Source organism: Cyphellophora attinorum (assembly GCF_001299255.1).
Source record: "Cyphellophora attinorum strain CBS 131958 chromosome Unknown Contig20, whole genome shotgun sequence".
Taxonomy (NCBI): Eukaryota; Fungi; Ascomycota; class Eurotiomycetes; order Chaetothyriales; family Cyphellophoraceae; genus Cyphellophora; species Cyphellophora attinorum.
Window position 1 is genome coordinate 1 of NW_017253248.1, and position 129,877 is coordinate 129,877.

The 129,877-nt window shown below is 53.5% G+C and overlaps 61 protein-coding genes across 61 annotated transcripts in view; 31 read left to right on the forward strand and 30 right to left on the reverse strand.

The window, feature by feature from the left end:
* Positions 1–45: 45 nt before the first annotated feature.
* Positions 46–698, forward strand: AB675_980 (uncharacterized protein; the record flags this gene model as incomplete). The annotated part of the gene is made up of 2 exons (XM_018150377.1): positions 46–469; positions 528–698. Coding segments are annotated over 2 exons (595 nt in total), but the record flags the coding sequence as incomplete, so codon positions are not given.
* Positions 699–1,735: 1,037 nt separating this feature from the next.
* Positions 1,736–2,445, reverse strand: AB675_981 (54S ribosomal protein L51, mitochondrial; the record flags this gene model as incomplete). The annotated part of the gene is made up of 2 exons (XM_018150388.1): positions 1,736–2,230; positions 2,407–2,445. The coding sequence occupies 2 exons, from the start codon at positions 2,443–2,445 to the stop codon at positions 1,736–1,738; spliced, it is 534 nt and encodes a 177-aa protein (XP_017998006.1).
* Positions 2,446–3,043: 598 nt separating this feature from the next.
* Positions 3,044–3,960, forward strand: AB675_982 (Secoisolariciresinol dehydrogenase; the record flags this gene model as incomplete). The annotated part of the gene is made up of 2 exons (XM_018150399.1): positions 3,044–3,110; positions 3,158–3,960. The coding sequence occupies 2 exons, from the start codon at positions 3,044–3,046 to the stop codon at positions 3,958–3,960; spliced, it is 870 nt and encodes a 289-aa protein (XP_017998062.1).
* A 458-nt stretch (positions 3,961–4,418) lies between these two features.
* Positions 4,419–6,254, forward strand: AB675_983 (uncharacterized protein; the record flags this gene model as incomplete). The annotated part of the gene is made up of 3 exons (XM_018150410.1): positions 4,419–4,555; positions 4,672–4,696; positions 4,764–6,254. 3 exons carry the CDS (start codon positions 4,419–4,421, stop codon positions 6,252–6,254), a joined length of 1,653 nt encoding a protein of 550 aa, XP_017998192.1.
* Positions 6,255–6,719: 465 nt separating this feature from the next.
* AB675_984 (uncharacterized protein) lies at positions 6,720–7,574 on the forward strand (the record flags this gene model as incomplete). The annotated part of the gene is made up of 1 exon (XM_018150421.1): positions 6,720–7,574. The coding sequence occupies one exon, from the start codon at positions 6,720–6,722 to the stop codon at positions 7,572–7,574; it is 855 nt and encodes a 284-aa protein (XP_017998113.1).
* A 486-nt stretch (positions 7,575–8,060) lies between these two features.
* Positions 8,061–10,227, reverse strand: AB675_985 (putative ATP-citrate synthase subunit 1; the record flags this gene model as incomplete). The annotated part of the gene is made up of 3 exons (XM_018150431.1): positions 8,061–8,132; positions 8,189–9,956; positions 10,010–10,227. 3 exons carry the CDS (start codon positions 10,225–10,227, stop codon positions 8,061–8,063), a joined length of 2,058 nt encoding a protein of 685 aa, XP_017998141.1.
* Positions 10,228–11,579: 1,352 nt separating this feature from the next.
* Positions 11,580–13,087, forward strand: AB675_986 (putative ATP-citrate synthase subunit 2; the record flags this gene model as incomplete). Its single annotated transcript, XM_018150442.1, has 3 exons — positions 11,580–11,735; positions 11,827–12,018; positions 12,071–13,087. The coding sequence occupies 3 exons, from the start codon at positions 11,580–11,582 to the stop codon at positions 13,085–13,087; spliced, it is 1,365 nt and encodes a 454-aa protein (XP_017998167.1).
* Positions 13,088–13,891: 804 nt separating this feature from the next.
* Positions 13,892–14,731, reverse strand: AB675_987 (uncharacterized protein; the record flags this gene model as incomplete). The annotated part of the gene is made up of 2 exons (XM_018150453.1): positions 13,892–14,229; positions 14,356–14,731. 2 exons carry the CDS (start codon positions 14,729–14,731, stop codon positions 13,892–13,894), a joined length of 714 nt encoding a protein of 237 aa, XP_017998197.1.
* Positions 14,732–15,255: 524 nt separating this feature from the next.
* On the reverse strand, positions 15,256–16,963 carry AB675_988 (Acetamidase; the record flags this gene model as incomplete). The annotated part of the gene is made up of 2 exons (XM_018150463.1): positions 15,256–15,485; positions 15,529–16,963. The coding sequence occupies 2 exons, from the start codon at positions 16,961–16,963 to the stop codon at positions 15,256–15,258; spliced, it is 1,665 nt and encodes a 554-aa protein (XP_017998190.1).
* A 541-nt stretch (positions 16,964–17,504) lies between these two features.
* On the forward strand, positions 17,505–18,029 carry AB675_989 (Peptidyl-prolyl cis-trans isomerase-like 3; the record flags this gene model as incomplete). The annotated part of the gene is made up of 1 exon (XM_018150474.1): positions 17,505–18,029. The coding sequence occupies one exon, from the start codon at positions 17,505–17,507 to the stop codon at positions 18,027–18,029; it is 525 nt and encodes a 174-aa protein (XP_017998005.1).
* Positions 18,030–19,136: 1,107 nt separating this feature from the next.
* On the forward strand, positions 19,137–20,437 carry AB675_990 (Arrestin family protein 1; the record flags this gene model as incomplete). Its single annotated transcript, XM_018150486.1, has 3 exons — positions 19,137–19,214; positions 19,264–20,148; positions 20,195–20,437. The coding sequence occupies 3 exons, from the start codon at positions 19,137–19,139 to the stop codon at positions 20,435–20,437; spliced, it is 1,206 nt and encodes a 401-aa protein (XP_017998023.1).
* A 1,013-nt stretch (positions 20,438–21,450) lies between these two features.
* On the forward strand, positions 21,451–22,221 carry AB675_991 (uncharacterized protein; the record flags this gene model as incomplete). Its single annotated transcript, XM_018150497.1, has 1 exon — positions 21,451–22,221. One exon carries the CDS (start codon positions 21,451–21,453, stop codon positions 22,219–22,221), a length of 771 nt encoding a protein of 256 aa, XP_017998105.1.
* A 762-nt stretch (positions 22,222–22,983) lies between these two features.
* AB675_992 (uncharacterized protein) lies at positions 22,984–24,153 on the reverse strand (the record flags this gene model as incomplete). Its single annotated transcript, XM_018150508.1, has 1 exon — positions 22,984–24,153. One exon carries the CDS (start codon positions 24,151–24,153, stop codon positions 22,984–22,986), a length of 1,170 nt encoding a protein of 389 aa, XP_017998180.1.
* Positions 24,154–24,729: 576 nt separating this feature from the next.
* AB675_993 (uncharacterized protein) lies at positions 24,730–25,995 on the reverse strand (the record flags this gene model as incomplete). Its single annotated transcript, XM_018150516.1, has 1 exon — positions 24,730–25,995. One exon carries the CDS (start codon positions 25,993–25,995, stop codon positions 24,730–24,732), a length of 1,266 nt encoding a protein of 421 aa, XP_017998057.1.
* Positions 25,996–26,741: 746 nt separating this feature from the next.
* AB675_994 (uncharacterized protein) lies at positions 26,742–27,644 on the reverse strand (the record flags this gene model as incomplete). The annotated part of the gene is made up of 1 exon (XM_018150527.1): positions 26,742–27,644. The coding sequence occupies one exon, from the start codon at positions 27,642–27,644 to the stop codon at positions 26,742–26,744; it is 903 nt and encodes a 300-aa protein (XP_017998131.1).
* Positions 27,645–28,086: 442 nt separating this feature from the next.
* Positions 28,087–30,547, forward strand: AB675_995 (uncharacterized protein; the record flags this gene model as incomplete). Its single annotated transcript, XM_018150538.1, has 2 exons — positions 28,087–28,217; positions 29,386–30,547. The coding sequence occupies 2 exons, from the start codon at positions 28,087–28,089 to the stop codon at positions 30,545–30,547; spliced, it is 1,293 nt and encodes a 430-aa protein (XP_017997997.1).
* Positions 30,548–30,910: 363 nt separating this feature from the next.
* On the reverse strand, positions 30,911–33,142 carry AB675_996 (uncharacterized protein; the record flags this gene model as incomplete). Its single annotated transcript, XM_018150549.1, has 7 exons — positions 30,911–31,813; positions 31,967–32,006; positions 32,119–32,372; positions 32,524–32,650; positions 32,699–32,894; positions 32,943–32,964; positions 33,017–33,142. The coding sequence occupies 7 exons, from the start codon at positions 33,140–33,142 to the stop codon at positions 30,911–30,913; spliced, it is 1,668 nt and encodes a 555-aa protein (XP_017998079.1).
* Positions 33,143–34,525: 1,383 nt separating this feature from the next.
* Positions 34,526–35,602, reverse strand: AB675_997 (Peroxyureidoacrylate/ureidoacrylate amidohydrolase RutB; the record flags this gene model as incomplete). The annotated part of the gene is made up of 1 exon (XM_018150559.1): positions 34,526–35,602. The coding sequence occupies one exon, from the start codon at positions 35,600–35,602 to the stop codon at positions 34,526–34,528; it is 1,077 nt and encodes a 358-aa protein (XP_017998163.1).
* A 1,252-nt stretch (positions 35,603–36,854) lies between these two features.
* On the forward strand, positions 36,855–38,351 carry AB675_998 (putative tRNA-splicing endonuclease subunit tsp-5; the record flags this gene model as incomplete). The annotated part of the gene is made up of 1 exon (XM_018150570.1): positions 36,855–38,351. One exon carries the CDS (start codon positions 36,855–36,857, stop codon positions 38,349–38,351), a length of 1,497 nt encoding a protein of 498 aa, XP_017998055.1.
* A 425-nt stretch (positions 38,352–38,776) lies between these two features.
* Positions 38,777–40,486, reverse strand: AB675_999 (putative transporter; the record flags this gene model as incomplete). The annotated part of the gene is made up of 6 exons (XM_018150581.1): positions 38,777–39,397; positions 39,446–39,792; positions 39,851–39,991; positions 40,060–40,200; positions 40,254–40,284; positions 40,349–40,486. 6 exons carry the CDS (start codon positions 40,484–40,486, stop codon positions 38,777–38,779), a joined length of 1,419 nt encoding a protein of 472 aa, XP_017998134.1.
* Positions 40,487–40,970: 484 nt separating this feature from the next.
* Positions 40,971–42,343, reverse strand: AB675_1000 (uncharacterized protein; the record flags this gene model as incomplete). The annotated part of the gene is made up of 2 exons (XM_018138747.1): positions 40,971–41,394; positions 41,448–42,343. 2 exons carry the CDS (start codon positions 42,341–42,343, stop codon positions 40,971–40,973), a joined length of 1,320 nt encoding a protein of 439 aa, XP_017998193.1.
* A 1,227-nt stretch (positions 42,344–43,570) lies between these two features.
* On the forward strand, positions 43,571–44,284 carry AB675_1001 (Nitrile-specifier protein 5; the record flags this gene model as incomplete). Its single annotated transcript, XM_018138758.1, has 1 exon — positions 43,571–44,284. One exon carries the CDS (start codon positions 43,571–43,573, stop codon positions 44,282–44,284), a length of 714 nt encoding a protein of 237 aa, XP_017998110.1.
* Positions 44,285–44,738: 454 nt separating this feature from the next.
* AB675_1002 (Alpha-protein kinase 1) lies at positions 44,739–45,638 on the reverse strand (the record flags this gene model as incomplete). The annotated part of the gene is made up of 1 exon (XM_018138769.1): positions 44,739–45,638. The coding sequence occupies one exon, from the start codon at positions 45,636–45,638 to the stop codon at positions 44,739–44,741; it is 900 nt and encodes a 299-aa protein (XP_017998140.1).
* Positions 45,639–46,571: 933 nt separating this feature from the next.
* AB675_1003 (Protein bcp1) lies at positions 46,572–47,495 on the forward strand (the record flags this gene model as incomplete). The annotated part of the gene is made up of 1 exon (XM_018138780.1): positions 46,572–47,495. One exon carries the CDS (start codon positions 46,572–46,574, stop codon positions 47,493–47,495), a length of 924 nt encoding a protein of 307 aa, XP_017998061.1.
* A 142-nt stretch (positions 47,496–47,637) lies between these two features.
* Positions 47,638–48,468, reverse strand: AB675_1004 (Chorismate mutase; the record flags this gene model as incomplete). The annotated part of the gene is made up of 1 exon (XM_018138791.1): positions 47,638–48,468. The coding sequence occupies one exon, from the start codon at positions 48,466–48,468 to the stop codon at positions 47,638–47,640; it is 831 nt and encodes a 276-aa protein (XP_017998086.1).
* A 617-nt stretch (positions 48,469–49,085) lies between these two features.
* AB675_1005 (Mitochondrial division protein 1) lies at positions 49,086–51,215 on the forward strand (the record flags this gene model as incomplete). Its single annotated transcript, XM_018138802.1, has 3 exons — positions 49,086–49,130; positions 49,187–50,854; positions 50,925–51,215. 3 exons carry the CDS (start codon positions 49,086–49,088, stop codon positions 51,213–51,215), a joined length of 2,004 nt encoding a protein of 667 aa, XP_017998002.1.
* Positions 51,216–54,282: 3,067 nt separating this feature from the next.
* AB675_1006 (uncharacterized protein) lies at positions 54,283–55,128 on the reverse strand (the record flags this gene model as incomplete). The annotated part of the gene is made up of 1 exon (XM_018138813.1): positions 54,283–55,128. One exon carries the CDS (start codon positions 55,126–55,128, stop codon positions 54,283–54,285), a length of 846 nt encoding a protein of 281 aa, XP_017998032.1.
* A 350-nt stretch (positions 55,129–55,478) lies between these two features.
* AB675_1007 (uncharacterized protein) lies at positions 55,479–56,560 on the forward strand (the record flags this gene model as incomplete). The annotated part of the gene is made up of 2 exons (XM_018138823.1): positions 55,479–55,716; positions 55,758–56,560. The coding sequence occupies 2 exons, from the start codon at positions 55,479–55,481 to the stop codon at positions 56,558–56,560; spliced, it is 1,041 nt and encodes a 346-aa protein (XP_017998165.1).
* Positions 56,561–58,434: 1,874 nt separating this feature from the next.
* AB675_1008 (uncharacterized protein) lies at positions 58,435–60,578 on the forward strand (the record flags this gene model as incomplete). The annotated part of the gene is made up of 4 exons (XM_018138834.1): positions 58,435–58,552; positions 58,601–59,095; positions 59,152–60,041; positions 60,102–60,578. 4 exons carry the CDS (start codon positions 58,435–58,437, stop codon positions 60,576–60,578), a joined length of 1,980 nt encoding a protein of 659 aa, XP_017998168.1.
* A 280-nt stretch (positions 60,579–60,858) lies between these two features.
* Positions 60,859–62,490, forward strand: AB675_1009 (Acetylcholinesterase; the record flags this gene model as incomplete). Its single annotated transcript, XM_018138845.1, has 1 exon — positions 60,859–62,490. The coding sequence occupies one exon, from the start codon at positions 60,859–60,861 to the stop codon at positions 62,488–62,490; it is 1,632 nt and encodes a 543-aa protein (XP_017998084.1).
* A 305-nt stretch (positions 62,491–62,795) lies between these two features.
* AB675_1010 (D-amino-acid oxidase) lies at positions 62,796–64,074 on the reverse strand (the record flags this gene model as incomplete). Its single annotated transcript, XM_018138857.1, has 4 exons — positions 62,796–63,616; positions 63,683–63,780; positions 63,842–63,979; positions 64,052–64,074. The coding sequence occupies 4 exons, from the start codon at positions 64,072–64,074 to the stop codon at positions 62,796–62,798; spliced, it is 1,080 nt and encodes a 359-aa protein (XP_017998027.1).
* Positions 64,075–64,814: 740 nt separating this feature from the next.
* Positions 64,815–66,535, forward strand: AB675_1011 (putative transporter; the record flags this gene model as incomplete). The annotated part of the gene is made up of 3 exons (XM_018138868.1): positions 64,815–65,840; positions 65,891–66,049; positions 66,101–66,535. The coding sequence occupies 3 exons, from the start codon at positions 64,815–64,817 to the stop codon at positions 66,533–66,535; spliced, it is 1,620 nt and encodes a 539-aa protein (XP_017997994.1).
* Positions 66,536–67,556: 1,021 nt separating this feature from the next.
* Positions 67,557–67,874, reverse strand: AB675_1012 (Elongin-C; the record flags this gene model as incomplete). Its single annotated transcript, XM_018138879.1, has 1 exon — positions 67,557–67,874. One exon carries the CDS (start codon positions 67,872–67,874, stop codon positions 67,557–67,559), a length of 318 nt encoding a protein of 105 aa, XP_017998082.1.
* Positions 67,875–68,093: 219 nt separating this feature from the next.
* Positions 68,094–69,449, forward strand: AB675_1013 (3-oxoacyl-[acyl-carrier-protein]; the record flags this gene model as incomplete). Its single annotated transcript, XM_018138890.1, has 1 exon — positions 68,094–69,449. The coding sequence occupies one exon, from the start codon at positions 68,094–68,096 to the stop codon at positions 69,447–69,449; it is 1,356 nt and encodes a 451-aa protein (XP_017998056.1).
* Positions 69,450–69,983: 534 nt separating this feature from the next.
* On the reverse strand, positions 69,984–72,268 carry AB675_1014 (uncharacterized protein; the record flags this gene model as incomplete). Its single annotated transcript, XM_018138901.1, has 2 exons — positions 69,984–70,527; positions 70,575–72,268. The coding sequence occupies 2 exons, from the start codon at positions 72,266–72,268 to the stop codon at positions 69,984–69,986; spliced, it is 2,238 nt and encodes a 745-aa protein (XP_017998135.1).
* Positions 72,269–73,736: 1,468 nt separating this feature from the next.
* Positions 73,737–75,742, reverse strand: AB675_1015 (Ubiquitin-activating enzyme E1-like protein; the record flags this gene model as incomplete). The annotated part of the gene is made up of 2 exons (XM_018138912.1): positions 73,737–75,632; positions 75,683–75,742. 2 exons carry the CDS (start codon positions 75,740–75,742, stop codon positions 73,737–73,739), a joined length of 1,956 nt encoding a protein of 651 aa, XP_017998101.1.
* A 669-nt stretch (positions 75,743–76,411) lies between these two features.
* Positions 76,412–76,888, forward strand: AB675_1016 (uncharacterized protein; the record flags this gene model as incomplete). The annotated part of the gene is made up of 1 exon (XM_018138923.1): positions 76,412–76,888. One exon carries the CDS (start codon positions 76,412–76,414, stop codon positions 76,886–76,888), a length of 477 nt encoding a protein of 158 aa, XP_017998185.1.
* An 87-nt stretch (positions 76,889–76,975) lies between these two features.
* Positions 76,976–78,313, forward strand: AB675_1017 (uncharacterized protein; the record flags this gene model as incomplete). The annotated part of the gene is made up of 1 exon (XM_018138934.1): positions 76,976–78,313. One exon carries the CDS (start codon positions 76,976–76,978, stop codon positions 78,311–78,313), a length of 1,338 nt encoding a protein of 445 aa, XP_017998159.1.
* A 525-nt stretch (positions 78,314–78,838) lies between these two features.
* AB675_1018 (uncharacterized protein) lies at positions 78,839–79,192 on the forward strand (the record flags this gene model as incomplete). The annotated part of the gene is made up of 1 exon (XM_018138944.1): positions 78,839–79,192. The coding sequence occupies one exon, from the start codon at positions 78,839–78,841 to the stop codon at positions 79,190–79,192; it is 354 nt and encodes a 117-aa protein (XP_017998036.1).
* A 2,538-nt stretch (positions 79,193–81,730) lies between these two features.
* On the forward strand, positions 81,731–83,734 carry AB675_1019 (uncharacterized protein; the record flags this gene model as incomplete). The annotated part of the gene is made up of 1 exon (XM_018138953.1): positions 81,731–83,734. One exon carries the CDS (start codon positions 81,731–81,733, stop codon positions 83,732–83,734), a length of 2,004 nt encoding a protein of 667 aa, XP_017998182.1.
* A 725-nt stretch (positions 83,735–84,459) lies between these two features.
* Positions 84,460–85,305, reverse strand: AB675_1020 (uncharacterized protein; the record flags this gene model as incomplete). The annotated part of the gene is made up of 1 exon (XM_018138965.1): positions 84,460–85,305. The coding sequence occupies one exon, from the start codon at positions 85,303–85,305 to the stop codon at positions 84,460–84,462; it is 846 nt and encodes a 281-aa protein (XP_017998207.1).
* A 544-nt stretch (positions 85,306–85,849) lies between these two features.
* On the forward strand, positions 85,850–87,817 carry AB675_1021 (uncharacterized protein; the record flags this gene model as incomplete). The annotated part of the gene is made up of 1 exon (XM_018138975.1): positions 85,850–87,817. The coding sequence occupies one exon, from the start codon at positions 85,850–85,852 to the stop codon at positions 87,815–87,817; it is 1,968 nt and encodes a 655-aa protein (XP_017998017.1).
* A 321-nt stretch (positions 87,818–88,138) lies between these two features.
* AB675_1022 (tRNA-aminoacylation cofactor arc1) lies at positions 88,139–89,503 on the reverse strand (the record flags this gene model as incomplete). The annotated part of the gene is made up of 1 exon (XM_018138986.1): positions 88,139–89,503. The coding sequence occupies one exon, from the start codon at positions 89,501–89,503 to the stop codon at positions 88,139–88,141; it is 1,365 nt and encodes a 454-aa protein (XP_017998043.1).
* A 465-nt stretch (positions 89,504–89,968) lies between these two features.
* On the reverse strand, positions 89,969–91,231 carry AB675_1023 (Aspartic protease PEP3; the record flags this gene model as incomplete). Its single annotated transcript, XM_018138997.1, has 1 exon — positions 89,969–91,231. One exon carries the CDS (start codon positions 91,229–91,231, stop codon positions 89,969–89,971), a length of 1,263 nt encoding a protein of 420 aa, XP_017998074.1.
* An 866-nt stretch (positions 91,232–92,097) lies between these two features.
* Positions 92,098–93,179, reverse strand: AB675_1024 (Cytosolic Fe-S cluster assembly factor NBP35; the record flags this gene model as incomplete). The annotated part of the gene is made up of 2 exons (XM_018139007.1): positions 92,098–93,062; positions 93,116–93,179. 2 exons carry the CDS (start codon positions 93,177–93,179, stop codon positions 92,098–92,100), a joined length of 1,029 nt encoding a protein of 342 aa, XP_017998094.1.
* A 1,067-nt stretch (positions 93,180–94,246) lies between these two features.
* Positions 94,247–97,270, forward strand: AB675_1025 (Phosphatidylethanolamine N-methyltransferase; the record flags this gene model as incomplete). Its single annotated transcript, XM_018139018.1, has 4 exons — positions 94,247–94,418; positions 94,469–95,368; positions 95,395–97,097; positions 97,193–97,270. 4 exons carry the CDS (start codon positions 94,247–94,249, stop codon positions 97,268–97,270), a joined length of 2,853 nt encoding a protein of 950 aa, XP_017998124.1.
* Positions 97,271–102,225: 4,955 nt separating this feature from the next.
* On the reverse strand, positions 102,226–104,015 carry AB675_1026 (uncharacterized protein; the record flags this gene model as incomplete). Its single annotated transcript, XM_018139029.1, has 2 exons — positions 102,226–102,352; positions 102,400–104,015. The coding sequence occupies 2 exons, from the start codon at positions 104,013–104,015 to the stop codon at positions 102,226–102,228; spliced, it is 1,743 nt and encodes a 580-aa protein (XP_017998151.1).
* A 571-nt stretch (positions 104,016–104,586) lies between these two features.
* Positions 104,587–105,568, reverse strand: AB675_1027 (Mitochondrial oxaloacetate transport protein; the record flags this gene model as incomplete). The annotated part of the gene is made up of 2 exons (XM_018139040.1): positions 104,587–104,834; positions 104,884–105,568. The coding sequence occupies 2 exons, from the start codon at positions 105,566–105,568 to the stop codon at positions 104,587–104,589; spliced, it is 933 nt and encodes a 310-aa protein (XP_017998178.1).
* Positions 105,569–106,331: 763 nt separating this feature from the next.
* On the forward strand, positions 106,332–107,431 carry AB675_1028 (WD repeat-containing protein 82; the record flags this gene model as incomplete). Its single annotated transcript, XM_018139051.1, has 2 exons — positions 106,332–106,388; positions 106,439–107,431. 2 exons carry the CDS (start codon positions 106,332–106,334, stop codon positions 107,429–107,431), a joined length of 1,050 nt encoding a protein of 349 aa, XP_017998199.1.
* Positions 107,432–107,845: 414 nt separating this feature from the next.
* Positions 107,846–109,722, forward strand: AB675_1029 (uncharacterized protein; the record flags this gene model as incomplete). The annotated part of the gene is made up of 2 exons (XM_018139061.1): positions 107,846–107,965; positions 108,016–109,722. 2 exons carry the CDS (start codon positions 107,846–107,848, stop codon positions 109,720–109,722), a joined length of 1,827 nt encoding a protein of 608 aa, XP_017998016.1.
* A 157-nt stretch (positions 109,723–109,879) lies between these two features.
* Positions 109,880–111,103, reverse strand: AB675_1030 (Cytoplasmic tRNA 2-thiolation protein 2; the record flags this gene model as incomplete). Its single annotated transcript, XM_018139073.1, has 1 exon — positions 109,880–111,103. The coding sequence occupies one exon, from the start codon at positions 111,101–111,103 to the stop codon at positions 109,880–109,882; it is 1,224 nt and encodes a 407-aa protein (XP_017998145.1).
* A 643-nt stretch (positions 111,104–111,746) lies between these two features.
* AB675_1031 (uncharacterized protein) lies at positions 111,747–112,600 on the forward strand (the record flags this gene model as incomplete). Its single annotated transcript, XM_018139083.1, has 2 exons — positions 111,747–112,012; positions 112,069–112,600. 2 exons carry the CDS (start codon positions 111,747–111,749, stop codon positions 112,598–112,600), a joined length of 798 nt encoding a protein of 265 aa, XP_017998116.1.
* Positions 112,601–113,015: 415 nt separating this feature from the next.
* AB675_1032 (Membrane protein PTM1) lies at positions 113,016–114,795 on the forward strand (the record flags this gene model as incomplete). The annotated part of the gene is made up of 3 exons (XM_018139094.1): positions 113,016–113,087; positions 113,139–114,410; positions 114,463–114,795. 3 exons carry the CDS (start codon positions 113,016–113,018, stop codon positions 114,793–114,795), a joined length of 1,677 nt encoding a protein of 558 aa, XP_017998090.1.
* Positions 114,796–115,318: 523 nt separating this feature from the next.
* On the reverse strand, positions 115,319–116,139 carry AB675_1033 (uncharacterized protein; the record flags this gene model as incomplete). Its single annotated transcript, XM_018139105.1, has 2 exons — positions 115,319–116,008; positions 116,065–116,139. The coding sequence occupies 2 exons, from the start codon at positions 116,137–116,139 to the stop codon at positions 115,319–115,321; spliced, it is 765 nt and encodes a 254-aa protein (XP_017998065.1).
* Positions 116,140–117,073: 934 nt separating this feature from the next.
* Positions 117,074–117,817, forward strand: AB675_1034 (uncharacterized protein; the record flags this gene model as incomplete). The annotated part of the gene is made up of 1 exon (XM_018139115.1): positions 117,074–117,817. The coding sequence occupies one exon, from the start codon at positions 117,074–117,076 to the stop codon at positions 117,815–117,817; it is 744 nt and encodes a 247-aa protein (XP_017998039.1).
* A 546-nt stretch (positions 117,818–118,363) lies between these two features.
* On the reverse strand, positions 118,364–120,169 carry AB675_1035 (uncharacterized protein; the record flags this gene model as incomplete). The annotated part of the gene is made up of 1 exon (XM_018139126.1): positions 118,364–120,169. The coding sequence occupies one exon, from the start codon at positions 120,167–120,169 to the stop codon at positions 118,364–118,366; it is 1,806 nt and encodes a 601-aa protein (XP_017998009.1).
* Positions 120,170–120,888: 719 nt separating this feature from the next.
* On the reverse strand, positions 120,889–122,951 carry AB675_1036 (DNA polymerase alpha subunit B; the record flags this gene model as incomplete). Its single annotated transcript, XM_018139136.1, has 3 exons — positions 120,889–121,164; positions 121,222–122,516; positions 122,564–122,951. The coding sequence occupies 3 exons, from the start codon at positions 122,949–122,951 to the stop codon at positions 120,889–120,891; spliced, it is 1,959 nt and encodes a 652-aa protein (XP_017998204.1).
* Positions 122,952–123,664: 713 nt separating this feature from the next.
* On the reverse strand, positions 123,665–124,042 carry AB675_1037 (uncharacterized protein; the record flags this gene model as incomplete). The annotated part of the gene is made up of 2 exons (XM_018139147.1): positions 123,665–123,871; positions 123,908–124,042. 2 exons carry the CDS (start codon positions 124,040–124,042, stop codon positions 123,665–123,667), a joined length of 342 nt encoding a protein of 113 aa, XP_017998171.1.
* A 648-nt stretch (positions 124,043–124,690) lies between these two features.
* AB675_1038 (Hippurate hydrolase) lies at positions 124,691–126,007 on the forward strand (the record flags this gene model as incomplete). The annotated part of the gene is made up of 1 exon (XM_018139157.1): positions 124,691–126,007. The coding sequence occupies one exon, from the start codon at positions 124,691–124,693 to the stop codon at positions 126,005–126,007; it is 1,317 nt and encodes a 438-aa protein (XP_017998149.1).
* A 690-nt stretch (positions 126,008–126,697) lies between these two features.
* AB675_1039 (uncharacterized protein) lies at positions 126,698–128,352 on the forward strand (the record flags this gene model as incomplete). The annotated part of the gene is made up of 2 exons (XM_018139167.1): positions 126,698–126,727; positions 126,865–128,352. The coding sequence occupies 2 exons, from the start codon at positions 126,698–126,700 to the stop codon at positions 128,350–128,352; spliced, it is 1,518 nt and encodes a 505-aa protein (XP_017998117.1).
* A 169-nt stretch (positions 128,353–128,521) lies between these two features.
* Positions 128,522–129,877, reverse strand: part of AB675_1040 (uncharacterized protein) — a gene marked incomplete at both ends in the record, with an annotated part of 1,359 nt that continues 3 nt past the window's right edge. The window contains one exon of the mRNA XM_018139179.1: positions 128,522–129,877. This exon is cut by the window's right edge and continues 3 nt beyond it. Within this exon, the coding sequence (XP_017998109.1) occupies positions 128,522–129,877 (1,356 nt within the window).

Genomic DNA, 129,877 nt, shown 5'->3' on the forward strand with positions numbered 1-129,877 from the left:
TTTCCCACCGACCTCGAGGAGCGGGAGGCATACTTTATGCAGCAGATCGCGCAGGACCTTCCCCCAACTCCTCAACGGCAACATAGGCAACCTCCTCCGCCACGGCGGCCAAGCCGTGCGCGACCGCGTCGAAGCCTTCATCCGTCCCTACGTCGGTCCCCGTGATCCCGCCGGCCAACTGGCGCGAGTCGCAGCTATGCAAAACCACCAACTTGGGGCCTTAGACGTGGACTTTGAGCAAGTCCCAGCATTTGACTACGCGCGTCCGGCGTTTGTGTTGGATGATCGGGCGGAGGAGGTGCCGAATAATACTCCTGGAGATGCGTACAAGGAGCCGCCGGCTGTGCCGGAGGGGTTTGCGGGGGATCTGGATGAGAATGGTGTCTATCTGTGTCCGCGGTGTGAGGAGGAGCTGGCGACGGGGAGTGAGGAGAAGAGTCAGATTTGGGTTGTTAAGCAGTGCGGTCATGTGAGTTCCTCTTCTATTCCGATCAGTACTGTGAGGAGTGTGCTAATGAGTTGTGCAGGTCTACTGTGGCGACTGTGCGCGAGCGCGAAATACGAAGCCAGCCCCAAAGAGCAAGAAGGCGAAAGCGGCAGCCGCGGCGGGGGCGGCTGATGTGTTCAAGTTCTGCGTGATCGAGGGGTGCGATACGAAGCTGGATGGGAAGGATGGGATGATTCTGGTTTACCTCTGAACAGGGCTATATTGGACGAGGCATAACGGTGCATTTCCTCTCAGTGGAAGGGACGGATCGGGCACAACCTCAGCGAGGCGCAGGGCTCAGGAACCTCTCGTTGCCGACATCAGTGGAGGACGGCGGCATCCCTCCTGCGACGGCCACCGCTCATAGGCCCGCGAGGAATAGATCAGTCGTGACGGAAGGGTCGTGAGCAGACGAACGTCGAGACGAGCAAGCAAATTCTGCTTCGCATGTATGTCTCAGGTTTAGGTACGATTGGTCTGCCACGAGATTTTGACACCTAGGACATGATAGCGTTTTGCCTTTTGCTGCCTATACGCCGGAAATGAATGATGAACAGTACTAGATCCCAAGGCCTGCATTATATATCTCATGGACCGTATTTTGCTGTCTTCAGGAGCTACCTGCCTGCCTGAGTATGGGGGCTGGAGATCAATGCGGTCTCAGGGCTCGACATATCACCTTGTCCTCCGCGTGGCGTCCGCCGTGACTTCAGCTATTCTACGTAAGATCCAACCCGCGTTTGGTCTCGCCGAGTCTGCTCCGCATTGATACGTCTGCCCTGCCCCTTTCATCCTGAATACAGTCTCTGTAGAGTGCATGCTCATAGAGCCGGCACACTCTGCGAAACGCCTAGGCTGAGCGTGTGCTGCTTCAAGCCAGTCACAGGAGCGAGAGGCAGACTTATTCCCCACAAAGGCTAGCCTTTGCCAGTGCTCCGCCGCGGACCTTGTTGGCTTTGCTCTGCTCCTCGGACTTTCGACTTCTCCATCATGTTGAGATGGCCGCCGGAAGAAGCTGGGAGATGCCGATGCTCTGGCCGCATCGTTGAGATTGCACGTTTGATGCTTAAGAGAGTCGATCTGGTGGTCAGATCGTTTTTTCTTCGCGGGCTACGCTGTCGCCACTGGTCGAGGGCTGTGACTGGTGGTGCTGCTGTACCAGCGTCTGTTGCTTCTCGAAGTGTTCAGTTCACCATTGTCGTTCGGTCGGTTCAGCACCTCAATCCAGCCACAGCGCAATGCAGCCGTTTATCTTGCGTCCCGCGACTTGTTCCTCTCAAACTTCCACGGCCGTCCCCCTATTGAGCACGAAACCTCCAGCAACGTGATTTCTTTTCCTAAACCCGCTTCACACCCCCATGCAGCGCACTCCAACCGCCCCCTAACACCCCCTCCATCCCCAACCCCCTCCACAATCCCCGTCTCAACCTTCCTCGCCCCGACCCTCCGATTCTTCCGCCCATCGTTTCCCAACAACAACTCAACTTTCTGCTTAACCTCCTCTACCCGCATATTCCTCACACATATGCTCTTGGAGCGACCGTTTATGTAGCTTGCTGTGATCACTGGATGCTTGTTCGGTTTTGGGGCTGTGACGAACTGTGTGGCGGGGTGGCGCGTGGCCAGCAAGGGGAAGTGGTTCGCAGAGCGGAGAAAGTTGGTGAGGCCGCGGGAGGAGGGGGAGACGTCGCAGTAGGAGAGGGTGAGGAGGGTGCAGGGGGGGAGGAGATGGGTTAGGCCGTTCTGTTAAGGGTCGTCAGCAATGGGCTCATGAGGGATAGGTATGGCGCGTGATGGCGACGATTGCGTATGCATTGGTCACGGACGGATGCTAGGAGTTGTGTTTGCGTGCGCTGCGACGTGTCGTTGCGCGCGATGGTGCAGTGCTCTGGAGCGGGATGGAGAGAAGTTGAGCTTACCTGCGCGATGGAGGTGGTTTGGATGCCGAGGACTCCCATTGTTGCAGGATGCGTGGTGCTACCGAGACATGGAAGAGTGTGTGTTTTACAGGGAGGCGCTTTGAGATTGGTAGAGAGTGTAAGGTTCGAACATGTTCGTCAAGTCAAGATCGCAGACATATTTCTGGGAGTGCTTCTGATTGGCTGCGAAAGTTCAGATCACGTGAGAACATCTGCTGATGTTCGACTCGCAGTTGCCTTGGACACTTTTGATCTTCTTCCCTAGGTATATAGTACACCGACAGGGCAGGCATTAACGACCTGCTCGCAGCAACATGCAGTATCTCGCATTCGTCCATAGGATAGGGTCCCGTGCAAGTGCCGCAACACGAGTATACGATCATGAGCGCTTCCACATACCTAATTCGCCGAAATACTGGCCCCGGCCAGATCGTGAATCAACATGTCTTGAGTCAGTAGCCGAATTCTAATCACACGGACAGAAGGCAGCGATGGATCGCCTTATGGTTCCGACTCCGGCGTCTCCAGGACTGTTGCAACATCACGAAGGTAAGGCATGTTTGACTTGTCTGCATCGACAGCTGCAATGTCGTTCGTCAGCATAATCTCGCCGAAGTGATTTTGGTGCTGTTCGGAGATGACGGAACTACTCATCAAGGATAGTGACTTGGAATCGTTGAACGACAAGGTGATAGTCATTACCGGTACGTATGAGAACTCCAAGGCCCGAAACATACTTCTGGGAACACAGCACTGATCAGTTCGTCGCCGCGTACAGGTGGATCATCCGGGATTGGTCTTGCAACAACTCAGATACTGCTCTCCTTGGGCGCAAAGGTGGTGGTCGGAGACCTACAATGTCCAAAAGATGGCTTCTCACACCCGAACTTGAGCTTTCACCGCACAGACGTGACGATCTGGAAGGACCTCGTTGCACTCTTCAATGCTGCAAAAGTGCAACACGGCAGGATCGACCATGTGTTCGCAAATGCTGGTATTTCTTATGCAGCAGACTACCTCTCAACTGAGACGGATGAAAACGGGGACCTGAAGGAGCCTACTTGGATCTGTGAAGAAGTGTGCTTGAAGGCCTGTATCAACACTGCGACTCTCGGTATCTTTCATATGCGGCCTGATCGAGGTGGGCACGGAGGCAGTATCATCGTCACAGCCTCAATCGCGGCCTTCACCCACTACCGTGGAGTCGACTATACTGCCAGCAAGCATGGCGTACTGGGGTTCATGCGTGGGATGCATACTCTGCTGGGTGCAGCAGGCCTGCCTATTCGGATCAATGCCATCGCTCCATCCTGGACGTATTCAGGTCTCGTTCCTCGCGAATTGCTGGACGTGGTCGGCGTCCAGGGACAGCCTCCCGAGGCTGCAGCACGAAGCGCACTCATTCTCATGGCGGATGGCACACGGACTGGGCAGCTCATGCATTCAGCTCATGAGCGCTTCAAGGAAATTGAGGAGTCTATCTTCGCGTCCGCTGTCTTGCAAGTCATAGGTACTGATGAACCTACCGAGGACGAGTACTCGCTATGGCTTTGAAGATGAGAGGCCCAGGTCAAATACCCTCTGACCTGCAGACACAGGCTTGATGCGTCAATATCAATACTCTGCCAGAGAGTGGACTGCTCACTTCCTTTGGCGGCTAGACTTCTGTTCTAGCTTAGTCATTCCGCGTCTTTTCTAGGCCCGAAAAGGCAACTCCACGACGAATACGTCGCTTCCGTTTCCTGCCTTTCTTCGTCAAATCTTTCCACAAAAAGGCGGTTTGTGTGTCGGCGCTTTATTGCAAAGCACGCAGCAGACAACGTACACAGCATCGGTGCCTGGCCCTCTGGCTGTCATGCTGTCGTATCGCTTTTGCGGTCCATTCGCGATCAATTTTCTGACACTCATCGTTCCGTGATACCAGCAGCATCTTCGAGCAATCACACCAAACCACACGCGGAGCAATTCTTCAGCCACTGCGAGCAGACGCTACCTCTAGATGCAGGAACACGATGTCACACCCATCTTGGATCGGAGGGCTGGCAGTCGTTCAAGGTGGTGTACCTGCGCTTGAAATGGATCCCCGAGGTCGGGACACTAGTGACCGCGCAGTGCCAGTCCGGAAGGGTCACACGAAGAGCCGCAATGGGTGAGTTGATAGCTCTCCGTTGTTCCGGCGGTCACACTGGCTACTGCTAGATAAGTGGTCAGACTTACGGGAGCTGCGTCCGTGACACCATACCAGTAGAAGGCTAACCTGGTCAGGTGTATGCAATGCAAGAAGCGCAAAGTGAGTATTCTTCGCATACGCTCTCTTTTTTGGGACCGTCGAACCATTCTGATGTTGGCCACTATAGATCAAATGCGGAGAAGAAAAGCCATGTTGCGCGAACTGCTCGCATCGCGGCAATTCATGCGAATACGCTGAGCTTTTCCGCGCCTCCTCTGGCAAATTGGCAGGCCATATTCGAAAACACCAACCAATATCAATCTTCGTCACGAATCTAGGCGCATCAGACTTCGCGGCTCGATCTCCCGAGATGCGCTTCTGCCTCAGGGAGATGCGCTTCTTCCACCATTTCATCATGAATGTCCCGCACCCCCTACCACTCGGCAACCGCAAAATCTGGGCCAATGACATCCCACAGATTTCCCACCAGCATAAGTATCTGATGCATGCCATGTTGGCCCTTGGTGCAGCAGAGCTTAACATCGAGCGTCCCGATGCACTTGTTCATGCAGAGGTGCTAAAGCATCGGGGTAGAGCCATCGCAGGTCTCCAGCATGCTCTTAAGGACGAGTCCAGTTGGGGCGTACCTGGGCACCCAGACGCTATGCTAGCCACGTGCTATATTCTTGTCGCGCAGACCTCGCACATGGCCGACGCTGCTCATGATTTCAGCGTTGCAGTCCGAGGCTGTGCAGTGGTGGAGGAGAAACTCAGAAGAGAGCAGATTCAGACGGCCTTCGAGCTCGGCCTTAAAGACTTGCATGGAAGGCTGACCAAGTCATTGACTGCAGCACATCCACGACTCGCTACTATACCGACGCCAGACCTTGCTATGAGTCTCGTCCGCGAGATTCTTCCACACGTCAAGGACTTGGCAGCGTACCCATTCGCACTTGCCATCGATCGTTGTTTGGCAAAGTTTCAGTACTCGCCTGCCGAAGCTTACACAGAATCGCTCGCCAACTTCTCGCAATGGTATCACCTCGCTCTTGGCATCGTCGATTGCCTGCGCAGTCCAACAGAAGCGGTATACGTCGTCGTCCTACAAGGCATATTGACCGCGAACATGATCTGGATGAAAGTCCTTATCCCACTCATCCTATGGCCGCGCCGTAGCGAGAAGACGAATCCGTTTCCGCGTAAGGCGCTCTTCGAGGGCTCTTGCTGGGTCGAGTCAATTGCCGAGTGGGTGCCACTACAGTATCAGCACCTTCTTTCCTGGTCGATTCGAGTCATTGATGCCATCCCAAAGAAGCTGATGAACACCTCAACATGCAACTCATCTGTACACAGTCGCGCCGCCAATGTCTCAGCGAAACTCGAAACCCTGCATAACATCCACAACCACGCCCACAAGATGCTCGGGAGCATTCTTCGCCTCGCCTCGGAGCTCGTCTCTTGGTTCGAAGGCCATGCGACTGCAAACCTCGGCACCAAGGACGACGACAGAGACATGTCGTATGGAGAGTTCGGACCCATCCCAGTACCGCTAGGCCAGCTAAATCATTCGTTCTCTCGAGTGCTGAGGACGAAGAGAGGTCCTGAGCCTTCGCCGCTGGACGAGTCAGTGCTGGATGAGGACGACTTTCCATTTCTGTTGTTTTCGAGACTTGGCTGAGAAGCATTCGTGGAGTGGTGTTTCTTCTAATGTCGATGACGGTCTTACAGTGCGGCTGTCGAGGCCACAGACGTGGACAAGCATACTTTCCAACACGGATGAAGCGCTGGTGCAGGCCTGGACGACCGGTCTTATCGCAGCAGATATGGTCCTCGAACCACACACTGTCTACGAGACCTTTATTTCCGCGCGCACCGCGAACAACTACATCTCGCTGAGAGTGCTATTTCCAGTCTTTGCCAGGGCTTTCTTGAGGCGGACGAGCAGGCAATTACCAATGCACCTCACAAAGGAAATGAGAGGCACCAGTATGCATAACCTTGAAATTTGCAAACTGCTTTCCTCATTGTCTTCGCGTGGTAATTTCAGCAGGATCTGGAGCCTCTTCTTCCTGATATCCTTCACGCGCTCCAAGCACTAGCCTCCCACCAAACGACCGGCATTCCATCGAGATACCACATCACGATGCCTACCTTCAGAGCAGTTCGGCACTTTGTTGGCGCAGTCTTCACCTTCCTCGCCGTTCTCTGCGTACTCAACAGGGCTTGCCTAGAATCGTACAGCTGCTTGTACGATCTGTACCAACATAAGACGGGTATTTTCGCACGCATGGCATACCTGTTCAACTCCTATATCCGCATGAGCGGCTTTACGGAGACCGCATGGGCTCACTTCACCAATAAGCACTACCTCAGCGTACCAGTCTGGGTTCTGTCAAGCATCTGGCTCTCGTGGAGGGCGATGGCTCCGTATCGACCATGCCGCCTCTGTCTACACACCTCGCGTATGGTCGTCCACGCCGCCTCGAAACTCATCGAAGGCAGCGCCGCATGTGGAAGTCGTATGGACGATTGGATCACTCAACAAATCGACAACTTCTGCATCAACATGTGCGCCAAAGCCTGGAACGCCCTCAACGCCACCAACGATTTCCATGACGACGACGAGGAAAACCATTCCCGACAGACATCCAAAACCCTGAAGCGATACAAGCGCCAGATCAGGCGAAAGCTAGCCGCCCATGCACGCAGTCACGCGCTGCGCAATTTCCGTGCATTGTCTACGGCTCGTCCGATGGCGACCGTGGCAGAGGCTCCAGACGACCACGAAGACCTTGGGGATTCGAGATTACGGCGCGAAAACGAGGCTTTTGGAAGCTGGATTGAGAGTCGATTCGTGAACAGAATGGCTCAGATAGGAATGAGCGGTGACGAGGCTCTCAGATGGTGGCGCAGGGATTACGGGCTCAGAAAGGGATTATTCATGAAGGAGTGGGAGAATCAGACAGTGGGGCAGTATGTTTTGGAAATGAGCAGTTGAGTCGAGATTGCTGGCATGGTCAACACTCAAGCCTGATCTGGAATTGCAGATGGCCATGTGTGACTCTAGGCTACAGTAAATTGCCGACGGGTGAATGGGTAGAATAGAAAACCACCTTCTAAGATCTACATAATTCCTTCGCTTCACGGGACCGAATATCGAACCAGAGATTCCTGGAATTTCCATGGGGTTGTGTCATGAAATCGGAAGACTAGATTTTCTCCAGCCTTCGCATCCAACGCGGTGGACAGGATAGCCACAACAGGAGCAGCTCTGCAGTCGTAAATGGGTAAAGAGTATATGCTCTAGCACGTACAGACTCTCCGATCATCGATCGAATCCTCATGGTCATTCCATCCACGTCCTCGCTGCCGCTAACAGAAAATTATCAAGTTGCCGGAAGCAACAACGCCAATCCTCCCACCACTTATGCAGGTCTTGCTAAACATGCGTACAAATTGAGACAAGACAGAGCGAGACAACAGCTTATGCAGCGCTGACCTCGACTCTGCCTTCGTTGCCAAGGCCGCCCTTGGCGAGCTGGGGAAGGAGATAAGTCTGATGAATGCGTTAGCAGACTGCTCAAGAGTCATAGAATATGGTGTCAAACTTACAATGTCGTCCCAAGGATGACGGTACAGACCAGTCCGCAGACGCTTCTGGTCCAAGAAGTGGGCGATCAGACCAATCGATCGACCGAGCACGAAAAGACCGTTGAGAACACCCATGCGGAGATAGTCCTCAGCCTCCTCGGGCGAGAACGCACCGCAGTTACGGAGCAGGTCAACAAAGCAAACAGCAATGCAGCCGTCAACGTTGAGAATAAGGTTGTCCTTTTTCGAGGTCGTCACGGTCTCAACGGCAATAGCATAATCCAGAAGCTTGTGCGAAGCAAAGTTCTTGAGGACGAACTCCTTAACGAGCTCGACACGAAGATCGGGGTTGTTGCGTGACTTGACGCGATGGCCGATACCTGGGATGAGCTTGTTCTCCTTTCGCATCGTGTCGACGAATTCTCTTGGTGACCAGCCCTTGTCGAAGGCCTTTGTGAATTCCTCGGCTGCTCCGTCAAGCGCACCACCGAATCGTGAACCGATGGTGAGAAGACCAGCAACCAGAGAGGAGATCAAGTCCTTTCCGGCACGAGTTGTGATGATGGTGTTCATAGCTCCTGACACAGCTGGACCGTGGTCGGCTGTGAGCATGAGAACCATTTCCAAAAATTTGCTGGCGTAGAGTGGCAGACGTCTGCGGAACCACAGAAGAGACATGACACCGCCAATACCAATGTCCTCCTTGAAGACGTCTGAGATTGGCATACCGGCATATAGCAATTCCTGACCTCTGTCGTCTGAAATTGTGGAGATGAAAGCAGCGGGCTTTCGGATAAGACCCAATTCCTGCGCCCAAGCATAATCGATGGGAATCTTGGGTGGGATTGGCTCTGGTGCAGGCTTGACGGTACCCTGCTTGACAAGCTTCTGATAGACCTCGGCGAGCACGTTGGGCATATCTTCGAAGGTCTCTGGAACGAAGAAGCCGGCCTTTCGCATCGACTCGTTCTTGACAGTAGCTTGCTCGAGCTGTGAGTTGGCGGATGCACCGGCGTGACCGAATTGCACCTCGGTCTTAAACATGCCAGCGCAAGTACCGATGGCCCACGCAACGATCGGCTTGGTGATTGTGCCGTTCTTGACCGCCTCAATAACACGGTACTCCTCAACACCACCAACCTCACCGAGTAGAACAAGAATCTTGCATTCCGGATCGGCCTGGTATCGGAGCAAATGGTCGATGAATGATGTGCCTGGATATCTGTCGCCACCAATGGCAATGCCCTCATACACACCGTCGGTGTTTTGTGAGATGATGTTGTTCAGCTCGTTGGACATACCACCGGACTTGGAGACGTAGCCAACTGAGCCCTTGCGGTAGAGTTTCGAAGCAACAATGTTGTCCATCATACCACCAGTGTTGCCGATCTTGTATGCACCGGGCTTGATACCACCGACTGTGGCAGGGCCAATGATTGTGATGCCCTTCTCCTTTGCGGTGACCATGATCTCGCGGGCACGTCGTTCAGGGACACCTTCGGCGATGATGGCGATCGATCGCACTTGGGGAATGTTCATGAGCTCCATCGTAGAAGTATAGACTGATCGTGACGACGCAAAGTTGACGATTGTGTCGACATCTGGGTGTTTCTCGAAAGCCTTGTCTACTGATTGGTAGACAGGCAGAAGGGTCTCGCTGGTGCCCCAGTACATCTTGCTGACGAACTGGCCGCCGAATGTGTAGATGATGCCGGCTACGGAGGGTGTCGATCGCTTGCAGATGAAATCGAAGTCGAGCATTCCCTGGACAGCCTTGGGCTGCATGCCGCTGCAGAGGCGTTAGTCCTCCGTTTCCGTTCATGCCCGGCTCTCGAGACTTACTAGACAAAGCATCTTGACTTATTGTGGAACAGAACATCTTGTAGAGGGCTACCAGCGCTGGAAGGAGCGCCGAAGCGCTTGATGTTTTGGTCAGCCGAGTATGGTGCTGGTGTTCTGCTTCCGTTCATTCTGTCACCATTGGCGCCATTCGTGCCGTTGGCGGCAGGTGCGAGCGTAGCCGGCATGTCTGGCGAGTTCTCTCGGACTGGTATTCCCATAGTGTCAGTCTCAAAGCAAATGTGTCGTGTCTTGGTTTGGGAAGTATTGTAGCAAGGAGGGGCTGCAGTGAGTGCGATTTAGGAGAAGAGACTTACATCAAATGTTCAAGGCTATGGGGAGAATGGTTGAAAAGGAATGTATGGTCAATGGAGCAACACGGACAGGATTAGGAGCAGCAAGTGGTGGTCGTCAATGGTATTGTGTGAGCGGTCTTCTGGCGGGAAAGCGTTGGATGAGGTTGGTAGGGGTAACCAACACCACGCAAAAAAATATGTGGAGAAGGTGCTATCCTGGTATCTCAAAATATTTGCCCGCAATGTTGAGTCCTCGCTCCCGCCTTAGCTTTCGGGGCCTTGATCTTCGCCTGTCAAGCTATCCTCAACGGGACTATCACGGCCCCAATGTTCTGCTTGTGCTGCAAGGCGGTGAGATTGGCTCTGCTTCTTCACCATGAGACATCCGAATGGTCTGATGGTGATACGAAGTACGACAAGAATACCGACATGAAATGCGGACTCCGATACCTAGCCTAGGGAACTGGTCGTCGGACCCCTTGACAACCATTCATTGGGCGACGGCAAGCATATCAAGACTGCGACATACCTCAAACATGAGGCAGTCCGCTGCTATACAAGGTATACTGGCCCCGAAATGTGTTCATCTCTCACTTTGGTCCGCCGACACTATCATCGTGTCGCAGTCCTTCGGTGCCTCACCATGCTGTGCACGCCGTGGTAGTAGGTGAAATGCTCGGTGTAGACCTCACACGATCCAACAAAAAGTAAACTGAATATTCCGCATGCAACGTCATTGGAGCAAGCTCGCTACCCGCCTACCGAGTGCCTCAGGGTCGTTGACCGCCCCTCCGAAAAGGTCGCTACAGGGGTCCAGCGAGCCTATAGGCGGTTCGGAGGGGGGCCGACATGGCCTTTTGGGCATCCTGTTCCTGGCGTTGGCGGCGCGATCTTTAGTTAGAACATAAAATAGCTCCCTCCCCAACAACGGGAAATCTGCTCCACTTAGGCCAATCTCTATGCAGCTTAGTTGGGGGGCATAGAAAAAAGTATTGTGCAGTGATCCAACTCGCTCCGAGCATTGAAGGGAGCCAACAGCCAACAAGCAGTATTACGATCAACAACCAATTCCCAGCGCACGAGTAATTTTGTATTCACGATTGAAGCATCATACACACCGGTGACTTCCTGACTGTCGCTGCTAGTACTTCCACCTTCCTTCTGAAGTATTCTTGGTCGCGATTACTTGAATTCCGGTCTCTCCAAGTTACCGTCTCCAGCAGTCGTCCACCGCCTTCACTGAATTCAACCCAAGTCATACCACTCACTGTTCCAAGATGTCCGCTAAATCGATCCTTGAGGCCGACGGCAAGGCCATCCTCAACTACCACCTCACTCGTGCTCCTCTCGTCAAGCCATCACCTCTCAAGTCAACAGGTCAACACAATGCCCCGTCAAAACTTGCATCCATCTACTTCCCAGAAGACGAGCAAGTATCTGCAGTCCTCGACCAGGCTGAGGCTACATACCCTTGGTTGAAGCACCAGCGCCAAATTCGTCGCAAAGCCAGATCAACTTATCAAGAGAAGAGGAAAGAGTGGCCTGCTTGCACTGAACAAGACCTGGCCTGAGGCTCGCGCATGGATCGAGACAAAGGCACGAAAGGAACAGCAGGTCGAGCATGTCGTGGGCACACTATCACAGTTCTTGGTTGAGCCATTCGTGCCTCACCCTCAAGATACTGAATACTACATCAACATCAACTCCGTCAGAGATGTAAGCCGCAGTTACTGAATTCCGTTTGATTGCAGCCACTAACACATCTCAGGGCGACTGGATCCTCTTCACCCACGAGGGTGGTGTTGATGTCGGCGACGTCGACGCAAAGGCCGAGAAGGTCCTGATCCCAGTCGACCTCAAGAACTTCCCCTCGCACCAAGAGCTGGCCAAGGCCCTGCTCAAGAACGTCCCCAAGGGCGTCCACAACGTCCTCCTCGACTTCATCATCCGCCTGTACTCCGTCTACGTCGACTCACAGTTTACCTACCTCGAAATTAACCCTCTAGTCGTCATTCCCAACGCCGATGCCACATCCGCCGAAGTCCACTTCCTCGATCTCGCAGCCAAGCTCGACCAGACTGCGGACTTTGAATGCGGTGTCAAATGGGCCATCGCCCGCAGCCCGGCCGCTCTCGGCCTCCCAGGCGTTAAGACCGACGGCAAAGTCTCCATCGATGTTGGCCCGCCCATCGAGTTCCCTGCCCCCTTCGGCCGCGAAATGAGCAAGGAAGAGAAATACATCTCTGATATGGACGCCAAGACCGGTGCTTCCCTGAAACTTACCGTTCTCAACGCCTCCGGCCGCATCTGGACCCTCGTCGCCGGTGGCGGCGCCTCCGTCGTGTACGCCGATGCCATCGCATCAGCCGGATTCGTCAGCGAACTCGCCAACTACGGCGAGTACTCCGGTGCACCCACCGAGACTCAGACCTACAACTACGCCCGCACCGTGCTCGATCTCATGCTGCGCGCTCCCATGCACAAGGAAGGCAAAGTGCTGTTTATCGGCGGCGGCATTGCCAATTTCACGAATGTCGCGTCGACGTTCAAGGGTGTGATTCGTGCGCTGCGCGAAGTGGCACCCGTGCTGAACGAGCATGGTACCCAGATCTGGGTCCGTCGTGCAGGGCCGAACTACCAGGAGGGTCTCAAGAACATCAAGGCGGTTGGTGAGGAGTTGAAGCTGAATATGCACGTGTTTGGGCCGGAGATGCACGTCAGTGGTATTGTGCCGCTGGCGTTGAATGGCAAGACAACTACCGTGCCGGAGTTTGGGACTATGTAAGTGGATGGGTAAGAGGGACGATTTGAGAGGACGAATTCGAGTATGTGTCAGTGGATGGGAGCAAGGTTCTCAAGGAAAGGAGTCAGCCCAAGTTTTCGATCGGGCAGCAAGTCGCGGTTCGCTGCCATGGATTTACGTAGCTTCATCTGGTTCTTGCTTCTACTGCATTAGAGCGGAGACTGGGGAATGGAAATGGAAATCTTAATGAGCTTTGTCTTCTTGGAAAACCGAACAGCTAGATCGTCCCAGTAGCGCTAAGAGCGACCGGCATACGGCTTCTCGTCTCACCCGGCGGATCGTATAGCAGCGAGAACGACGGATGGCTTTCTGTTCGGTATTGCTTGTTGCTAACGCCTATAGTCCTTTTGACACCGCTGTCGCACCTGCAATGGGAAATACGATGTCTCTGACGCCTCTGGCCATACCTACCTAGGTAGTCGTGGCTTCCGCCTACCATAGATTGATGTAGTGGGCGACAATAAACGCGGGTAATTGCAGTGACTGCAGTGTTGACGTCGGTGCGCTCCGCAGGAACCTCAACCAAGACATGGCTTGTTGGTGACAGTAGACTGCAGCGTGTACTAGCTTCGGTCTTCTCATTCACTCTTACTCATACACGCCGAACTCGGCCCTCGCGCTGAGAGGTAAGTCGTTCATACTCGCGTGGCCCTGCGTCGCCATCATGCGGGCCAGTGACTGCGTCCTCAATCGCTAGTCGGTTCATACCGGTCGTTGTGGTTGTCGCTAGAAGAGGTATTTTCCTTGCGGACGTGGCCTAGCCTCATTATTGTTCTTCGACACTCCCTAAGCGTCGACCGTCCCAAGTCTCCCAGCGCCACCGCCCAGCTCATCGATGTATGCCGTCATGCTACATCCCTGACTCCTACTACCACTCGCGCCCTTCTTTCCTGCACTGGCTCCCTTCTTGGCCTTAGCATTCCCGGTCGCAACACTGGTGTCAGGGGTGGTGCCTTCGAGTTCCCGAAGAAGGACGGCCAGGACTTCGATCGGGGGCTCAAGGTTGAGGCGATTAGCGCGCTTCCAGCGGGCGAGGCGGGTGATGCCGATACACGAGCCGAATTGGCCGGAGAGGTCGAAATGGCGGAGGATCTTTTCGTGGAGGGGGAGGGTTTGTTGGTGTACTATTGATTGCCCCCGGCGTTAGCATAGTTGAAGATGGTATTCAGGGAAGGGAAAGATGTATGTCGTGTGTCGTATGGGCTTGCAGGAGAAAGGGTGAAGGGGTCGGGATGGATCATGTGACATACCTCTGGGTGCGAGTCTGCTTTCTTCTTCTTTCCGCCAGTAGCTCTTGATCTGTGCGTCTGTGATCTTCTCTGCGGCGGCTTCCCGAGAGTCGACTGACGTGCTTGTCCCTGATACTCGCTTCTTCTTCTTTGGCTGAATTGTAGCAGCTTCTGCCTCAACCTCGACCTCAGGCTCGACTTCTGTTGAAGCGACTTCGGGCTCGGATTGCGACTGTGGTTCGGGAGTTGAGACGTGCTCGATGATCTCTTCTTTGACGGTGTCGGAGAGGCGCTTCTTGGATTCTTGTTGCTGTTGCGTCGTCTTGGTGACCTTGTTCTTGAATGAGAGGGTGGTTTGCGCTGGAGGGGCTGCTCGGCGGCGGGTTTTGGGCGGCATGGTGGCTGGTGGGAAGATGTGTGGCGCGATCAAGTGAGTCTATTTGCGTGTGTCGTGTCAGAAGGCGAGAATGCGTAAATAGTCGTCGTAGTTGTGATCAAAGTCGAATATAGAGCCTTGGATTCAAGTTGAGTGAGGTCAAAAGTGAAGTTCAATGTATGACGATGGTCACGGGCAGTTGCGCCTGACAACCAGAAAAATGCGCTAATGCAACCACTTTAGGTACGCGACTACGCGTCGCGGCTCAAACTTCCGGTCTTTTTCTTGTGCAATGACGGACATCAGATGAGATTGTAGACAGCGTTGCACAGAGCAGACCATACATAGCGGCAGCTTGCTAGAAGCCGTTGGCAGCTGTGTTCATCGCCCGCCCGCCCGGAGATTGAAATCAATGCTTCATCTGGAAACCTGTTTTCACAAATCGAGAATGTATGTACAGATACCGGGTTATCTCTGATCTACCCGACCATCGAACACAGATAGTATATGTTCAATCGATTGTGTCGAACAGTTTCCGACTACCTCTATGCCTTCAACGCTTGCGCAATAGCTGCGGTCATCTCAAGGACCTTCTCTTCCTCAAGCCGCTTACCGACACATTGCAGCGACACAGGCGCACCATGGTAGAACTCAGCATCATAGTCTGCCTGTATACGGCCATCAATATCCGACAATTGCTTGAATGTCTTCGAGTCTCGAGCTTTGTCAAGACTCCTGTCCGCGAATAGCACCGGGAAAGTGCACGCACAAAAGTCTGGAGTTGTTAGCGATACTCCGATATGATGAGGAAAACTTACCTAGCAGATTCCAAACTCCAGTATACCCAACGTACAAATCAGGCTGCGTGCCACCTAGCCTAGGGGCCGCGTGTGGAGCCACAGCCATGATTATGCCGTCCAGCGGCTGCCCATCTGGCGCTCCCGTCATCCAGTAGTCGAGATACTGCTTCTGCAGCTCATTCCGCTTCACGACCATTTGACGCATTTGCGTGACACCAATCTCTTTGGCCTGTGCGGCCATCTCATACCCTTTCATCGAAGGAAATATAGGCTCGTCGTGGGGCTTCACCATGTCCACAATCGCAGACCCTCCCAGGTCGAAGAATGCGGCGACCAGATTCTTCGCGATGACATCGTGGTTCTTGGGTGCCCACGGGATGACTGTATGGCCAGCAGCTTCCAACTTCTCCTTGGTGACATTTAGTGCCCGTTCCACAGGCGGGTGGCAATGAACGAGACCGTCGTTATTACCGACCAGCCCCAATCGTAGCTTGCGTCCCGGGGGCTGAATGACATTCTTCCTCCACGGTATAGGCAGACACTTGTGGTCGCGATTCCATGGTGCAGACTGCTCGGACAGCAAAGCCTCGGAGTAGATTTCCAGTGACTTTAGTGATCTTGACATAGGCCCGTTGACAGCTAGGATGAATTCTTGACCTGTGATGCCGGTCTTGCCGCCCCAGCTTGGGTAGCGACCATAAGACGGTTTCAAGCCATACTGAAAGCCAAACGCAGCTGGGATGCGAATGCTGCCACCTATGTCTGTACCGACACCCAACGGTGAAGCTTTCAACGCGATCAGTGCTCCTTCACCGCCCGAAGAGCCACCTGGCGTAAGGCCTTTATGCAAAGCATTCCGGGTTTCGCCCCAGACATGGTTGATGCTCTCAGCCATCATCATTGCAGTGGGAACGTTGGTCTTCACATAAAACACTGCTCCGAGGTCCCGAAGCATGGTGACGAGTACGGTCTCGCTGTCTGTTGGCTCATTGGCGTATGGGGACATTCCGATCGAGGAAGGATGTGGCGGCGTGACGAAACAGTCCTTAAGCGAGATGGGCAGGCCATGCAGAGGTCCCACCGTCTTGCCATTCTTCGCAAGATAGTCGTCGAGGTATTGAGCGCGCTGATATGCTTCGGGATATAGCACCTCGGTCACACAATTGGTGAGCTCCTGTGCGTACGCTGAGGCTTTGCAGAAAGCTTTGGCGACCTCGAGAGCCGTCCATTTCTTGCTGGCAACATTCTGCAGGATCTCTTCGGCTTCGCTCTCTAGGATGGTACGCTCCTCTGATGTATAATACCCTGAGTTGAGGGCATGCTCGGTCAGATTGTTAGGCAGGGAAGCTTCGTCTACCTTTGGAGGCTGGAAATATGCGGCGATGTTTGTATCTCTCCGTTTCCGCGCGATCACCGAAATATCTTTGTAGCTTTGAGTCGCTGTGGACGCCATGCTATGATACGTGGTGCGAGGCCCTTACGTCAAGTGGATGACTCCAGATGTCAGGTGTGGAGGGCAATTAGATGAGTGTAGTAGCAGAGTTGATTAACAAAGCAACTATAGCTAACAGAATCATATGGAGGGGCTCACCTTGATATGATATGATACATTACCTATTTCGTACATCGAACGAAGCACGAGCGGCACAAGCACGCACTACTCCGCAGGCAGAACCGAGGGAACGGCACCACGCATACCTTCTGAACGACAAGATGTACGGAAGTCTGGTGCGTATCTTCGGCGCGAAGAAGGAGGGGTTCACGATAACGCGATTCGGAGCAGCGAGCAAGATGGAGAACCGACCGGTGTGCAAAGCGGGAATCGTGCCTGCCTGGAAAAGAACATTGTCAAATGACCACAGTCACGTGAGTCACTCCAATCTTGATATCGAAATGCCCGTGAACTTTGACGGCCCGGTCACATTACTTCGTACATCGACTGATCTCGCCGGGTGTTGGTAGAGGAGTATCTTTGGCGGCGGGAGCGAGGAAGCATGTCGGTCACGTTGCACACCACACATGGCGATATCAAGATCGAGGTGTTTTGCGAGTCCGTACCACGAACGGCAGAGAACTTCCTGGCGCTTTGCGCGTCAGGAGCATACGAAGGCACGCCTTTTCATCGTGTTATCAAAGACTTCATGGCACAAGGCGGCGACACATCTCTTTCGTCAAGTACCAATGCGGAAATGCGGACGACCAAAGGAGGCACGTCCATCTGGAATGAATACTTCGACGATGAGATCAAAATACCAGCGCTCCGCCACAGCAGCAGAGGGATGGTGTCGATGGCCAACAAAGGTCCGTCCACAAATGGCAGTCAGTTTTTCATCATCTTCAAGGAGTCACCTCACCTCGACGGCAAGAATACAGTCTTCGGCAGAGTGATAGCAGGCGCCGAAGAGGGCGGCACTCTGGACAGAATCGAGGAGGTTGAAGTAGACAAGAAGTATCGTCCAAAGGGCGAGAAGATTGTCGTGGAGAGAGTTACAATGCACGCGAATCCGATGGCCAGCTGAATATGCAGAGCGCTCCTCGGTAAAGCCGGAGGAGCTCTAAACAAGCACATCTACGCCTCGTTGATGGCACGCGAGACTCGGTCTTTTCGAGGCGGGGTAAGACTCGCGATCTGGCAGTCAGCATCTCATATGTGCAATGAGCCGAACAGTGTGCACGTATGTCTTGATGTTGGGTGCAGCGTATGCACTCAAGCATTCTTGCCGCAAAGACACCGTCTTGGAACAAGGCCAGGACACGAAGTCCCCGAGACATGGTGGACGTTGTCGTAGGAGAATCCGGCCAAGACAGCAGTACGGACAGCCTGGACGTTGCACGAAGTGCGGAATCGAACGTGCAGCATCACACAAGATGTGTCATAAAGCAGGCAGCACTATAGCGCTGCGGCGGGCATTTACCTCTCTGCATAGCATTAGAGATCGGGATATGAGATAGAGTCAATGTATAGATGAGTATTGACCATCAATGATCTCAGAATGGACCGAAGTTTGGTTAAATGGGGGTTGGACTTGCCGCGTGGGATTCTGTAGATCATCATAAGCTCATTTCTGGGTTGGCTGGCCCTATTCTCCGCTATGGTCGGTGCTTTAAGCGCCCAGGCGGCTGGCTGGCTACATGGTGATGAACCTAACCTAGTCGTTGTACCGGGAACTTGATCTCGACCGCAATTACCAAAGCATGATCCATCATCATTGCCTTCTGCAAACACACACTCCCAATTGTACAATTGCAGCGCCTGCCAGTGCCACAGTTGACGCCATCTCCTAACATATTCCGCAACTTGCTAGACCTCCCGAGACATCTGTCCCCCGCGTCAACAGACAAAGGCACGCCTGTCCGACCGCTTCGGCGCATCCTCGCGATAGATCCACATCCCGCAGACGTCAAAGAAAGGAATCTGCAGACATAGACCAGACTTCGCCGACAAAGGACCTTTGCATTGTCTTTGCGGTTCGGGTGCTCTATGTGACAGCATCTGAACACATCTCAGATGCACCTATGGGCTGCGCAACCTCATGTCGTAGCCCGTCGTCATCGCTTATTCGTATAAAGACCATCAACACGGCCGCCTCTCATGACCACAGACTGCTAGTGAGGCCGCACAGAAGATGACCGCGTTCGTGCGGGTGTCAGGTCGCCCGAATACAAACTACCTCGTGGGCTATCCTGGCATCTCCGCGACTCTGGTAAGTGCGCTCAAGGCTACGTTCTTTCCTGCCCAACTGACCGCCACAGCCTCGAATAGAAGGCACGGTGGAATTACGACCGCTGCATGGCATCAGCAGCCCGGTGCAAGTTGCCATTGTCACAATCAGTCTACAGCGAAAGGAAAGCATACATCCTCATGCCGATTCCGTCACCAAGAAACATCTGGCGGCGCCCAGGAAGGAGTCGACCGAAGTGGTTGGGAAAGAAATGCTCCTGTACAGGTGCCAGGCCAGTAAGCCCTTCGAGGAGATCATGTACATGGATCTTCCCTTCGTCATATTCATTCCGTTTGGAAGAGGAGGTCAGGAGACGCACAGGAGGCTACCGCCCGCAAGCCTGCAACTCAAGTCGCGAACCGCAGAGACATACTATGAGTTGCTCGTTGTGGTCGGCTATGGAAGTGGAGAGCAGAAGAGGTGGTCATTTCCCGTGCCCATAACACGATACGATACTTTGTCAACCTTCGGGATGTACAATCGGCCTGAAGCGGCGGAACGAGTCACAGATCATCTAGTCACCCTCGGCATATCATTGCCTCGGTGGTCGTACGGGCCCATGGATCCAGTCAGCGTCTATATCAAGCTATCGCCGAACCCAGATTGGCTGAGCAAGGCGAAGAAAGTGACCATCAAGAGGATAGAGATTACAGTGGATGAGGAGGTGATATACAACCACGAGGGCGATGAGCCAAAGCGCGTGTCCAGGACGCTTCAACGAAGAACAGAGCAGGTCGGTATCAAGCTGCCAGAGGGCGGCTACTTCACGAACATGGGCTTCATATTTCCCAATATGGATCCAAGAGACGGTGACGGCATTTTACCACGGGTCAAAGATCGCTTTCCCATGTACATGGTTTCTGGCTTCACGACTACAGCAGGTCTTTACAAAGTAGAGTTCTATCTCACGATAAAGGTCGGTAAACCGTTTCTTTGCTGGTGATTTGCTGACAAGCCTGTAGGCCTCACTGAACGGTGCCAAAGACATCGTACTCAAGCAGCCGATTGTTGTTTGCCCACTGGACCACGCTGGATGCAAAGCAGAAATGGAAGCAATCGAACAAGCAGCAAAAGATGCTGCGCATGTGAATGCGGATAACCCTATGCTGCCCCTGGCCACCATAATAAGAGCGAATGATCACAACGCCTTGTCGTGTTTGGGCGTGGCCATCGTCGGAAAAGAGAAGAAGCCGCTCATCGAGTGAGCTGACGCACTTCCGAGGAAGATGACGGTACTAGGATATCGCATATGGCGATTGGCACTATGTGTACACTGCCAAAGCGTATTGAGTGCGCTGACCTGATCAGATGGATCGGAACCATCTGTTGACGTAGCGGGCAGAAGATGCAGGCACAAACGAAATCCGGCTCGTGGTAGCAGGATGGATAAGACGACGAGATCCACCAGACTCGAAGACTCGCTCAAGGGGCACATGATGGAATTTGAGGAATGGCCTGGAACGATCAAGCCGAGCGACAAAACAAGACTCATGTATCGTATGGGAGCCGTTTCGCCATTCCAAGCAGACAAAACAACAATAGTCGGATAACCTGGCGCCTAATTCTGGTCATTGGAAGAAGAAGGGAGCGACTCGGGCCCAATGTACAAACACACCATGTCATTGATCACATCGCGAAGTTTTGGCGTACTTTCAACAGCAAGCGAGTCCGTTGGCCATACAGTCGCAGGACTGTACTCGGCAGGCATATATATGAAATTTTATCAGCGGATCACGAAGCCAGATCTAGCGTCGATCGGGAGCGGCCATCGACAACGCTTCAACACGCTCAAAAGAGCTTGGTCTCCCTGGACGGCTCATCTTCATCACGAGCTATCGATTGCACGACTTTCCTGGGCGAAGCAATCGGTGGGCAGCGCGGCTTCGTGGTATCAATCTGGTCTCTCAGCTGCCTTTGCTCCTCCCATCACGTGATGTTCTGATATTGCCTTGGACACCTGAATAGACGTCTTGCCTATTGTTATCACTTACTTACTTCACTGAGCAAAAAGACGAGGCTGGTCGTGAAAGGCCATGGCAAAAGCCTGTTGCCTCACTGCCTTGCAGGCCCGTTCATATCCCTCACCGTGCGCAAGATGTTCTTTCTTTCCTCTTTCCAACACAGTTTCTCCAGTACTGCTACCAACAGACAGGAACTCATCACACATTAGACGATTTCATCAGAACAGTCACCTCACAACCACAGATAACATATCACAATGTCGCATGCGGCGCCATTTGACCCATTCAACGACGTTCAGTTCGCCAATTCGCTGGCTCGACTGCGCAACGACATGGATGCCGACAAGATGTCTGATATGTTCTCAGACGACTACAACGACGACGATGACGACCTCGACATAGTCGTCGATACCCCGCTAGAGGACCCATTCGGACCTGTCCCAGTATTCGACCCAAATCCAACACCACCAGCCGCCCCTGTCCGCCCTGAGTATGAGACCCTTATGCTGCCAAGCGGTGTGCGTCTCGAGTTCACATCCGACGATGTCAGCGTGCCAGTCCACGACGAGATGGGCTTCGGCGCAGCCATTAATTTCCAGTACAACAAGTACGACGGCTGCATCGAAGAGGTCAACTTCTGGTGGGCTGCGGACGCGAATTCTGCATCCCGGCTTCTCGATAACCAGCAGCTGGACTTCGTCAAGTGGATGTTAATAGACACCAGAAGATCGCTGCCCATGATGGAGACTGCGACATTGGCGGACAAGAGGAAAGTCGAGCGGACGGTTGCACAGTTCCAGGGTGTGATCGATCAGCACGAAGCAGCAAGGTCGTGGATGCTGTTCGAGCAAGTTCGACGTGAGGGAGAGATCGTTCAGAACACAGACGGTTGGGGAGCGGAGGACGCAGCAAAGGCGACAACGAAGGAGGAGGAGCCCCTGAAGGATCTGATGTCGCTACTGACCATCAGAGATGACCAGGCTGCGAATCAAAAGATTGAGGAGCTGTTTGACAGCCTCAAAATATAAGCAACAGGTCTACAGAGACCAGGCACCCACGATCGAGCACGGCTCAGCGAATTGCGAAGCGACATGAGAACAAAATTTACAATCAAACAACGGCTCGGCATGATCGGGAGCAACGAGATCTACGGACATCTTAATACCACGTCAGGGACTACTCAAAGAGAAGACCAGGATCTAGGAACATCAGGCCACGCAAGCAACGTACATAGGATAGGGCTTATCGCGCTGAGCCAGTTCTTAATACGCAATGGGTATGAATATGTCATCATAGTACTGCATTACTTCTATCTTTCTACTGATCAACTTCCGTTATAGTAACCTCGCACTGTGTCGATGGCGTCACTCCATCATGGCGGTGGCGCTTGTCGTGCCGAAATCATTGGAATCGCTACTGCCGTCCGAAATGTCGCAAAGAAACTCTAAGAAGGGTCGCACTTTTCTCATTCATCACCAAATATTACCACTCTGGAGTTGAAGCATCTACATCTCAACCATGATACAAACTGGCCGTCTTGTCTTTCCATCACAGAAAGACCATGATGCTATCAACTCGAATATCTCGCCTGTGTTTGACTAGGAGGTCCAGCTCTCATGATCGACCAAGCACACCAGTCCAGCACATCACCTCAGCTCATCAATCCAGCCCACCAGTCCAGCTCATCAATCTATCTCAAAAGTCCGTCTCATCAGACTTGATATTCCAAGCCCGAACTCTATCCGAGCCTACAATTGCAGCGATCATCCGTCTCGAGGAGTACAGCTCACTTACAACCTCAGACCCTCCATCAAGCTGTCTAAGCCGGCCTTTGCCTGACTTTCGTCCGACAGAGTAAGCAGACCCAACAGACTCTCCAATTGCACGGCCTCCTCCGCCCGCTTCTTCGCCACCTCCAACTGATAGTCGAAGACACGATCGGCTTCGCCCCCGTTCGAACCACCGAGGGCCTCAGCACCACTGAATGCACCCCGCCTAGCCCGTCGCGCATACTGCTCCGCAAGCAGCGCATCCCTCGCCTTTCGATGCTGCTCTAGCCCTGCGGCAAGCTGTTGCACGGTCACCTCTAACTCATCCCTGTCAGCCTGACTCGCCGCGTCTCGCATCTTCGGAATGGCTTCGCGGATCTGCCATAGGGTGTCCTTGAGATAGAGGAGCTCGTCGTTCTGGAGGAGTGCGGATGCGGGCTCATCGAATGAGGCCCAGGACCACTCCATCTCTCGGATCTTGGTTGAGGAGTTGGGGCTTGAGGAGCGGGTGAAGGTGAGGGTGGCGCCGAGACCGGTGTTTGGAGTGGTGTCCCGATTGTGTTCATTCGGCATCAGAATGTTGATGGTGGAGTCTGGGAGGTCGATTTTGCGGTGCGTTTCGGAGTCATCGTCGGAGTCGCTGTCGCTGTCGGAGTCTGAGTCGATATCGAGGAGATCGGAGTTGTGTAGGTTGGCGTCTTCGTCGACGCCGTCGCTTCCAGAAGAGGAATCGGAGTCGGACTGCTCGTCCTCATCCATTGCCTCGTCCTCGTCGCCGTCATCCCTGGATCGCATCATCTCAGACCAACTCTCAGCTGGCACTCGCTTCAAGCCATTCTGTACCGAATCTGAGATCCGCTTCGAGCTGGTCGAGCTAAGACTCTCCTTATCGCCGTCAACATCGCCATCACGACCCACAGGCCAACCAGGCTCACTGCCATCGTCATCAATTCGCATCGCACCCGTCTCTTCGTTACCGTTCCATTCAGCAGTCCACCGATCGTATCCCATGGGTGCCTGCGTGTGGTCAGTGATACCATAACGGTACTCTTGGTAGGCGATGTAGCTTGTGTCGTTCGGCGGAAGTTCGTCGTAGTCCTCTGACCAGTCGACTACGTCTTCGTTAGGGTCAACGAACGGCTCTGGTGTTGGCAAGGGCGTGGGCCGAATTGAAGGTGCTTGGTACGCCATTTTGGTGTTGGTTGTGGTTGTTATTTCGGGTGTGAGTGCTCTTGTTGTCGAAATCAAAGTGTGATCTGTCCAAAAGGCTTGGAGGCAAGTTTGACTTTCTTCGTTGGTGTGATCGAACGATAAGGACAGCAAGACTCTCTTCGTGCGTGTCAAAGAGAAGGTGGAGGGAAGATGAGAAGCAAGTCTCGAGGAGACCGTCGCGTTGCTGGGTACTTAAGCAGGACATCGCAAGGCACTTCTCGAATTGGTGGGTCGGCGATGCGCACAAAGGCAACACGGGGCAACGGGCAAAGGATTCGCTTTGAGTGTTACGCGTTTCGAACAACATGGTATCAGGCACTCGAAGACTCCTTTGTTCAATGGACAAAGGCTCTAGTGAGGTAAGGAAAAGTCTCATCCTCAACATGACTCAGCGCCTTCCACTGCTCACGCGCGACGTAAGGCAACGCTCACTCCCAGTCAACCTTCTACTGTTTGCCTGCGGCACGACCAGGAATTTGCTCGCTACGCTCGTGTGAGGAGACCTCCCCACCGCCTCCCCCACCCACCGTCCTCGACTTCCCATCGCGCTTCAGATCAACTCAACGTCTGATTGAGCCACGCAAACATCGTCCTCGACAGTTCCTGAAACGCGCCAACCTGGCAATGATACGCCGCCGCACCCGTGAAGTTGTGCAGCGTCGCCCTGTCCCCTAACGCCTCCGCCACCTGCGCCGATTGTCCTGGAAAGAATGCTTCGGCCTCGGCATTGGCGATCCACGTTGGTATCTGGATCCTGTCTGTTACGCCTTCCAGGGTGAACAGGCTGGTTCTCTGCAAGAACTCAAATGCGGATTCGGTGTTGAAGGACCACAGCCCTTGCTCTAGGCCCCACCTGATAGATGAGGGTAGAGATGGATCGGTCCGTAGGGATTCCGCGGCTGAGTCAAAGGCGGTTTGGTTGTTAGACAGGTAGAGGTCGAGGAGTTCTGGGCTTAGAGCGGCGCTATAGGCTGCGTAAGTGTCGTAGACGCCACCGTCTAGAATGAGGGCAGCGAGTCGGGAATCAAAAGCTGCGGCTCTAGCTGCGAGGTATCCCCCAAACGAGAATCCGAAAAGTACCAGGCGGGCGTCATCAACGTCGTCGGCGTGCTCGGAGAGAAGATAGTCAATAGTAGGAGTCACCACTCGCTCCCAGTCGTGGATGAAGCCTAGATTCTGCGACCTGCGAACGCTGGGCTGTCCCGGGCCCTCATACGTCAGACAGTTCCAGCCGCGAGCGAGGGCGGGAACCACGATGGTGTGGTAGAGGTCCTCTTGGCTGCCATCGTAGCCGTTGCCGAGGATAAGGGTTGGACGATGAGCTCCTCCCTCTGCCGTTGAGGAATACCAGATTGCTTCCACTGTGAAATTGTCGGCTGGAATTCTCACTCGCACCCCGGGTACCGGCAGAGAGGCGAGCGCCTGGTCGAAAGCAGCGGTCTGTTCTTCCCAAAGCAAGTTGATGAGAGGGTCGGTCCAGTCGCCGTGCAGGAAGAAATCGGCGGCTCGGAAGTACGTGGCTGCTGAGAACCAGGTGTCGCGCACATTGATTGGGTCATAGGCGTTCTGGGGATCTTCGGCCTCTGCTTTGGTCGTGTTTGCGAGAGTGTAGAACGCTTCAGAGAAGCTAGAGAAGTTGCCTGGCTCAATTTGTTGTGCTGTTGCGAGGACGGGTCCGACGTCGGCGCCTGAATAGGGCGCTACCGCCAATACGGCTAGAAGCTGGAAGTTGAATGAATCGTCCTGGCTCAAGGGAAGAGTGAGTGGTGGTGAGCTGGTATTCTGCGCTGTTGCCATACTCATCAGGAGGATTTGACCCATGATTGGGAGAGACTGCGGACGCATGATGGAAAAATATTTCAAGGTTGTTATGTATCTGGAGGTGATATGAGTGCCTTGTCAAAGTTGTGGACATCCAAAAGTAACGGGTACACATGCCCCTGCCGCCTGCTTATACTCTTCCACTGCTGTAGTAGAGCCATGACAGCACGGCCGAGTCAATCATATGGTGGCGCGGTACGTCCGTGAGTATCACCGCTGCCTGCAACAGCGTATATACAGCTTGTAAGCCAAGCAAATTTACGCCGTGAGTGATGATGTGACCAATCGCAGACGGCCTCGCCTAGGACAATTGCCCCAAAATAAAGATCATTGGGGCGGGTAAGTGGAGCCAAGGAGGCGCAAGGCAACTTGAATTGCGAGTACATACGAAGGAAGCTAGTTTGTCTTTGCTAGTGGTGTCTATTCGTTCCATATCGAGTGACACCTCGAAGTCGTTCCGTTGAGCAGTATTTTTCGACAACATGTCCAATCCTACACAAGCAGAACTCCGGCATGTCTACCCATGATCGCAGAACTCCTTTCGCAGCGTCGTCGGGTTGTTTCAGGGAAGACAGTACTTTCTCTTGCCAGCCGCACGTCGTCATCCAACCCAGGGCGGCGTGAGCTCGCTCAACCCCTGACTTGAATCACAGCTACGTCGACCATAGTCTCCCGGCACTCGCCGCAGCCCGCTCGAACGCACAGCCGTAACATCACTGCTATCACAATGAGCAGCAGCGGCGTTATCACAGCTCCGGCTCATACTCTTCCTTCAGCTCCTCATTTTCCGTCTTAAGCGCTACTTCGCCGTGTCCATCCCCATCTTCCATCTTTCCATCACCAACACCCAAACTACCCATCAACCGCACCAACCACTCCTCGGCAGCCTCTTCATCCTCGATAGTCAATAGCCCCATCAGGTCATCCACCTCCACCACCGTGCTCGAGCGTACAGCGCGGTAGTGCGCATTCAGACGTAGTTGGAGGGCAGTGATCACGTACAGGAAGGCGGACTGGATTTCTGCTTGCTTTTCGGCGTCGGATTTGAGTTCTGCAAGAGGTTGGCGATGAATTGTACCGGGCACTGGTTGTTGATCCCACAGCTGGGAGGTTGATGGGGCGTCTTCGATTGCGAGCATCGCGTTCTCGTCCTCTTCGTCGTAGATGGTCATTGGTGGACTGGTCGTTGTGTGTGCGGTTGGTGGTGGGGAGCCTTCGCTAGTAGTTGAGGCCATTGCGGCGGAATATTTTGATAGCTCTTCGCGCAGCTTTTGGAGAGTGTACTTGATCCTCACTTTGTCGACTTCGGAGATGGGCTGTTCATCATAAGACCGGGCGTTGTTGGTGGCTACGATAGAGATACTGAAGGCACCTTTCCCATCTTCGATGAATTTGAGGTTGATGTTGGTGTCTGGTGTCAAGTCTGCTCGCTTCTCTTGGTAGCACAACTTGATGCCATATGGGGCGTCTGGCTTGTTGGACGAAGGCGGTGTTGCATAGCTATGATCATAGGGCATTCTGACTCGTCGTCTAGCAGGGACTGCGGCAGTCTTTGAGCCGCCTTTTGTGATGCGGCCTGGATGTTGAGCTTGTCTTGATTTCTTGTTGGTGGCTCCTTCCTCGAGGAGGACTTCGAATAAGTCATCCATGGCGAAGATCCGTAGTTGCAATACTGGACAGAAGTATGTCGTTGTCCAGAAGTGATTACTTCGGCAGGCGCTGGGTTTGAGTCACTGTAAACAATTGCTGCGGAGATATTCCCTGCGTGGTGGGCAAGTTGTGTTGAATGATCAAAACATCAATGCGGTGTTGGTTGGACCTCAGGCAGATATCATCGTCTTGTGATCATGGAACACGCTAGCAGCTGCTATCGAATACCTGGGTCTGAGGACGCTGCATTCTGGTAAGCCAAAGTTTCGTGTTGTATATCGAGTCAGCAAGTTTCAGCGTTTGTTTGAGTCCCTCCCTTCTTATCACTTGCCGTCCGACTCACCTTTCCCGTTGTCTGCTATCCCTGAGCAGCCCGTGAACATCGCGACCCTGATCACATCGGCCTCATCCTCCTGAATACGGTCCTGTGTTGAGTCAAGAATGTCCGACATCATTTCTGCGCCAGAATGGGACAAACCGCTACCAAGGCTCGAAACCATGCCATCAGAGATCCTCGCGAAGATCATCGCCTTTACCATCCCCGAGAACTTCAACCTTAACATCAGCAATATGTATCAGCGTAAGAAGATATCGATTTCCTGGTCGCCAGAATGGGTGTCCAATTTGCGGCTTGTCTCTCGGCGTGTCCGCAAAGTCTTGCAGACTACAATGGTCGAGCGTTGTAGGATTCACTTCACGATGGGCGAGCCGATTATACGACACGTACTGGGGTATGGCATCGAGACCATTCGATGTAGGATGCAAGAGTGGATTGAAACTGAAGAGATTTCGCCGGTCGGAGAGGGAGGATTGTGTTTGAGTGGTGTCGTGAACAAGACGATCTATAATGATCTCACGTTGATCACTTTTGAACGTCAACAGCTATGGCAGTGCGGTTGTCTGGCTTCTCCATGATCATAGCATGGTACACCGGGACATGGAAGTTACCATTTTCCGTCCGGCGGAAGCTGGTATGTCAGCGGTAGCAAGCGTACTGTTTATGTTCTGGATCACGAAGCGCTAGATGCGGAGCGACACAATCTGTGAGGCTATTGGACGATGATGGTGCAGCGGCGGTCAGGCGAAGCGTGGTCAGCTGCTTAGTCGCCAGCACGGTCGACTGAGATTGAGTATGCATGTTCCAATATTGGAGGCGATTAATCAGTGACGTGGTCGTTCTGCAGAGTCACTATGCTGGTTGATGGCTCGCCATATAGGCGTAGTCCATCAGTCTTTGTTCGACTGACGTCCACATTGAGCACAGAAAGAGCTTCGTAGCGAAGACTATGCGACAAAGCACGCGCATAGCAGTGACCAGAAAATTATGATGCAGTAAAGGAAGACAAAAGGCATTGTCGACATTTTTATTCTTGGGCTTGAGTTTAGAGTTGCAAGGGCGAGGCAACTTTTATCCTCCGCGAGGCGGCCAACGCAGTGAGTCCCACCCTCTCACTGTCCTCGGTCGTAGCATGCTGTCCGGCAAGCGACCGCCGATATCATCAGATCTAAGAGTCTGGTGGACTTACGGCTTATGGGCGCCATGTTGAACAAAGACTGGCTATAGACCGTATTTTGGTCTGCTGTCTTTGACACCGCGAGATTTGACATGCGCACAAAGGCACGGAAGAAGCAAGCACAGGCCATAGAAGTGATTTCCCAGTCATAGAAGTAGCAGTCAAAATGTAATGAGCTGGCCTTCTTCAGCTTCCATAACCTCCACAGACTGCTGACAATGCCTAGAACAACCGAAAACAGCCAGAAAACGCCCCTCAACGCGGCCGGCTTACCGCCACCACCGCGTCGAGTCCGCCGAGCTGCTCGACCTGTCCCTCCTATGGGAGGAGCACTCCGCCGGGCGCTCGAAGGTGAGCCCGGCATACTCAATCAGATCCTGTACCATATTGTTGGTGACCGCCAGCCCCACCGAACTGACTATAACCTCATCCGCCGAGCTTTCCTCGACTTATTCAACTATAGCATTGGCCCGGGCTGGCAACATCTCACGATCCAGACCATGCCTGTCGGAGGAGACCCATACTTCGAAAGAATGCTGCAAGTACGATGCAGCAATCGCCGCAGTCCGATCGCCGTGCGGCGGAGGCTTCCATGGGAGCCTCGCGCCATTGAGTACGTGGATACCAACCAAGGTCCGTGGGTGACCCGCAACATGAGGCGCCTATGCAGAAACACGAACGCCAACGTTGACGTACGCGAGCCCGTGGAAACGCGTCTGCAATTCTTCCGCTGCCAAGGTACAGGGCACAGAGGCAATAATCCGCCTCATGGCCCAAACATTTGGATCTGTAGCGAATGCGCCGACTGGGAGAACTTCCACTGGGACTTCTTCCGTTGGCGGCACGACTCGATGTTCATGCCGTGCTATGATTGCACCATGAACGGTGTAGTCCCGCGACCGAAGAAGAAGTGTCGATGCCGGAACCATGGAAAACTAACGATCCGTCGAGTGAGCAGACGTAATCGCGCTTTCACAGTACGCGACTGGCTGTGCGGCGAGTGCAAGACAGCCGAGTATGAGATTCCGTACAAAGCTGTCGGGCGCACAGCTCAACGCCGCAACATCCCCGACCAATTTGGAATCGCAGGCCTTCATAACTCGCCAGGTGCGTACATCCATGACTTTCCTGATTGCAGTACCAACCCCTTTAACATCGGCACTTCGGTCACCTGGCGAAGCCACTGCCAGCTACCGTGCACCAACACCACCAGGGACACGTGGATTCAGCGTACGGACGCTGAGAGGGAGCAAATCATCCGCATCTGCCTGGTCTGTGAAGGGGAAGTCCCAGCAAACAAGATCTATCAGCAGGGTTGGACTAATCAGAGCAACACGCAAATCTGGCCCAGGCAAGGTCAGATGGGCTACCCACCTACAGGTGGCTAGGCTTTCTAACGTCGTTGTTAATAACACCTCAGTGTCACTTGTGCTGCTGCGTCCGTCCGTGTACTACTCGAACGCCGATGTGCTTTGTGAGTGACCAGGGCTGGCCACGAGGCAGTACTCAAGTAATCGATTACTCCGCCAGCAGTGTAATCGAGTGCTCTGAGTATATACTCGAGTACTCATAGCAGGGCTCCACTCTCCCCATGCACAAGCCCTGATTGGTCAGGAAGGGGGGTCAAGGCAGAGAGGAAGAGAAGAGTAGATCTCGCTTAACACTCAGGAACCAATGGCTATTGGCCGTTCCGCCCCCATCTACTCGAGTACTCCCCGTTTGAGTACTCGAGTAGTTGCCGTTTTGAGTACTTACTCGTGGCTGTCACTCAGAGTGACCTCGTGAAACCATGCTTCGTGGTCTATAGGTTGCAGACGGTCGAGACATACAAACTGCGAGAGAATCTTCTGCGCTTCGGACCAGGATCTGACTTGTAGCTCCCGGGCCTTTCGAAGGAGCCGCACGCGGAACCATCCAGTCAGCGGTGGATCGCTCTGGAGTGCAAGGCCATGTTCGACCCGGCGTTCGTGGTGAGCACCGCAGAATAGCATCCAGAATGTCGCCTCTTTGCTGGCTTGAGCATTCGCACGTTCCAAGTGAGTCCGGAGGAGCGGGAAGAGTATGTGGGAGGTGTCGTAGATGTCCTTTTTGTCGATGTAAACTTCTCGTGTGCACTTACACAGGACATAGATGGTTGTCAAAATTAATGCAAGTTCATGATGGCGCAGAGCTCCAGTGCCGACATGTGCTGAATCCTGCTTCTCTCTACTGCTCGACATCCATTGGTCATCCTTTAGGTCGTGATATGCAGTGAGTAGTTGGCCCAAGGCGAAGGTAGTTGCAGTCATGCCATACTTGTAAATCTCATGGCCGTGCTCGGTCCTTTTTCGAAAAGATATAGGCTGTTTGCAAAGAGAAGCACAGATCCGAGTGGTCTCCACTGCATCTCTCACCACTCTTGAATCAACAGAGAGGTGAGTAGATCCTGGCTTCGACTTGAGCTCCGTCACCACCACAGATGGATGGCAGGCGAAGAAAGGTCGCAGTCTCTGGTACAGCCAGCCATCGAAGCTGTAGTCAAGATGTGGCCTTCGTATAAGTCGCGCCGCAGGCTCGACATCGCATAGCACTGCCATGGCGGCCGTGCGGACCGACAGGCTTGACATCTGCTGCCAGTGATGTTCCGTCAACTGAATTCGAGGATCTTCTGATAGCTGCGTAAAAGTCAGCAAAGCAGCACTAGGCCATGGGTCTGAAGAGAGCATTCGCTAAAGCGAGATTAGGAGACAGGAGACACAAACGACGTCAAAGGGCCAGATGATGCTCGAATCGCAGAGCATGTGGCAGGAACATGGTAGATCACTCACATGGGCCGCCATAGCTGCATGCAAACGCGCTTCTTCGCCACTGTATAGACTGTCAGTCACATATACTAGCGTCGAACTGTGCACATTCGCGCCCACGCGAAATGGCGGAGAGGTGAACTAGGTACACGACAACCGGGATTGGACAGACTCACTCATCTTCCACACATGCAATCTTTAGAAGTCTCAAGGTCTTGATGACTAGGTCATAAAGATCGGCGGTGCGGACATCGACAGATTGCCTCTCCTGCGGACTTGTGAGTTCGGTAGCTGAAAGGCGTTCTCGTAGCTTCCTAAGCAGGAGTTCCCGTGTCTGGTAGAACACTTGCTTCATGCTTGATCTGATGTGTTGTGGGAGAGTATGCCACAAGCCATACAGCTGTATGGCAGCCCAGCCACCTACGAGGTCCTATGCTCACGAGTCAGCCTCTGTTGGACGGTCACGGTGTCGCGTCCGGCGGACGAGGGGAGGTCGCGAAGCACCAGAACATTTTAAGGCTGGCATAGGTGCTTCCAGCTACAACTTGAGTGCTGCTGAAATTATGATGTGTCAGACTTACAACTTCGCGTGCAGTGGAAAGTTCGATAGCCAAGAATTGTGCTCCGGCCACATGGTAGGATGCGGCAAGGCCTGGAGAGAAGGTTTCCTCGCCCGATATGTCCAACGCCCAGCGGTTGATGTGTGTTCTGCTCTGATCAGGAACGACTTTTGGCGACAGCAAAAGATACGCTTACCGAGCTTGAGTATCCTTCCACAGTCTCACACAGTAGCTGACTTCTGGCGTCATGGTGATCGCGCCGGTAGCTTCGAAAGGATCCGAGTTGCCGTAGGACAGTGCGCTGCAGGCAGAAGGCAGTGTAGGTGCATCAGGCGTCGATCTTCTTGACGTCTTCGAGATTTTGGCATCTTGCTGCACCGCTGCCTTTCGATCTATCCGAGTTAGCGTACGTTGTGATGAACCTTCAAAGCTGCACACACTGCGTCGACGCTCATGCACGACCTACGCTCTTGCTTAGCCTTGTATACGCTTGGTGCTCAAGAACAAGACTTACTTTCATCGCATGGCTTCTGACCTCTGAGTTGTGCAGCTCTCTATCTCTCTTGATTTTCGATGTTGGTTGCACCTGGACGATGCCGAATATGATGACAGGCTTGTCGCCCTCTTCGTCGTCGGCCATTGCGCATAACTTTGCGAGCGTTGCGCCGAGCAGATATGCGCGAACGTGTGCGACATTTCGGATATTCCCATGTATACTGCAGGTCTGCTTTGAAGCGTTCTGTTGAAGCACAAGCGTTTTGTGGTCTCCGCTCGATATTGCCCCTTGAGGACTCCGCCACACGGACCCCTACATCGCTTGAGACGCATCTGGAGGTCAAGCCGGTCCTAGGTTGGGGCTGCCTCGAGGTCTAGACAGTCGTGGCAATGCATCAATTTCGATGGCCATTTGTGGCCGACTTCAAAGTCGCCAGGACGGACAATAATGCACGTTTCTCCATTGAGGATGAAAGCCGAAGGTGGGTAGGCTGTGTACCCGCACACAGTACGCGGAGAGCGCTAGCGTGTCAACATCGTATTGAATCGAGCTTAGGTAAGGCATACTTACTCCGAGGGAATAAATATGCATGAGGTTGACTTATGGGTGGTGCCGGTACTGCTTTGAGGTTCGGATTGAGTCTATGTCGACCTCCGCTGAACAGCACCCACAACTGTTGACGAGGAGTGCGGAGAACACCCATCTGACCTCAGGGCAGGTCGTGGTCACGTACACGAATATTTTTCAGAGTTATTGTGGTTGGCCGCTCGGGCGCACGCCTATGTCGGGACATGCCTTATGCCCCGGAGCGCAGATGTGTTGACCAAGGCGATGTCACCGGGCAGACAGTTAAATTCCGTGCACGGCGTTGATTCAGCTCGCGTCGAGCAGAGCCGACGTCCAATAGATGAGGATGAAAAGCATCGGCGTATGAGCACCGAGCTGCCAGAGACGACTCAACCAAAATATTGGGCTAGTGGTGGTGTTGTAGAGAAGCGAGAGTAGTTTGAGACCAATTATAGGTGAATGGAGGAACGCTTGCCATTTGCGAAGATGTTCTTCTGGCACTTCGCTCTTTCCTTCTCTCGTTTTCAAGTGCATGGCAGGGGCCGGAATCAGTGCCAAGCCAACCGGCGGGGCGATGTTCACCGGTTATGATTACCCCATTCCCTCTGGTTTCTCGAATTCGTCCATGTTCTGTCCATCACGAGCATTGCCCCATAGACGATGCGAAGTCAAGTCATACTCGAGTCTCAATCACTCATGGGTAAGTGGGTGAAGGTACAGGACCTGGGGGAATAGTTGGTCTGAATTATGAAATGGTCTGAGAAATGCTTGCATGATGCCTGAGGCATCGTAGGAGGAACTCCGTAGAATCCATGCGAATGCGGAGCTCTCCGCCTCTCTGCCCCAGCTTAGTAACAACGACGATGCCCCGAACTCCGTGTGAAACAAACTGCTAAGTCATGCAGTGTCTGGTGGCGTTCGACCAGACGCGGCCAAGCCGGAGACAATGATGCTCGCTTGCTAAGTGCATAGAACACGAGCCTGAAGGACACATCCGCTATCCAGAACGAAACCATAGTTTCGCTCCACGTTATACTCCACTAGTTCCTGAGCCATCAAACCAGTGGTGGCAGTGCCCACGCAGTCACGGATCATGATGCAATCATAGCTCTTGCTGTAGCAGTCGGTGAGCGTACCAAGCACACACTGATCTGTGTTGACTCCGGCGAACATGACTGTCTTGAGATTGTTCTCACTGAGATACCTGGCCATGTCGCAGTCCCGGCTCCACATCCCGCTGGGACGGTTCTTGAAGAACACAGCATCGTCGGTTCTGGCCGCATCTTTGATTGGACTGTATAGTTCTGCGTTCCAGGAGCCTTTCCAAAGGCATCTGCCTTGGCCGTTAGGCAGTTCAGACCCGAGGTTGACGTTCCAGCCGACTCCATGCGACAGAAGACGATCGGAACTCCAGCCGCGCTGCACAGCAGGGGGCATCGCGATCATATCTTGTTCATCAATGACCCAATTCAGGAAGGACACCTCGATTCCCAGGTTGCGACACTTTTCCATCACTCTCAAGAGCGGGTTGACTGCTCCTAATCCGGCTTTGTGGGGATAGCAGTCCGGGTTGATGAAGAAATTCTGCATGTCGACAATAACGAGTATAGTGCGATTCGGATCGACGAGCAGGCCAGTCATGTTGTCGGTATGCGACGGGAAGTGGACTTTCTCGTTTGATCGGCGGGTCAAGTCGAAGACACCCGACTTTGGATGGTAGAGCCAGGCATCGGGCCCTTGACCAAAAGTGACAGCATCTTGAGTGCAGTCGGCTAGGAGAGGATCCTCCTCGACAGCTTGCAAGTACTTCTCTGCCTCAAGTTCAAGGTCGAGCTCCTTGACTCTGAGATCTGCCGCGCCTCGCGACTGCTCCTCGAAGTAGTTGTCCGCAATAGAAATGCTACTGACCGATGTTGACAGTGAATCAAGAGGACTGAAGACGTCGTCGACGACTGAGTTGAACGAGGAGTCAACTTCGATCTGGTCTTGTGTGTCTTGGTGAACAATTGGAATGTCGATGGCGGCCGATGGGGCCATTCCTCTACCGGCGGGTAGTCGAGATCCGGATGAGAGATTGTTGATGCCAAACAGAAGAAAAGTTCTATGTTGAGGATCGAAGTTTCGAGGCGTATGCACGTGTCGCGTGTCTCTGGAGCGTCTGAAGCTTCTACGAAAGTTGAGGAAAGCGCGGGATTCTCTTATCGCGTAAGAAGGTGGCTTATCAAGCCCTTCCGGAAATTTGCCTTGACTTTATCGCGACTTGGACCGAGCTTTTTGTTTGTATTTCTTTGTACTCAAACTTTGCAAGTGAACATGACTTTGTGAGACCTGGTCGAGCCGACTTCAGAATTTCGCTGCAGTCAACGCCCAGAATGTGTGCCGTTTTGTTTCCACAACGGAAATTTGTGTCACAGAATGCATGTGCGGGACTGCCGACTGCCGTTCCAAAAGAAGCGAGCGAATCGGAGACTATCTTGGCAGGCAAACGAGGCACTCAACGGCTTTCCGAGCACGTAAAGAGTATGGTCGCAGCCTGAATGCCAAGTCCGTGGGGTGAGAAAGGCATCCCGCCGCTTCCGACTGCCGAGCATGTGCTCGTGGCGTGTTGTTGAGGAATTTTCCATAGCGTATGCCAGGATCATAGACTGCCTCCTCATCACGTAACGGCTTGGGTCTGGGCGCTGCGAACGAGATTTGAATCTCCCTCCTCGTGTCCGAGCTTGAGACTCTTCAACATATCTGCGATATCGTCCTGCTGGAGGTTCGCGGTCTTCAGGTTCTCATCCAACTGCTTCTGCATGAGCTGCGCTGCGGATCGCCATTGTGCAGAGTCACGGCCCCAAACACGTTCGATATTAGCAAGGTTGCCTCGGATGAAATCAAGGACGGCTTCGATTGATTCCAAGCTTGCACGTCTGGCATCGTCCATGGCTGGAGGTTGCATCCTGCCTAGTAGTACCTCTGCAGCTCGTAATATTTAGAAATATGTCACTTGTCTGAATGTAGCAGCTCGGGCCGGAAGTCCATTCATGGATGCGGTGAACCAGGACCGGTTTGTTTCGTAGTCAAGACGGGAATGGGGAAGTTGGTGCCTGGCGTTCTCGTACAGCCTGAGATAGCCGGAGCGCCAAGAGACCTCGGGATGCACGAGTCAGGATCGCTCAGCTTATCGATACATGACTCAATATTCTTCGATGAACACATGTCAACTTCACCTCCCATTGCATACGACGAGACCATATGTTACAACACCCTATAGCCACGACCGCACCGCCAGCTCTGCTACCGCATGGCCGACGCCGACGAAGACGCGCTCCTCCGCGCCTCTGCTGCCGGCCACGACCAGCACAACGAGGATGACGCCGAAGATGAAGCACAAGATTTCCGCTTGCTGGCATCGTTGGCTGGCGGCAGCAAGGCCTCACAAGGCGCACTGTTGAAGCGAGGAACCAAGGACTTCGAGCCGAACCCGACTCAGCATCAGGCGAATGTACTCGATGAAAGTCGACAGGCTATGCAAGATGCCCTCAGTTTCGTCCGATCACAATCAGCGAAGACCCATAATGTGGGTCAGCTCGTTGAGGACCTAAGTGAGGGCAAGAAATGTGACCTCAGACTACGCAAGGGGCTGGTTGGACGCGATTGGGACGATCGATGCGTGGTGGTATACAACTTCAAGAGCACATTCGGCAGAACATTTGGTCGAGCAGATTTTCGCTCGTGGACCTGGCTGCTGCCGGAAGAAGCACTGTTCCTGCTCGAGAGAGGCACGCTGGACATTCGGTGGCCGGACTTGCCAAATGACGACGATGAAGACCCATCAGACGACGAGGACGACGACGATGTTTCAGTTGAGACTGAAATCGACGTGGACTCTGAAAAAAAACCAAAACACACATACACACCACTTGACGAGCTCCCCATAAGCTTACAAGGCGCATACGCAACCTTTCTAGGAAGAAGCGGCCTCAACATGGATCGCTGGCTCGTATACAGCAACCTCCGACGATTGGGCTACATTGTGCATCGAGCCCCAGGCTGGTATGCGGCCGAAGACGCCCACACAAACAGCCACATCTCCGACTCGAGTCCCATCCCTCTACCGTCTCGCTTCCCCCAACCACTATCGCGGACCCCTGGCCTCATTTCTCGCCTCCTCAACTTCATCAGTAATCCCCGCCTCGGGCCCTCCTGCCCATCTCATGGGCCCCTCTTAAGCCCAGGCCTACACAGATCATATAACGACATCTACCGCTCTCTCGCCCTCATCCCGTCCTACAAGACGCCCAAACCATCTACTGTCTCCCTTTTACCACCACCGCCACCAACAGGTACAACAATCTCCTCACCGCAACCGCAACAGCCCACCGGCGCATACACCCCCACCTACCACGTCTACAAACCCTCCAACACAGCTTACAAGAAATCCCTTCCCCCACCACCAGACTTCCACATCTGCGTCCTCGACGCCCGCGCCACAAACGTCCCTACCATGTCCCAAATAGGCAGCTTGCTGGACTCTATGCCGTCCGACGAATTGCCAGCAGATCGAAAAGTCGAAGCGAAGATCAAGCACGGCAAGCGGAATGTGATTTTGGCGGTGGTAGACATTGGGGTGGTGAGTTATTTGCGGGTAGGAGAGGCGGAAAGTGGGTCGTATAACGTCTGGGAGGCAAAGTCTCCGGGAGAGGGAAAGGGCCAAGAGGGAGAGGTGGTGGAAGAGGGGGTGCAGGTAGTGGACGAGGGCGTGGGCGTGGGCGGGGCTGAGGGGCCAAGAGGTGAGTGACATCTCATCAGAATCACATGCGCAGCGCGGTCGGCTGCTGCCGGGTCGGAGTCATGAGAGTGGGTTCACGAGAGTATGGTCCATGTCCTGAGCTGGCGTTCTTTGCATATGATACCCCATTGATTGAGTACCAGAATTTTGTAAAGCTTGCGACTATCTCGTATCTGAGTTCCTGCTCATTCTGCAGCTCACCTACTTGCGAGATTGCGAGACCGGACGCTGTGAGTTGAGTGCACACCTACAATCGCCCCTCGCGTTGCTCTCTCCATGGCCGATCATCTCTTCACAGCAGCGGCTTCACATTCACGACCGTCGAGCGGATCGATTGCAGGTGAAGCCCGCATTCCTTTACTTCAATCGGCGGCCAATCTGAGGTCAGGTCTCCTTCGAGCACTCCCAGTCCGTGGGCCATGGATACTCGTCCATCACAAGGTGTTCCTGAACTTGATATCCTGCTTGTCAGTCATATCCGAGTCAATATCGACAGCAGCGTCCAACTCGGTCTTCCCATTCTCGACAGGTTCCCACTCCGTCACCTCCACATCTCGCTTGCGATTGACTCTGCGGAACATGACGTAATAAGCCAACAGGCTAATGATGAACAAACACCAACACACGATACTCGCCACCACGCCCTTGGTGTAGCGTGGCGCGTCTGGCTTCTGCCACAGCTGTGGTGAGACGATGCAGCCAGTCGAGTACGCCAAGAAGAAGACAGCACTGACGGCCGATTTCTTCGTGTTGCCCTTCACGTTCGAGGCGAGTATGCTGAGACTGACTTGAATCAAGGACGAAGACTGTGCTGCGAGCCAAGTGCTAACCACGATACCCCACTTCGCGGATGCTGGGAGGCAAAGCAGCAGGATGCTGCCTACCAGCGGTGGGATAGTGAATAACAACCCCGAGAAGCAGCGGAAACTCTTGGTATATCCCATCAGGAACGCCGCGGACCAGGTCGTTATGATCTGCAATGCACCACTTGGAAGTCCAACCAACATGGTCCGAAACCTGGAGAATCCAAAGCCGTTGATGACAAGCGAAGAGAACTGCTGCCGTTAGTATTTGTTGTCCCAACGTCTCACGCCAACACATACCTTCAAAATGGGCGACGACATGCAGATCAGGAATCCGAACACGAAGTAGAACCAGGTCTGTAGGTCCAAGAGCGCCTCCTTGACTTGATCAGCACTGAATTGGCTCCTGTCCCTGGTCGCTCTGTCGTTTGCCAGCCTCTGCACCGCAATGCGTCGCTCCTCCTCATTGAGGAACCGCGCAACTGAGGGATCTCTCGGCATGAAGGCGATGAACAGCGCGCCGGCGCCAATGGTTCCGCAACCCGCGACGATGAAGATCACACGCCAGCTCGCCAACGCCAGGTCATCGGATTGACCGATCACGTACATTAGAATGCCTCCAATGATCTGTGCGAATCCGTTGGTGCCTTGGACTTGTCAGCAACGCCGTGTCACGGGTATGCGCGTCGATTGTGCAGTACGTACCCTGCCATACAGCAACCCGAATGGGATGCTCAGACCTCTTATAGTAATTACTGGTAATCACCACAAAGCCAGGTGCCGCAACACCTTCGCACGCACCAAGGAAGAACCTCGTCGCTAGCAGTCCAGCTGCGTTATGCGGCGCTGCGAGACACATCTCACAGGCGCCCCACAAGATCACCGCAACCGCTACCACGAGTGTCGCTGGGAACCGGCAATGAAGTAGGTCATTGGAAATTGTGCCGTTAGGATGCCGAAATAGAAGAGTGACACGGCCCAGGAGAACTCGCTGCCGCTGACATTGAGGTCTTGCTGCAGGCCGAAGACTGACGCGAAATTGATGGTTTGCTTGTCTACGTAAGGTAAGCATGGTTGGACAGAGGGGCGATGACATGACGTGACATACCAAGGAATTGGAAGAAGAAGACGAGGAACATCTGTCAGGCATGGTGAGTGCTGCGCGATGCTTGGAAATGGTTTGTTTGAGCACTATTGACTTACCAGAGGCATCACGCGCATGTCTATCTTCCTCAGCACACGTTGCTCGGCTGCCGGATCGATGTCGTACAGGACGTTACCACTGGGCTCGACAATCTTGCCATCGTCGGCGACGGCCTCGATTTTGGAAATCTCTCCCATCTTGTCGGCGTTTTAGAGGCACAGAATTGGCGATGCTGTATACAACGTGCACGCTGGACATCACAAGAGCACTCTTGTATAAGTATCCATCGGACCTTACAGGGCGTCGTTGGGGGCGCGGGTTTCTGTGCCGAAGTGACAGATACATGGCTATCGGCAAACTACTCGAAGAGGCAATGATCTATCAATCCTATGCCATGTATATTTTGGGGGTTCTTCAACGAGTCCACGAACATGTCGATCCTTTTGGAGCTCGCTCGATGTCCTCCAAAACTTCTCCATCCTTATCGTTTAGGCCTTCGAGTCTGCATGATGCTAAACACTGCTAGCAATGCACTAATGTTTGCGTAGGCCATCTCCTATCGCGGATGCTATAGCGATTCAACCAGAGCCTCATTAAGTTCCCCTTCTCGATGGCCGTCATTCGGCTTACCGATGCGAGTGCTTTGAGTCAGGAACCCATCCGGCAATGCTCCAGGCAATGCTATTCTATGCTGAGACTTTGCTGCCTCTCCTCAGGCAGCTTCGTCCACCGACTGACCTCAACCCGACCCTCCTTGATCACCGCCAACAAGTGCTGCTCCGGACTATCCAACACCTTGATATCCTCCAGCGGATTCGCATTCAACACCAACATATCCGCCACAAACCCCGTCTCAATCTGCCCCAGCCTCCCCTCCATCCCAAGCATCTTCGCCCCATTGACCGTAGCAGCCTGCAAGATCTTGCCAGCCCCCAACACTTCTGCCCTCAACACAAACTCCCTCGTCTGAAACTGCATCATACTCGCCAACAAATCCGACCCGTAACACATCACAACCCCCTCCCTGTCCGCAATCCTAACCGACTCCTTCCCCGCCTTAACAACAGCCTCATTCTTCCGCCTACTCTCCTCCGGCAAGAACGCACTAAACGGCTCCCTCCGCATAACATCATACGTCTCAACGTCGGCGTCAAGAACACGCCCTCCCTCGCCATCAACTTCGCCGTCTCCGCATCCAAAAAATTCCCATGCTCAATCCCCTTCACCCCATTCAGCACCGCGTTCCGAATCGCCTCAGGCGTATACGCATGACTAGTAACATACGTCCCACTCTGCCTCGCAACGCCCACAATCGCCCTAATCTCCTCCCCCGAGAACTGCACCATCTCCAACGCATCCGTCTTGCTACTGATCCCACCACTGCCCAAGATCTTAAGAAAATCCGCTCCCTGCCGCAACTCGTCGCGCGCAACGCGCATGCAGTCATCCACCCCATCACAGATCCGCCCTGGCCCAAACACATGGCCCGCGCAACACAATGTCCCTTCCTGACCCGAACCCTCATACTCATCACGCAGATCGCCGTGTCCACCAGTCTGAGAGAGCTGGTGGCCAGCGATGAAGAGGCGTGGGCCCCGCACGATGCCGGCGGCGATGGCGTGCTTGAGGGCCACGGAACTGCCGCCGCAGTCGCGGACGGTGGTGAAGCCGCGGGCCAGCATGGCGGCGCAGAGGTGAGGTGTGCGGTAGGAGCGGATCTCGAGTGGGAGGCGCTTCATTTGGCTGAGTGTGGGGGTGCCGGGGACGTATTGGAGGTGGACGTGGCTGTCGATTAGGCCGGGGAGGATGTAGCGGTTCGTGAGGTCGAGGTCGATGGTTTCGGTGAAGGAGGCAGTGGATGCTGTTGGAGTTGGGTTCGGGTCTGGGTCTGATGGTGAGGTGACGGACTCGAAGGTGCCGTTGCTCATTGTGACGGTCACATTCTTGCGGATGATGCCTTGGACTGGGTCAACAAGGTTGGCGTTGCGGAAGACGTAGCGCTTTGCTGGCGGTCGAAGCCAGGGAATACCTGATTCTATCGTCTTTTCTGCCATATTGTATCGATATCGAGCTTTAGCCGTCCTGCAACGATGGACATGCCCAAACCTTCAGACAACTGTCTTCAGGTTCAATGTCTGCTCTCACGGTGCGGCTGCTTGTCCCCAGTCTACTCTCGTAAAGATGGGTCACAGGTCAAACCTGAACCTTGCCACTTACAATGCCCTGCCATAACTGTACGATCGGATAGCTCCTCAACTTCCTCCAACCTGCCGCCAACAACGGCTGCTTTCTCCAAACCCCATCACGCCGGTCGTCTAGTCTTGTTAGTGTACACCTCTGTTCCACATTAATGTCGATCTGTTCCTGAAAGTGTATGGGATGCAAGTTAGGAGGAGCCGCGCGATAGGACAAGTCCGAGTGTGTTACCTCTATTTTTGCGGGCAACAGAGCAGCCTACGTTTCTCTCACGAAGCACTGCCCACGCGAAGAGCTCGGACTCGCAATCCGTCTTTGCTCTGATCATACTATGCCGTTTGTAGCAGTGGACAGAGTCATAAGGCCAATCAACTGACATCTTGATTCTGGAACATCAGCCATAGGCTTGTGCTGATGCGTAAAGCTGCGTAAAATGCGCAAAATGGTCCGCCAGTCGAAGCTGTTGTGTGAATAACGCGTCTATATCGCGTGAAGAGGAAGTTGAATTCATGGTGAGAATGACATGAAGGCAGTTGAACTTATGAAGAGAATTTGGTGGAGTGGACTGACGAATATGATGTTCCTGATCCATCAAAATGACAGTGCCGTAAGGATATTTCGGTCGCTTCACGAAACCGGTTGACTGCTCAGAGATTCCGAATTGAGAGGAGCGCGTCGTGCAGATTCACTGCCTGATATCGTTAATGTCCTCAAATGCAATCGCAACCGTGCTCGTCTTTCTCTGACTTCTCAACATCAATATGACAGCAAGATGCGCAAGCTGGGCTCGCTGCCGGCTCTACAGAAGTCGTCGCATTCATTGTCGATCATCGGAGACAGCGCGTGCATATTTGGCGGCGAGCTAAAGCCACGAGAACCGATAGATGGTGATACTCACGTACTCGATCTACTGCGAGGTGAGCAGACTTAGGTATTGATGGCTCTTCTCACCTTCATTTCCAGATGATCATGCCTCAGTGAACACGCTCACTGCCACGGCCTGGAGTCCGCAGCCAAGGGTTGGGTCAGCAACAACAACGGTAGATCGCAATGTGTACCTCTTCTCTGGGCGTGGGGGTGTCGACATGGCACCCCTTGAGGAGAATGGTGTACTGTGGGTGTTGGGTCCTGTTGAGGAGGGCTGGGCCCGCATCGGACCGATAGATGATAGTGCGCCGAAGCCCGAAGGCCGCAGCTATCACGCTATGACCAGTGATGGCGTCGACAAGATTTATTTGCATGCTGGCTGTCCCGAGAAAGGCAGACTGAGCGACATGTGGTCGTTCAGTATCAGATGGAGGACTTGGAAGCAGCTTGCTGACGCGCCAGGTCCAGCAAGGGGTGGAGCATCCATCGCATACACCGAAGGGCAAGTATGGCGCATGAACGGCTTTGATGGCAAGGTTGAGCACGGCGGTGCTCTTGATGTGTACGACTGTGCCGCAGATGCATGGCAAACAATCACTTACGAGGCCGACGGCAAATCTGGGCCAACGGCACGCAGCGTCTGCAGCCTACTTGCTCTCGAGGTGGGCGGGAAGCCGTCCTTGGTGACGATGTTTGGTGAAAGTGATCCGAGCAATCTGGGCCATGCGGGTGCAGGAAACATGCTCGGAGATGTCTGGCTCTTCGACATCGCGTCTAAGACATGGCAGCTTGTTGAGACATCTGGCCCGACACCGCCTCCGAGAGGGTGGTTTGATGCAGATGTTCTGACTGCGAAGCCTTCGATACTTGTGACAGGAGGCTTGAAGGCCACGAATGAGCGATTGGATGACGCGTGGATTTTGGCTTTTTGAGCCTGGACGAGATTGTTCCGATTGCTGGTCATGGTAAAGTGCATGATAGATAGACAAAAATGTTCGAGCAAACGACCAACGTAGGTAGCAACCTAGCTTGTCAACCGGTCTCGTGAAGCGATGGACATACAATATGGTCTGGCAGTAGGTAGTTTTATTCGTTTGTTCTACACGGAGGGTTTGTGACCCATTATACCAATGTGCGCAGATCTAGTTACTGCAGAGAAGTCGATTGCGGATGATGGCGCACTGCTTATGTAGAGTGCCTCGTCATTTTCGTGCAAGAGGAGATCCTCAAAAAGCTCTCTTAAGTCTTCACTGGTCCGTGATAGTAGCCATATCATATTCTGTTGTAATATGTCATTCATCGACCGAGCCTGAAACTCAGAGGTGTTCCTATGGTGGCTTTCTCTCCAAGAGAATGCCCTGTAATACGCCTCCACAGACGAACCCATCAGTACTCAGAGATCTCTCTGAGGCGGGACGATGCAGCAGGCCGAGCCAGAGAGGTAGGAACTGTGCGCCGCATCCGCATCAGGGATCCTTCCTGAGGCTCGTAGAATTGTCGCGGGTTCGCTGGCTTGTGCGAGTGGTCTCGGCAGTAAGGGTTACACTCGTGCTGACTGAAGAACGATCTGATGCCTTTCGGGCCCAAGTCTGTGACGCCGAACTCTTCGGTTTGGGAAAGAATGACAGGATCTGAGAGAACGACTTCCTTCTGGTAGATACCGCCCTGGAGGTCACAGAGGACAAAGTTGCCGCGGGTGACGTGGTAGCTGAAGTGGCTCAAGGCTTGCATGACCATGCCCCATGTCGTAGATTCGTCGACCCAACCAGTGTTGCTGTTGAACTTCTCGTAGTTCTGGATGAATGGCTCAACGATCATCTTTACACCTTTCAATTTGCTGCCTTCCAATCCTGTCCAGACCGCAGGAACATTGATCTTCACAGTCTTGGTTACGATGCCCATATTGTTGAATAGGTCGACGATCTCCAGTGCCTTGGCCGCGGCCTTGATGTCGAGTGTGAAGTAGTCCTTGGAGAAGACCGAGCCTGACTTGAACCACTTGCAAACACAAGCCTGACCTTCACGCTCACCGTGGGTATACGTTCCCTTGGCCACCCAACGAAATGCGCCTTCGGCAAACGGGTACTCGAGAGCGTCGTCCTCAAACACGGCCCGAGAAGCGTTGTTGTGCCGGCCGGCGCTGTTAGAAGGGGCGACGGGGATGTCGATCTGATGGCCATGTACGCAAGCCGCACAGCGCGAGACTCCGACTGGCTTAGACCACTGATTGCCTGTGTACGACGTTCGAGGGAGCTCTCGTGAGCAAGATGCGCAGACTCTGCCCATGTTGTGGCGTACTAGGGATAGAATGTCAGAAATGAGTTGTGGTGTGAAGCAGCCGCAGAATCCGAAGGTGATGGACAGCCAGGGTGTCCAAGACTGACCGCTCGTTTACGTGACTTACCTGGTATGGAAGTATCGGTCGTTATGAAGGGATTTGAGAGGTTAGGCTTTAGGATTTACGGGTGGAAGAGGGATGAAGTAGAGAATCTGTCCAGACCGGTGCAAGGCAGGGATTTTCAAGCTCTCACGGCATTGTGATCGGTGACAAGTGATCCTCGTTCCCGTGGTGTGATGAGGTCGCAGTTACCTGGACCTCCTGCTCAGGCAGGCACGATGTGTACTGTTTGTCAACTGGGGAAGGAATCGTTATCGGCGGGAATTTGCAGCCGTGATCGTTTGCTCACCGGCCCCGTCTGCAAGGTCGATGTAGTAGCAAATTGCTCAACGACAGGCGCTACCTAGGCAACAAGACTGTGAAAGTAGCTCATACTAGGGTTTCAACAGCTGAGCAGCTGTCGTTGGCAATCTTCGGGCGGGTTGAGATGCAAATGTTCCAGACTTCCAGGTCTCGGCTGAAACCAGTCAAGCGCTTTGGCGTGTGTCATCACCGCACAGATCACACGGCGAGCAGCATGGTACAACGGACCATATCCGTTCATGAGCACGGGTTGCAGGTCCCAAGTTTTAGCACGGAAGAAGTTATGGAAGCACCAGCCAAAGTATCTACCTACCTCCGTAGTGTCGACTTGTCATCCGGTCTGCTGAAACGACTTTGCGAAATGCGCGGTAGGCTGTTTTTCTCCGACATCAAGACAAGGCAAAAAGTTTTCGATGCCGGTTTGGTTGCCTTCTTTCGATTTTGTAGGTACTAACGGATCGAAGTATCATCCTGAAAACCACTCGTTCATAGCCACCTCAACTTGGGATACAGTCAACATGTCGAAGCGCAAGCAACAGTCAGAAGACAAGGCTATCACCAACTCCAGTGGCAACGCCCACGTAGAAGAAGACTCAGGCGACTCGGACGAAGACTTCGAGACTCTCGATGTGGATTTCGAGTGGTTCGATCCCAGCCCCGAGATCGATTTCCATGGCATCAAGTCTCTACTGAACCAGCTCTTCGACATCGACGCCGTCAACCTCAACATCTCCGCCCTCACAGATCTGATTCTTAGCCAGCCTACTCTCGGATCGACAGTAAAAGTCGACGGGCAGGAAACGGACGCTTATGCATTCTTGTCGGTCATAAACTTGCACACACACACCACTGCCGATGGCAGCAAGCCATTCGTGGCGGAACTGGCATCATACCTACGCTCTCGCAGCGCGAGCAATACTCAACTTAGCACTCTAACAACCCTGCTATCACAAACGCCACTCCCAAAGATCGGCTTGATACTCACAGACCGCCTCATCAACTGCCCCGCAGAAGTCGCACCGCCCATGTACGCCTTCCTGCCGGAGGAGATCGCCTGGGCTGTCCAGGAAGGCGAGCCATACGAGTTCACGCATTACCTCATCGTAAGCAAGACTTACACGGAAATCGCATCACAACTCGACAATGGTGAAGATGAGCGACCGAAGAAGAAGAAGAAGCAGAAAGGTGGCAGCGGTGGATCTGGAGGAGGGGCATTCGAGACGATGTACTTCCATCCCGAGGACGAAGTCTTTGAGCGATATGCACTGTGTGCGGGTGGTTATGAGTACGCGACGCAGCGGGACGAGGGAACGAGCGATTCAAAGAGGGCTTTTCAGGAGATGGGAATTCGGCCGATGGGGAGGTTGATTCTGATTGAGGCGGGGAAGTTTACGGAAGCGGTGGCCGCGGTTGGGGAGTTCTTGAAGCCGCTAGGAGCTTGAGGGGCTGGGGTGGCTTTGCAGCAAACCGGTGCGGCCTGATTCTGGTCTGTCTATTGTTCTACTGAGTGAGGATTTCCCAGCACCGCCGCCTGTGCTACGGATGCATGATGGAGGAACGACTTTCGACACGAGAGCTGAGCGACTACTCCCACTCCGTCCCCTTTAGCCGCTGCATCAAATATTCGACCTCCACAACCTTCGTTAACGGAATCACGACCTCCTTATACATCCGCACCACCGCATCAACATTGATCTTCCCCTCCTCAACACCTCCCGCCGGCGCAATCGACGGGTCCGTCCCATACGTCTTGGCCTTTAACCCCAACCGCTCCAACACCTTCGCCTCAACCTTACTATCCGTGATCGCCTCATCAATACCCTTCCGATCCTCAGCCTTGATCAACTTGACAAACCTCTCCGTCTCCTTCCGAAACTTCGACTCCGCAACAAACTTGCCAAAATGAATCCTCCGACTCAGCGCCTGCAAACACGCGACATCGCACGTCGCGGCACTCCCGTAATTCTCCTTGGCCTCGCCTCGATCGCCCCTCCCGTCGAAATGCCGGCATGCTTCCGGCAGGATCTCAGCGATATATCTCTGCTTGATCACATCGTTGACATTGACGTCGTTCGGATGCAGGATCTGTGGGTATGCGAGGCTGCTCAGCATCGGCCGCTGGAGGACTTGTGGGAAGAACGGATATTCGTCGGGGGAGTCGTAGCGGCGGACGAGGGAGTGCAGGGTTTCGGTGGAGGAGAGCATGTAGTCCATGAGGGATAGCGTGGGTGGGAGGGCAAGGTTGGTGGTGGGGATGGGGAGGAGTTGGGGGTCGTAGATCGTGGCGTTGAGGGGGAATTGGACGCGTTCGATTAGGTGGAAGGTTATGGTATCCTCCAGACGGATGAGCTGGAAGCGAATGTTCGCCAGGTCGAGAGCCTTTGTGGCATCGGAGAGGTCGATTGCGCTGTCCATGCTCGCGGAAGACCTTTTGTGCTGTAGAGCCGGTGTCTCGTTCGTAGCGCCTGGCACTACCAGCGTCTTCTCGCCGTTCGTCTGTGAAGGTGTATGCATGCGATTTGGTGCTCGTCCGCGCTATGTCGAGGTGCGAAGGAGAGTCCTAGGTAGAGCCGCGGCGAAGGCCATCTATGAATACTAAAGAGTGCGTGTGTTTCAAGTATGCGAAAAGAATGCGAGAGTGTAGTTGGCCTGAAGTGAGATCTGTTCAGGAATCATGCAGTGCTGGAGCTTTCAAGGTGTGCGCGGGCCGTTGCTGTGTGGGGAGGGGTGTCGGAGGTCGGAGGACGTCACTTTTTTTCTCCATCGCTGCCGCCGCGGTCTCAAGGGCTCGCGTGCAAGCGACATGGGTACCTTAGGTACAAGCATCGTGTTCATCTCCAGTGCAGCTTGTAGGCCACCGACTTGATCACTTGCTTGAATACATACACATTGCTAAGGACTCTTCGCGGACACGACCTTGCTTTCCCATATTGATTGAAGCTCCTCCCATTTGGGGGACAGCGATCTCCTTGTACTGGATGGCCGGCTCCAGAACACATAGCCGCAATGCTTCAGAGACGCGACGAACCTCTATGGCGGACGAGGGGGAGACTTCGGTGCTCGGGGCAGTGCTAGATGTACGTTGCCTAGGTCCCAAATGGGCGCGTAGCGTCAATTGACACAGTTCCACTAGACGCGACAGCTCGAGGCGTTTGGCCGCAAGGTGACAGCCACCGCCGGACAACTAATGGGCGGCGAAGAAACAACAGGACAGTACAACAATGCCATGCGGAGCATATCGAGGACCATGCGTCGACCAGCCCTCCAGCGCTCAGTTTTCTCCTTTACCCAACAAGCTCCCTCTGAACTCATCAGAGCACGGGTCGCCCCCACTGAGATCGCCCATCGAGCCATCACCTACATCTCCGACGAGCAGCTCAGCAACATCCCCGATGATGACAATACATACTCGCTTTTTCAGGGCTTTCAAGCCTCTTTGCCAGAGGCCGACACCGAGCACAGGAAAGGCCATAGGCGGCGGGCATCCAAGCAGAAACTCCTTGGTGCTGTCGATCTAGAAGAAGATGGACCGCCAACGATACAAAGCGTCAAAAAGAAGCGAAATGCTGTGAACCACAGACTCGAGATGATGGGTATCCGAAAGAACATGTGTGCTACCGAGATCAGGGAGATCGATAGCAAGATCGCCAATCTGCACGCTATGCGACAGATCGTGCTTGAGAGGCTGGCCAGTCTAGAGGACGAGGAGGGAGAGGTGGACAAGGAGCTACAGGATCTCGACAACAACATTGAGGACATGCAGGATGATCTTGATGCTCAGATGGAGGCGGCATCTATCGCCGAAACGCAGGATCGACCCGTGACGCCCGAGTCAACAGGCGAAGACCCGTCATTCATGTCTGAATCCATCTACCAAAAGCTACCCTCATCATCAGTCACACCCTCACCCAAATCGCGCCGCCGCCCAAAGTACACTAAACGAAAATCCATGCCCGTCCTCCACGAGCACCTCGAATCAGGCACCAACCTCAAAACCATCCCAGCACACACCGACATTATTACCGCCCTCGACTTCGACCAGCCATTCGGCACCATGGTCACCGCCGCCCTCGACGACACCGTCCGCGTCTGGGACCTCAACCTAGGCCGATGCATGGGCTTCCTCGAAGGCCACACGGCGTCCGTCCGCTGCCTGCAAGTGGAAGACAACATCGTCGCCACCGGCAGCCTCGACGCCACTATCCGCCTCTGGGACCTTTCCCAAGCGAGGTACGAGCCCCACGAACACAAATCTACCTATGATGATCCCAGCCGCGCCGACGAGGAAGACGAAGAGGCTGCACTCGGTTTTGGGAATGAGCACGAAGACGAGCCTCCTCCACCCCCACCGGACGCAATGGCGGATTGTCCACTTACTGTGCTGGAAGCTCACATCGACGAAGTCACCGCTCTGCACCTCCGTGGCGACACTCTAGTGTCTGGCTCCGCCGACAAAACTTTGCGGCAATGGGATCTCGTAAAGGGTCGCTGCGTGCAGACCCTAGATGTTCTCTGGGCTGCGGCACAAGCCAGTGCTACCATCAACACTAACCCAACCTCAACATCGGAACCGCAATGGCGACCATCAGGTCGCGCCGCCGACGCAACCGCGGACTTTGTCGGCGCACTACAGGTTTTCGACGCTGCGCTGGCGTGTGGGACAGCAGATGGGATGGTCCGGCTGTGGGATCTGAGGTCAGGCCAAGTCCACCGAAGTCTGGTGGGTCATACGGGCCCCGTGACGTGTCTGCAGTTCGATCAGACGCATCTTGTGACGGGGAGTGTGGATCGGAGTATTCGCGTAAGTACAGCTTTTCCCCTGCATACGATCTCTGCCTCGAAAGGCACTCAGCTGACACTCTCCTTTACAGATATGGGATCTCCGCACAGGCAGTATTTACGACGCCTTCGCCTACGATAATCCAATAACCTCAATGATGTTTGACTCGCGGCATATTGTTGCGGCTGCCGGGGAGGACGTGGTTAAGGTTTATGACAAGACCGACGGGCGGCAGGTAGATGTTGGTGTTGGAGCCAACCTGTCAGTAGAAGACCGCATGAATGAGAATACAGGGCGAGGTGTGGTTGAGCGGGTCCGATTGAAGGACGGATATCTTGTTGAGGGACGGCGGAGTGGAAGCGTTGGGGTCTGGACTGTTTGATGTCGGGGCTGGTGTGTCGGGAAGGAGAAAGCGTGCAGAAGTGCTAGGACATGGCAGGGCCAAGGCTTTGACTTGCATGCCGGTGATCGTCTACAACCTCCGAACGTCCACAAGTTCGAAGGATAGGCAGGCGTCCTTCCTGAAGCGGATTTCCATCTGTTCCGCGTGCAGAGTACCTTTGGAGGCGATATCAAGCGGCGACGCAATGCTGTTGATCGGTTGGTGGTCACCGCTTAGGGCCGCGGGTGGTCTAGTCTTGTGGTCAGCTTCTAGACATCAGTCCATTGCCGTCCTCGACGAGTAGACGTCCTTCCCAAAGTGGTCTTTCATCTGCTCCGCATGCTGAGTACCTTACACAGCAAGCCAGGGCTCTTGGAGGCGCTGTCAGGCGGCAATGAAATGATTAGGGCAGCGAGAGATCCGGGGTTGACAATGGCTTCGAGTCATCCGGCGTGTCGAGAGACCTTGGGTAGAGTTTTGATTTGCATACCCTACACCACGGAGATAGCAGTGTCAGCTGATCGCTGCAGACTCAGGCATATCCTGCAGAAGGCAGCTGCGGCTACAGCGCGTTTGAGAGCCCTGTGGAATGGTGGAGAGGGAACAGGAGCCGCAATGGAAGACACGCACATGATCATTTCCTTCCAAAGTTCTCCAAGGCTGAAGACCTAAATGGGACCCTATCTCCGCCCGTCCCCGTAATATCCCGCACAATAGTCAATCGGGACGACGGTCGTCCTATTTGCCTACCCCACACTACGGATTTCTACCGCCCTCGAAGGATGTTGCTAGAGGTCTATCAATGCCAGCTGAGTAGCAGTGAGTAAGAGTATGGAATTGAAGAGCCGCAATTGGCACGAGAAGCACAGCAAGCCTTCGTAATGTATAGATGCGATTATATACGCTGAGCAATCGCTGCCTCAGCACAAACATGTTCAGACTTGAAAGCGTCACGCTACTTTCGATGAATGCATTTTGCTACCCTGCTTAAGCATTCCAATCCTACCCGCAGCATCACCTGTCCTAGGCTTCTCTAAACACCCGTACCTAAGCCACAGAGCAATGGGCATTCCTTTAACCCATGAGCCTTTTCCTACTGCCCCTACTGCCGGAAAAGTCAGCTGTGCTGTCGTCAAGCCCGTAGCGTCAGCGGTCCTAGGCTCAATGTGACTTTCTGGGGTGAGTCCTTCGTGTATTCACAGGTCAGTGCCTATGATTCTGTAGATCCCTTCCATGTTCCTGCGGCTGCGTTTTTTCCGACGTCGATTTCTGCACATACTCCTTGTCGGTTTGAGTATCCTTGACGAGCATGTTCCATTGCATTGGCGTTTGGTGCGTCTGTGTTTGAAGACCCGTGAGAATTTGACATGCTGGTCGCCTGGGTATTGTTGCGTTTAGTAGCGGCGTCCCAACGCACGCTGGCTGAAGGTCAAGTTACTCGGGTCGCGGTACGATGTCTGGCGAATGCTGTGGTCTTTTCGGTGTTGTTCTCGTCCTACTGCAAGAGCAGCAGGTCTCGTCCGATGGCTCGGCTGTTCATGTCTCCAGCTGTTTTGTCCTGCTTCCCGTGCTTAGGATATATATATAGCTACCGTAACTAGTCGTCATGGTGTAGGCTGTGTCCACGGGTTATGTCGACCGCCGAGAGCTTCCCTTTCTTCGAGTTCTTCACGACCGTCGTGAGTACACGTCCTAGCGATCGAAAGTACCTTGCTGTTTTCATGAACGAGACCTATGGTTCCACAATCCTGAGTGCCACTTCATGAATGAGGGTTGGGTATTGTCTCTCCTCCGAGGTCTTCATAGCTGTCGTGGGTATGTTTTCCGGGTGCGGGAAATATACTGCTGGGTAGGCATGGCAATTTCTTCCTTGGCTCTGCCAATCTTGACGCCTTCTTCCACGTAATTGTACTTGTGAGTGTGACTGAGCGCTTCCAAAGGTACTTTGATGGGCCATCTGTCACGGCTGATCCGACCGGTTTCCAGCGTACTTATGAGTTTGCGGTAGTATTTCTCCAGGTATAAATCAGCGCTTTCGAGACGTGTTGTGGCTCCGAACGTTACACGGCGCAGTCGGAAGCACCCATTCGAGCGAGCACATTTGCCCTGCGCGAGAAGTCCATTTCAATTGAAAGTCTCCTCGACTTGACCACTGCGCCGTACACATTGTCTGGGACAAGGCTTTGAGCCCCTGAAGCCTCTATGTGGAAGGGTTCTCCTGAGGGGAAGCTCCTGTGCATTCTCCAAACCCTGGCACGGGCATACCTGTCGTCATCATGCCCCTCTAGACCTGCACGCACGGATGTTGATGGATAACGGTAGAATTTGCATCCCAGCATATGTGTTTGAGACAGCTCTCTTTGTTTTGTGATGCATCTATTGTCAAAATTCATGGAGCTCGAAAAGGAGACTTTCGGTAGTTGTTTTCAGTACCATATAATTCCCGGTCTGACCAATTCTTGATGCCTTGTAACAGGGTTGCCTGTTCGTGCGACTCTTGCTCCTGGAAACCTTCATTGGACGGCTTTGATGGGTATGCAAGTTGCCAATGTCGTCGATGTCGGCTCGAAGGCGACGAAGAATTGCTCGGCGAGAGCCATGCTGGGGCCGGTGATACTATAAAGTGTTCCTGGGCCAGATTCGGTGGCGTAGCCAGTGATGGCGACATTGGTGATGCCTGCATGGATATTCTCTTCTCCTAGCTGGACCTAAAGAAGACGCTCTTGGATGTTTGTCAATGGCGATGAGTTCCTTGCATCTGACTATGTGCTGGAGACTGAGGACTAGAGGCCGTTCTTCCTCCGCTGTTTGGACAAGTATCGATCATGTGCTGGTCATGCCGGAGTCAGAGACTTCTCAGCACCGTCTCAATAAAATGTGAGCGGCTGTTGTCGGTATACCGCTAAGGGTGGTATGATGATGTTCTTCCTCGAGCTCCAGGTATGCAAACAAAATGCTGCTGCGTTGATGGCTGTGGTCGACGACGCTGACGATGACCTAAAAAGCAGAGATTGGAACGCTAGACTATTGACGCGCTTCGCTTTCTAACGTCGATGTTGCGTTTTCCCTAGAAAGTCGTGCGCCTTTGGATGATGCTAGACTCGTCGATATCAATCGGCCGACCGACAGGCATGTTAATGTCGATGCCTATCTCTGCGAACTTCTCCCTATCATGTGCCAGCTCCTTGGGCGTGATGCAGCCACCCTTACCATCTTTGTGGTAGTAAAGACCCAGATTAGCGGCAAAGGTCTTGTGGACTCGGATATGGCAGCCATTGTACTGCCCTTTCTTAGATGGCTTGCGAACGCCAGCCGTGATACCCATAAGGGCATGATCCCGGCGAAGTTTCGGTTTGATGTATATGGGCGGGTCGTTGTCGACATAGACATCATCGTCCATGTCTGAAGATGTGAAGAGGCGGCGACGCGCCGACGATGGCTCTGCAGCTGTTGGTGCTCCTTTTGGCTTTGCTACAATCCATGCAGCACGCTCTCGCTCTCCACGCATCCTGAACTTCCACTCCGGATACGATTCGGTATAGTATGTATCCGAGCTGAAGTCGGCGAGAGCATCGGCGGCTGCTTTAGCCATGGCGTTGTCATAAGCTTGCAGAGGATTGCTGCTCTTGTTGCTGCTTGATGGTGAGGTGGGAGGAGAGATAGGCGAGAACGACGGTGATCTGTCGATTGCCTCAACAACGGCGATGGCTGCAGCATTGCGAGCTGCAGAAGAGGTCTTCTTGTTGTTGCTCTTACGAGCAGGAGAGGCTACAGGTTTGCAGACAGCAGCGGGAGAAGGCTTCTTGGTGCTGCTGTTGTTGATGCCCTTGGGAGAGGGAGTCTTGTGGAGGGTCTCCTGGTACTCGGCACCCTTTGCTGTGGGCTGACGATTACGGCGGGTGTGCATCGTCATGATGTGGGTGGTAGTTTGTTGTATGAAGAGAGCTTGAGAAGCAGATGTTGAGTTGCAGAAGTGAAGTGGCAGATGTTTTCAATGGAGTGAAGTGGACGATATGCTGGGCGAGTTCTTCATCGAGGATATGGAAGATGCATCAACGAGTACCTTCGATTGCCAAGCCAGAGAGGAACTACTCACACAGGCACAAAGGGACCTCCCTAAGCCCACTGCCCGCCCTAAGAAACCGAAAACACTCTGATCACACTGCTTCGTCACTCTCGGTCTTCACGCTGTCCATTCATACATTCTCGAGCTTCACAACATTCTGTTCATACACTCCCAATCTTCACAGCATCACATTCAAAATGGCTCCCTTTATCACTCTCCGTCTTCGATTTCCGACCTCGGTCAAAATGGAGAAGAGGGCATCACTTCCCGCTCTGCTCGAAGCCGTCAATGCTGCTCAGCAACAAGAAACGGCCACCCTTGCAGCTCTCCTCGACGCCGTCAACGATGCTGCTAAGCAACTCGAAACACAACTAGTCCTGGCCAACGACCCAGCATCGTCCGCCCACCATCCTATCAGGGCAAAGAACTCGCCCAGTACTTCCATTTCGGTTTGAACGGACCGGAAATTCTCTCAGTCCACGCGAAGGACCCCTACGAGACGGAAGACGAATACAGCAGCAAGAACGAGTACAGCAGAGAGGAGAAACACGCTGCGCAGGCACTGCTCGATCTACCTGTAGATCGACGGTCTAGATTTCCAGCTCAAAGCCTCGTAGACGACTACCGACATGTGCTCGAGCTCCGAGTTCCTACACCACCCCAGGAATCGGCAGAAGGAAAATGGCGGGAGATAAAACAGGAGAGGCCAGCCAGACTCAGTGGAGGTATGGAAGTGGAGGTCAGCACGCTGTCGCGTACACTGTCGCCACAAGGTTCTGGATTCTGCGGCCCACAATATCCAGACAACTGGCTACGCTACAGCACCGACCACAAGTATGGCGTGTCCATTAAGGAGGCTACTGTCCCTCCCCTTGGACGCGAGTATGCCCGACGAGAAGACACAGGAAAACTGATACCCCCAGAGAACGTACGCGAGGTGCTCAAACACGGAGTACCAACTGCTGCATGGGACATCGCGCAGCTGGAGTTAGACGACCCATGGGAGAAGAAAGACTACTGGGCACAAGACGCAGAGAAGCGGCTCAGAGCGAAACAGGCGAAGGAGCGCCGTAACGGTGCAAAGCAGCTATCTGGAGCAAGAGTTCACGTCGACGAGATGCATAACAGGGAGCAGGAGACCCTAGGAACGAAGCGAGAGCGGAAGCGGAAGAAGCACTTCAGCAGCGTGGACGAGGACAAGGAGAACGAGAGTCCGATGAAGAAACTGAAGCGATTATGGCCGAAGAAGCTGGAGCGATGGCCGCCGGAGCGGCAGTGATGGCACGTCGTGGAAGAGGAAACACAACACGTATCAGAATACTCGTGTACATATATTCGACACAACTGATGCTATTGTGAAGATCCCCTCAATACATCCCCAGAAAATCCACTTGATTGACCGTGGACGTCTAAAGAACCCCGGTCAGTGATCTGCAGGCTACCCGTTAGCGCTTCGCTAATCTGGTGGCGCATCTCGTATTTCAAGCCACGCGCGTATTTCTTCCCTAAGAAAGAGCACACCGTGCCACTACAATGATGCTTGTGCCGAGGAGTTGAAGTACACGCACAACTGACGTCGCCATCGTCATTGAAGGCACGACAGCAGAAGGAAAAACGCATGTGGGCGATAGACCATGCCAGACCCCGCCCGAAGGCCCATGAATTTACAGTATGTATGCTACCGCCTAAGGAAAAGACTTCGACGCCCTGAAAATTCGCATTTCGGGCACTGTCAGCCCTGAGACGATTCACTCATGGGCATCTAATCGACACCAGTGCTCTCCTACAGTAGGTAATCGATTCGTTACACTTGTCCTCTGGAGGAATTCATTCGTGTGCTGCGGATCACATGCTTCAAGGTTCGCATGAGTCACTTACTCCTGCTTAATGTACTCTCGCGGCTTCAGCTGCTTTTCTGTAGCAAATGAAAAAGCACGACCTGTGCCATTTATTCGAATTTTGATTGGCAACATACAAATACAGTTCCGCCAGCTGTATCCAACTCGAGATTCATCATTGGGCCGGGTTCAAGAAAGGATTTTGTGAGTCACAGAAGCTGATCTGGCAGACCAACCGGCACAATCGCAGGGTATATAACCCTGGCTCCTCCCATTTTCCCTCAGAGACTTTCTTTCCTTCCTTCGTACAACATCTGTCGAATGGTATTGCCGCATTTCAAATATTGCCATACTTGAGCAATGAAATATGTTGATATTTGAAGTCATATGTGTGTGCACCATCGTGTGGCTTTACTCTGTGAAGCCTTTGGGGGTGTTCGTTGTGTCTAGTAGATAGTAGACCGTCGATTGCGGTGTATGTCGTCGTCAGTAGTGCTGTCGTCGTTGCCATATTTCAAATTTGCCATACCTGAGCAATGAAATATGTTGGTTGGTATTTGAAGTCATATGTGTGTGCACCCATCGTTTGGCTTTGCTTTCGCGAAGCCTTTGGGGGGGACTATGATTCATGAGCCCTCGCCCTCGCGGGACAGACTGAAGCCCGCTGTGGCAGGGAAGTCTGCCGGAAAGATGTGTTCTGTAGGACTGCAGTCGGAGCTCAAAAGTACCCGCACCAACCGGGAGAACCGACTCAATCAGGTAACAAGTCAGACGCTTTGAAGCTCTGACCGACTTGCTCTAGGAAACATGTGGTGTATGTCCTCGCTGCAGGCGTTATATAAACAGGTTATTTTCGAGGCAACCCGGCGCTCGAAGGGGGAAATGCCTTCGACACAGAGGCGAAGTACTCTGCCAAGCAGGAAAGCGCGCAGAAACCTCTCACCTGCGGGCAGGACGAGCCAGAGCGTCTGGTTTTAAGCGTTTGACATAGCTCTGATGTAGTAGACGACGTAGACGCCCAGGCGGCACAGCAAAGTTCACCATTCACTGCCTGACACTAGTCCTGCCAGTCAACCGGCGGCGCTGTGAAGGCTCATCCGCTCAACACGTGACCGAATCTCCATCTTCAAGTTCCTGGGCCGCCCTACTGCAAGGACGTGCCTGCCTTCAAATGTTCTTTGCTACATGCTTTTTACATGGCGTCAGCGCGACCTCCGAAGCGCGCTCGACAAGCATGTGAGCCTTGCCGAAGGAAGAAAGGCAAGTGCTCGGGCGAGCGACCGATATGTAGCACTTGTCTTCGGCTCTGCCAGTCATGCTTCTATTATGGACAACCTTTGCAACCGATACTGGCTCTCACGAGCGACAAACATCCAGTGACGCAGACTTCTTCCTTACAAGCATCATCAGATCCCATCAGCGAGGAACGATGGGTATTTGACGCAACCCTGATACCTGGGGCTTGTGCTTGCTAACTCAAGGACAGGATGAGCGTTCAACCTCACTCGGCTCAGCAGTCCAATACATCGTCAGCAACTCGCAGCGTGAGCAGTATCAGCGCGATCTCAATGCCATTGGTACTCAACGAAGTGGTCATTTGGCACCTTTCAGCCAGTCCCCGACAGCTGGCGGCCAAGGATACTCGATGATAGTAAATGCAATTAAGCACCTCTCGACCTCTGATGTCAACACATTGGCAAAGCTCTACGAGAGACATCATGCATGTCAACCACTAGTGCTCTTTCCATCGTCCGACTTTGCTCAAACTATTCACCGCCGGGGTGGCTGCACACTTTCTGCCATACTATTGTCATCGCTCCGTTTCGCTGGCACCAAAGCCTTTTTCTCCCATGAAATCGATTCAAGTCTGTTGAAGGCCGCAATCGAGAACTGTATCCTCGAGGATGTGATTTGCGGTACTTCCGAGCTAACTACTCTGCAGGCTCTGGTTATCGTCGCGCGCTATTACCTTGACGGTACGTATGGCCGACTGGCATGAGCTTACAAAACCTATGTTGACAGTGTCTATCAGATGGCAACAGTGAGAAGGCCGTATCGTTGCTTTCGCTCACGAGTATGCTTCTCTCCAGCGAGAGTCTACAACTCGATGCGGGTCAGGCCGTCAAAGCCTCCGCAGAAGAGAAAAGATGCTGTTACTGGAGCGTCGTCCTTCTTCGACGTCTGTTGGGCTTCACATCACAGCTGGAACAGATGCCAGACCGCAAGTTGATAGTGTACCCACAAAGTTGCTCTACACCGTCTCTCCACAACATTCGACCAGAGTACCGATCATCCTATGAGCATTCGACAGGCGATAACGGTATCATGGTCTTTGTGCTCGAAATGAGCGACGAGTGGGTCAAAGTGATGGCCTACATCCGACATTTTCTGAATAGTGGACGGGATACGTGGCCCTGGCTAACGACTTCGAGGTATAACGAGACTCTCTCTGGGGTCATGAGTATTGAGACACGCCTGCAGCCGCATTTGCACCGCATCAAACACTTCGAACTGCGCGAACTGACTCTTGACGACCTTGAGTCGTGCCGCGAATATTGGGCGCCCTGGCTGCTTAGCCGCTTCATGTATCATACCATGATCTGCCTGCTCAACCACCCGCTCCTCATCATTTTGCAGCTTCAGGGCAGCCAGCACGATTCGGAGCTCTTCCGTCAGCAGACATCATTCTATGCCACTCATCATGTGAGATGGATTCTCTATTTTATCGGCTTCATCGAAGCGCGAGCCTTCCAGATATACGATTCAACAATAGGCTACTGCGCTGCTGTGGTAGCCACGATCGAAATGCAGCTTATTTATTCAGTCGATACGGCTACAGCGCACAAAAAGGAACGCAACATTGAAACTTGCCGCAAATTTGTTCAGAGGATGATACCCGCCTGTCCTTCAATGAAACTGATGGTAGGTCTTTCCCCCCACTCTAATTTGTGGCTGCCGCCCTGCTGACATGTATCATGAAAGGATCGAAAGCTGCATGAGCTTAAGGAGATGATGGCCTCTGCGTTTACAGCTAGTGCAAACCAGACCAAAAGCATCAGCATCGACCTGTCAAAGGTGAGAGATATCTTGGACATATGCATACATTCCGGCATCGGCACACGGTCGGTGAAGGACGGCGTTGCCTCGATTATTGACGCCAACGAAGACACACAACATGCTCAGTGGACGAGACTGTCGCGGAGACCATCAGTGGATCAACCTGATGATGTCGCCTCGCCGACCTCGATTTACCCTTCTGACAGTGCTGGAGGAAGGGAAACTGTCGCACCGTTCAACCAAAATGCCTCACACCCAACAGCTTTGCAACCCGCGCTGCCAGGCGTCGATCATTCCCAGCCAGCTCCTGTCGATTTCACAGCAGACGCCCTCTTCAACAGCTACGAGGTCGACTGGTGGAATGGCTATGAAAGTTATGACCCGGATTGGCCCAATATCTGATGCAACCACGAATGTTACCCAACCGATGGAGGGCCGGAGGCGGTTGGGGTCACGAACGGAGAAGAGCGAACGAACCTCCACCGGCCAGGACTCGGCATCTGCACATCCCACGCCGGGCCGCTGCTCTACACGACGCCTATCAGGCCATTTCGGTGGATAATGAATAGCCGCTCTGTGAGGTGCAACGTCATCTTAAGTGTCGGTTGATGATCTTGGCCATCAACTCATCACTGGGTACAACTCATGGTAGAGCAACACAGTTCTGCATCTTTCAGAGACCATGACGCAGATGCAGCAAGCGCCAGAAGTTCGATTGCCTCAAGGACACATCGTCGGCGCCACGGTTCATGATGGGTTTCCTCATGCAGTCGAAGCTTTCAGAGGGATCCCTTATGCTCTACCACCTACCGGCGATCGTCGATTCCGCCCACCCGTGAAAGTCGAAAAGAGCAATGGTACAGTCGATGCCACGACATGGGGACCGAGAGCACCAGCGCAGCAGTTCCTCGTGATCGGTCCGAAACTCGAGGAAAGCGAGGACTGCCTGACTGTCAACATTTTCCGACAAGTACGGCACAATGACGCTACAGCATTGCCAGTAATGGTCTATTTCCATGGCGGAGCTTTCAATCGCGGTAATGCAGCCATGCACAACACAGCCTCTATGGTCGGATGGTCCGCACAGCCATTCCTCGGTGTATCGTTTGGCTATCGTCTCGGTTCTCTAGGCTTCTTACCTTCAAAATTGAGTGCTGATGAGGGCGCCCTAAATTTGGGTCTGAAGGATCAGATCTGCTTATTGGAGTGGGTTCAGGAGAACATTCACCATTTTGGAGGTGACAAAGGAAACGTCGTTCTCTCAGGACTTTCGGCAGGTGCACATTCGATCGGTCACCATCTGCTGAACTACCAAGAGGGCCAAAAGCCACCTTTCCACAAGGTGATTATCCAGAGTGGAGCACCGACTTCACGCGCTGTGAGGCAACCCGACGCCGAGATACACGAAGCACAGTTCAAAGACTATCTAAGAGAAACTGGCTGCCCAGAGTCAATGCCGGATTCAGAAGTGTTTGGATACCTCCGATCTCTGCCATTGGAGACCATCGTCAAGGCGCAGAACACGGTCTTCCAGAAATACAACCCAAGCCTTAGGTGGGCTTTCCAGCCTGTCATTGACGGCGAAATTATCCGCAGTCGTCCGATCGACGCCTGGAAGAAGGGAAGATGGCATAAAATGCCTATCATGACCGGCTTTGTGGGCAACGAGGGTTCACTGTACGTCAACAAGAAAATGCAAGAGTCTTCTGAGTTCACCAAGTTCTGGGAAACACTGCTGCCTCAGATGAGCGACGAGGACATCCAGGCTATCGAAAAGCTGTACCCAGACCCTAGCAAAGATACATATTCCATCTACAAAGAGGACCGACAAGATCACGGCGTTGGAGACCAGTATAAACGCATCGAAGCAGCCTACGCCCATTACGCATATGTGGCACCTGTTCTGCAGACAGCCTATTACGCCAGCCCCGAGGCACCCGTCTATCTGTACCATTGGGCGATGCGGAGGAATATTGTGGAGGGTGCTCGTCACGGAGACAATATGCAATACGAAGTCCGAGATCCTGAGACTTGTGCGCAGTCAAAAGATTTGGATGTGTTGTCGGGCATCTTGCACGCTTATACAGTCAGTTTCATTTGCTATGGCGATCCAAATAGGCTGAAAAGGACTTACAGCGGTCGGAAGGAGTGGCAGAAGTCTGATCGAGACGCTGCGATGGTCATGGTATTCGGCAAGGACAATACGCAATTGCTTGGGGGCTCGGACGTAGGCGAGGCAGCCGTCATGGTCGAGGATGTCTTTCAGAAGGAGACGGACTTTTGGTGGTCGAAGGTCGAGTTGTCGCAGCAGTAGAGCAACTTTGAGGGTCAATGGCCTCCCGCTCCGCACCGACAATAATTCAGTCAGAAGCCTACGAAGGACGGTGAGTATCACGCCAGAACGAAACAGATCAATGTCAAATACCACTTCATCCGAGAGAAGGTAACAGATGGTGCTCTTTCACCTACCAGAGTCTCAACCGACGAAAGCGTCGCCGATAACCTCACCAAACCACTAGCACGACCAAAGCCCGAATATTTCTTGAAGAAGCTCGGCATGAGAGAAAGCTCGGAGGGTACATCGGCTGCAGAACATGATTGCAGCATTTGGCTCTCCCCCTACAGCTTGGCCCTTGGAGCTATACTACTGACGAGCGCTACCACCTCTTCAGCGCAGCCATAGGAGCCCTGATAGCCCCAACCAGAGTGCCCATAATTGTGCACCACCAATGTGCCGTCGATCTTCTCTTTTTCCAAGCGTACGCCACCTTCTCGGCCTGGACGCAAGCCCACACCATGACGGATGATGTCGAGACCCTCGACACCCTTCCCAGCCGTCAACTCAGGCATCATTTCTACAGCCCACTTCATGATACGATTGGCAATGTTGGGATCTGGCTGACTTTCCCAATTACCGACCTGAGTCGTCCCTCCGAGAATTGTCCCACCACCTGACGCCCTTGTCATCATATAACACGCTTCTTCATCGCCATCGTCAGTTCCAGAATGACATTGCATGAACGGCGCCACGTTTCCCACCACCACCGTCTGCCCTCTGATGGGGAACATCGTCTGATCAGTCACACCGCCTAACTTCATCGCACCCAAACCCGTAGTATTGATCACTACATCGACCTTCGTCCTCGTGCCCGGAAAAATCCGCACATCACCAGCGTGTGCAATCGTACCACGGTGCAAGCTCACGCCATTCCGTCTGCACTGTCCCACCAGCCAGGGCAGATACAGCATCGTGTTGATACACACCGAGCTGAATTCCGAGCCTGACGCTATTCCCTCAGGCAGCTCATCGTCCTGCAAGGCCCGGAAGTCCTCCACGAAATCCTTATAATGTGGATCCGCGGCGAATACGTTATTCAGCATCGATGCGCTGCCGTCTTGCAGCCTGCTAAGGTCTTTCCTCCGGCGGTAGATCCTGTTCTCTGCTGTGCGTTAGTGCGGAGTTGCTCAAATGAGCGATCTGAAACGATGTCGGACGAAGGACGTACTCTGAAAATGGATTCCAGCTTCGGGAACCTCGGAGGCGAGTTTTTTGAGGTACGGCCAGGTCCGGCGCTCCCAGCGGCTGGTTTCGCGGGAAGACATGCTGTTTGCAGGTTGGTCAGGTGTTGGCCTTTTTGGTGTCTCCTAGAGGTGAGCCTACTTACGGTGTGAAGTTTGCGCCGGCCCACGGGGAGGCATATTCGATGGAGTAGTCGCCTAGGTGGTGTTTGGCGATGATCGCCACTTTGTTCTGGGGATCCTTGGAGAGGAGGAGAGCGGAGGTAAGGCCGGAGACTCCTGCTCTGGAGGAAGCGTCAGCGAGTATTGCAAGGCGATGGTGGCTTGGCTATCGATGTCATAGGGTGGGAACGTACCCGATCACGACGATGTTGGGCATCGCGACTGTGTGGTGGTCGTCTGTTGCGACCTATGGTGGCAAAGGACTGATCCGTGATACTCCAGTAGAGATGTGAGCATCAGAGAATACCTGGTACTTGGCGATTACAGGTATGTCCGACTGTACCACGGGCAGATTCCCCTTGAATCCGTGCCTCGCACTTCCCCACTAAACCGGCAGCCCGCCAGTCTCGGAGCAGCCCGCTGACTGTGACGCTAACGGAAGCCAACGGCGACCTTGATGAACCTCTGGCTGTGCGGGACAGTACGCCATACGCTAACGGCATCTTGCAGGCACGATGCGCTGATCGGACTTTGTCGCCGCCGGGTTTCGACCTACACTGAGTGACCTGCCCACTCTCAGCAGTACCCGCGACCAACCATCTTTTCTACATCGCTAACGCGTTATCATCAAAAGAGGGTCTCCAGCCAAGTGCGTTATCGGGTCGAGTGGCAATTGATAAATCACCGGGATGTTTGGTGCTATTACACTCAATGCGCCTACGGCAACACGTCCAATGCCGACTTGGGCTTCCGCGAACATCGCGGGAACGACTGCATGCCACGAATAGTCCTTATCACGGCTCGCAAATAGCGCTACCAAGATATACGTGCTAGCGCTATCTGTTTATGCGGGCAGGCGGGATGTGCTCTCCGTAATGAAGAGCCACTAATACATATGGCTTCCCATCCTTCACGCATCTCCCATGGCTGGACTTCCATCCTTCCACGACAACCAAGATGGGCTCACCGCAAGATCTTCAGAAGGACGACGAAAAGACTGTGGCGGCCACGTCCGGCCCTCTAGAGATGCAGCAAAGCCAAATGGACGACGACAACCTGAAGACCGCCCGGAGCAACATACAAGGAGATATCAAGGATCTCGACGAGGCTGGCCTCTTTCTCCAACAGCACAACTTCAGTGGCGACTATCTGGCCGAGCTGCTGGAAGACACTGCCATGAACAAGCGCGTCATTCGCAAGGTCGACTTGCTCCTCATGCCGCTTCTGTGTGGTACGTATTTTCTGCAGTACATCGACAAACAAGCAGTCTCGTACTCTGCCGTATTCGACCTCTTCGAGACTACTGGCATCACTGGTAGTCAGTACAGCTGGCTAGGTTCTATCTTCTACTTCGCATACTTCTTCGCGGAATGGCCATCGGCGTACCTGGCCCAGCATTTTCCCACTGGTCGAGTCATCGCTTGCTATTGCTTCATGTGGGGCACGGTTATGCTCTGTACAGCTGCAACTCACAATTTTGCTGGCTTTGCTGCAATGAGATTCCTGCTGGGTGTGTTTGAAAGTGTGGTGACGCCGGCCTTCATGATGATCGTTGGTCAGTACTATCTCAAGTATCAACAACCCGCTCGCGCAGGCATGTTCTACTGCTTCAACGGAGTTGGGAGTGCCACTGGTGGGATCATATTTTATGGTGTCGGCTATGCAAAGAACTTCCCGGTCTGGAAGATCATCTACCTCATTTGCGGTGGTCTAACGGTCCTCTGGGCCATCGTTCTGTTCTTCCGACTACCAAACGACATTATGAGCTGGAAGAAATTCACTCCAGAAGAGAGGGCTCTCTTGATTGCTCGCGCTGCGAAAAATCGTACTGGCGTCCTAAATCGAAAGATCAAAGTGTCGCAAATCCGCGAAGCATTGACCGATCCCCAGATCTGGATTCTTTTCTTCTTCACACTACTCAACGAGATCATCAATGGGGGCATCGCAACTTTGGCAAGCTCATTGTCAAGTCTATGGCTGGCGGTGATCCGCTTAGGACTACGCTATATGGTATCCCACAAGGTTTTGCTCAGGTCATGTGGGTTTTCACGGGGCCATTCCTCGCTTCACGCATCAAGAATGCTCGTACATACATCATGGCTCTGTGGCTTTGCCCTACTATAATCGGGACGACTCTTATCTGGAAGCTCCCACGTACCAATCTCGGTGGTGGCTTGGCCGGATACTACATGGTAAGCCAGCATTACATATGGCTGTCCATTAGCGCACTAACGCAACACCAGGTCGGGTCCTTCGTTGGCGCCCTTGTCATCGCTTTGCAGTTTCCTGCCTCTAACGTCGCAGGCTATACGAAGCGCACCACGAGCACAGCCTTTGTGTTCCTCGCCTACTGCATCGGCAACATCATCGGTACGTCTCCCAAACCCCAGACTGCTCAATTCTTCCTCACAAACTATTCATTAATTGACACCCCTCTCCCAGGTCCCCAGGCCTTCCTTGCCCGCGAAGCCCCAATCTACGAGACCGGCGTCAAGACCGTCCTCGCCTGCTCGGTCGGGCAGTGCATCCTGGCACTGGTCCTGCGTGCTCTGCTGGTCTATCGCAACAAGAAACGCGATCGCGAGGAGGCGGAAAACCCAAGTCCGCCGGATGATGGATCGGAGGTTTTGGAGGATCTGACTGATTTCCAGAACCGGAAGTTTAGGTATAGTTTGTGAGAGAGTACGCATGGGAGCACGATGGTCTATACTGGGCAGGGCTCTTTCCTGGATTGACCTCTATCTGATACGTGGTAGTGAAAGTGCTAACCTCGGGCGACGGGACTTGGGAGGTCATGGAAAATGGGCGACTAAATGTCTGCGTTGCATTTTCTATTAGTGGCGGCTCAGACGATTATCTGCCAGCTGTGTTCACAAGTTGGGCTCCATGATTCCTTCATCAAATGAATTTTCTACAGATCGTCCCGCGGTCTGCAAATGTGAATCTTGAGAGGCTTGCCAACCTAATGAAATGTATCCACGAATAGAACGTCCCCTTTACCAGCACAGAAAAGCGAAATGGAGCGGACTGCCTGAATATCGTTGGACTGGGGGTTATTATACCATCCGCTATAGACTTCTGCACCGTAGGATGTTCCCAAGTGGGAGCGGTGAGATGTATATGCTTGGGATGGGGGACGTGTCACAAGTATCATCATCGAGTCAGAGCAGGTAGTGGAGAGCGAAGGGGAATGGTTAGGTCGTAAATGGGGTATCTCATTGTGGTCGTTATGTCGTATGTGGCTCGTTTGCCTGATTCCTATGCGATCAGGTGTTGTCTGAGTCCGTTCTGCTGGATGAGGAGCCTGCCTGCGCATGTCGTCGAAGGATCGTCCGCACAGTCGGCAGACTATCGAGGTCATCTGGACGCTCGGACACACGCTTGTCTCTTCGAAGCTTTCGATGGCTGTAGCTTCAGCTTGATCGGGAGATCCGAATCCAACTGATCTTGCGTGACTGATGAATTGCCAGAAGCAGCGCGGCGGGCAGATCTCCCATCCCCGGACGACAAGGTAGATCGTTGAATTGTGCCCGGACGAGTCTGCATGGCACTGAACGGCCCCGGTTGGCGTTTACAACGCGTACCGTGGTGGCAGAATTTTGCCCTGCTGCGCTTGCAGTCACTTGGTCGTACGCGTTGTTCGTCTGTGTTGTCGTTTTTCTCGTCGACAGCTTTCATCTGCTCGATGTCCGAGGACCCTTAGCAGTCCAGATAGTCCGCTGCCATCAACAGCTCCAGACACAACTCGCTTGGAATCTCTGGATCAGGCACTCCGTTCATCTCTCTGTTCTTCTCATTATAGTACAGATATTCGACCACTTTCTCAAGCACAATTCCGCTAATGCTCTCCAGACGGCAGACACCGGTAGACGACTCGACGAAGCCAAAGCCGCTCTCGGAAGATAGCATGCGTCGAATAGTGCCTGATCGAACTGCAGCCGAGCGGCGGATATGGAATTCGAAACCGTCGGATGAGATGAGGGTGACGTATGCGGAAGGCTCAGCGGCGGTCGCCATCGCTGCGGTAGTGGAAGATTGCGTTTCTTGTGTTCGTGGTAGCGCCCTTTAATAGAGACCTAGAAGTCGCAGTGTTGAAAAAGTTGACAAAATACGCAGAGGGATACTGTGGCTGACCGGAGTATGTGAAGGCACGCTGCAAGGCAACAAGGCAGCCAGGTCGCTCTTTCCTTCTGCAACTCGGTCAGGGCATTTAGGTCCAGATTGTCCGTCGACCCCATGCAAGTTATCGCAGCAAGTGCTCGTAGCTTCTATCTGAAGACCGTGCCGCGTGCTGTCCCTATTCTCACGCAGTCGCAGACACCTTGCAGGCAACAGCCGGTACCTCGTGTCCCGCGACGGAGCGCAAGCTCCAAGACGTGCGGGACATGCAACGCTACGTTCTCGTCAGGCAATGTGCTCTATCGTCATCTAAAGGAATGCGGTGTCGCCAGAGGTATCGACGAAAAAACGGATACAACTGACATCGGCGAGCTGGGAAACGATGCTGAGGGGCTAAGAGCTCGTGGGACTGAACCCACCAACTTCACAGCACCATCGCACCAAACAGCACAGGCTAGCAGCACCAGCCCGTCTGCAGACACTGCCAGTAAGACCTCGGATAGTCCTCACAAATGGACCTCTCCGCCCATCAGAGCGTCTGGAAAGCTATGTCAAGGCCGTAGGATCCTGCTAACCGGAGGCACCTCTGGGATCGGTCTGGCCGTTGCGGAGCGTCTGCTCGCGGAAGGTGTCTCACACATCACGATTCTCACCCGAAAGAAGTGGCCAGAGGTCAAGCCCACGTTCCTTCGGCTGACGTCTATTGCCGGTGCGGATGCTGCCGTAAACATCTTGAATCAGTTCGATATCACAAACCTCCAACAAGTCGAGAAAGATATCCCGAAAATCCTTGTCGGTGGAGAATGCGACACGGTGATCTCTTGCGCCGGCATTGCTCAAGCTAAAGGCATACTCAACGTCTCCGAGGACGACGTCGAGTCGATACTGAGGACGAATCTCACAGCAAGCATGGCCATAGCGAGGATTTTCTTGCGGACCTATTTTAAGACCTTTAACTATGGTAAAGCTCGAAAACGACTCCGGCCTGAAGACTTGAGAGACGAATTTGTCGGTCCATTCGAATCTGGAATCCAAGCCTTACCATCAGCGAATTCCCGAGTCTTCGTGGCCGTATCTTCCCTGCTCGCCACGCAAGGCGGCCACGGCACCTCAATCTATGCAGCTAGCAAAGCCGGACTCGAGGCATTCGTTCGGGCGCTGTCCGGCGAAGCGGGACACATGTACCGCAGGCTCGTCACTACAGCCTCTCCACAGTCGACAGCAGAGCATATCTCCAACGTTCCACCATTCCGGGCGAACATCGTGCGTCCCGGCTATGTGGCCACACCAATGCTGCAGAACTTTACACCCCAGTATGCCAAAGGACTGCAAGCAAAGATTCCACTGCGAAGATTTGCCACACCCGAAGAGGTGGCTGATGCTGTCGTCTTCTGTGTGGCGAACGAATACGCGAACAACACCGTGCTGAATGTTGACGGAGGCATGAGTGCGGGCTTCGCATACGGGGAGTAGTCGATGAGTCTGTCGCGTATACTGTCTGAAAAATTGGCACGCGTCAAAAGTGACGCATGGCTGAGGTCATGGACATTATGAGGAATGCTCGGCACGCTGTCCTGGCCCGTGACTGTCTCTAGTGCGTGCTCCAGCTCCGGCAACTGTCATCTACATACACCTGCGACACTACTCCAGATCTCACAGCCACTCAGCCACAAGCTCGCACCAGTTGCTTATGATGCAACGCGGGCACACTGCTGCTTCAGCCCACCGGCCTCAGTCCCGGTTCGATTGATAAGCTGCTAAGATATCGCGCCAGCCTTGCCGGGTCGATAAATCCGTCCATGTAGACTGCCAGTGCGACTTGAACATCGATCAGCAGGTCGAGGCTTGAGAAGAAGATCCGGCCACCTCGCAACGTCCACTTCACGTCTCACTCAATGGTTTCTCTCTTGATGTTGAGGAATTATAAGCGTTGAAGATGTCAGGCAACAAAGAGACTGTCGTCATTATTGCAGTGCACTGCGTCGGTTCTTCTCAAACTTTACCCTCTCATCTTGAACTCCCAGGGACTCCGGCCTCCTGCACGACCCTCAGTCGCCGCCCATACAGACCTGTCCCATCACAAGCATCCATGCGCGCCTTGACGCATTCCGCATCACGCAACATGTCACTCGACCTGTCAGAGCTCCCCTCGGACAATTCCTCCCGTGGCACGCCATGATAGATGAACGGCAAGATGGAGGTCTTCCAGATGCGCACCCTCATACGCCGGGTCTGTAGCACTACCAGCACGAAGAAGACGAGCCCCATCACCTCCAGCAGCACCGGGAGGATGAGCCACTCCCAGCGGACAGCGATGATGGGCGTGTTGACGTACATTGCGCCGAGCGTTGTCTGGTTGCTTGCCCTTAGACCAGCGTAGTCCAGCATCGTGGTGAGATTCGCGAACGCCTTGGGTAGATCGTTGCCGTGGTTGATCTTTGCGAAGAGCATGTTGGAGTCTTGGTTCATGAGGAATTTCTCTCCTAGCTGGAGGGACTCTGTGTTGGAATCTTCGTCCAGAGTACGGTTTATCATGAATCTGTACTTGGTGCTGTTACCTTCGTACAGGTCCTGTAGAATGGGCGTTCCGAGACGAACTCGCTTCTAGAGTACATGCAGGTGGTCCAGGTGCTTGGGTCTGACCATCGCCAAGCCTGGAGAGAGACATTGTTGAAAAAGATGTCGTGCTCCATGTTCTCAGACCATCGCGGTTGGGGTAGCGCCATATCTTTATAACAAAAGAAGGGCCGATAGGGAATGTTAGTGTAATTATCTTTGATGGTGAGATAAGAGGGTTTTATCGTATAGTTGCCCATGGCGTTTGGGGAGTACTCGGTCAGCATTGTGGTGCCTTTTGGCCGGGCTGAAAGCGTGCCGTTCGTGACCGTTGCCTCGAACCTCTTGCGACACCGAGATAGCGCACAGTCTATGGTCCTGTTCACTTGACTCCGCAGGATCTTAGCACTTTCGTCATATGACCAGTCCAGGAAGACTGCAGTCCTGGGGTAGAGAGGGTTCGTAATAGATCCAACAACACCATCTTCGTACACTGAATAGTAGGACCCGTCCTGGATGCTATGCGACCATAGTCCATATCCGCCTTCCCAGGAATCGCCGTTCCAGGGGTCACCCTTCCAGAGTTGGTAGTAGTTATCATAATTGCGATTGAAGACGAAGTTAGACGGTGGGTCTAAGCTATGCGTTGTCGTGGTGTCATATATCCCAAATGCCTGGCCCGTGATAGTGACATCAGCGGGCCATACGAATCGGCCGAATCCACTCGGATGTGTCAGGTTGCAAGGTAGCACATACGTCTTCGACCAATCTCCGCCCTTGGTAAAGTTGTCAATCGTGACTTCACAGCCTTGCCAGTCCGATAGCTGTTTGTCGAATTCGCAATCGTGGCACCAACCTGTATACTCGTACTCTGGCCAAGTGCAATCACCACTAGAGCACACAGCTGGATCGTACTGGAAGGCTCCAGACCATATGACGGATTGCACCAAGCCGTAAAAGTTAGCATCACGCTTCCACAACGCCACCTGAGGATAATAATCGGTAGTCGGCATAGTAGCTTCTTGAAAGTCGACGGCACGTAGCTCGAATTTCGTTGCTATACTCTGCTGTAGGAAAGCGTCCGTAGTGAGCAAGAGTATGAGGACCGCGGCACCGATACCGCTGATAGACACTATCTTCGAGCCGAACAGTAGGAGCAGCGACCCCAGAGGACCGCGACTGGCCTCATCCATGTCCTGTAAGTCCTTCAGCGCCCTGGCGTTGCGGGTCATTCGACACCACTTCATCTGACCCAAGCAAGACGTCGTGACGAATGCAAGCGATATTCGTGTAGCTGCAATGAGTATAGCGGCGACTGTATTCAGGCTGAGTGTCGGCTTGAACTCGTCCACCGGTCTTCCTTGATAGCAGGCTAGTATAACGGAGACTGTGACGAGGCACGCTATGCTGAGCAGCATCAGTGCTATCTCAGCAAGCCAGGTATCGTAAAGCAGTCGTCGGAGCAGCGCGACCGACGCATGGCGGTCTGGCTGCGGTCGAGATAGAGCTACTGGTTCAGCTCTTATCTGTCCTGAAGTCGAGGATGCATCTTCTCGCTGGTGTATGACTTCGCTGGCTTCAGCCTTGCATGCGTTGTTGGCAAAATAGCTTGACTCAGTCGATGCGTCCGGTATGGGGTCGTGCGAGCTCACGTCGGTAGAGGCATGAAGTTCAGAGTCTGTACGGCGTCCATCATCGACAATGTCAGCCTCGTTGAGAGGTACACGCTTATACATATCGTAAAGTGTGCAGGCAACGAACATGAGAATGCGAGAACGACCGTATCTCAGCCAAAAGGCTTAGTGGACGTGCCTCCAGAGAGCTTCGCTGTGACATGAGGGGATGGAACAGAAGTACGGAGCGTAGCATTGCTGGTTCGCACTCCAGCCTCACTTGACAGTCTGCCTTGCCTGCTTGTCCAAACTTGCATCGCCGCTATTTATCGTGGCTTGATGCATGTTTCGCAAGGCGGGAAGACCGCCCAATGAGACAATGACATGACCTGAGAGCCAAGCACGCCTCAGATGAAGCGGGAGGAGACATACAAAAGTCCGGACTGTTAGATCGAGTCTTGGCCTGTAGAATGCAGGAGCAGCAGTTGTCAAAAGGGTGTCATACAGCAGCCACGGGCGCACGACCATGAATTATACTAAGGCGTTAAGGCAGGTGAAACTAGCCGAGCCTAGATCCTGCCTTTCCGAGCTTGGTCCCTATCATTGGCACGTTCGAATACGGCACGGGTAACAACCTAAGCGAGCCCGGCGGCGAGACACAAAAGACCGGCGATGCCAGAAGTCGGCAGATAGAATCTCATGACGGGTAGCCAGCCCAGGACGATTGTTTCCGAAACCTCCTCAGATTCTCATCAGCGAAAAGCGCGACTCTGTGGGTCATAGGGGACCGACGCGGAGGACAGTTTTTGTGGACGATATTGTAACTGCTGGGCCATCCAAATGTACGTCTAGCTTCGAACCGGCAGCATGTCGAGTCACAACACTGGGCCCGACGGCTTCACAAATCAGAAACGACGCGGAGCTTGCACGACTTATGCGCGACAAGAGCCTTAGTATGGTAAGGACGGGAAACAACGACAGCACAGTAACATGGTTCGATGAGTTGATTGATATCTGTATCTACCAAAGTCCTGGAGCTTGAAGTCGCCACGATTTCACCAGGCACATTGAAATCTCTGCCTAGGGTTCCAAGCTGAGACGAATGCGCACTCTCGTTACGTACTTGGGCCTTTTTCCTGAGGACTCTCTTTGCCTCCCTCCTCAAGGAATCCGGCAGCTACCATCCTGGGTCTTCACCCAACGACTCGGCGACCTGGAGACTCCCATTGATCGCGTGGAGCAGCTCACAGCCGAGGTCGATTGCCCACGGCCGGCACCCGAGGCATCGTTCAAGACGTCGGATCATCCCTTGACGATGAAGCCGATTGCTGGTGCACAGTGGCCAAGTGTGATGCCTCCACTGGCACTATAAGGTCGCTGTGGCGGACCTGGCGCGTCGCGCTCTACTTTGCATTAGTCAATATAGCTCAAGCTGAGAATAGATTCTCGAGTCGATCGTCCGTCTGTTCTTGTTCGATGGCCATGAATTCTTGGTCGTCACTCGTTCCCAACGGCGATTTTGACCTTGAGCAGGTTTGGCGTTCCAGATATCGAATTTAAGATTTCTTGAATCAGTCCCACCAAACTCTCCTCAATCATCAATCATAATCGTCCCATCATCCTCCTCAATCACCACGACATCTGCGTCCACAGCCTTGCCTTTGCCCTTTGGATCGGATCTGGCCTTCTTTGCAGGACCGTCCACACCATTCGTGTCCAGCTCCGCCTCGTCAGCATCGCGCTTGCGCTTCACGGTTGCCGTCGCGCCGGTATCCGTGATTGAGAGGGTGACTTCTTCCACTCCATCGTCATCGCCAGCACCGTTGTGAGTTGCACCGTTGGTGACGCCATTGCCGTTGATGGCTTCATTTTGTTCCTTTGCCTTCTTCGCTTTTCGCGGAACCTCGAATGTCTCTTCGCCGGATTTGAGGAGCAAGCCAACTGCAGGTCCATCGGCATCCTCGCCATCAGGCTTGACTTCGACTGCAAGCTGCAGATCAACCCGTGGCGCTGACTCGTCGTCCTCATCCTCGTCGTCTTTGATAATTAGAAAAGAGCCTTTCTTCACACCCAGCTCTTCGAATTTCTTCTCCAGATTCTCCTCGAGATCCGGATCATAGATCAGCCCTTGTTCGCTGAGTACGGACAGCTCTTCTCCGTAGCCCAGCTTGCCCTTCAACACATCTTCAACCAGATCCTTCAGCGTCGCTCTCTCAAGGTCGACCTGTAGTCTGACCATCGCATTCCCACAAACCACACACTCCGGATTCGGTGCATCGCTCGGCTGCGGTCGCATGTTTCCATGATCCACGAAAATCATCTTTGTCTTCTCGTAGTCGCCCCTGAGGACCTTGAAGGCCTGCATCACGCACAACCCGGCGACCATGGCATTGGTCGTAGCAATAGCGGGAATGATGTTGCCAGCCATCTGCTTGACGTCGAACTTTGACTTGAGCTCGATGCCGAAGATCTGCGCGCGGAGGTTGGCGGTTGCGGTGACGAAGTCGAGAGTGTCGTTGTCGTCTTTGTCGAAGGTAATTGAGGGTGATGGAGCGCCGGACTGTGTGGTGGCTTGTTCTTGGGAGAGGCGAGCGGCGAGGCGTGAGAGGCTGTCGCGAAAGACAACGAAATTCTCGATGATGTTCCAGATGTTCTGGTCGTATTGGGCGATTGAGGGGTCAATGTCAGTGGAGAGCTCGGCCATGGAGGCGTATGAGACTGCTTGTGGGGCTGGTTTGTCCTTCCACATGTCTTCCATCTGTGCGAGGCGCTCAATGTCTTCTTTGAAGACCTTGTCGAAGACTTTCTGTACGAAATCGCCCGAGCCCATCGTTTCGCGGATCTTCTTCAATGCTTCGGCCTCCTCTTTGAGCTTGGCGATCTCCTCTGCGTTGTCTGAGTGCTCTGTTACGTCGACTTCAGGGGTGGCGTCTTGACTTTCACCGAACAGCTCTGGTAGAAGGTAGCTTTTGGCCCAGACGATGCAGTGAATAGCCTGACTCGGCGTACTTCGAATGGTGCAGACCGGAAATGATTTGGGGACCTCTTTCTGCCGGCAATCGTAGCAAGCTGTAATACCCTTTCTGATCACTTGAACCTGACCATTGAATCCGGTGGTTCCTGACTCAATCAACGGCACATCAGCAGCCAGGCACATCTTGTTGACATGCCGCCGAGCTTCGAGATTATCGAGCGCATTGAAGACAAGGGTGAACTGTGAATACCAGCTGATGTCGAATTGAGTGTCTTTGATGTTTGCATGATGAGCCTCTAGCTTGACTCTTGGATTGAACTTCTGTGCGGCTTCCCTCGCGACAAGCGCTTTAGACTTTTTGATGTGCTCATGGCGAAAGAGAAACTGTCGGTTGAGGTTGCTGAGGTCAATCGTGTCGAGGTCTATAATGTGAATCTCGCCAAACCCGGTCAGAGCGAGGTTCTTGAGGAGTTCGCAGCCAATGCCGCCGGCGCCGACGAGGAGCACTTTGGACTGCTTTCTGTTAGCTTGGCTATCGTGGTCAATGATGCCGTAGCACTGACCTCGACAAGTCTTCTCTGCACGACGCCCAACGACTGCTTCACAAAGCGCTCGCGAGGCATCGTGAGAAGCTGGAGAAACTTGAGTTATCTGGAGTACGGATTCGGGGTAAGTGTCACAACGACGAACTTGAATGCTTCATCGCCGGCGTGGTTGAAAAGGAGTGTGAGGTTCGTGGTAAGGCAGATTTTATCGAGATAGAAGGTCTGACATCAGTGAATGTTGATAGTGAAGTGGAAGATAACACGAATAAAAGACGAAGTGACGAGACGATGAAGCGCAGTCTTGTCGTTCGCAATCACTGCGCTTTCGTGATCGTGACGCTCTCCACTCAAGACCGCGAATTCGAAGCGAGGCCCAATGGGGCAAAGAGGCTCCAGAAACGTAACTTGGAGAGCCCGTGCTGGGCAGAGTGTTGCCCACTGAAACTCAAGCATCGCTGGGCGCTCGCGGCACCCATCAGTGGCGCACCTGGACACCCCTGCATCCTTCCATCTCCTGCATGGTGGCGGACCTGCATCAAAATCTACGGAATCAGGGCAAACTTTTCTGCACATCTCTTCCCTACGACCTCGCTCTCTATCAAGGCCGACCGTGTCGCGCTGTTGATCACTTCGTGTACGGCAAGAGTCATCCTTCTAGAAGGATTCCTAACCATTCTTGCAACTACCGAGATCACCGTCAGCAGTGTCTTTGACTCCTGAGCATCCATTTGGTCGCGTCAGTAAGCAATGTCCGATGACGAAGCTGATCCCGAGCTGCTTGCGCTGCTCGCTCAATCTCTTGGTCTCGGTCCTAGACCTGAAGCCCCTCCAAGCACTGGTGTATTGAAGTCAGCAGAGTACATCTACGATAATGCCATCGATGTCGCCATCGTCACTCATGGCACGAAGCAGGCCGCGGTCATGCTCTACGAGCAGCTGAAGAAGCGGCAGTACTCGACCTACGACTGGGCAAGGCATGAATTGCATCCTAAGCCAAGGGGTGGCGAGGCGACTGTGAACTTTATCTTCACGATGAGCATTCTCAATTTCAGCTTTTGGTCCGATCTGCCCGAGGATCAGAGGTTTGCTGTAGACTACAGAGGTAGGAAGTGGACAGGCTATTGGAGTCTTGTCGCTGCGCTACAGAGAGCTCTTGAGGAAGGTCAGTACACCGTGCCCAGATACGCACCACTCCCTGCCACGTACAGCAGACCGAGTCAGTGAAATGCAGTCCGCTCACAGGTAAGTGCTCCATCGCAGGCTATCCCATAACCACCCCGATAAGCTGGTCGACCTTGACCGACGACGAATATGGCACATATTTTCCGCTCTGCCACCAATGAGCCAATGCCTCTTTATGCCGAGCGAGTTCACCTCCTTCGCACAGCTTTCGATCTGGATCCTCTGGCATTGATAAACGAAGCCAACCACTCCGCCGCCAGGCTAGTCAACCTCCTGACATCCGACTTCCCAAACCACTTTTCCGACACCGACACGTTCGCCAATCGCACCGTCAGTCTACACAAACGAGCACAAATCCTCGTCGCAGATCTCTGGGCGTGTTTTCGTGGTCAATGCTTCGGGAATTTCGACGACATCGGTACCGCGCTTACCATGTTCGCCGACTATCGAGTGCCTCAGATGTTGCAGCGACTAGGTGTGTTGAGGTACAGTCCTCGACTAGAGACCAAGATCCGACGTAAGGAGATCTTTGAGTCTGGTGAGGATCTTGAGGTAGAGATCCGGGGCTGCAGCGTCTGGGCTGTGGAGTTGTTGAGAAGGGAAATTGTGAGGTTGGGTGGGGAGACGTGGGAGGTCGAGGTTGAGCATGAAGTTGATGAGTGCGAGGCAAAGCCTCCGTCAAGTGTGGCTGCAAGCTCAGCTCTTCGACACGGCGCAGTAAGCGGCGGCATCATCGTATCACGCCCACGCAAAAGCATTGATGCAACAGCACCGGATGCAAAAGTCGACATCGAATCCTCTGGCACCAAGCCATTGGATGCGAACGCTGAGGTCACTGACCCTATATCGCGGACAGGCACAGAGTCCATCAAGGCTCTGGAAGCGGTCTCACTACGTGACTCGAACGCAGAGACCGATACAGCAGACGTTTCGGCACCAACAATGACCACGGGTCTCCCCACAACGCCGTCAGCCGTGCCCTCGTCTGACACTTCCGCAGACCCACACTCCATCGCAGCCGGCAATGCAATCGACACAGCCGATATCAGTTCACCAGCCGAACCATCGATGGAGGCGACCGAACCACATCTGCCAGCACGATCTCCATCACAAGCAACCGAATTGCCAGCCACAGCGTCCGAATCACCAACGATGCCACCTCTTTCATCCTCCGCATCCTCAGTTCCCAAGAAGGAGAGAAGAAAAGTTCAGGTCCACCTCAATGCCGTCCTTTTAGACTACCTTCTTTACGACACAGCCAAAGAGCTCGAGGCGCAGGACCTTGCAGAGACTGCGGCTGGAAACACACAGGCGCTGCAGGAAGAGCAGCAGCAACTATCACGGACCCAACGACGACAAGTGCAATCGGTAGAGGAGGCAGTCACTTTGATCCGGATGGGCCGAGGACCCTACCGCACCATCGATGTAGGAGTATTTGGTACTGAGCTTCTGCGTCGCCGAGCATAGCACACAATCGCATTTCACAGGCAGGCACGAACCGAAGTTCCAGTCCTCGGAAAATAGCAGCATCCCGCTCCTGCGAAGATAAGGGTAGTGCACAAGAGAAACGTAGCAGATAGCCCAAACACTTCTGCCCGTCAAGGGCCATCTGGAAATGCAGCAAACGCGGGCTCTCGATGGTCTCCTTCATTCTCTGGTCTCGTCTCGACAGTAACGATGGAGGAATCTGCACTTTGTGTCACCAAAGTCCCGGACTGGTCTGCAGGACCTTTCGACGATCCAACATCCAATCAAATGAACGCTTCTGCGGCGCTTAGCAGCGCCCTGTTTGTAAGGGCTTGAGTCTACAGCGCCACAGCCCTATACTGCGCAACGGCTCGGAATCCTTTTCCTCATGGCAATCGCACTTGCCCTCCGCGGCAGTCGACGTCAACCCCGATAATTCGCTTGGGCACACTGGGTGTGTCATACGAGAAGACATGTCTGCGATGCGAAGCCCCTCGACATCGCACAGGCACATTCATATGAGCAATGGCTGGCGTCATTGACCGCCGGCCATATGATTATGCCCGTCTCAACGGCAACACCCACGAGATACGACTCATTCATCTCTTCCGCACTTTATCGGTCGACGGCTTCATCCAGTGTCGTTTGGAGACGCTGGAATTGTCCAAAGCAACCAACCTCAGAGCTCTCTCTTATGCATGGGGTCCCGAGCAACCTAAGCGTCAGATCATTGTTGACGGCAAGCTTCTCACAGTGCGCGAGAACCTGTACGACTTTCTGCAGGCGTACAGCAGGAAGTCAAAGCTCGCAAAACGACGAAATCTGTGGATAGACGCGATATGTATAAATCAATCCGACATAGAGGAGCGCAATCATTAGGTCCGGTTGATGAGCAGCATCTATCGCCAAGCGAAACAGGTCGTGATCTGGCTTGGGCGAGATGCGGATATCTTCTTACACGAAGGAGTTGGTGTTGACTATTTTCACGTGCTGACTTACTTGTACGAAGTTTTCGAAGCATGGAAGGTATCTGAGCGCCTCGATCGGCGTGCTTCACAGGAGCATTCGGGTCGGCCGTGGCGTCCGAACCGTAGCATATGTGCCCTGGGCCCGAGACTGGATATGGTCATGTCATGGTCAGCACGCAAAGCACTGAATGCCCTCGATTGCCTCACGAGGCGATGTGTCTACTTCATGTATCCATGTGGCGTACCACATGACCTATGGAATGCACCATACTTTGGACGACGGTGGGTATACAGCGAGATGTTGCTTGCGAGGAATAAGACAATTTTCGCAGGAAGCAGCTTTTTGTCATGGACGAACATGAGGCTCTTGTATGAGCATGCAGAGAATGGAGAAAGAAGTTCCTGGCCCCGTCACAGGTTTCTGCGCTCTCTGCTCGACCGCTCAACAAATGAAATGCCTCTGGCGTATCTTTTGGAACACTACAGACATTCAAAGTGTCAAGAGGCCCACGATCATGTTTACGCCTTTCTTGGAGCGTGTTATGATGGCCAGAGCTTTCCTATTGACTACGGCTGTAGTCTGTTGGAGCTCTCACTCGGCACAGCTCTCTTCTGTGTATCCAGGCTTCAGTTCAACGGAATTTCGTCGCTCCAGGATGCTGCAATGGTACGCAGATCCGTTGGCGCCCTTGCGGATGAATGGCAGCTGGGAAAGGACCGGCTGTTGTCGAACCGAGCGGCTGCCGTCGCAAGTATTCGGAGTCGAATCGTTGGCTATACGGCCGAGGCCGTCTTCAGGTGGCCTGCAGGAAAGCACTTTGCTGATGAACACCTTGTTTGTGTTTCGCTGGAGCAGATCGATGCCCCTATAAGGGACTATCTGGACCAAAGTCCCACATTTCGAAACGTGACACACGCTTATTACCTTAACGCAAGCGGCAGATATTTGCGAGATGAGCTCTTGCTATTGGAGTGCCGCAAAGATGAGTTCCACGTCTCAGGTCAAATTCTCATGACATACGGGGCGGGGCGAGGTACTGCTGCCGCCAACCTGTATTCTGTATTCTACGGCCCAGATGGTCTGCCAGAAGTCTACACCAGGCCTCGTCTTGGGGATCATATGGACATAGTTATATCCTTCACCGACTCACGATCTGCCTTATTCTTCTCGGTTTGCCGACGGGGCCACAATACCAACACATCCGCATCGCAGCTCTAGGTGGACTGTACGACCCAGAGTCCTATCCTATACAGCCTGTCGACTTTGAGAAAGTCATGTTTCCGCGGGGCTACCACCTCGGCTTCGATGTTGTCGAGAGAGCTACGTGGACGCCGCCCGATCCGAGCGCCTACACGTCACGCGACGAGCCCTTGCCGCATGTCGTTGGTGTCCCTCCATCGCATGTCATTAATGTGCCTCAGTGTGGCATCCCAGCTCAACAGAAGCGTGCAGGGCTCTTGCAGGTTTTCGTCCGCAAATTGCCCCGTGGACTGATACCTGCATCCGACGAGGAAAAAATGAAGACCTTGCGATCCAGGGCATATGCGAGTCAGAATTCTTCACAAGAGGACTTGCTCAGCTTTGAACTTTGCAGACAAGACTGAGTTTATGGCACAACGAGAAGAAAGATAGAGTACCGAGTGACAGGTCTTGACAAGTTATTCTGCTCACCTTCGATCCTTGCCCACGAGAAAGACCACATGGCTTGACAAGAGACGGGATAGACGGCGTACAGAGCAGGGTAACCTCATGCGGCCCAGCGACAGCGTTTGCTTGAAGTGTTCCACCAGTAGGCGGCGAAGCTGTCTACGCTTTGCCTGAATGAAGAGTACAGGAACAAATAGGGAAGCAAAAGTCCAGTCGTAGATACCTCTCGCCTGCCCGGGTACCTAGACAGATAGGTAAGTCGTTTAGCCCGGCTGTGGTCAAACTGTGGATCTACGGGCTCGGCAGAAATCTCTGGTGGACGTACCTGCCTACTCGCCAACCTTCAACTATATCGGGTTCCGGACTGCAGTCGCACCTGACGACTTCCAAGCGCTGTCAGCGCAAGTGCGAGCGTAGGATATGGGCGCCTTCCGCCGAACTTGGGCCCGCCTTCGAAGCTTGGCGGTAGCGACACCAAAATCCCGGGCTGATCTGCAGGACCTTTTGACGTGCATGATCATCCAATCAGATAAGTGCTTCGTGAAGCTCTGGACAGCGCCTTGTTAATGAGGACATGCATCGACGACACTGCAGCCTGAGAATGGTCTATATGACAGCGACGGAGTAGTCGAATATGGGCATCATGCTCGAAGCTTCTGTCGGCGCCAACAGTGCGTGTTCCCACAAGTTGATGTGAGTGGTGGAAGCTGTCAGTCTGGCTTCCCATTTGGAACGGCTCGCAAAGAAATCTAAGATCGATGCGAAGCTAAAGCATCACAGAGGTCTTTACAGCTTGGAGCGATGACCACTTCCATTAGTCGCCAACCGTACGAGTACTCTGGTGTCGACAAAGATGCCCGCGAGATACGCGTCCTCGATCTCTTCCCCAAATTGACTAGCGATGGCATGATCCAAGGTCGCCTACGAACAATAACACTCAGCCCGGTATCAGATGACCACGTTCTGGACTACAGAGCTCTCTCATATGCATGGGGCAATCCTGAGCAAGACCAACATCAAATCGTGGTCGACGGAAAGCGCCTTGAGGTGCGGGCAAATCTCCATGACTTTCTCCAGGTTTACCGCAAGGATATAACGAAGTGGACCAGGCGAATGAAGCACCGCACCTTGTGGATCGACACAATTTGTATCAACCAGGCAAACGTCCATGAGCGTAACCATCAGGTGTGGATGATGAGTGACATTTACAAGCGAGCAGAGGAAGTTGTGACATGGCTTGGTAGGGGTATCGAACTTGCCTCTGGCTGGGATCTTCGCCTGTTCCGCCTCCTGGCGACAGTCCACAGCCCTTTGACAATGCTAAATCGAAGCAGCACGGAATTGCTCTCGAGTAACACATTCATAAGGCGACTATTCAGAAGCACCGCACTGATGCAGCGCCTTGCACGACTTCCATTGAACAGGATGTGCGGGAGGTCCTATCACCATCTTCTGAAACGATCAATGCGCTCAGCGACCATAGAGAGCGTACTTGCAGCGCCATATTTTGACCGTCGGTGGGTTTATGGTGAGATGCTGCTTGCAAGGAAGAAGACGATATATGTTGGCACCATTCGGATATCCTGGCCAATTGTAATGCTCCTATGGGACTACGCTGATAACGACGACTTAAACTACATCGACGTCTTGGACAAGTTGACATTGAGGGGTACAGCTCTAGAGACTGCGTTGAATTACTATCGCCGCACGCGATGCCAAGAAACCCACGATTACGTGTACGCCTTTCTCGGATTCTGTAACAACGGCTCATCCTTTCCTATCAGCTATGACTGCAGTCTCATCGAGCTCCTGCTCGGAACAGCTTTGTTCTGCCTCTCTAACCCGCTAAATCTCAGCGATGGGATGGCGTACCTAATGTCACCGGACTTTTCGAAAGTGTTTGAACGTCTCGCGGAGTTGTGGATGTTGCATGAGCAGATCGCGTGCGGCCCAATGACTGAAGCTGTGAGCATTGGCAGGCGTCTTGCCTGCTATACAGCTCAGGACTGCTTCAGCCATCCAAGTGAGACCGATTTCCTGATAGATGGTTCACATTTCAGTTCTGTGTCGCGGTACGAGTATGTGATGACTTACGATCTCTTCTTCGACATAACGGAGTCTGGTGCCAATGTTGTGACCAGCTATTTTGACCAAGTGCTTGCGGCTGCTGGGGCGACACACGTTGTTACTTGCCATCGCGATAAGTCGGTCACCATGGTATTGCTGTCACGATGCGAGGGCCCCTGCTGCCAAAGTAGGTGCTTCAAAATTCTGGGCCGACTTCACGGCAGGCGAGAGTACACATCTCTCGCGAAACAGCCCCTAGAGCGCCCGGATCACGCAAGTGATGCCCACAAGTTCACGTGTGCTACAGAGATATACGGCCCAAAAGGTCTGCCGGGCATTCACTTGAGACGGTCAAGTAACCACATTGGAAAGCCCAATCTTGTTGTGTCTGAATTGAGGTCTGCTGTGATCGTCTTCGGTCTACCGGGCTGGACTGGGTACCGGAACCTTCGTTTGTCAGCGCTGGATATCCTCTACGATCCTATGTCGTTTGCGATTGAGCCAATCATGTTCGAAGAGGTTGAATTCCGGGGTACTTTCGAGGGCTCAGGAGACTCGGACTCGGATGACACAGGAGACTCATCATCGTCCATGAAGCTAGTGTCGATGGAGCGAACATCATTCTGGCAAAAAAAGGGGGTGCCACCTGGCTCCGATCGCAGCACACTGGAGGAGGAAGAGTCTGACGATCAAGTCTCGTTCAAGACAACGGAATCCGCTTGCCTTAGCAATCTTTAGACCGTGGTCGACGGGACCGAACAGCAGGCATAGGCCACATGTTTTATTACTGCGCATATCGCAGCAGCTACGAGATCGGATGGCATGTGCTGTTCATCAATGGCAATGTCATCAATCAAGTCAGAGCCACAAATATGATGGTTCTGGTGGTGACGTGGCCTACCTTTACCTACTTCTCTGCACGGAAATATATACGGCTCGCTGATTGATAGAGGATGAGAGTTCTTCGGCACTCTTTTATGATCTTTATTAATCTAGTACTTCGATTCACCGCGAAGATATCTAGGCCATGGCAGCAGACAGCTCCGTGCGGCGCGGGTCATTCGAGTTGTCTGCTTTGAGAGTGTGACTCGTGGTGTGCGCTGTCACTGCGTTACTTGGATTGTGCATAGGTAGCTTTCATGGGATCTTCGGCTTGGGACGTAGGACTCGCTCTGTTTACGATGTCCGTGTATGTTCCTGACGTTGTCGTGCCGTTGTCATCCACAATGATCTCGTTTCTGTCGCTGGAAATGCATCGTCCGCACAACATCTTTACAGCCATGGTACATTCAGTGCAGGTTTCGCTTAACGATGCCCTTCCATTGACTATCATTCCAGTTCCCGTTGCGCCTTGCGTCCCGAGAACAGAAATAGATACACATCCCAGGTCTACGTGCCTCGAGGCTGTTGATCGAGAGCTAATTGTGCACATCCCCCAGAGTTCCCGCTGAGACCTCTCGGTTTCATTTCAAAACCACAATCAACAACACCAGAACAACAATCAGCACCACGATCGTGGTCATCCCCCAATTCTCCTTTGCCTTACTGCTTACACCCTTCAGCCGTTTTCTCGCGCCATCTAAACGTCCCTGATGCCGATCGACACCTCGATCCACCTGATCCAAGAGTGCAACTTGCCCTTCCAACTCATCGCCCACCTGCATCGCCAAATGCCGTTGTCGTCCGATCGACTCGGATAGAGTGTCGAGCTGGTCGTCCTGTTCTTGCAGGACTTGTTGGTGGCAGCTGTGGATTTGCGTGTTGGTCATATCTGCTGTTGGGTCTGGAGTGGGAGACGGGTCGTCGGTGTATCGCTGAGGAAACAATGAAGCGCGATTGGGATCATCGTCTTCTGGTGAATCGTCCAGCGAATCCTGGGAAGGGTCGTCGCGGAAGCGGACATTCTTGTTTGAAGCTGACAGGCTGTCTTTGCCGCGCAAGCTGGAGGATTTGGTCATGTTCGGTCGGGCACCATGTTCTTGACTAGGTCGAGACCGGGCGTGCGCGAAGTCGTTCTTCAATGTAGGGTCATTGGGCGATGTAAGCGTCGTCTCTGCTGTCGTCGAGGCATCGCCATGGAACTGTTTGGAAAGATCATGATACTGGGATCGCAAGTTGGAGATCTGGTCGTTGTCGGAAGAGCGCGAGGCGAGGGACTCTATGCCTTCGCGGAAGGACTCGAGGGAGCGGGAGATGTTTGAGTCTTGGGAGGGATTGGGGTCGAGGTTAAGTGAGATGGCGCGTTGGCGCTCGAGGAGAGAGAGCTTGATGTGGTCTGCTAGGAGCAGGAGTTGGGAGGCGTTGGACATGGCGTGGGCCGAGCAGCAGGGCTGCTGACGGGCACCGGCGGCAACTGCGGTGGGCTACGGAGCCGTCTTGATGCTGCCGGACGTCTATCGGTGGGGAATGGTCAATGAGAGTCAGGTTCGGTGATCTTAGTCTGACACATCGAGCAGCGTAGAGTTAGGTCGGCCTGTGGTATAACGCAATGTAGCTGATGAGTGCAGACATGGAAGGATGGATGTCGTTGCATCCGCCCACCTCAGGCCCCATTATTCCGTCACTCTTCATAGGTCACGGCACCGGCCTCCCGAGACCTTGGCAGCGGCGTGGGGTAAGCCCGATCTTGCCCTGCGGCAAGCGTCGAGTCGTTCCTGCGTCTGTCAAGGACACTGCATGGGATGTGCTGGCATATTCCCGAGTGCGACATCTGTGCCACAGTCTCTTGATCAATCGCTGCCAACTGCTACAAATACTTTGAATATACCTACATGAATATGATGGGACCCCTCCGGTTGCCTTGATCGATACATTCCCTCTCACCGCATAGCTTAATACAACCTACCATACACAATGAGCACCCCTCCGTCCGCCTTCTTTGGCTACGGTCACCACGACGATGACGAGGTCGAGCCACTTGACAGAGGACTTCAAGACCACCTCGAGTCACTATTCGCAGAGTTCCACCGCCCATCGACACCGCCGTCCCCACACCTGACCTACCCAATCCGCACGCAATCCGCTCAACCGCGCCTTATAGCATCCGCGCACGTACCATTTGCACAGGGCCTGCCCGTTCCAGAACCCAAGATCGACCTCCGTGACCTGGACTATGTCTCCGACTATGACCCGCACCTCATGTGTCCAATATGTCACGTTCCCTTCGTCGACCCAATCGTCCTCGACTGCGATCATACCTTCTGCCGCCAATGCTACGACGAATACTGCCGGGAGCCCGATCCACGCGTCCAATGTCCCACATGTAGAGCATACATTCTTGGCCGCCCGCAACGCGCTTCCCGCCTGATCGTCAACATGTGCGACGACGTCAAAGTCCGCTGCCCAAATGACGACTGCGAGGCTGTGCATGCACGCGGATATATGGAGAGACACGCGATCAAGGAATGTCGGGAGTACCCCATGGACTGTCCTGGACGGAATTGCGACAAGAAGGTCAAGCGCAAGAACTTCATCGACGGCACGTGTATCCACAGCTCACACATCGAATGTGATTGTGGCGCAGTCATCGAGCTCGGACGCGGCGAATGGCTGAAGCACAAGGACGAGGACTGTCCTGCAACCGGCGTTAAGTGCGAGGCTTGTGGCGAGCGCATCACCGTCAAAGCCTACCTCGCCGGCCAGAATGGACACATCTGCCAGGCAAACATTACAAGCTACTGTCCAGGCGTCGAGTTCGGGTGCAGCACGAACATCCCTTTCTCATCACCCGAAGAGCTGGAATTTCACTCTGTTGGCTGTCCCTTCGCTCGCTTAGCGCCACATTTCAAGAAACAGGCCGAGAACCTGAAGTCCGTGACAGAGCAGCTCGCCCTCGCAAAAGTTCGCAACGAGGTCCTCGAGACGGGCCTTGACAAGATCAACGACATCATCAACAATCGCGTCCTGCCCGTCCTGCCCACCGACGCCGAATCCAGCGTCGACACACCAGCCCGCGTTCCCTCACCAACCCTATCCATCGAGGAAGTCCCCCGCATCCCCTACGAAGACTCCCCCGTCCCACCAAACCTGTACACGGACCTCGCCCTCCCAGCCCACCTCAGACCACTAACGCCCAACGTCGTCAACCACCACACACCCCATCACCGCTCCCACTCCCAACATCTCGAAGCAGAAGCAGAAATGCAGCACCTCGCCCACGAAATCTCCCAACTCCGCGACCAACTCCACGGCCTGCAAGCCAACCACGCCGAAAGCAGCATGATGCACATGAACGAAACGCTCCGCCTGAAGGAAGAGCAGGCGCAGCAGGGTGCGGGCCTGTTCAGTATACGTGCACAGGTGCAGTGGTTGCTGAATCGCGAGAGGGAGAGGATACAGATTGCGCATCATCAGGCTGCTGCGGCTCAGCAGGGACAGTCGCAACCGTCGTCCCAGGGTGGAGCGGGGGTGCCAGCGCCCGGACCTTCCTCCTCGACGACATCGCCAGCCGTGGCCGCGGCGAGACCGGTGGGTCTACAAAGAGGCAGGACGTCCATGGCGTCAAACACCGATCGGCCGTCAGAGCTGTTTCGCAATCCGACTGCGCCTGTCCCCGCTAGCGGCACGAACGGCGAAGGCTCAACGACCAGTACTAGAAGCAGCTTCAGCAATGCCGGCGTGGGGCTGATGGATGATGCCGCCAATGCTGCTGCTGGTGTGCCGATCAGCGGTGCTGTGCCTATGGCAAGAGGGAACTCTGGTGGTGTAAGCGGTGGCGTCGCTGTCGGTGTTGGTGTTGCTGGAGCAAGTCCGCGGATGGTTGGCAGACCTGGTGGCGGTGGGAGGAGGTTGAGTGGGAGTCAGGAGCGGGTGAAGTTGTAGGAGACGGATCATCCGTGGGATGAGTAGAAAGAGATGGGCGGGAGTAGAGCAGAGACATTCAACCGGACGACGGGGTTTTGTACGTAAGCTCGCTCGATCACGGAAGAGAGATTGGTGGTAATCTGATAATGCATGTGCATTCGATCGTCTTCTGTCTAACTTGGTATCATACTGTATCGAGCTATGCTAAGGGTACCGTATGCTGTGTGCATAATCCATAGTCTCATGCCGGTGTCATTTCATAGTACGCATCCCTGCATATTTTGCTGGATTTTGGCCTTCAAACACCCAATTCTTCCGTCTGGCTTTGGACCATGGCGATCATCGCACAACAGCGCCCTTCAGCGTCTTGACTGTGCACTTCCCCTTTCCCTTCACAATCAGGTCGCCTTTCTTGTCGCCCTCCATTTCGCTCTTGCCCGCATCGAACCCAACCACGAGGTCCTCCCCAGTGAAGAAACCCGGCTGGATCGCCTCCCACTGCTTCTTCTTCGGGTTTAACACTTTCTCCGGCCCCTTGCCCTCACCGTACTCCCACCCCTCGAAGAACACCGGCTCACCCGCCTCAGCACCCTCCGGAGGATTGACCAACTCCACCACCCGATCAGCCGCATGCGGATCGGCACCTTCCTCCGCTTTGGGGCTAGCAGCGAGGACCATAGCGGCAGATTTGATGGAGCGCATGTTGACGGGTTTGAGATTTGCGACTACAACGACTTTGCGGTCTTGCATCTCGGCTAAGGGAACGAGACCGTTGAGGCCGGAGCAGACGGTGCGCACTACTTTGCCGGTTGTTTCGTCGACTTGGGTGTGCTCGGTGCCTTCGGGGTCGCCCATGGCGATGGTGGAGACATACAGGGAGTCGGCGTTGGGGTGGTTGATGGCGCGGAGGATGTGGCCGACACGGAGGTCGATGAGGGCGGGTGAGAGAGGGGCTGTGACCGGTGCGGGTTTCTGTTGTTTGGGCTGTTTAGGGGCTTTCTCTTTCTTGGGTTTGGGTGCGGTGGGTGTGTCTGAGGCTGGGGCGGCGGATATGGTGTTGGTCTCGACATTCTTTGTGAGCTCCTCCTCGGCTGCGGCTGTATTTGGGGTGGACATGTTGAACTGAGGTGGCTTCGTGCGTCCGACGACGAGGGGTTTGTGTTCTTTTGCTGGCGACTTTTGGAGGTCGGCTGAAGCCTGTCGAGAGTGGTCACTCATTCCAGAGGATAGTGCGCTGTAGTTGTGAAGTGTTTGTGACGTCTGTCGAGGTACGGGCTGGTCGAGGTGAGGTTGTGAGTCACCGACTCTAATAGTCTGCGGTTTGGAGTTCTCGTGCTGTGATCTCGTCGACTCTTCGGTCTCGCAGGGCAACGTCGGCTCAACTGTCGTCTTCGACGCCGCTATGGCTCCAGAGATGGCTACTTCGGCGGGCGATCTGAAGGCTTGGTGAAGATGTGCAGGAACAGTGTCTAAGTCGAACTCGGAAGAAGCACTAGGTTGTGGATGGTGTATTTGCTCGCACGTAGTGCCGTCGTCGAAACAATGGAAGGTTGAGTAGCAGCCAGGAATTCCTGTGGTGGGGATGGCGATCTCAAAAGTTTTTCTCTCCGCAGAATCGCCCGTCACAATCATGTTGCCCTCCGACACATCTCGTTTGGCTTTGCGACGAAGTAATGAAGTCGTTTCATCGGCAGGGCTCGCCATCTTTGCCAACGTTGGATAAGATGCTACAGCTACGCATGCATTGATCCCGATGAACTCGTGAAGCCATGATGGAGACCATCGTGGCAGACTCGCAGCTGAAGCTCGCAGCACTCGCCATGGTCGAGCTTGCCGTGTGAATGCATGCCGGAGCGACTGCCACAGATACCCTCTCACTGCTACTTCCATCTGACGCAGTGCATGAGGAAAGTGCAAGACATCATCGAGACACCGAGGAAGGAGCCAAGGGTTCCTCAAAGCAAAAACGAAATTGCTATCGATAGCTACGAGGCAGACACAATGTAAGACCGCAAAAGTCTGGGAAGAAGGTATGTTTTCAACCGGTATGTGGACCGGGAAGCCTGTCATGATATAGTCGTCAAGTCTGTATAGTCTCTATCCTGTAAATGCCCAAAAACACCAAGCGCTAAGATGCAAATCACCACGGAACCCTCCCTGCTTAAACCATCATACGTGAGGGGCGATTCCTATCGAAGGATCATTGCCGCCCTGGAAGGCTACGAACTGAGACTTGAAGAAGACGTCTCCGTAGATGGCGAATGGAACACCCTGGTTCGACTGAAGACCGCCGAAGCAAAACGCTTCTCCAGTCTGAGTGTCTGTGCCCACCTCTGCAAAGTTCATGCCTGAGCCTGGTATTGTCGCGACATATGAATCTCCGATGCGGACTTTGAGATCTGGTAGGGCAGCATTGCAAGGGAAGATGATCCCACCCACTTGCTGATTCAGCTCTGCACCTTGCACCTGATTGTAGTACCCGACAACCATCTGCTCCTGCACGAGCATGAGGGATGTGCCTGTATCGATGATCGCCGATCCTCCATCGATGGGAATATCTCGTCCATTCACATTTGCAAGATCGGCCTGGACTTTCCAGAATCCTTCACTGGAGTCAACGGGGATTCGAGCTAGCTCTCCTGTGAAGGCGGACGAGTCGATTCGCCCAAATTCGTAAGCTCCTATCTTGCCTCCCAACAGCTGGGCTGTAAACACTGGTTGCGACAGGTCAGGAAGCACGTTTTCGAAGAATGTATTTTGCCTCTGAGGCTCGATTGTATTCAACTTGGAGAAAGCGAGTCCGACCAGTCCATTCGACTGGCTGTCGACGATGAAAGACTCTGAGACAACGTCCGGAAGTCCAATGGCTTGCTGGGCGACTGTTGACCCGCCAATATCGACCGTATCGACACCGACTGGTCCTGACACCGCTGATCCATCCCCATAGGTAACGTTGAACGTCGAGTCAGCCAAGAGGTTCTTGAAGGTGCTGGACTTGGTGGGGTCGTAGACGGTGTGACCCTGTTGTGCGCTAGCTGGCAGGTTCGTGTTGAAGATCCAGGTGTCCGAACTGCCAGAATCGAAGTTCATAATCAACTCTTGCCCTCCAATCGTCACGGGTGACAAAAACTGGGCATCGTTCTGTGTGCCGGCAGTCGCAACAGCTCCATCCTGGGTGTTTTCTGCCAAAGGCGTCGTCATGTTTGAGGCTGCCTTGAGCCGTGTCGCAATGTCGCCGTCATCCTTGAAAGTGATATCGTTGAAGCCGAATTTATTCAGCGCTCGCTTGTATGCTCGAGGACCATGTGGGCGATAATGCGGATTCGGTATGACTGGTACTCGGAACGAGCGCTTTTTCTGCTGTGAAATTGGGCTGGCCAAGACCAGTGAAACGAATAGAGCAACATAAAGGAACGAGGAGAATCTGGTCATGCTGAAGGAGAGTCGTCAAGTGCTGGACGTTGGTATAAATGAATGGCGACCTTGCCCTGCAAGGCGGTAGAATGAATATGAGTCCAGACTCGTTCGTACTGAAGAGAAGGAAAGAGACGACGGCACAATGAGTGTGTGATTGTATTCAAAGATTTGACAAGGCAGAAATGTAACAGGTGATGCTGGAGGAAACACTTCTACTATACTCAACATATCCACCGTGAAGGCCGCCCGGGTAGGCTGCGAGGGGTTTCCAAACACGGCATGAACCTTGGTGCCATGATCCACGCTCCCGCGTTCGACTGCAGCCACGACATGTGGCCTCGACTGGAATCGGTGAATCGTGGCAACTCTTTGCGGGCACACGTCTCAGGAGGGGCAGTACCAGAATACTGAATGGCCACTGCGATCACTGACAGCGGGGCACTCCGCCAGGAGGACTCTGGGTGAAGAGTTTTCCATGCAGCCACAACGTCGACCGGTCGTTATTGACGCCGTTCAGGAGCTGAGACAGAGCAAATTCTTCGGACGACGTTTCAGAATGTTGAAGGAGGTGAAGACTGGTACCCCACAATGTCAGGGGTGCGTCGCCAAGAGGGACTCTCGACCAATCGCGCTTGGTCTGGGAAGACTCCGCCAAACGTTGCTTCTTTCTTTTTGGATGTTCTGCTCCTGCTGCAACGTTTGAACGACGATCCGGCCGCGTGTTCGCTTGCATCGCAAAGGGCTTCGAAGTCGTATCAGTGGATATCACATGCCGAACAACACCTGACAGGCACGGCATCGATGAGAACCGCAGATCCAAGCACTTCGTACGGTTGTGATCCAGGCTACCGTTTTTGTGAACCGCAACAATCAGATGCCTTCTAAATCGGGCCATCTGGGAGCACCTCGTTGGGATCTTCTCCAACCAGTTCGCCCACTTTTCTGACCACATCTCGAAGCGCTTGTGTTGCAGGCGACTCTGGGAAGCTGTCCATGAAGCTCTCCCCGAAGTCACATGCCATGCCAATGCGCGGATCGAGAGGAACGGCACCTAAGAACGGTATGCCCATGTCTTTGCACAACTGAGCACCGCCGCCAGTCGTAGCTTTGAAAATCTGAGATTGGTGAGTGCATTTTGGGCAGACGAAACCAGACATGTTTTCAACCAGTCCAAGGACTCGAATGCCCGCCTTGTGGCAGAAATCGATTTCTTTGCGGACGTCCAGCAAGGCAACTTCTTGCGGGGTCGTGACCACCACTGCCCCATCCACTCCTGACTCTTTGAGGAACGAGTTGACAGACAAGTGCTCGTCTGATGTGCCAGGAGGGGTGTCAACGATAAGATAGTCGAGTTCACCCCACTCAACATCCTTGAGGAACTGTTTTATTAGTCCGTTCTTCTTAGGCCCTCGCCAGATGACAGCGTCGTCTCTGTTCGGTAGCATGAATTGCACGCTCATGACGCCTAGATTGTCGCTAACCCAGACAGGACTCCAGCCAGCATTGCTAACATGTATTGTTTCACTCTCCACTCCCATCATCTTAGGTATTGAGGGTCCGCATATATCTGTGTCCATCAGTCCAACTGTAGACTCCGGGTTGGCGGCGAATGCATGTGAGAGTAGTGATGAGAATGTTGACTTTCCGACACCGCCTTTGCCGGACAAGACTAGTATCTTGTGCCTTACGCCTGCGAGACGTTCTGTTATGATAGGTATGTCAGGATCAGGTCCTTTGGGCGCCGATGCGCAAATCGCTTGGTTTGGACAGCCGTTGCAGGCATCACCCTGTCCCGCCTGTTCTGACTCGGGCCCTGGACAGTGTTCGGGTTCCGGTGCGACAAGATCTGGTACATAGCGAATCAGTCAAGGAATCGTGGCATTCGGGGTCGATGCTCACCTGGCTTTGTTCGCAGATGGTTTTCCAGAGCATCGGCGACCGGCTCTTCGAGCGACGGCGCCATGGCTATCAGTCAGTGCAATCAGATTGACGTCTCCTCAAGCGACAAGTTCACTGAAGTGGGCGATATAGAGAGATAATCGAAACCTTCTAAATGTTTGGAGGATTTGTCACCAGGAAACGGAGAAACTTGAAGTACCGGAATCGCCACTGGTGGGCTTCAGTCGCGCGAGCACAAGGACGCTCGACGCGCTGAAGTCTGCGGGAGCTAAGGAAATCCGCACTTAAGATCTCCAAAGCCTAGGATTTACGACTCGAAGTCAGCTGTTATGCAATCATTCAATAATGGCAACGCAAGGGGATTGATCTACGCTCAGGAGAGTACGATGATGCGACCAGCGCCCGCGGGCGGCCTCGGAGACAAAAGAGGAGCCATCCCGGCACCCCCAAAAGATGTACCATAGGGCTGAGCGCTACCAGATTTACCCCTCTACTGACCCAAGATGGTCATTCTTTCCCTGGTGCTTTCAATCGAGGCATCAAGTACGGCCACGGTGCGTCATGCCTGTCAGTAGTCGGTAACATGCTATATGACGCCTTGTGGGCGCCTGGTCGCCTTTTGTGCCCGAGCTGAGGCTTGAGTACCTCGCTGAACTGCTTGCAGATGTCAACTGTGCTTCAAATGTTCAAGTTGGAAGGAACAGACATTCGAGCAACTGCCGAGAACGCATGCTGTCTCCCCACGATGAAAACATTTGGATCACGTCACCTTTCACATGTTCTTGTCTCCGGCTAAGCGATGGCCCCTCACCTCACGTGAAATACATTTCCGGTCAGCAACTTATATGGGCAATGGTCAAAACGAATACACGCCATTGAGGGTACGCGTTTTCTTCACAGTGCCCGCCCAACGCGTAGCCACATCTCGACTTCATTGTAGTTGTGCAGCGGACACCTGGCCCGTGGATTCATATTCGCTGGCGTCTTCGCTCGTACTCGTCTCTTCCACTTTTCCGGAGATCTTCAACAGCCCCGGGGTGGTTGCATTAGCTCACGATTCAACAGCTAGCTACGAACATTGCCATGAAGGCGCGGCAGTAACGCAACACTCTATCATACCCAGAGCTGGTCATGGCCGAAGCAACAGACAAAGAGGGGCTTCGGCAGCGTAATGCCCCGCTGCAAGCTAAGTCAACAGATGAAGCGCGGCAGACAGTCCTAGAGCTCAACGCTCTCGAAGACCAGAAAGATGTCGCCGACGAGAAGGATAAGAAGACTTTCGGCCGCACGCCCGACGGAACAGGTACGTTGGAGACCACTTGCAATGCCCCGACTCGTTAACACGCCTGGTAGTATTTACAGTTCCGTACACACACGACATGGTGTCGCAGTTACTGTCTCCATCGGAGCCCAAGAACATATCTGACATTGCAGTCTTGTTCGTTCTTGCCGTCCACATCTTCACCCTATGGGCACTCCCACCAGGCTATCGGATACCGGTATTTGGCTGCATCTATGCCTTCTGGAGAGCTGGCTACAATGTCGGCATTGGCTATCTCCTGCACATGCAATCACACTATCAAATGCTGGTGCGATGGGCGCGCAAATCCAAAATCTTCGTCAACCCTGCAACGGGCAAGAATCCTCGACCTGGGCTGTACCGTTTCCTCAAACGCGAGTTCGAGACCAAGATCCCGAAGGACTACGACTTCGCTGCGGCACCAATCGAATACAATACATGGCTACTCTTCAGGCGAGTCGTCGATCTGATACTCATGTGTGACTTTGTGTCGTACTGCCTGTTTGCATTCGCCTGTGCTCATCAGCCGGCGGGAGAGGGAACCCTCATGACTGTAGGAAGATGGCTGACCGGCACAACACTCTTTGCCTTCAACATATGGGTTAAGCTTGATGCCCATCGAGTGGTCAAGGACTTTGCTTGGTACTGGGGCGACTTCTTCTATCTGATCGACCAAGAGCTCATTTTCGATGGTGTCTTCGAGATGGCCCCTCACCCCATGTACTCCATTGGATACACTGGCTACTACGGGATGTCCTTGATGGCTGCCAGCTGGACTGTGTGCTTCGTCTCCGTCGCGGCTCATGCAGCTCAGTTCGCGTTCCTTGTCTGGGTCGAAAACCCTCACATTGAACGAACTTACAGCTCTCCACCACCTCGCCGACAGGTCCATACGCCACCACGAACAGCCAGTGGCCAGCGCCCGCCACCGTCAAGGACCGACACGGCGGAAAGTTGGCCCAGCGCTGGAAGTAATCAGCACCTGTCACTCACAACTTGCTTGGCCTCCAGAACATTGATTTTCATCGCACGACGGACTCCTCAATCTTCATTATACAACTGCTGTCGTTAGCTGTCACACTACTGACTCCAACAACGCCTGCCATTCGAGCACTCTTTGTCTTCTTTGCAGGTCTCTGCCGAATTTGGTACTCGGTTGGTATCGGCTTCTTACTCAATCGACAGTCGAACAAGAAGCGCTGGACTCGCCACTTTCTCAAATATGGTGAAAGCACTTGGGAAGCGTGGCGACAGTGGAAGGGTACATATCATCTCAGTATGACCATGTGCTACGCTTCATTCGTCGCCGCGGCGTGGAAAAGTTACACCTTCCCTGAGGACTGGAGCTCAAGCCTGGTACTATTCAAGCATGTCATCGGATCTGGTCTCATTGCGCTACAAGTTTGGGTGGCTGCCAGCATATATGGTCAGCTCGGCGAATTTGGCTGGTTTTTTGGCGACTTTTTCTTCGACCAACATCCAAAGCTTACTTATGGTGGTATCTATCGCTTCCTGAACAATCCAGAACGAGTCCTTGGACTGGCTGGTCTCTGGGGCATTGCGCTCATCACCAGCAGTAAGTCTATCTTCGGACTAGCCTTGCTGAGCCATACCCTGAGCTTGGCCTTCATTCAATTCGTCGAACGACCACACATGCAGAAGCTGTACGGACGAAACCTGCGACAGGATGCTGGCCTGGTACGTAGCCTGCGTCGATCACTACCGCCGCCATTCCGAGACTGGCAAGAGAACTTGGACAAAGTGCTCAGTGATTCGTTCGACCAAGTGGAAAACCTCTTGGACTCTGCTCGACCGAAACTCCTCGATGGAGTAAACCACATGGCTCACGAATCGAGAGAGTTCTTCAGCAAGTATCCGAGCCTCTTTCAGATGAATAGGTTCTCCTCTGAACTCGTCGGTATTGACACAGAGGAGTATTCTTTGGAAATCATGGGCGGCACCGAGCCATCGCCAGACGGCAAACACCTTCAAATCGAATATGGCTCGCCGATCAAAGTGCAATGGACCGCGCCTCTCGATCACTCCAGACTTGACTGGGTTGGTCTCTACAAGGTCTCCGACAACCCTTCCAAAGACTCAACAAAGGTCCCTTCGCAAGGCAGATGGATCGCCACCAACAAGGGCGAATTTGATCTCCTCAACTCCGAAGACGGTATTCTCACAAGCGACGCCCGCACAAAGCGCACTAGCCCTCACACAGGCCAGCCTGAAGAGTGTGTCACAGGCAGCATGCTTTTCTCCGGCGACAAGCTCTTCTGGACAATCGGCGTCTACGAATTCCGTTACCACCATGCCGGTAAGCACAACGTCCTTGCCCTGTCGCCCAGATTCGAGATCAAGATTCCACACTGGAAAGAAGAGGATCTTGCTGTCACTATGGGTCCGACTATGACGGCGCAGACTGAGGCGTATGTCCGTCAGGATATCGAGCGACTTTTGTTACCTGTCGTCCAGAACTGCTTCGATCGGGACCCGGACATTGCACCATCCACAAGTCGGGAAGTATTCGGAGGATTAGTAGAGAGGGACGGAAAGTTTGCGAAGCGGGTAGTGTACGCGTTGCAGGAGATGTTTGGGATCGAGTTTGCGCCCGAGGTGGTCAAGGCAGATGGCAAGGTCGAGAACCTGGCGTGGAGGGTTTGGGAGGCGAAGAAGGTTTTGGTGAGTCCCGACCTGCATTCCTGCGAGTCCGAACGCCTTCTGCCATGTGCTGATCACCGGACTGTGTAAATGTATACTGACGAAACATTGATCAGGCTCCTTACAGCATGACGCAGAGTCGTGGTACAGCTACGCCGGTCGAAACGTCGTCGCCCGTAGTTCGAATACAATGAGGAAGGATACTGCAGCCTTTGCAGCACCGACAAGTTTTAGAGCCAGAAAGGACAACAACGAGCCTCGCAAGCCGATTGCGAGAGGAGAAAGTAGTGGGTGATATGAATTGATCAGATCAGGCTTGCATCGCCACCTTCGCATCGGATCATCGCCTTTTCCCCCGTCCATTCTTCCACCTTAACAGCTGCATTGGGGATTCTGTGCGTCAGACACACCAAACACTGGCACTGGAGTGTAGATATTCAATTAGTCAACAGCGGTATTCAGCAAGCGAATCTCGCAAAGTTTTTGTGCAACTCCATTGGCACGAGTGGGTGTGTACATATATTCGAAAGGTCAGGCATGATGACCTTTACCTCCACAGCTTCCTTGATCGACGCACACCATCGTTTGTACATGCAACTGCGCTGTCCTCGAAGATCTTGGGGCCAGACCGAACATCCCGCACTTACTCACTGCACATGGCAAGGATCGAAGATCTGGCGGTAGCATTGGTGTCAAAAGCTTCCTGCTTCTACCAATAGGTCTTTTCGCTGCTGGTGCTTGAGTAGCGATGCAGATGACAGGCTCAATGAAGGCACCTCGCGCCATCAGTGAGGCTTGCCGTGGTTGCCAGCTGAACATCCCATCCGCGAGGGAGGAGTCAAATATTGTGACAGTACAGGTGTGGGACAGCCCGGTCATGCAGAGACTCGCGACCCCGAAGCAGGAGAGGCTCGGGTTGGAAGATCGTGAGCGACGACTTCCTGAGATGCTGCCGTCCTTCGATGTCGCTGACTCGCGGGACCATACAGGCCGGCGTTGCTGACGTCATTGACGGCGTTTACACTTCCTGCTGATTGAGTGAGGACCGTCGAATGGCCTGGTACATGCATCACACGCTGGCCCTCTGCTTGCACTACTCGAGGTCCCTGAGAGGATCAGGGGACTGCTCTGCATGGCCGACGGCAGAGGTATCGTCGCCAGTACCGGGTGCTAGCCATTTAGTCCGATCTATCAGGGTATAGTCACTGCTCCAGGTCCTAGGACAATTTACCCTTTCGAACTTAACGGATGGAAGAGGGAACGAGACAGTATCATACAGTATGTCCAGCGCTGCCATGCGAACGCCCTGCTGATGCGGTCTGCTTGGTAGACCAAGGGCGACCAACGGCGCCCTTAGGTCGGAGAAGACAAGCACAGAGTCATCATCACATCCACCACGTTCTTTGTATGGTTTCACGTAGATCCCGGGCAGTCCTCGTGTCCCGTATATCTCAGAAGTGAATGTGTAGCATGAGTGATTCCGATCGCTTTCCCGTGTTTGATGCAGATGACCCATGACGACGAAGCGAACACTTTCACGGTGTGATTGCACACTTCGTAACAGTAGTATGCTGGTATGTATACCCCGGCTGAAAAGGACATGCGTCACGTCTGAAGCTACCAAGAGCCGTCCGAGGTAGCTGTCACGCTGGGCATGAGACGTTTGTGCCACAAGGGAATCATAGCTGAGAGAAAATCCGGAGGGTATATACTCCGCTGATGGCTTGCGACGATAGGACGGCATGCGAATCGCGCCTTCAATCGGCAAGCTGAATCGAGTGTCGGTCGTATAGTCCGCTAGCGCTTCTTGAACAACACGACACTCCAACATATCGCTTGACAAGACTCTGTCGTGAAGTTTCCATACATCAGCTAGCTCACTAAATGGAGTTTCAATTTCATACAGGTCATTGTATTTGACGCTGGGCCCCTTCTTTATGTTACAAATACAGAAAAGGGCTGCTCCGAGCAATAGCTCAAAGAGGTCGCAGTTGTAGTTGACAGGAAACGCTGATCCATTGCTGCATGCCGCCAGGAATGCGTAGATATAGTCGTGACGCTGCTCACACTCTGTGTTGTTGAGTTTGGAAAGCAAAGAGTCCAGAGGGACTGCTTTTTGAGGTTTTGTGTATGGGACAATGAATATGTTATCTTGTAGCCAGTCTGATAACACGTCTCTCTCCGGTGTGTGTTTGTACACAAGCAAAAGTTCTGCCCATGACATGGAGACACTACCCGCAAGGACCCTTTTGCTCCTCGCTAGCAACAATTCGCTGTATACCCATCGCCGGTCGAAGTATGGGTTCCTATACAACGCGGTTGTTTTTGCCGAGCGTAACGATTGTTCGAGAACGAAATCGGAGCATTCACCGTAGAGAGATAATGAGTCTTCAACGAGGGAAGCGGCTTTCGAGTTCTTGTGCATGGCATACCAGCGCCAAACCCTCCGTTCCAGTCGGGTGAGCAGACTGTAGAGTGGCGCCAACAGGCTCAATCTAAATCGTTTGGTGCTGATCTCGACATCGCGCCCAAGCCATATCACAACCTCTTCTGCTTGGCGGTAAATGCTGCTCATCATCCACACCTGATGGTTTCGCTCCTGCGTGTCAATTTGATTGATCGATACAGCGTCTATCCACAACGTCCGATGGGTCTCCTTCTGCGGAATCTCCTTCCGGTAGATTTCGAGAAAGTCATGAAGATTTTGACGAACCATGAAAATCCTGCCATCCACAATGATACGACATTGAGGCTGCTGAGCACTGCCCCATGCGTACGATAGAGCTCTGAAGCCCAGCGCTCTGGATTCGGACGCTGATCTAAGCTGCAGTGTCCGGATGCGGCATTGTATCAAGCCATCAGTAGATAACGATCGAAATAGATCTATCACGCGGATATCGCGCGTCGTCTTATCCAAGCCGCGATACTCATATGGCTCGCGATCGATTACAGCGGCCATGGTCGCTGTATATTTCGTCCAGTCTCGGGAGATTTGCTATGTCACCTAGGCTCTCTCGGGACGTGTACAATGTAGCTCGCCCAACAGCTTCGATGCTGAAATCAGCCGAACGAGAACACGTCCGCGCATCGGCGATGTGCAAGGCGGAGGACTACAGTCATCATATCTTAGGAATCTGGAGTCTTCTGTAGCTCACTCCCAGGCTGCAGCGCCAGAGGATTGGTCCATTCTAGCTGGGAGCTATGAATAAACGTTCTGATTGGATGTTTGAGCAAGTCGAAAAGTCCTGCAGACTAGTGGGGGATTTTGGTGGTGACACAGACTGCAGATTCCTCGTGCCTCATTGCCGCTGCTGAAAAGGCAAGGCCGAGTAGACTGAAAGGCCATCGAGGCCGAAGTCCACAAGTTGACATTCTGAAGTCAACTTGTATTCTGCAAGCACTTGAGCAGTCGTCAGATGCAATTGCGGATCTCGACAGAGATAGCTCGAGTTGGTCAGTACGTCTACCAAGTCCGTCTATGGATATCTCTCTGGGTCAACCGATCCACTTTGAACTTGAATGGTTCGTTCCAATAGAACCCTAAGCTACCCACCTATCTCAAGGTATAGTACAAGTACAGTAACTACCAACCAACTCCTCACTGCGATTCGACTTCCAAGGTTATGGCCTCGGCAAGTTCGGTACGGAAGACCAGCGTTGTGTCCTCATGCCCGTGACATTGCTTGACCCTGTGCCGCGTGCAACGTCTGAATCGTAGCTGCTGCGATTGTGTCGAATCGGTCCGCCTCGATCGCTTCGCATGGCTGCATTTGCTCCGGTATACATTGCGTGACTAACTTGTAACAATGACCTGGCATGCAAAATGCTCTTTCCGACACGTTGAAACGACCCACATTTGTGTAGTGCGTGAGGGCCTCTCGAATGATGAAAGTCTTCATCACTCCAGCGCGCAAGACGTGTTCGTGAAGATTCCACTCATCAGCTAGCTCACTGACCGCGATCTCAAAGAAATCCCGGAAGTTCCCATAGTATTGTATGGCTCCAGCGGTCCTCCTCACAGCGACTTTATTGGGGGCAGAGCACAGCAGTGCTGATGCACGCCACGAAATTCGAGCCTAAAGGATTCGGGTTTGTGACGGTAACCACCGAGTTGGCTACACAATTTGAGGCCTGTAGAACCCTGGCGTCTGATACCAGCCCAGCATTTTCTAGCGCAATCAGGGCGGTTGTACAGCCAATAGCATTATTTGCTAGAGCCACTCCATTAATGTTGACCAGGCTGGAGCATGTGGATGGTAGGGTTAGGAGACAAAGGTCAAGCATGGCAATCTGGCTGGTGGCTACGCTAGAGGAGATGCCGAGAGCGGTGCTAGAGGAGATGCCGAGAGCGGTGCTAGAGGAGATGCCGAGAGCGGTGCTAGAGGCTGTGCCAGAGGTGTGGGTGATTACGGTAGAGGGTGTGGTGGCGCAGAAAAGGCCTCAGGTTACAACGCAAGCCGTAGGTTGTGTTCCGCAAATTACACCGGAGTTGATGATACACTGGGCGAGCGAGGCGCCAGTGGCCAGAACATCAAGGTTCGTAGTGAGACAGTCCAGTGAGCCTGGGAGCGCAGTGAGGTTAACAGTCTGGCTTAAAGCATTAGAACATTGTTGACCAAGTGGAGCTAAGGCAGTTCCGAGAAGTGGGGATACCTCAAGGTCGAGGCAGACCAGGGGCAGGTTGACAACGCAATTGCTGCTGGTCGTTGAAGTAGTGGATGATGACTTGATTGCAGTGCTAGTGGTCGTTGTGCCAGTGGTAGGTGTCGTTGCCGTTGTCGTCCTGGTCGAGGACGGGGCCGCACAGAAGAGGCCTGAGTTTGCAACGCAGGCAGCTATGGCCGGGCCAGTTTCGGTGACCACGTTTGACGCGAGGAGGCAACTGAGGGAGGCTGGTAAGGTACCGACGTTCAGAACCTGTAGTATAGCGATTTGGCAGTTAGCGGCAGCCAGTTGTAGGTCGACACCGCTTTGAAGTTGTAGACTGGCGCAGGCAGCGGGTAAATTGGCCACACAGACCGTTCGGGCTGTTGTGGCAGTCGCACTTGAAGACGGACTCGTCCTTGGGCCAGGTGTTGTTGCGGCAGTTGTCAGTGTGGTAGTTGTCGTCGTATTTGTTGTACTGACATTGCCTGAAGTTGACGGACTGCTATTGAAAGTAGTTGGCAAGACTGACGAGGCTGTACTGGAGGAAGAGAAAATTGTGCCAGCAATCGAGCTCAAACTTGTATTCATGCTCAGTAGAGACGTCCGACTGGTCGATGATTGTGATGAAGCTGAGAGTGAAGTCATATTCGTGACAACTGAGCTCGTGTTCAGGTACGCGCTCGCAAGAGAGGTCCGGTTGGTCGACAAGTATGGTTGAATTGAAGAGGAGTTGGTTCTCGGGACGATCGGATCGAACAACGTCGTGCTCGATACCATCGACTGATTGGAGAACACCGAAGTCGTGTTGTGGATCGTGGAAGATGCATTGACGTCGGTATCCAGCGACGATGATGTGGTGATAAACCGGCTTGTGGTGGGTTCTGTGTATGGCGCAGATGGTGATGGGAGACCACTTGAGCGAGCCGTCAATGATGGTGTAGGTATCGAGAGACTACCAATTGTGATCGTATAGCTTGATGAACGGGTGCTGAGCGAAAGTCCGGTAGATGTAGGCAAATCTGCGGAGCTTGCCGATGACGAAAGCGTCGACACCGGCGCACTTGTCGTCGTTTCGGACACTGTTGATAGCTGGAGCTCCGAGGAAGACATGCTGGTAGACACAGGAGCGACTTCGTTCATGGAGGATTGCGGCGACGTTGCGTCAAATGCCGCTGTTGACGCTGAAGACAGTAAGATCGAGGAGTCAGCTAAAAGTGTTGCTGCGCCTCTGTCACCGGGAGGACTTGTGTATGGTGTGGTTGAATAGGAATATGTGTATAAAGTAGAAGAAGTCACATCCAGAGTGCCGTCGACAGATTGATTGGCTCCATGCGTGGTCATAGAAAGCGAAGTGGAATCGCTAGGGCCCGCATCGATCCCTAACTTCCGCAAGCAAGCCCGACGGTCGAAAGCACCCACACGGACACGCGGGCACGGAAGAGCGGCGCCCTGGAATGCAGCATACACTAGGCCGTCGCAGAAGTAGAAAGTCGCTACGCCGTTGTCGCTTGTATTCCATGACAACCAACCATCTGTCAATGTGAATGTCTTGTTGGTCCGTGCCACATTGTCTTGTCCATCATCGGAATAACCGAGCACCGTATCAAAATCTCCTTGGGTCTTGTCGACGGTACGATTTCCTTGAACGAGAACGCCGTTTTGTAGAGACAGTAGACTGGCATCATCGCAGTCTTCCTGATCGAGACCTCCAGGCAAGGCTTCGGGAATCAGGTTCACAACGTCTACAGCCCGATCTCTGTCATCAGACTGTCGCTTGAGCACAGCAGCACGGGAAGAGCCGGCAAGCCGATCGACCGCCAGAGCGATTAACAGACCGGGCGGTAGGTCGCTGACTTGGCCTCCGGGTATGCCATCGCCGATTACCAGATTGGATACCTGTTGTGAAGAGATGGGACTGGGAATTGAAGAGGTTTGGGCGGAGGAAGGATCGAAAGATGTTGAGTCGACGAGAAGGCTGCGAGACTCGCTAGGTGTTTGACTGCTGGATGAGCGCTGCAGATTATTCCTCTGAGACGACTGTGACGTCGAAGTAGGAGGCGTAGAAGAAAGTGTCTCGCCAGCCGTCGTGTCGACCACTGATGTGCCGCCGCTCGTGCTCCTGATCGCATTGCCGTTCACAGTCTCGCAAATTGTGTGGGTCAATGTCGTCCTGATAAGCACTTCAGTCGGGGCATTTCTGATGATATAAGATTTGCCATCCCTGAACGGTCGATGATCGTGTTGGAGGAGAACAGTTCTCTGTAGTGGACCGCTTGCAGTCCAACTGTACATATCGCAAGAGCAGGACATACGCCTTCGGCAATTTCTTGCGGTGCCCGTACTTTCGCGTCTGCATTTCTCGTCTGGCTGAGCCGTAACAAAGGCAGGAGCCACCAAAAGCTCGTAGTTACCATCTTGTTTCCTGCTTCAAGAGGAGTATTTGTCTCGACAAGATCATGTAATGTGGGGAAGATGAATGCTTTCCATTAACGCGCAGAAATCATAGAAGCAGAAACCCAAGCGCGTTGAATGGAACGCGTTGAGCCCATGGTCAATGCTTTCTGTGCAAGACAGCGTCCCATGGACCTCGAATTTTCTCGTACCGCACATTCCAGTCCCGATTTTTGCGTACTTAGGTAGTCTATCCGCGTCAGCCATCAAAGCAGAATCGTCTCGTCTCGTCCCGGCTACCCTGAAAGAAGCTGCATGTCGTGCAGACGGGTGGAGTCGTGCATCAACTATGCTCAACGGCGTTTTTTACCACCCAGCACCACGAAACGAGGGCAAACATGTCCAACTTCCAGTTTACAGGGTTGACTGTTGGTACTAACACAATTATCGCCAGAATTTTCGACCGAGATGTCTATATGCTCTCCTTGATCGATTCCGGAAGAAGCTTATTCTCGAATATCCTGACCATCTTGTTCGTCTGCTCGGCCAGCGACAAAGTCAATATCGTATGCGGTAATATTCGGGCAAGATGAGCGCCGAAGCCCTTGTAGAGCGCGAATACTCCTTCGGTCGACACAGTCTTGTACAGACAGTCGAATATGCCCTTGTACAGATTGCCGCGTTGGTTGTAGAGGCGATTCATCATCGTGTCCGGGGGATCTGAACAGTGTTAGCATGTCGGTCGGGTCATTGATTAGTGTCGACTCACGCATGACAGTGCAGACCACAAAGCCGCTGACAGTGCTGCTCAACAAATGCAGCGCCGGCCCATCCTCCATCCCAGCATGTTTGATCAATCGCCTTTTAGCAAAGAAATACGTTGGCAGCTGCACCGAGCTTCCAGCACCCGTCCTGACCATCGAAGCTCCCATTCCTCGATATAAACCTCTCAACCCTTCCGACTTGTAGATTTGACTTAGCCCGTCAACAGCATTCTTGTAGTTATGCTGCGTCCCAACAGCCAATGTAGGTGAAAATGACTGCAACCTGGTCTTGACCAAGAAGAACGGGCTCCCGGCCATAGCTCCCAGAATGCCCGACGCAGCTCCAGCGAAGATGTTGACGCCGAGCGACTGCACCTTAGAGTCTTCAAAAACAGCCTGTGTCGTATATGCCCTCAACGGCTCATAGAAACCCAACCTGCACCCGTTGAGCAACATCTGATAGATGTATGCGCACCCTATGCCTCGGTAGATCCCTCGGGCACCTTCATTCTTCGTTATTACACTCACACCGTGCAAGACGCCTTTGTACTTTTTGACTGCAACGTCTTTGGACTGGAGCTCTCCTTGGAGCTGTAACCGTACTTTTACTGTTTCGAAAGGGTGTGTGGCTGTTACGGCGCCGCAGGCGGCTATGCCGCCTGCTATGAAGGCGCCTGTCGTTGTCGACATTCTTCTATTCTGTCCCGCTTCTCTCTATGGTGTTCGAAGTCGAGGTTACCGCGTGAGCATGGTCGCGAGGGCAGCTTATACTTTGGAGAGCCGAGGAGGTGCTTTGCGCTCCGGTGAGAGGAAATACGTTCGTATGGTCGCCAGGTTACACTGAGTACTCGTTGGGGCTTACTGTTCGTACTGGTAATACCTCACAAGGCGCGAAGGCAAACGAATGTCGAATTGCGTGAGCTGACGGGTGAGTCGATCCTACGGCAAACCAAAAAAGTGTCGCGACGGGCCCCCGGTTTCGGGTAAGCGGACGAGGGCATGATGACGCCTAACTCCTCTGGGCGTAGGCAGCAAGCCCTACCGACAGCGTGGGCAGCAGGGGTCCAAAGGCGAAATCGCCTTTGGATGAGGAATCTTGATTTCTGCAGACACTTCATTTGCTTTTGCGCGATCCAGTCGAGTACTGTATACTTGGACGACAAGACCTAATTCTCTAGATCGCCGTACTTCTGCCGGGACTCGTTTTCACTGGAAATCTTACGTGCCCGCAAGTGAAATTCCATATCCGCAATCGAAGACTTCAGGCCTCGCAGCCTCGTCACGTCTCGCGAGGCTGCCAATTTGGAGAGAATTCTAGCACCGCGAACAAAGCGTCCTCGTGTCTACTCGACAAAGTGGTAGAATTTCGCTGGCGGAGTACATGTAATTTTCTCCTGCAAGCAAGTCAATGCGCCTGAGAAGTTTCACAAAGCGAACAAGGTAGAGGGCGGAGATGGCGGCGGTGCAGCAGAAAGTAGCAGACGTAGTCCAGCAGTATAGGCCGGCCAAGGTAGATCCCACCTCCGGCGTGTCGAACGATGTTACGACTAACGATAACAGCAATTCAAGGGCACGAAGCGGTCAGATGGAAGCAGCACGCATGTCACGTCGCTCGACTTTGATGATGCTGGCGAGTTTCTTGTTGCTGCTGCAGATGATGAGCAAATGACCATTTTCGACGTCAAGGAAGGAAAGCAGACCAAGAGCATCCCCAGCAAGAAGTATGGCGTGCATCTTGCAAAGTTCACACATCACCCTAGGCAGGTCCTCTTCGCCAGCACCAAGCAGGAAAATTCGCTGCGATTGCTCGAGCTCCACAATGAGAGTTTCGTGCGATACTTCACTGCCCACAGTTCTCAAGTCACATGTCTCGCCCTGTCGCCTGCCAACGATCAATTCATATCGTGCGGGAACGACGATCTGGTATGCTTATGGGACTTGAACTCGAGAAGTCCGCAAGGCAAGCTGAAACTGGTTACACCTTACCTGGCAGCCTTCGATCCAGCCGCGGCAGTAATGGCTATAGCCTCACAGTCTACCTCATCCATACTCATGTACGACGTTCGGAACTTCGACAAGGCGCCATTCGCTACATTTTACCTCGACGACCTAGAAGACAGCTACACCCCGACCACGAAGGGTAGAGCCTGGACCAAGTTGGAGTTCTCGAATGATGGCAAGAGCCTGCTTGTTGGGACGGATTATCATGGTCACTTTGTGCTGGACTCATTTCAGGGTACTCTCAAATCATTCTTGGTGGGCAAGACCCATGGTACAGGACGAGCAGCGCCAGTCTCGACGTCAGGCAAGCCTCTAGGTCAAGGCGATGCGTGCTTCACGCAAGATGGTCGGTTTGTCATTGGCGGAACAGGTGATTCTTCAGATCTGCTAGTATGGGATTTGCAACAGGCGACCGAGGGGAGCCAAGAGCCGACTGCGAGACTTCCAAGCAATGGTGTCAAGAGTGCGGTCGTACAGGTCAATCCTCGGTTCAACATGATGGCAACTGCTGATACTAGAGTCTGCATGTGGCGTCCACAGGATCAGATCTGAGGTGAAATTTCACTGGAATCGGTTCGAAAGCAGCAGAAACAGGTCGAACAGTCTTGTACCAGTAGGGCGGGCTCCAGGAGGACAGACGTTCGCATCAGCCAATCAGAGGGCTCAAAGGTTAAAGCCCAGACTTCGCGTCACTCAAGGTATTCAGTCATGCTAAAATAACCATCTTCAACAACAAGTGTCACCATATCGCCGACATTCTATCTCATCACAAAAGACGCTTCCCACTTTCCAGTCGCATCAGGATCCCTACAGCGTCCTCCCCAGCCGGAAATCCACAATAGATAGTTCCTGTTCATTGGGGCTCGAGTAACGATCATCTCAAAATCAACCTCCTGGTCGGCGAAATGATTTGAGACCTTCAGCGGCCTCCCTGACCCGAGAAAGATGTGTCCAGCTGATATCGACATGTCATTACATAAGCTCCATCAACAGGCGCTGCTCCTCCAAGAAGAACTCAAAGTCTTCCAGCAATATTTGACTGCCAAAAATCACAGCATGATGTTGATCTTCCAAATTTCCGGAAAGGTCTGAAGGCTGAGTGCGACACACTCGAAAAGGCTGTCTCCAGGGCCCAGGACGACAACGATGAAGGAAGCGAGCAAGTAGCGCCTACACAACATGCTCAACTGCTCAGAAATACAAACCTCCGTCATTACCAGCTATGGTGGTCAGCAGCCAAGCATTGTCGCGGAATAAGAGCCCTTGGTAAACGCATACCCGTCATCAAAGGACGTATTGGCTTCAGACACCGAAAACCCGGCGAGGAAGTCCAGATCGACATCGTCGCAGACGATGGACAGACATGGATAAAGATATCCTCGGTCACAGAGAAAAGACTGATCTTCGAAATGGCCAAGCAGGGCTGGGAAGAATACGGCGGGGTCTCAACAGACGACGAGTCCGATACGTCTTCCACTTCCGCTACACAAGGTCATACCGCAAACGCCTCTGCAGAAGTGCCCAAAATGAAACTTCTGCGCACGGCAGAAGCGCTCCAGTCTGCATCGGCATACGTTCGCGCACGCTATCGACATCCTCGTGTGCATATCATCTTACCGAATATTTCAGATGATCCGCACCCATCCGTCGCAGCTCTCTTGGAAGACATTCGCAACACAGGCACGACTGTTACAACCGGAGACCCTTTTGCTCCTGGCGCACAGAGACCTCCAGAGGCCTCCTCGACTATATTCGCACCGAACTTCTACACAGACGTACCCGGCAAACAGAGCCTTTGTCTGGCTTTGACACCAGCCCGCCTCGCTCAGATGTCGCCATCTCCCGCGCACAAGCCTCCCCTCACCACCATCCTTAACATCGACACGTCAATTCTCCTTGGACTCCTGTCCGATCAATGTCACTACAAGCCTTCGACCATCACATCCGTGCACACATCAACCTACCACGCTGCACTCCAGTATCTCCACCGACAGATGACTCGAGAGGAAGCTAGGCCCCTTCTCCCAAACACCCTGTACCCATTACTGGCGGGCCACGAGCTCGTCTGCACGTCCGCGGCGGCGGATCGCGCGCGAGAGATTGTGCAGACCATGGGGACAGAGTCGGAGCGGCAGAGGGTTGAGATACTACTTGGCATGAGGCGGTCATCATCAATGTCACCGCTGCGTAGGTCCAGGGCGGGCTCTGATGATGATGCTGCTGCTGCTGAAGAGACGAGAGAATCGCTACAAGCTCGCTGGAAGTCGCTCTCCTCTTACCCGCTGCCCATCAAAGGACTGCAGTTTCCGATAAAGGAAGTGGATGTCGATCTGAAGGCACTTCTCGAAGAAAATCTCGAAGTAGACCATCCCAACAACGCCGCAAGTGCATCCGAGTCTCCATGTCAGGGAGGCCTCTGTGACGAGCAAAGTCCAGTCTGCAAGTCGGGGTCAGCATCAGATTCCTCTCACTTGAGCGTCCTTTCCAGTTCGCCAGAATCCGCCAGACCCTGTCCCGCCTTTCCACGTACGATAGCCCAACGCTTACACATCCACTATTCCCAAGCCATAGGAAAAGCACTGGAATCCTTCTCAGACCTCAACGCGTCAGTCCTCTTCTACAGCTGGGCACACAACATCGTTACAATCACGAGCAACGGCCTAGCTGTCAGAGCAATTGAAAAAAGCCTGGACACGGTCATGGATGCGATGGAGGCGGAGGGATTGGCTGTTGGTAGGGATGTACCGATGCCAATGTTCTATCTGATAGGAGACTCCCGAAGCTTGGTCGGGAAGGAGAAGCCGGGTCAGGGCGCGCAGAGGCCGCCCCAACCTGGAAATTGAGAACATGTAATCGAATCTGACTCGAAATCGCAGCAGGACATAGTCGTGAGGCCGAAGGACAGATGCCGCCTCAAGGAGTCAATCTGAAATCTTTCTATTGATCCAACTGGAGTCGAGCACTTCGTTATCCAGTTTTCGTTTGATACCCCGCCGTTGTTCACCGCGCTTTGATGTCCTGCTTCATCCTCACACATCCATAGCACAGCTCCTTGTTCACTGTACCTCTGTTCGCCGACTCGTCATTTTCCGCTCGGCTAATAATGGTTCCGCGACAGAGCCTGCAGAACTGCTTCGGCGCAGGCGAGTTCGTCTCTTGCGTCTGCAGCTTGCCCGTTGTTCGCACCACATTCGCCATGATACTTGGGTATTTCTCCCCCTGACTTGTGATGTACTCTGTGAGGAGGTCGTCGATGGTCATGCTCTTGACCGAAATCGGCGCTTTCTGCTTCTTTGTTGCTGCCGCTGTCGTGGCGGTCCCTTCCACATCCACGATCGCCTCCTCGGGCGACACCACCAGGTCTGTCAACCTTGGCTCCTGGACCTGCACGTACAGCTCAAGCTCGGATTTGAATAGATCCCGACACGGGTAGTTCACATTCAGACCTATTGCCTCGTTCCACCCGTCCGCGATCCTTGCAGGCGTAGCCCCACCACGCCCTTTTGCCACATCTGCGAGAGCGAGCCCCGCGAGTCGGGAGTCTGAGTGTCCGTAGAGCACGGCGTCGCAGTCATTCTGCTGTGCTAGCGCGACGATGGAGCGCTCTAGGATGATCTGTTGGATGTCGGCTCGGGCGGTTGGTGTGCTGCATGCGTTGATGATGTGGGCGTAGTACTCTGTGTCCGACTTCATGCCACTTGGAGGCGTGAGAAGGGGCGATGTTGCGACTAGGTCTGTGATTAAGTTTTCGTCGATGAGAAAGACTTGTGTGATGTTGGGCATGCCGTAGAACTTGATGGCAGGGTTCTCCTCTTCCTGGAATTTCGCGACGAGGCGGCTCCACCAGCTCGCCTCTGCCGGATCGTTGGGAAGCTCATCGCCGTACTCGTCCCGTCCGCCTTCCCTTGGCGTCGCATCAATACAACATACTACCAGATCATAGGCCGTTCGGCCCTGGGTGTCCAGTTGCTTGCGGAGTTGGGCAGCTAGGACACTTAGTAGTACTAGCGATGAGACGCCGCCCGACAAGGGCAATAAAAGACGCTTCTTTTCATGGCTGATGCCAGAAGAACTTTTGATCCGGTATGACTCCATACGCTTCAAGATTTTGGAGTTGACATAGCGAGTGAAGCATGCTGTACACAGGGGCCGCTTGCGGATGTTGTGGAGTCCTACGTTGGTGGTGCAGTCGGCGCATGGCTTAGACGGCGATTCTGGAGGCATTGCTGTTTGTGAAGTACCTATGCTGGTAGTCCGAAGTTGACATGCACGATGGTAGTCGCGAGGGAGACAGACAATTATATTGGTGCTTGGCAGCATTTCAAATGACAAGTCACGGGCTAGCATGGCTTGGAGGCTAGTGCACGTCCATCATCATCGCAGCTTCCAGATTGGTTGTTAGGTCAAAGGTGTCAGGGTTGATGGTAAGGCGCGACCCAGCTGTTGTCGATGCCGCGTCCTACGCGACACTTCGCCTACGATCTGCACTGACACGGCGTCACACATACGTTGCAGACTTCCGGCCACTTAGCGCCAAATGCCCAGAGACCAGAGCTCGTGGCCTCGTTGCCGATGAGCCAATGCGGGACCTACTTGCTCGAACATCAACAGTCACGGTGAGATGGATGCGGCTGGAGCTCGCGAGGCAGACAAAGTTGATGAGTCTGACTCATAGGACCAGTTTGCTGCAAATGTAAAGTTATACAAGCTTCAGCAAGGCAGGCACGGCCGTGAGTACCTTAGGCATGTCTATAACTGCCGAGTCTCTTTCCTTAGCTCTTCTTCGCATCTTCATACCGTATTCCTTCGTCTATACCTGCTTCCAACACCAAAGTCTCCGCCTCATTACGACAAGATGCCTACCACCATGGCCAGAGAGAGATATCTATACGCCAACATGTCTGCAGTAATCCACAAAGAGACCAGCGAACATACGCACACAGTCATTTTCCTCCACGGCAAGGACAGCAATTCGCAAGACTTCGCAGACGAATTCCTCGAAAGCGAGGCATCTGAGCCTGCTGGTGGATCACGCACCCTCCCAGACCTATTCCCAGGCATCAGATGGGTCTTTCCTCAAGCACCAATCCTTCATTCGGAACACTTCAACATGTGGCGATGGTTCGATATATGGTCAGTCAAAACCCAGAGGAGCGATTCGATATGCAAATGGAGGGATTGAAGCAAAGCGTCACGGCTCTGCTAGATGTGATCAAAGCTGAGGAAGTTCTTGTGCCTCGACGACATATATACTTGGGAGGTATCAGCCAGGGCTTTGCGACGGCGTTGGCTACCTTCTTTGCCAACGGGCAAGGTATGGCTGGTCTGATTGGGCTGTGTAGCTGGATGCCTTTCGCCGACCAGGTCGAAGACCTTAAAGCACCCCATGCTGAAGGTCGTAAAGCTTCTGATGTTAGTGACGAGCAGCTGTTCTCTGCAGTCCAGGCGATGTACTTCGGTCAACGATCCCAAGGAGAATCATCATCGCCATTGCTCAGGTCTACTCCCATTTTTCTTGGTCACGCAAAGGATGACAACATAGTTCCTATCAAGAACGCCAGGCGAATGCGGGATGTTCTGGTGAACTCGTTATCAATGAACGTTGAGATGGAAGAGTACAAGGATGGGGGACACTGGGTGAACGAGCCTCAGGGTGTGGACGATATTGTGGAATTTCTGAAGCAGACCATGCGGATAGTAGGCTGTCTGAGGGAAGTATAGCACACATCGAGACGACTGTCGAGCTTCTGCTTGTGCAGTGTCACTACGAATCAGAAGCACAGCGAGTACGAAGAGAATGATTGTTCTAATAAAGTACTCCTCCAGACTCTAGCGCTCGCGCGGCCCCTGGAGACTGTGGAAAATATATCCGGGCCCCGGGACAAGGATCGCCGTCGGAGATATTTACGGCTCACGGCGGCCAGTCCTGCCTGCACGACATACATACTTCTATTTACATACCATTGACCATGCCTTCACTTTCCGCGCCGACACCTGTAGGATCGTGATACGTAAACTTGGATCCTTCGCCTGGTCGGACGAAGGCAGCTTCGCTACGAGCCTAAATACTGGTCCCAGCCGTTCATACTGGGCGCACTTCACGATCCTCGAATTCGGGGGTGATTACACCTCCGCCATGAAGCGATGGACGCCCATCGCTGTGCTGGCTTCGCTGGCTACTATCGTACTCGGCAATGAGGTCCAGATAGTGAGCGACTCCCCTCTGCGCGCGTGATCATGCTGATACCTCGTTTCCCAGAAACAAGATGATGCCAACCGTCAGCGCTGTTCGGGCATGTACGCCCGCAGCGAATGGGCCGGTCCAGTCGACCCCTTCATCCTCATAAAGTTCCTCCCACTCCCTACCACGAACCCTCCGGCGTCCAACGACTCCGATCCGCTCGCCTCACTCATTCTCTTTGAATGGAGGGACGAGGAGCTCATAGGCCGCCTCCCCGACAACGCGCAGTCGTACCTCGACAAAGAGACCATCTGCGACCAAGCCAACGTCGACCGCCAATTCTGCACGTCCGAAAACATCGGACAGTTCATCCTGGTGCCCAACGCCACAGAAAAAGCACACAACCCTATAGCCAACGAAGCAATACACCTCAGAGACCCCAAAGTCATCAACTACCCAATACGGCGGACGGGATACTACTGCGTCTCGACCTACGCCTTCTCGAACCAAGATTACACCGCCGTGGTCGAATGGCGGAACGCCTTCGGCGAGCTCCCGGCCGCGCAGATCGCCAAACTCCCCTTCTACGCCGGCCTCACTATCGCGTACGCCCTCCTGATCAGCGCCTTCGGCTTCCTCTACGTCAAGCACCGCAGCGATGTCCTGCCCGTGCAGAACTACATAGCCGCAACGCTGCTCTTCCTCGTCGTGGAGCAGCTCATGACATGGGGCTTCTACGACTACCAGAACCGCCACGGCAACACGATCGGAAATAAGATCTACCTCGTCGTTGTCGCCGTCCTTAACGCGGGGCGGATCTCGCTGTCGTTCTTCCTCTTGTTGATCGTCTGCATGGGCTATGGCGTCGTAAAGCCCAGTCTTGGGAAGACGATGATCTACGTCCGCATCCTCGCGATCGTGCACTTCGTCTTCGGCGTCATTTACGCGATTGCCTCGTTGGCCGTTACGCCGGACACGGTCGGGCCGATCGTCCTGTTCGTCATCTTGCCGTTAGCCGGCACCCTGACCGCATTCTACGTCTGGACCTTATCCTCCCTCAACGCTACGATGAAGGACCTAATCGACCGCAAACAAAAGACAAAAGCCCTAATGTACAAGCGCCTCTGGTGGTGTCTGCTAAGCAGCATCATGGTGATTTTCGGATTCTTCTTCTACAACAGCTTTGCCCTAGCCGGGTCGAGTGAGGCGGACTTCATACCGAATCACTGGAGGGGAAGGTGGTTCGTGCTGGATGGATGGCTGAACTGTGTGTATTTTGTGGATGTAGCGTTTATTGCGTATTTGTGGCGACCAACGGAGAATAATCGGCGGTTTGCTATGAGTGATGAGGTATGTCACCTTCCGAGAACTGTTCAATATGCCTGTGTTGACGTGATTTTAGCTTGCGCAAGAAGACGACGGCTTCGACCTCCGCTCCGTGCATAGTCGGGACAGTCTGGACGACTTGGACTCCCCCGACGATCCCAATAACGCGAAACGTCGTGAAGCGGAGCTCGATCTAGAGCGAGACACGTTCGGTGGGTCGTCAACAGCAGAGGCCAACAGAGGCGCACCTTCAAAACCACTGGGACAGCATCCGCCTTCCTCGAAGCCGAGGCAGTCCTTGGACGGCGAGACAATCTTCGCCGTAGGCGACGAAGACGCGGAGTGGAGTGAGGGCGAGCCGGAGGACGAGGATGATGGTGAAGGGAAGCGGATGGTGAAGAAATCATGAGGTGTGAGGGGCGGGAGTAGAGACCGGTGGGGAATCTACTGTACTATTCTACTGTACTGTTCTACTGTAGCATGTAGCAATGGTTCTAATAAAGTCAAACCATTGCTAGGATCCGTGCTTGGACAGATCAGAAGTTTGGGATGTTCCGAAAGGAGCTGGAGACCTTCCAGATTATCCGGGTGAAGTCACTGGCGAGTTCACTTGACTAATGATCGATTGTCAGGTTGATTGGGCACAGTAGTGCAAGGCAAAGTGTGGCGTAGTAATTCATTACTCCTAATCGCTCCGGTCCCCAACAGCAGGCACAATGGTATATAGGGATATCGATTTTCGCTGGAAACAGATAACACCAAGCACAAGGTACGACGTGATGGACGATGGACCTCATACGTCGAGGCGAGCGCTTGAGTGGTGGTCGTGGCAGAGGGAAAGCTCGGGCGGACAAAGAGAAGGCGCGATGAAGGCGCTATCGTTCGTCCCGCCTTGAAAGAGCTGGTTGTCGATGATCGCTGCTGATTGCCGCTCAGCGACCGCGCCTATCCCGCCTGTCATTGGTCCTCGCAGCCTGTGGCGGAAGTGGTGCATTCGGGTCGGAATACACTGTCCCCTGAGTCTGGCTCTCCAGATCATCGAAACTCTCATTTCGCCTCCTATCCCTCCGGCTCGTGTATCTCGGCGGCGCGCCACCATTTCTCGTCCTCGCTTCCTCCTCAGCCTGATAGTCGAAGGTATCACCCAGACTCGGATCCGGCATATTCTCCTGCGCGGTGCCCTTTAGGCGCTTCTTGCCGCGTCTGCGCAACTCGTCCTCGAAGAGGATGACGTTCTTGGTGTTGCATTTGTATGCTGCATCCGCGATATCACCCACGAACGGGATAATACCGATCAGGAAGTCAACCACGATGTTGAACTGCATGCGCATCTTGAGGTTGCTGGGCAGATCACCCACAGAGCAGATCGTGCGGTAGACCATCAGGCACAAGAGCATGTCGAAGACATCACCGATGGCTGGGATCAGACCGATGACGGCGGACCAGCCAACGCGGACGCCGAAGAAGGAGCCTAAGCTGAGATCGAGGCGGTAGGCACGTCGTTTGGCTTTGGTGAGGACTTGAGATTCCTTTTCGGTGAGGCCCGGCGGGTGCGCTTTGGGGAGCTTTTTGGTGGACTTGAAGCCGAGGCGGGTTGCGGGGACGGTTTCAAAGTACGGATCCTGGACGTTATGTCAGGATCGTGTCGTTGTGGTGGTCGTGATGGGGTTGGGCTTACCTCGATTCCTTGCTTGTTGTCCTTGTTCTCTTTGAAGAGCTTCCGCAGGACGAGCTTCGTTACGATGGACGTCATGTCGGCGGCTAGTTCTCGGACCGCTCAAAACTTGAGGTCACAGCCTCTGCAGAAGCAGAGCAACGCTCACAGAGGTTAGCTCGCGTGCTCGTAGGTATGTAGACAGGTAGGAACGCCGGCGACAACAGTTCTGCAAGGTCCAAACAAAGTAGAAGGAAGAACAGATCAGTCGACAGGTACAAGACTATATACCAGTCTCACCGACTCGTGCTTGTCGTAAACCTTCGAAGCGAAAACGCACGCCAGCCAAAGGAAATGCAAAAGAAATCCGGGTTTCAAACACATTTCCTGCCTCCTTTGGCGGCAGTCTCAAGGATCGGCAGACGTCATGCTCCCAAGGATCCACACGGTAGTGAAGCTTAGCGTCGTCATGGGAGGCGCAGCAGCTGCAGGCTGTGGCTGGTGAGGTGCTGATTGGGCAGTGGTTGACCGCATTGAAGGCGCGGAGAAGCGCACAGCCACAGGGACGGGTGATTAACACCAGGCCGTGTAGCGTGTTCGAGCAGAGGACGGGGACATAGTTCGGTCGTAGATTCACAGTGTTCTAGAATCATCTGGAGGGTATTGAGGGAAGGAATGCGCTGTTGTGGAAACAGACCAGCATCACACGTTGAACCTGGAGTGAAAACCGAAGTTGCAAGTCGCGACTGCTTCACTTCAATACCCCGATCAGTAAAACGACCTCTTGGCACACAAGCTACCGTGTCTCGCGACATCGATCAACTACAGATCAGTACATACCCATTTCACCTTAAGCCACATCGAAGCCTCTTGTATTCTACACTCTTTGGCGCACAACGCCCCATTCTATCCTAGCCAAGCTAGCCTACCTCACGATCACGACTAAACAAGCACAAAGCTCTAGACTGACCGTCCTAGCCCGCACCGGACCTTACCCCGGATCAACCAGAAGCCCAGACCAGACCACCGCACCATGTCCCGCGACGCACACCCAACCCACCTCCACCTGCACGCCTCCCACCACGCCGACCTCTTCGAAGAATTCTGCCGCCCCCCATCCTCCTACCCCGCCACCTCGAACACCAACAACTCCCATACGCATGCCCACCGCTCGTCCCTCACCAATACGCCACACCATCCGATGAACCTCATCGGCCCACCAACGCACTTTCCTCCTACCACAACCAATGGGCCTGGAGGCGGTGGCTCAACAGACCACGGACAGGCGAACCTACCTGGACACTTCTTGCCGTATGATCCGATACCGTTGCCCAGGCATTTGGAGCCGGTGAACCCGGAGGATGAGGATGGGTTGGTGCCAGATCAGCATGCTGCTTTTGGGATTTTGCGGGCCAGAGGTGGGGACTTGGGCGCTAATGGAGTCGGCGGAGTGAACAGCGAAGGCGGTGGCATGGGCGCAGTGGCCAATACAAATGGGGAGGGGGTCTGGCGGGACCTGGGGCTTGAGCGAGTTTTGGGTGGTGGTGGAGATGGTGGCGGGAGGAGTGAAGCAGGTGAAGGAATGATGGGAGAGGACAGTGCTGGCATGCGGAGCGGCGGTGCGGTGCAAGGTGGCACGGCAGTTGCAGGTGGGTGGAACGGTGTGCGTAGGGTTGTGCCGGGTATGGTGAGTAGTGGAAGAGGCGGGTTGCGGAGGGAAGGGTTTGCGAGGAGAAGAGGTGGCGGTGGAGTTGGGTTGGGAGCTGGCATCCGGTGATTCAAGAACATGGACCAAAGCAATACGGACAATACAATGAGATCCTGCGTTGCAGCAAGTGAGATCTTGATAATGAGACGTGCTTCTTGAAAGCCAACACCACGCATCAAATGATTGAATGGCACCAAGATATTTGGCACTTCGGGCAGGCTCAGCAGCAAATGCTGCGTTGTTGTCTTCGAAGAGTAGCTCAGCCTTCTGCTGACCTATACGTAGGTATATGAACGACCGCACGAAACGCACATTCCACATTCCGAGATGAGCTCACGATGGAAGGCAGCCCCATCTTCGAGCCTCGTCTGCTCAGATATATATACTCGTCGACTGTCGAGGCCTGGTCAGCGGGCCCGGAACAGCATCTCTTGGGCTCGGTGGTAACAAGTCTGCTGGGCACAGTTGATTGATGGTATTGCTCATGATCGAGCTGATTGGTCCTACCCCTCCAAGCCGATCCTTCCTTCCAAGCTAGATACAGCAACCACACAAGTCATTAGCATTGATCTAACCAATTAGCCTCGGAGGTGAGCTACTGGCCTTCCACTGTCGCTATTCATCCCAGTAGTTCCATTCGATGGACCTCAGTCCGTCGAGAAGCTCACGCTCATCGGCGTTGGGCTGCGTTCCTACGATGTTGTTGCACTCTGCATCGACTGCATCATCGAAATTCTTCCACGACGTATCAGCAGTGTTGCCACTGGCATGCCTTGCCACTGGCGGAATGTGCCAGCCTTTGGGTTCTTGAATCATCTCGGCCACAAGCTTTCGAGGAAGCTTTGCAGCGAGAAGTCGGCCGGACCGCTCATCGTCCAATAGGTTTAGGCTGTTCTCTGTAGGATTAGCGCTTTGCGAGCTGGCAGCTAATGCACGTATTAGAAGCCTGTCGGTCGGCTTGACAGGCCTAATATCCCATTCGTAGCGGTCCAGCCATATGAGTACTGGCGCAGTAGACATCGCTCCCACACCAGTCGTGGCTGAGTCGAGCTCATACTGCTGCTGCTGCTCGTTGAGCACGAACTTTAGTTGTCTGTGCTTGTCAGACCACAACCGGCAACTGACAAAGATGGACCATGCATTCCCCCGGAATAATGAGGCTCTCGTGTCAGGGTCGTTGCCGCCAAAATTGAACAGATAGACTCCAGCTTGAGCACCAAGTCGACAGACGTCTATCTCTAGAAGATAGTGAAGGAGTGACAGTATCTCATAAGAGCCATCACTGTCGCCGTAACTTTTCGTGAAGTTATCCGCAGCTTTCCAGAAAAGGGCAACCTCATCCGTCTGATAGTCCACAGATAGTCGGGTCCCAAGGTCTATGAGGCCACGAATTGCGTAGATCCGATCCCGCGGAATCTTACACCCAAGCTTTCTGTCGCGATAAGCGTAAAAGCTCACTAGACTCTGTAGCTTCTCGTTGTGTTTGGTCTTGTCCTCCAAGCTGCGCCGAAGGGAAAACAGTGAACCCATTTCGCATCCGGCCAATAGTCTTCCAGCTGCGTCGACCACGGAGTTGTGAGCGGCAAGAGAATCTTTGGTATCATCAACCCCGAACCCGAAGACATACATGAAGTCAAGAAAACTCAGGCTGCTGCCGGAAGTCACCAGCCAAGGGTTTCGTGCGTATGCAACCTCCTGACACACCCACACTCTTGAGATGTATTCGCAACTGACTATAGCAGTGAAGCTCTCCTTGAAGCGATCCGGACTGGCGACGACATGTTCTTTGATCAAAATGCAAATCAATCTGGCTGCAAGCGTGTGTCTGTCAGGATCCACCTGCACGTAAAGTTGACTCAGACGAAGCCTGCATGCTGCCCAAAAACAATTGCTCCACGGTGCAAGAGGCCCGGGGGCTGGCTCAAGATGATCGCTCCACTGGTCAAGAGCTGCGGCCCGCAGAGTCATCACGGATTTGTACACAGTTGCCATGTCTCGTACGAGTGACACGACAGAATCGACCCCTGCAGACACTCCCAGCCACATGAAAACCTTCCCAGCATCTTTGTAGATTTCTCCCATACGCTCTACCTGTGCATTTCGCTCACGGACGTCGCTTTGATTGATAGCTATTGCATCAACCCACAGATACTCGTGAGGACATAATGTACGAGAGCGCTCGAGGAAATCGTGGAGGTTCCGTCTGACACGGAAGACGTTGCCGTTAATGAGAACTTCGTGATCGCTCGCCGTCTCTCCCCAGACGTAAGACAAGCAATTGTACGACTCTGTCTCCAGGAGTACGTGCGTGAGGCTCATCGAGATCAAGCCATCACACAGGTCTGGCGAGACTTTGAGAAGTCGGATATGAACGTTGCTTTCCAATGCAGAATGCCGGAACGCCGTTCTTGGATGGCTCATTGTAAAAGCTGTGGTTGGCCCAGTGCCTCAATATGCTTTGCTCAGCCGCAAGCAAACTCCTTCGGGTGACTGGCAAGATGTTTAGGCACGCCCATAGGTGCTCATATCGACGGAGTGCCGTCAGGTCGGAAGACAGCGTCCGTCACGGGCGGAAATGGCATGAGCATACTGAAGGACACCAACAAAGAATGACACGGAAGTAGTTGTGTAGTGATGACGGGACCAAAGAGTAAGGCTGAGATCCAAGCCCTGGACGTTCAAGTTGGTGGCAGACAAGGATACCAAAGGTCCGCCCATTCAAAAGCTGGAACTTTGGCGTCACAGCCAATGAGATGAGTCCGAACCTTGAGGCGAGCGCTCCATGGTGGAGTTGCCCTCTGCATCGGTAGCGGACGCACATTGCAGATGTGGAATGAGAGATGCGTTTATTGCGATGAATCGAAGATATCATATGAGAAAGCGTCATGCCATCAGCTGTTGCCTTGAGTCCGACGGCCGAAGTGTAGGAGTGTTTCGTTCTACCTAGCGTGGCAGGTGCGATCCAGCTGCAGCACACTGTGCGCATATGCTAGGTACAATCGATGTGACTGATCGCAAACCACGGCAACAATGTCAGATATGGCCAGCTTCGACACGATCCCGAATCGAGAGACCACTCCTAATGTGAGATTATGGGCTTCCTCGATGCGGGGTGATGTCGACAAGACGAATTCCCATATTCAGTGTAGATCCATCGCTATACGAAGATGCTCAGGCTCATCTATTCGCTCCTCATCGCTGACCATTCCATGACCTCGTCGCTCAGATTCGTAGAACATCAACCCGTGCCCGCTCGAACACATTATGCGTGACATTCGGCACGCGTCCACTCTCTTCTTGCCCTTCTCTTTCTTCGTCGGTGACTTCCCTCGCTGCAGCACCATACTTGCGTACGTTCCCGCCGCCTTCTTCTTCGATAGCTGGCCAGGGTTCAATGTCAAGACAGAGTCCACTACCTGTCGACGCAGTTAGCAAAAGTCACTCCATTTGGGAGAACTGCACCGTAGACCTACCTTGACACCAGCTGTCAATCCGCCACCCATCAGAAGTACATCCGGCCGCACGTTGCCCCATTCTGCCAACTTCACATAGCCTCCATCCAGGCTCATCATCTTCCCACTGCCTCTCGCTGGCGGGAACAAAGGATAGAAGTGCCGCTGCTGTACCACCAAACCAGGCAGCCTACTCATCACATCGCCTGCCACATTGAAGCTCAACTGTTCTCTCGAGAGATCATACAGAGTGTCCTGACCGCAAATTGCAACCACAACCTCGTTAAGAGAGATGAAGCATGGATTCGGCAGCAGCTTGATCTGCTTAGACCCGAGACCAAGTTCCTTCTTACCCGTCAAGGATTCTTGCGGGAAGGAGACGTGTTTGCAAATGGCGTCTCTCGTGCTTGGAACCATGACAATGGTGATGTTGGGATTTTGCTGCAGCAGTTTCTGAATTGGAGCTGCGATCCAGACGCGGAAGAGCGCGCTAAGTGATATCGGATCCGACTCTTGCAAGCCTGCAGGCATGTCGAAGTCTCCAGAGGCTAAAATGGGATGCTCTGTGTCAAGGAAAGGGCCGGTGAGGATGAGTGCATCGGCGACTTGTTCTGCTGCCTTCTCGCAGAGCTCAGCAAGTGGCTCAAAGTTCAGGTTGTCGTCGGCCGTGTAAGGTCCGCAACCAAATAGAATCTTCACAGGCTGTTCGTCGAGCTTGTCGCTGATGGTCTCCAGAGCGGCCGGCTGGGAGCTGGGCATTGGCAGAAGCGGAATCTCGAGCACTTCTTTGACCGAGAAGTACATCCCGCTAGCGTTCGTGCCTCGTACCGCAACTATTTGTCCTGGAAAGAAGCAGTAACTCTTCACTGCGCTCACATCAAGTGTCACGCGTAGTCCAGCACCCATTCGCCGACTCATTTCTAGCACGATTGAGGACGCGTTCAACTTGTTCTCTGGTGTGTCACAGCAAATTCTTCCGACCGCAACGATCTCGTTTGTGGACTGGGCAGCAGCATTTCCAAAGGCAGAGTCTTCAAGCTTGTGGTGGCTTTGAATGAGTGGTATGAAGGCGTCGATCCGCTCGTCGAGCACTTCGGAACTTGAAGAGAGTCGCTGCGCCATCGGTCGGTACGAGAACTTCTTGATATCGGTGTTCGCTATCAGCTTCACCCGCGGCTCCGCTGGTGGTGCCAGAGGCGGTTCAGGCTGGGCGATTTGCCCGTTGAGAGTCTCGAGAATCTGGCCGGGATTGGCGCGGGAAGCAAACGGAATGGCTGAACCTTCCAGCGGGCTTTTCACCGCAGTAGACTTAGCACCTTGCGTGGCATTGGCGTGTCGTCTGCATTCACTTTTCTCTTGACACTGCCGCTCTTCTTGAGAGTGCTAGGCGTGAGATCGTCGAACATGCCGAACACGTCGCTGCTATCTTTCACGCCACGCGGCGTGGCGCCGACTGGTGCATTGACTTGCTTGCCGCCGAGACCTCGCGTGTTTGCAGCATGCTTGCCTTGGTTTCCTCTCTCAAGCTGATCCTGTATATCTTTCTGGAACATCCTAGACGTGTCGAGGTCCAGCTTGGTCTCTTCTGAGCCCATTTTCAGACAGTATGATTCCCATTTGTAAAAAAGCTCCTGCGCAGAGATCGAGTGTAGTCGCTGTGTGGACTCGAGAACGCCCAATATGTCTTCGGGGAGTCCATCTGCCGCGGCGGGCGCGAAGAGCGCGTTGAGGTTCTCTTTTTCGTCCGACATGGTTGCTACTCCTGATATGCTTTAATAATGTCGCCTGAACTCACGGAAATAGTCTTGCCTTCGAATGTGGGCGGCAGGACTGCTGCGGTGAAGACCACTATACAGTGTGATTTGGAGAACAATTAAAACGCGAGTAAGAGAACGCGTCAACGCGTCAAAATGGCCGGAGCTAAGAATCGCATTTCCGGGCTATCGATCTTCCAACGACTTCGAACCACTCTACGTACCAAGATCTCATGCCTAATCAATACTTTCTGTGGTCCATGACTGGGTCGTAACGAGCTGCTCGGGACTAAAGGTGTTGTATTTATACCGTCAGAGCCCTCGAAGGCTCAAGAACCACGGAGGATCTCATGACACTTGTGGAAACCCATCATCTTCGCTTAGAGAGGCCCTCAGACCACGACTTGTGATCGAAGGGACCTTTTATATTGACACGAGAGAGAAAGGAAGCTATCCTGGCACTGGCACGCAGCTATGTCGCCTTCCATGGCAGCCATGACCCGCCTGTCTCTCGCAAGTGACTGACATGACGATCCACGAACTTCTCTACAGACTTCACGAACATATCCACGTCCACATCAGAAACTTCTAGGCTGAGTGGTGTGAAGCTACGATTGGCAAGGTAAATCCCCTTTTCAAGCATGAAATGGTAATACAGATTGTCCCATTCAGCGCGTGTGGCCTGGCAAAGCGAGCGCTGAGCAGACTTCCTAGCTGCTGAAGTACATCCTCGGTAACGCGAAGTGTGCATTGCGCAGGTCGCGGTTCTCACGCTTACCTGAGGCGGCCTCCGAAACTCCGTTGATGACAGCTGCTTCGGCATAGAAAGTTATCGGACCAGCAAAGCTGTCAATTTCACGCACATCCGCGAAGTGAGTGGCATATTTCTGGGAATATATGCCTACTTCGAAAAGCACCTATGTGATACCAGACTTTATGCGCCCTTCACGAACGTTGAGCTCGGCTTTTTTTTGAGGTGTGAAGATCTCAAGCGCTACCAGGCCTTCCGACGTGGGGAAAGCGTTGTTGTTGAACGTCCCTGCATGCATCATGCCCTTGGAGCCGTTAGATGGGTCGAGGCTCTCCATGATGTCTATGCGGCAGCGAACGCGCCGAACGACGTTGCTCCTCCAGAACACTTGCCCAGCAGAATCAGATCGGCCTTGAGTCCGCGTCGCGCAAGGCAGCCGGAGGGACCGAGACGCGATGACATGACCTCGTGGGCGATCAGAACACTGCCCCCTCTCACCAGAAATCCTTGATGAGCAGTAGCCGGGTGTAAGCCGAGCAATGTCCTGCCCTGATCCGCGGTCCACTGCTGAACAATACCCAATAGACCACCGCAGATGTGTCACCAACCGAACAGGCATCCCATAACGACGCTAATGCGCGTTGACGATTTCGATGCTAAATTCCTGTAGCTGTGCTACTAACTGACTTGGATGTCTCACATCACTGCGCATCTCAAATTGGACCTTTTATAGCGAAGGATGCGAGTATGCTTGGCCTATGCTGGAGCGGTCTACGACGCCACTTGATGCAGATTATCTACGGTCCAGATGGAAGTTCAAGGCGAGAAGGCCTCCGGCGCACTTCTAAGCGTACGCACGTCAAAGCATCCTCGAAATCAAGTCGATGGTTGTTTCGGAGCTAGTCTTGTCGAGCGGCGCGTGGTCGTGCGCATCGTGAAGAGGTCTCTCATCACTGCTACAACACTCTGACACAAGAAGCAAAAAATGTCGAAGTCTTCCTTCGCGGCGGTGATCGAACAACATCTGCCAAATTTGGCGGCATACAGAGATCTGTACAAACACTTTCACCACAACCCAGAGATTAGCACGCTTGAGACAGAAACGAGCGCTCGCATTGCCTCGGAGCTTCGGATCCTCAACGAGAAACACAGCTCACCTATCGAGATCAAGACCAACATCGGAGGAACGGGACTCATTGGCATCCATCGCAATGGCGATGGGCCAATTGTGCTTCTCCGGGCTGATATAGATGGCCTTCCGGTCGAAGAAAAGACTGGACTCGATTATGCATCGACCAAACGCATGATGGACACCCACCTCGACCAGATCGAGAAGCCGACCATGCACGCCTGCGGCCACGACTTCCACATCACAGCTCTCCTCGCTGCAATAGAAACCCTTCTAAATGCAAAGAACTCCTGGTCCGGCACACTGATCTACCTCTTCCAGCCAGCAGAAGAGCGTGGTGCTGGGGCGCGCATGATGCTCGATGATGGCCTGTACACGAAGCACGGCTGCCCGATCCCAGACGTCTGCCTGGGTCAGCACGTATGGCCACATAAGGCAGGCAACGTGTTTAGTCGGTCTGGTGCCATGATGTCAGCAGCAGATTCCTATGAGATCACCATCTTCGGGCGCGGTGGACATGGCTCGATGCCGCATCTCGCCATCGATCCAGTCGTGATCGCGTCTCACATTGTTGTGCGCCTGCAGACACTCGTATCTCGTGAAGTGCCACCAGATGAGACGGCAGTGGTGACGGTCGGAAGCTTGAAAGCAGGCGACACTGTCAACGTGATCGCTGAAGAAGCCAAACTGCAAGTCAACATTCGCAGCGTGTCCGAGCAATGGCGACGAGTCCTCCTCGACGGTCTCACTCGAGTGGTCAGAGCCGAATGTGATGCTGGCCGGGCCACCGCACCGCCCAGGATCGTTCGACTGAATCAGTATCCTCTGACCTACAATGACGAAGCCGTCACGCGGAGAGTCGAGCATCAGTTCACACGGTTCTTCGGCGACAGGCACAAGCTCGATATGCAGCCTGTCCTGGGATCAGAGGACTTCCCACTCCTGGGCAGCGAAGTCGGACGCCCGTACTTCTTCTGGTTCTTCGGCGGGCATGACCCCAGAGACTATGACGAACGTGTACGGTTGGGGACGGTGAATGACATTCCCATGAACCACAATCCATATTTCGCGCCCTGCATTGATCCTACTTTGCGGACGGGGGTGGAGGCAATGGTGATTGCAGCTTTGAGCTTCGTGGGCAAGGACAGAGCCGGCCAGCAGCCTAAGCTATAATGACGGCTTGGGGTGTCGTTCTTCGGCCATCGCAGGCAGGCTTGGAGAACCTGCGGAGCGGTCACTAGCGTTGGGGAACGAAGTCGAAGACCTCGTTGTGAGCTGCCCGATCCGATGACGGCGGTTGTCAGTGGGCAATCACGTGACAGGACTCCATCATAACCTCGAAGCTTTCGACTTGCCCAGGTGAACGACTTGTTTCGGTCGTGGTTGCCGCACTCTGCCGCAGCATCCCATCTTTTCCAGGCAGCAGGCGACATTTGCGATTACCTAAGTAGTCTCTTGCGATCAGTCTTTACAGCCTACAGCCCACTAGCGTATGGCGTGCATGTCGTTATGGCCTGCCTTATCAGTTCCCACGATTCTTCACACGCGGACATATGTTGGCTGCTGTATACCGACTCTGCAGGCTAGCGAGACTTCGTTGTGGCTTGCTCTTTTCTCTACACAACCATCAAAGCCGAAAATGGTTTCAAATTCACACCAGTAACTCCATCAATTGCGTTGCACGGCGACCGGGTATGCCGAAATCGACCTCGCAACGTACGTTTACAGCTTGTTGGACATGCAGGAGCCGGGGTGTGCGTTGTGACACGAAGATACCTTCCTGTACTCAATGCTCACGTGCCAAACTCGAATGCGAAGGATACGACCTACGACTAGTGTGGGTAGACTCGGAGACTGGACACTATGAGCCTCAGCACCGTCGAGCCTATCCATGTGAACAAACCTGGGAGGGCTATCCAGGACGAACAATTAAAGAGATCAACCATCTCATCGCGTACCTAGATACGAGTCGATGTCGATGTCGTCTCCACGATATTCCGAGTCCTTTTGGGACGCTAAATCTTAGTCAGGCGGTCTCTGTATCACATCTGCTCGAAGCGGAAGCAAACGAGCTTGTGGACGATGTCGAGGAAATCTGGGACAGTCCGCAGAGCGCTGCGTCAGGTGATGAGCTTTCTTGTATCTCCATCGACAGCCCTACCTTTACAGCTACGACCTCCGATCTCGACCTGGCTCGTTCGTCCACACCGTGGTCTCTGTCACTCCCGTGGGTACCAGGTGGCTCACTTGAAGAGAATGATCTCTTCTATCATTACATCTCCGCCCTCGCGCCTGTCATGACCCCAATCGACGACGAACACAACCCATGGAACTCGACGTATCCGCGTCTGGCGATACAATGGCAGACCTCCCCAGCCGCGTGCTCCTTGCTTCATGCCATCTTGGCACAGTCGGCCTTCCAAAGGGCGAACTTGAGCCAGGCGTCATCCTCTAAATATCTGCGTGTGGGAACCCGAAACTATGTACTCGCTCTGCGACATCTGCGGCACAGTCTCGACAGCCCGACTGAAGATTTTTCTACTAACCTTGCCGCGATGCTAACAGTGACCATTGCTGGTCACTGCTTCGAGGGACAGTCCGCAGGACTGACCCACCACGTTGAAGGTGCCATTCAATATGTGAAACAGCACCTAGCTCGAAGACCCTGGACTGTCTCGCACGACGCCTGGGTCATAACGCAGAGTTTCGTGCTGCATGGACTCATATCTCGGACTACTAAAGTAGATCGATCAGACGCAGTTGCTTCCCGTGCCTCCAATCGAAAGAAGTACAACTTCCAAGATACATTGGATGAAGTCATTGCCGATGTGATGGCCAATCCGACTTTCGCGTACACTGTGGGAAGTACACCACACTTCATGAAAGCACTGTACCAGGCACGACAACTCGAATCGGAGCTTTCTGGCTCACAGGGTCCTCCTCAGGGTCGTCTGTCCATAGCACAACTCGTCCAGGTCAGCAATATTCTTGCTGATCTCAACGCGCCAATGGAACCAGACATCGAGCTGTATTTGAGCAGACAGCAGGAACGATGGATACAACAGCCTAGCTGTGAGCCAACATGCACCCTCGAGGAAAGGTGGCGATACATCATTGCGAAGAATTTGTGCTTGTTCAAGTCAGGTATCGAAATCTACCTATTCCGTGTGGTGCTACAATATCCGCCGTCCGCCGTGGCACCGCAAGTCTTGTCAACGCTACAGACAGCCGCAGAGCTGCTGGAGCCCCTAGACCGTGCCGCTTCCGTATCTATCTGGCCCATTTTCATTGCGGCCGTCGAAGCATACGAGCCGGTGGCTCAAGATCTGGCTGACGCCGCTCTCCAGGTCTGTTCTTCGTTGGGTGCAGTCAATCGAAAGACTGCACACGACATCGTGAAGACCGTCTGGGCACGACGCGAGGGTATTGCAGCCGAACGCGACTGCCATGTTGGTGACGTGCAACTTGACTGGCGGGATGTGCTGGCCGACTTGAATATTGACATTCTCCTGCTCTGAGCTTGTAATCGCAATTTGGACGGAGCCAGTCAGACAAGCGTCACATATGCCTTGGTCCGAGCTGGGAGAGGCGACAGATGAAGCGCTAAGTTGTCGAAGCAGCGCATGGGACTCAATCAGGCGTGCCTCAGTCTGAGCTGGCCTGTCGGTATTCTTCAAACGCCCTGAATCACTCTATCTCAAGAGGTCGCCGACTGTCGACCCTGAGTTTCGACCACCGTGAGGACACGATCCTTCCTGCTTTGCAGACGGCCAACAAGTGCTCCTCAGGTCGGTCTAAGACCGTGATGTCATTCAGCGGATTGGCGTTCAAGATCAAGAAGTCTGCCAGGAACCCTGGCCTGATTCGGCCTATATCATCCTCTCGGCCCATCATTCTAGCTGCATTGACAGTCGCGCTCTGCAGTATTTCTAGTGCACTCTGCACAGACTTTCGTATCTGGAATTCCTTTGTCTGGGCGAAATGTAGAGGGCCCATGAGATCTGTACCGAAACAGATTGTCACACCCGCTTCCTTGGCGATCTCAAGCGCCCTCAGCCCAGTGCTGATTGCTTCTTCGAGCTTTGCTCTGGACTCTGGAGCGACGAAGCCACTCAGCTCGGGTATTAGGGCAGCCGCATACCCTGCCAGCGTCGGAGTCAGGTAGACACCATTTCGAGCCATCAGCTCCGCGGTGGGCTTGTCGATCATATTGCCATGCTCGATGCCCTTGACGCCACAATTTACAGCTTGCTTGATCACTGCTGGGGTGTATGCGTGGGCTGTTACGAAAGTCCCAGCGTTCGATGCGACGGTTGTTATGGCTCGAATCTCGTCTTCGGTGAATTCGAGATCATTCAGCCTGGTTCGCGGACTCGATACACCTCCGCCGGCCATAATCTTAATGAAATCCGAACCTAGGCGCAGCTCTTCTCTAGCGAACTTGAGGCACTCAGGAACGCCATCCACCGTGCGGCAGGCCCCTTGCTTCGCACCACCGCAGCATATGCTGTCATCATCAGGCCCACGCTTGTCCGTACATCCTCCAGACTGAGATAGCTGGCGACCCGCAATGAAGAGTCGTGGTCCAGGATGGATGCCTTGCTCGAGCGCGAGCTTCAGAGGCAACAGCGCGCCGCCACAGTCTCTGACTGTGGTGAAACCTCGATCCAGCATAGCCACGGCGACCTCTGGCTGACGAAGCAGCGACGTGCTCGGATCAAGGTTCAGGATCTGCTCGAACGTGGTACAGCCCTGCACTGCGACCAGATGTACGTGGCAGTCCCACAGGCCAGGCACGATGAATCTACCATCTAGGTCGAGTTTGATGTCGTACTGCTCCTGCTGATCTTGCTCGTGCTCTGCACCAACTGAAGAGATCTTTCCTCCTTCAAGCACGACGGTGACATCATACTGTATGTCACCGTTGAGAGGGTCAATGACGTTCGCGTGCGTGAACACATATTTTGGCTGAGGTCTGAGCTTCCAGGGCGTTGTGACCTGATCGATATCCACGGGCGAGTTGAATTCGAGCGTGGGAATGGA